Source organism: Aphidius gifuensis, linkage group LG3 (assembly GCF_014905175.1).
Source record: "Aphidius gifuensis isolate YNYX2018 linkage group LG3, ASM1490517v1, whole genome shotgun sequence".
Taxonomy (NCBI): domain Eukaryota; kingdom Metazoa; phylum Arthropoda; class Insecta; order Hymenoptera; family Braconidae; genus Aphidius; species Aphidius gifuensis.
The window spans coordinates 23,472,694-23,594,589 of NC_057790.1; the positions used below are offsets into that span (position 1 = coordinate 23,472,694).

The 121,896-nt window shown below is 24.0% G+C and overlaps 12 protein-coding genes across 27 annotated transcripts; 5 read left to right on the forward strand and 7 right to left on the reverse strand.

Moving 5' to 3' along the window:
• The first annotated feature begins 1,888 nt into the window (after positions 1–1,888).
• Positions 1,889–24,996, forward strand: LOC122853033 (neurogenic locus protein delta-like). Its single transcript, XM_044153237.1, has 6 exons — positions 1,889–3,058; positions 5,381–5,683; positions 10,022–10,085; positions 13,471–13,722; positions 16,725–16,785; positions 20,215–24,996. The coding sequence occupies exons 1-6, from the start codon at positions 2,999–3,001 to the stop codon at positions 22,328–22,330; spliced, it is 2,856 nt and encodes a 951-aa protein (XP_044009172.1). The 5' UTR covers positions 1,889–2,998; the 3' UTR covers positions 22,331–24,996.
• A 13,870-nt stretch (positions 24,997–38,866) lies between these two features.
• Positions 38,867–42,730, reverse strand: LOC122853034 (endoplasmic reticulum junction formation protein lunapark-A). 3 transcript variants are annotated; one of them, XM_044153239.1, is made up of 9 exons: positions 42,020–42,175; positions 41,254–41,295; positions 40,997–41,184; positions 40,744–40,930; positions 40,642–40,653; positions 40,356–40,566; positions 39,759–40,067; positions 39,592–39,687; positions 38,867–39,499 (listed from the first exon to the last, which is right to left on the reverse strand). In XM_044153239.1, exons 1-9 carry the CDS (start codon positions 42,044–42,046, stop codon positions 39,396–39,398), a joined length of 1,176 nt encoding a protein of 391 aa, XP_044009174.1. In that variant the 5' UTR covers positions 42,047–42,175; the 3' UTR covers positions 38,867–39,395. The 3 variants fall into 3 exon arrangements, with proteins under 3 accessions (XP_044009174.1, XP_044009173.1, XP_044009175.1); XM_044153238.1 differs by having other exon boundaries at positions 40,242–40,566; XM_044153240.1 differs by lacking the exons at positions 40,997–41,184; positions 41,254–41,295 and having other exon boundaries at positions 40,242–40,566; positions 42,020–42,730.
• A 4-nt stretch (positions 42,731–42,734) lies between these two features.
• LOC122853035 (60S ribosomal protein L34-like) lies at positions 42,735–43,702 on the reverse strand. Of its 2 annotated transcripts, none has more exons than XM_044153241.1 (4): positions 43,654–43,702; positions 43,404–43,477; positions 43,077–43,274; positions 42,735–42,890 (listed from the first exon to the last, which is right to left on the reverse strand). In XM_044153241.1, the coding sequence occupies exons 2-4, from the start codon at positions 43,466–43,468 to the stop codon at positions 42,794–42,796; spliced, it is 360 nt and encodes a 119-aa protein (XP_044009176.1). In that variant the 5' UTR covers positions 43,469–43,477; positions 43,654–43,702; the 3' UTR covers positions 42,735–42,793. The 2 variants fall into 2 exon arrangements, with proteins under 2 accessions (XP_044009176.1, XP_044009177.1); XM_044153242.1 differs by lacking the exon at positions 43,654–43,702 and adding an exon at positions 43,534–43,653.
• Positions 43,703–43,900: 198 nt separating this feature from the next.
• Positions 43,901–45,133, reverse strand: LOC122853036 (malate dehydrogenase-like). The gene is made up of 3 exons (XM_044153243.1): positions 44,870–45,133; positions 44,420–44,806; positions 43,901–44,340 (listed from the first exon to the last, which is right to left on the reverse strand). Exons 1-3 carry the CDS (start codon positions 45,128–45,130, stop codon positions 43,930–43,932), a joined length of 1,059 nt encoding a protein of 352 aa, XP_044009178.1. The 5' UTR covers positions 45,131–45,133; the 3' UTR covers positions 43,901–43,929.
• An 83-nt stretch (positions 45,134–45,216) lies between these two features.
• Positions 45,217–46,668, reverse strand: LOC122853038 (transport and Golgi organization 2 homolog). Its single transcript, XM_044153244.1, has 4 exons — positions 46,268–46,668; positions 45,940–46,207; positions 45,647–45,865; positions 45,217–45,586 (listed from the first exon to the last, which is right to left on the reverse strand). Exons 1-4 carry the CDS (start codon positions 46,407–46,409, stop codon positions 45,379–45,381), a joined length of 837 nt encoding a protein of 278 aa, XP_044009179.1. The 5' UTR covers positions 46,410–46,668; the 3' UTR covers positions 45,217–45,378.
• A 223-nt stretch (positions 46,669–46,891) lies between these two features.
• On the reverse strand, positions 46,892–48,123 carry LOC122853039 (replication stress response regulator SDE2). Its single transcript, XM_044153245.1, has 2 exons — positions 47,834–48,123; positions 46,892–47,646 (listed from the first exon to the last, which is right to left on the reverse strand). The coding sequence occupies exons 1-2, from the start codon at positions 47,933–47,935 to the stop codon at positions 46,969–46,971; spliced, it is 780 nt and encodes a 259-aa protein (XP_044009180.1). The 5' UTR covers positions 47,936–48,123; the 3' UTR covers positions 46,892–46,968.
• Positions 48,124–48,196: 73 nt separating this feature from the next.
• LOC122851070 lies at positions 48,197–50,599 on the forward strand. The gene is made up of 5 exons (XM_044150120.1): positions 48,197–48,395; positions 48,527–48,838; positions 49,105–49,452; positions 49,539–49,820; positions 50,228–50,599. The coding sequence occupies exons 1-5, from the start codon at positions 48,393–48,395 to the stop codon at positions 50,597–50,599; spliced, it is 1,317 nt and encodes a 438-aa protein (XP_044006055.1). The 5' UTR covers positions 48,197–48,392.
• Positions 50,600–56,862: 6,263 nt separating this feature from the next.
• On the forward strand, positions 56,863–59,521 carry LOC122853042. Its single transcript, XM_044153249.1, has 3 exons — positions 56,863–57,113; positions 57,179–57,366; positions 59,439–59,521. Exons 1-3 carry the CDS (start codon positions 57,001–57,003, stop codon positions 59,444–59,446), a joined length of 309 nt encoding a protein of 102 aa, XP_044009184.1. The 5' UTR covers positions 56,863–57,000; the 3' UTR covers positions 59,447–59,521.
• Positions 59,439–62,182, forward strand: LOC122853040. The gene is made up of 7 exons (XM_044153246.1): positions 59,439–59,800; positions 59,875–60,097; positions 60,281–60,417; positions 60,483–60,704; positions 60,772–60,951; positions 61,023–61,154; positions 61,242–62,182. The coding sequence occupies exons 1-7, from the start codon at positions 59,672–59,674 to the stop codon at positions 61,410–61,412; spliced, it is 1,194 nt and encodes a 397-aa protein (XP_044009181.1). The 5' UTR covers positions 59,439–59,671; the 3' UTR covers positions 61,413–62,182.
• Positions 62,183–62,208: 26 nt separating this feature from the next.
• On the forward strand, positions 62,209–66,361 carry LOC122853041 (cysteine and histidine-rich protein 1 homolog). The gene is made up of 6 exons (XM_044153248.1): positions 62,209–63,103; positions 64,500–64,738; positions 64,804–65,015; positions 65,086–65,246; positions 65,323–65,525; positions 65,600–66,361. Exons 1-6 carry the CDS (start codon positions 62,834–62,836, stop codon positions 65,625–65,627), a joined length of 1,113 nt encoding a protein of 370 aa, XP_044009183.1. The 5' UTR covers positions 62,209–62,833; the 3' UTR covers positions 65,628–66,361.
• On the reverse strand, positions 66,337–70,997 carry LOC122853043 (atrial natriuretic peptide receptor 1). The gene is made up of 14 exons (XM_044153250.1): positions 70,731–70,997; positions 70,577–70,651; positions 70,039–70,318; positions 69,862–69,971; positions 69,595–69,783; positions 68,656–69,249; positions 68,384–68,589; positions 68,176–68,326; positions 67,937–68,096; positions 67,690–67,850; positions 67,456–67,622; positions 67,233–67,379; positions 66,699–67,165; positions 66,337–66,641 (listed from the first exon to the last, which is right to left on the reverse strand). Exons 1-14 carry the CDS (start codon positions 70,905–70,907, stop codon positions 66,337–66,339), a joined length of 3,189 nt encoding a protein of 1,062 aa, XP_044009185.1. The 5' UTR covers positions 70,908–70,997.
• A 2,409-nt stretch (positions 70,998–73,406) lies between these two features.
• On the reverse strand, positions 73,407–121,486 carry LOC122853045 (putative uncharacterized protein DDB_G0286901). 13 transcript variants are annotated; one of them, XM_044153261.1, is made up of 10 exons: positions 121,146–121,486; positions 117,497–117,549; positions 91,046–91,186; positions 88,844–88,982; positions 79,506–79,693; positions 77,247–79,303; positions 75,247–76,023; positions 74,992–75,158; positions 74,350–74,549; positions 73,407–74,267 (listed from the first exon to the last, which is right to left on the reverse strand). In XM_044153261.1, the coding sequence occupies exons 1-10, from the start codon at positions 121,168–121,170 to the stop codon at positions 74,232–74,234; spliced, it is 3,783 nt and encodes a 1,260-aa protein (XP_044009196.1). In that variant the 5' UTR covers positions 121,171–121,486; the 3' UTR covers positions 73,407–74,231. The 13 variants fall into 13 exon arrangements, with proteins under 13 accessions (XP_044009196.1, XP_044009197.1, XP_044009194.1 ...); XM_044153262.1 differs by having other exon boundaries at positions 88,844–88,970; positions 117,494–117,549; XM_044153259.1 differs by having other exon boundaries at positions 117,494–117,549.
• Between the last annotated feature and the right edge of the window lie 410 nt (positions 121,487–121,896).

Consider the following 121,896-nt stretch of genomic DNA (forward strand, 5'->3'; position numbering starts at 1 on the left):
ATAACACCTCGAAACCACACACACAGCATTCTATCAAAAAACAAGAAAATTCTAAATCATATTAATGTTCGAAAAAAGAATAAAATAAAATAGTTTCCCTCGGTGAAAACTTCCAACAAATTACAAAACTATGTTTCAAATAATTTCTACAACTTTTTTGCATATTTATCAACGAAAAAAAGCTTTATTTTTGCGAATAAAAAATTACATTGGAATTCTGAAGATTATCCGGCAAAATATTTCCACCAGGGTGTAATAACAATTAATAAAAAAAAAATAAAATCAACATTCAAGGTGTGTGACCACATTAAAATCGTAACATTTTATATAAAAAAAAAAAAACATGACGTCACACGTATGGTTGGCATGTGGCGCGTGCCGAATACATTTCGAGTAAAAATCCATGGTGGTTGACAGTGGTGGTGGTGATGGTATACTATATATGACGAGTGGGAGAAAAATAAAGGGGTTTTAAAAGAGGAGGGGGAGGGAAAAAAACGATAGGGTTATAATATCATTTTTAACGACGAATGAGTTAAAAGTGAGACAAAACGATACCCAGATGGAGAATTAAACAAAATATTAAACAAAAAATAAAAAAATTGTACATAAGCGCGCGCGACATCAAGACGCATGTATGCTGATGATGATGATGATGATGATGGGGTGGTCGGGACGCAGACCCTGAAAAGTGGTGGGGGTGGTTGACGCGTGCAGCCGGCTTGCAGCTGCTACCTCTTGCTTTTCCCCCTCACTTCACCTCTTCAGAATACGATATCTTGCTCTCTTCACCCCACTGTTGTATTTTTGCGCCCTATAAGTTTTTATTCCCCCCCTTTTTTTATTTTTTTTTTTTTGCCCCGTGCCATAATATTCAGCACACACATATGCATTTTTAAATTTTATGCGTATAAACATATCTACCCCTCAATATCCCTACTCTATTCTCAAACAACTATATGTACATTTTTTTAATTTTAAATTTTCATTTTGATGTTTTTTCCTTTTTCAATATAACGTTTACTGGTGGCCAGTCAGAACCATGATTATAAGTAGGGGTGCAATATACACGCTACCTCCAGTCGAGGGTTGAACATACTCACGCGTGGCACGAGCGAAATCAAATAAATACATTGCCAATAATATTTCATGAAAAAAAAGAAAAAAGCCAACTCGCGCGCTTTTTTCTTTTTTTCTATTATTGATATATTATTATTATTATTGAATAAAAGTGAGATTGTTTATAAATTAATTATTTTATTTTTTAATTATATAATTATATTGACATTTTTAAGTGAACTTTATAGTTATTTAACATCATTGTGCTTGCAAGGATTTATTTTAACGAAAAAATTGTGCTTTTGTTTTAATATATTTAGTGTTTGTGAGTGATTAATTATTAAATTTGAATTAATAAACATTGAGACTATTATACAGTCGGACTATTTTTAAATAAATTTATAAATTCAGTGACTTTTTCGATTGATAAAAAGGATATTGGATTAATTTAGTTGTATAAATCAACACTGTGTGGCGCTAGTTGTTGACCTCGAGGGGGAAAAAAAGCGCGAATTTTATTTTTTTATTTTTACTATTAAAAGTAAAGAATAAATAAATAAATAAATAAAAAGAGAAACTATAGAAATACCTATTTCAAATTCACACTAATTTATATACTAAATAGAAAAAAGAATAGAAAAAAAGAAAATAAAGGAACCAAACGATTAGGATTAAGAAGCCTACTGATCTGTGGGAAATTTTTGAAAATATCTTTACAATTTTTTGACACCTATCCAAATAAACAACCAGCAAAACAATTAAAAAAAAAAAAAAAACTAAATTTCAAAAAAATAAATAAAAGAGTTGTAGCCACAACAGCGTGTCAATCTTATTGAATTTGTCAAAAGAATAGGTGAAGAAAAAGAAAAAAAAAGAAAAAATAAAAATAAGAAGAAAATAAAAAGTGGATAGTTTGCATATTTCTTTCATGCAGAGGTATCTTCTTCCTTTGACTATTTCTCCTCATTCCCCCACTTGAAATATATTTTTTTTTTTTTTTTTATAAATTGAGCTGGGTAACATATTGTCTGTCTCAGTCAGTCGAGTTTCTCGCAACTCTCTGGCCAATCACTTCCCCTCTATTAATCCCCACTCTAAATAAAATTCTCAACAACACACTCACACACCAGGCATCTCAACTCGGCAGCAGTTACGGCAGCGTCAGATCGACAACGACCGTGTTCGACTAACGTTATATATTTACACACGAGACATTCAATACTATTATTATTATTACATTTATACGGTGGCTCTCACATCACAATTCAGTGCATCATCATCATCAACATCAACATCATCATCACAAAGAGAGCCAAGTGAAAAAAATATTTAAAATTAAAAAAATATATATATTTAATGAAAACAATTAACGTTAGTTTTAAACATTATTTTGACATAATTAATTTACAAGTTTAATTTAGATAAAAATACATTTGACATAAAAAAAAAAAAGTTTAATTGAAAATTGTGACACAAAAGTTTAGTGTTTATTTGTGATTAATTAAATTAATCAAGAAATGAGAACATCATATTAATTAAAATTAATATATTTTGATAATTTGACGTGAAATCAATTGGAAATGTGGAATTCTTCATTACACGGATTAAATGGAATATACCAAAAGTGTTAAATAAAGTGTGAATTTTTATTTGTGTGGTATTTATTTCACTACTACTATTTTTGTGTGAAAAAAGTGGCTTTTTTTTTTTTTGTTTACTTGTGTTATTAGTATATATATATATATTTGTTTTTTTTTTTTTTTTATATTGTTTTCTGTGTTTCGAAAAACGGGGGACTTGTTTTAGTCCCTTATGGCTGCGCAGAAAGTTTATTGTTTATTTGCCTCAAGAAGGTAACCCAAAATAGGGGTATTATTTAATAATAAATCAACAATTGTTGGTTTACATTAATTTTGTATAATTAATAATTTTTACAAAAATGTGGACCACAATGCTTATTTGGACGATGGCAGTTGTCCTACTTCCATCACCTCGTGTGGTAAGTTTATTAAATAATTGTTTTTCATTTGTTTTATTTACTATTTTTTCTTTTTTTTTATTTAATTTTTTTCATTCATAAAATTAATACTATACGTTATTTACAAGCTTCAATGTTTGGGTATGCTCCGAATGAAAATAATAATAGAACAAGTAGGGGAGAAAAAAAAAAAAAAAGAAATAAAGATAAAAATTATTAAGTTGTTTTAGCAACTTCAAGCAAACACAAATGATTGAGTGACCATAATAACTGTCACGCATATGAAAAAATAATAAAATTAGGGGTCAATGAATATACTTGAATTATAAATGAAAAAAAATATGTATAAAAAAAATTGTTACCTTGTGATTTGCTTGATCAGCTGAATAACCCACATTTTGTGAAAAATAAAATATCATGGGAAATATGAAGCAATGAAATTTGCAAGGTATCATTGAAATTCTTAATGAAAAAAATATTTTACACTGCGTTATTAATTTATTATCATTTTTTAACTTGTGAAATGCAATTTTTTTTTTTTTTTTTTTTTTGACCCAACCCTCAATGACAAAACAGAGTCGCAAGCAATTCTTCCTGGGAGAGACAACAAAGTAAAATAATAACTTTTTTTCGGAGTAAAATTTAAAGAAAAAAAATATACACAGACGACGAGTGAAGAATTTCTAAATTTAAATGCACTTGTCTAGAAATTTTTTAAAATACATTTTATTATTTTGAATATAACAAAATTGAACATGCATTTTTATTGGATAAATTTTGTTTTTTATTTTTGAGGATTTTGAATTAGTAATAATTATTATTAACAAGGGCAAAGTTATTTAAATCAATGGAAATATATATATATAAAATAGCGATAAAACTAAAATAAAATAACATAACGCATATCCATAAATACACGTTAGCCATTGGTTGAACAAAAATAGATCGAAGTTGAGTTAAAAGTGTAAATTCTCTTGAGACTTTAGTAGTATTTGTGTGCTGGATAATACACACAAAAAATGTATTATTATTTTTCATTTAATCACAAGATAAAACATACACTTGTTAAATTTAAAAAACAAAAAAAAACTTGTCATTGTTTTAATTTAAAAAACCAGTTAAAAACATGTTTTAAAATAAAATCTTTATATAAAAATTGCCAAAGTAAAAAAAAATATATATAACGTGATTTGTTTTTAAAATCGTAAAATAAATATTGATTTTCTGGTTTATTGGCATCCAAGTTGTCTTATTTTTTTTTTTTTTTTTCAAATTTTTATTACATTTTTTATTTTTGCGCAACTTCCGCAACAATTTTTTAAACATTTTTTATTTTTATCTAGAAATTTTTGTGCAGTGTCGACAAGACTATCGTAAAATAAAACAAATAAAAAGTTTTTTTTTTTTTAAATATAGGTATATAGAAAAATACTTGACAGGGGGTGAGTTACATGACAAAATTTAAAAGCGATCGATGTAAGGTTATCGTACCCTAGAGACAACAATGTATTTATTTTTATTTTTTATTTATTACACGATGAAAATAACAAGTCATATTATTTTCTACATGATAAAAAAAGTAAAATAAAAAAGAAAAAAACCATAATCCAGAAATAAACTCACTTACAATTGCACGATATAATTTATTTTTAAAATACAAATCAATGTCACTGTTATTTTTAATTTTTAATTAATATCACTGCAGCAATTAAAATATCCCTGCAGGGGATTAAGAATAAAAAAATCTAAACTGTTTTTTTTCTTTTTGAATATAATATATGTATCGAAAATCTTAAGGGGGGCAATAAATGAGAACAAAAAAATCTCATTTTTTATATATATTTTTTTTTTTTTGAATGGAGCAAATTGTGAAAGAGACTCCCGTCGCGAAAATCTCAAGGGAGAGTTTTTCGGTTTGAATATAAAATTTAAAATATATATATAAAAAAAGAAAAACAACTTCCAAGTATATTATTAGTGTGTGAAGTTTATATTTTGCAAATCATTATAAGTGAGTTTATAATATTGTGCCCATCTGTCGTCGTCATCTTGGTATGATGATGATGAAAGCGGATGAGACAAGATCGTGCCCGTTTATAAACCACATGTGCTTAAATTTACTCTTAAAAAAATAAATAATAAAAAATAAAAAATAAAAATGTCATATATAAAGTAGTACACAGTAGCACCAATAATTTATCATAATTAAAATTGACATTATATTGACATAAAATAAGATAAAAAAAAATTGAAATTTTGCAATGATAATATGTGTTTATAAATTTGCAAAGTGTTTTACATAATTTGTGTATATTTTAATATTGTTATTTAATATTATTTCAGGTGTATGCCTCTGGTGTATTTGAGCTACGTTTAAAATCATTTACAAATGAATATGGAAAAGACAACATGGGAAAATGTTGTTCTGGTAGTACAACAATAAATGGTACCTGTTTGGGTGTATGTAAAACAAGATTTCGTGTTTGTTTAAAACAATATCAAGCTAAAATTGATACAACAACACCTTGTACATATGGAGATGTTGTTACACCAGTATTAGGTGGTAATATTGTTAATTTAAATCCAGATGTTGCATTACCAAGTTTTACAAATCCAATTAGATTTCCATTTGACTTTTCATGGCCTGTAAGTATTTTTACACTTTAATTTTAATTTAATAATTACATATAGATGGTATTTTAATTATATAATGAGCATTGACAATTTAAAGTCAGTATTAAAAATTTAATTAATAATGTTTTTTTTTTTTTTTTGATTAATTGTTTATAGATTATAAGGTTTATTTTTTATAAACCATGTGGTTAACTGTAAATGTCACTTGCAATTCGAGACATTAAAACAACAGATGGTTAAAAAATAATTTTTTCAAATTCGTGCTCTCTTTTCGTGTACAGCCCACAGATAAATTCGATCACTTCACTTTTTTTTGGCTTTTTTTTTTTTCTTAAAACATTTTTTTTTTTTTTGCCCCACCCAGACTATCGCATCTTCTTATTATTCTCCAGTCTCGATGGGGATATTTTTCACTCGTCGAGGAGGCAACTTCAATTAACTAACCCATATGGCGCCCCATCCCCATATATATTTTTTTTTTTTCTTTTTTTTTTTTTCTCGTGACTGCTCTCATTTTATATAATCTTTTTTTCTTTCATCTATGATTACTAGACAAGTATAATTTTTTTACCAAGAAATTTGCTTCCTTATTTTTGTATTTAATTTTTCGGTGGCAATTTGTTTTTTGTTTTACCTTCTTGGATTTAAAAAAAAATACAGAAAGACAAAAATAAATTTCAGAGACATATTTTAATAACAGGTAGAATGAAAATAATATAGATGATCAAGACGAGACATGACTATTTCTTGGAATTGATCATCACAAATATAGAAATATATATATTTATTTCTGTACCACATGGTTGGTTTTCGTTTAATTTCATTTGGTTTTATACTTTTATTTCTACTGGAATGATGCTGCATTTAATTCAAAAAATAGAAACATATTACAAATGTGTCTATCTATATATATTATTATGTCTGGATGGATAAAGAAACCTGCTTATATATCTTTTGCCTTTTTATATTTTAATATATTATTATTATATATATTTCATCTTCGTGTTTAACTTCTTCTCGTGTACGAGATTATAGCCAAACGAGAACAGAGATTATCCTTTTTACAATTTAAATTTTAATATTAATTTATTTTAATTATTATTATTATTTGATATTCTTGTTTTTTTTTTATTTATTTCGACAATTGGTTGATATTTAATGACCAAGTGTTAAGAGGATTTGAATTTTATTCTTTCAACTATTTTTTTTATATTTATTAACACCCACTGATGTAAATTTTATTTATCTTTTTTTTTTCGGCTGACTAGATTTGTTTTATTCTACTTTCTTTTCCAGCAAAAAAAAACCGATGAATGGCTACATGTTCACAAAACGTTTTGCATAAATTATCAGGGTAGACCGCGTGCCTGTTTATATATATTTTTAGAAAATTATATTCACAATATCGTGGAATATTAAATTAAAATTTTGTATAAAAATTTTTTTGAAATTTATATACTGTTGCTTACATTGAATTTTATTGAGTCTATTCGTTTTTTCATCTATTATTTTTGTCATTCTTCATGTCATCTAGCAGTTTTGTATTTTTTTTTTTTATTTTTGGAAAATTCAAAGGTCACAACAGTATTCAAGGCCATCAATTCTAGGTATTTCTTTATACTCCCGTTTATTTATCCACCATAAAAATGGAGAAAAAAAAAAAAAAAATATCATGAATCCCATAACTCTAAGAAATAAAGCATCACCCACAGTGCTCAGATAACTTTTCTCTCTTCATTCTCTATTCTTTTACTTTGTACATTACACACAAAAACTCCAAAAAAAAAAAAAAAAAAAAACCACCTGCTTTTTAAATAAAAAAAAAGATGCTGAAATAGAAAATTAATGTTTTATGGTTTTCATTGTATTTCCGGTTGACTCTTTCAATTAAAAAAGGAATTTTTAAAATTATGTTGACACTTGAAAGATTTTTTTGAAAAATATATCATTTGTAAATGTCAGATTAAAGATTCAAAGGTTTAAAAAGACAATTAAAATAAAATGAATGAGTAATGATTTATTTGAAAAAAAAAAAAAAAATATACATATGATATATGAAATGTAAAATGACAGAATGTAAAACGAGAAATTCAAAATGATTTGATAAGACAGTGCTACCTGTTTTCACCTTTGTTTATCTCATATTTTAATATTAAATCAAATATAATAAAAAAAAAGGAAAAAGATTTCTGGCTGTCTTGTCATGTTTGACCATTCCATGATGATTAATACACACATTGTACAGTCTCATATTCCATTTTGTATTTATATATATCTTAAGAGAGGTAAAGAGAGGTAAGAGAGAGAGAGAGTAAACTGAGATTGCAGTGATCATTCTGTATTTATTTAAAAAATATATATCATTGTGTAGATGGGTTACGTATATAGTGATCAAGTGTATGTGTGAGGGAATGATGATAAAATAAAAGAGGGAGTAGATGAAGAGTGAGTGAGATAAAAATGAGGCAAGAAGAGGTGGAGGTATGCCAAGCAACAATCCGTGGGAACCAACTTGGAGAGTTTAAAATATACCTCTCTCTTTTACTCTTTATTATCATAGTACGTTTGTATTTCATTCTTTTTAGCTCTTCTTCTTCTTATTTTTATTCTTCTTCTTCTTCTTCTTCTATTTTTTCCTTTTCATCATTCGTTTTATTCCCTCTCTTGTAATTTTAACTCTTTTTTTTTTTTTTCCTTTACTCGTTTTTATTTAACCCTTTCACTCATTCATCCCTCTCTCTTTTTATATGATGATGATCATCATCATGAAAAATTTTAAACGAGAGGGGTTTTAATAAAAAAAATTAAATGACGAGAGAGATCATTTTTCTTTACTCCTTTTCTTCGCGTGTCATGTCTTTTTCTTGTCACTAGTTTTTTTTTTTTTATTTTATAACCATAATTATTTAGTGACAAACAAAGAGGACTAAATAGTTTCAAATATATGTGCAGGCTATGGTTTGCGAATAAAGAAAGATTGTCTGCCAAAACACACCCAACATTGTTCCTCCAAAAATACCAAACTTTTTAACATTTCTCAATACAATGTTTAAATTTTTTTTTTATTTTCAAATAAAAAAGCCTAATTTTTCTTTATTTTTTTTATTTCACCGACTTCAATTCCAATCTCGGTTATAAATTTCAACAAGAACGATCACGGTGGCATTTGTCTTCTCGTTGTTATTTATCCTCGAATTTTTTAATTTTTTTTTCTTTCATTTTTATATTAAAAACCTGCTGAGGTAGATGAAAAATAATATATATATATAAAAAAAGGGTTAAATGTGCAATATATATTTTTATTTGTCAAGCAAAATTTCAGCTAATTTATAAAAAAAAAAATATATTTTAATGTAATTTTTCTTTCTTGTCTTATAAATATTCATTTAAAGTAGTGAATTTATTTCAATTCAATAACGGAACTTGTTGTAGACGTGTTTTTGCATATAAATTCATGATTTTTTAATAATTTAAATAAATAACATTAATATGGAAATAAAAAATCTACAATATTATTTTTTTTTTTTTATTACAAAATGACTAATCAATTTGTGTGTAGGATTTTTATATATATTTTAAAAGAATTTTTTATATTTTTATTACACACAGTATTATGAGATCAAAAATGATAATTTTATTTGACACATAATAATAGTCAAAATAAATAATGTCCAAGACTATTGGTGAATGAAAAAATCAAAAAAATAATAAAATAAAAATATACGAGTATAAAGTCGTTTAGACTTATTCTTGTTAATGACTAAACACGTGTGTACCCACAGCACGCGTCGATCCTCCTTCTCCTCCCCCTAATTTTTCTCATGATGATCATCATTGACCTCCTCCTCCTCCTTCTCTTCTCTTATCCTCTCTTACATTCGTGACGATGATTTATGGGAAATAATGTAGCTTGCGGAAGTCAATTTTTGCTCCCTTTTTTTAAAATATAATTTCTATGTTTACTCCTTATTATTCTAATTGCAATAATAACTACTTTTTATTATTTTTAATATTTATTTATGTTTATATGCGCACTGAGGGCTCGTGCTCATTTTAATATACATTTATTTTTTTTTTTATTTTATTTAACATTGAATTTTATTTTATGTTTTTTTTTTTCTATCGCACATGCCAGGTGCACACGTGGCCATATAGTAAAAGTATTTTGTGCATATGCGTGACACCACCATGCACATTTATAATTTTTTTTTTTAAATTTATAATTAGTTTTTAAAAATACAAAAAATAATGTTCATTCCATTACAAATAATATACCATCTGTGTGTAATTTTTTTTTTTTTTTAATGTTTAAATTTATTTTATAATAATTATTTGTTGTTATTTTTCTAGGGTACATTTTCACTCATTGTTGAAGCTTATCATGATACCGATAATACAACACATCATTCAGCTGGTAAGTTTTAATATTTTTTAATTAAATTTTAAAGATTTTTTTTATTTAATTTAAATCTAGAGGTTTTTTTTTTTTTTGTTATATTACCTAAATCATTCAGCTAATGAAACGAAATTTTACAATCTTCTCCAAAGGAAAGAAAAAATGTTTAGATCTCATTAAGATTATCAAAAAATAAAAAATTAAAATATTCTTATATTAATTTTTCTTATCCCACGGTAATCAAAGTTACCTAAAAATTAAAAAAAAAATATACACCTGCATAACTTTCTCTAATTTGAGACATAATTTTTTAAAAATATAATATATTTATTTTTTATAATGATAATAATTATTATTAATAAACTGAGGAAGTTTATAATCTTTATGTTTTTTTTTTTTTCTATTTAAATTTATATATATATTCATTCAAAGCCCTTTTTATTTTTTTTTTTATTATCATGAGTTGCCTCAAGGGTTATCTAAAAACAAAATTACATAAGTTTTATCCGGTTTCTCTCGTGTGTCTAACACAGTGATGAGGTGTGCTAAAACATCTTGATTCTTAGGCCCCAGAGCTTGATTTTTCACCGGGGCATGTGCGGGCCAGCTGGATAATAAAATCCCTGGAAAAAATAATATATATATTTATAAAAAAAAAAAATGATATAATAACTAAAATAATTTTTAAAAAGACAAACCAAGTAGAGCATCAGCAGCAGTCACTTCCTGTCAGACGCGACGACATTAAACAGATATACAATGTCTTACTCATCTTCATCATCAAAATAAAAAACAACAACCCCTTTTTTTTAAATTTCAATCATCATCCCTGTATTTAAAATAAAAAAACAAAAAAAAACAACATTCATACATCAAAAAATAGAGAAAAAAAATCATTACATTTAAAGAAAAGAAATAAAAAAAAAAAAAAATCATCAACATGAAATTTTATATACTTTAATAAAACATTATGTATATAAAATATACCTGTCGTTATGTTATGCTCAAGCATGGATGATTTTTTTACCAGTTTACATACATATATCGATGTGTAATCTACACATACATATAGTAAAAATAAAAATATAAAAAAAGGCATGAAAGAAGAATGATGATGATAATAATGTTGATGGTGATGATGATGATGAAGAGAAGAGCAAGAAGAAGTTGATAATAATAAGGTGAAGGGATACACAGTTGCACATGAAAAGAGTGTGAATGAAACAGGACAGAGTAGAAGTGGACTCAGCCCAGGGCACTAGTGTTTCCTTCCTGTGTAACCGTATAGTTACCACCGCATATACAAATATGTAACACGACACCCCCTCAATACACTACAATAACACAGCCCTACTGTTCTTTTTTTTTTTTTTTTCTCTTTTAATTTTTCCAACATAATATAATAAATGAATAAAAGGAGAAAAAAAATTACATAACAATATAGAATTATATTTACTCCATTTTCAATTTTTTATATTTTAATCTTGGTGCTGCAGTTCATTATAAATTCATTGTTGAAAGAACAAATGAATATATTTTTAATCAGTTTTATAAATGCTTGTTTATATTTTCTTATTTATTTATATTTTATATATAATGAAATAATAATTTATAATGATTAATAATTGTTGATTATTTTGTCGAGTGGCTTCCGTGGATAATTTGGATACTTTTGTTCATGGCCGAAACAATCAATAGGTTTTATTATTATTATTGGTGAAGGTAGTTTCGTGTGGTGAAAACGGTCAGTCAGACGAACAAGTCAGTATAAAAATACAAAACACGCAACAATTTTTCCCCTACCAATGAAACAAGCCCTTTATTGCTATAAACTTACTGTTTGGATGCTGCTGCTTTGCTTCCTTTCTCACAATCGTTTCAGAATACCACCTTTTCCCCACTCTTTAATATATTTTACCTCCAATTTTATTTTTTTCGTTTCGTATTTAACTTTTTTTACTTTTTTTTTTTTTTATATTATTTCTCTACCTGAAACCTTTTTCGTCGTACTCCACCTGCAAAACTTCTTCACACACATAAAAATCAAAAAATAAAAAATAGATGATTTTATTTTTTTAGGACTACTTCTTTTTTATGTTCTTCTAAAATTAATATAAACTTAAAAACATGCGATTTAAAATGAAGAAAAATAAATAATTTATAAAATTATAATTTGGGTTTTAGATAATGTTGGTTAAATTGTTGTTGGTGTGTTTTATTTTTTTTTTTAGATGTGCAATTTTAATTTAAAAAAATTGTTTTTTTTTTTTCGAACATTTTATAAACGATCGTTCACCTTTTTAACTTGCGGTGATATAGTCTTGTGATAAAAGTATATTACAACAAGAGAGGGTAGAGAGGATAATAAAAATAAATATGAAAACAATAAAAAATGAAAAAAAAAAAAAAAATCTTGTTGTGTGTCGAGACAGCCGTGAGAGCCAATTCAAGTATAGCGCCAGTCAGAAGATGAAGATGATTTTTTTTCTCATTTTGTTATTTATATATATATTTTTTTGTTATTTTTCAAAAATATAAATTTTTTTTTTTTCCATTTTATTTGGAGTGTGGCGCTCTCAGTAGCTCCAGACTGCCGTTTTTCGTACGTATATATGTTGGCCGTATACAAACGTGTAACAAAACCAACCAAGCCACTTCCCTTCTGGGAACATCTACTGCAAGAGAAGACGCTAAATCGTTTAAGAAATAAAAAAAATATCTTAAGTATCCATGGGCACGCCATCCACGCGAAAATTCATACACCACTTGTATAATTTTTTTTATCTTATTATAATTTTTATTAAAAAAAAAAAAAAAATCATTTTTTTTCTCACTGGTGAATGATTATTTAACAATAATTTCCAGCTGCATTAATTTATATATATTTTTTTCCAATCCTAATTTCCCAAAATACAAATGATATATATTTTGCAGGGTATATAGGGATGATTTTTATATTTATCTTTCAAGTCTCATGTGAAAGGTGCATCCTTTTACTTTTCACTAAGAAAAAGATGCATAACGGGCTCCTCCTTATAGCTTACCTGTTCCCCATGGGCATTAAATAATACGAGGAGGTTGATGAGGAGGAGTAATATAAAAAAAAATATCAAAAAAAAGGAAAAAAAAAACCGCCTCTTTCCCAGAGTCTACGTACTCTACTCTGATGTTTATTCTGGTGTATATTATATAGAGTTCTTTTTTTCTTTGCTTCTTTAGATTTTTTTTATATATATATTTTTGCCGGATGCGTACATGAAGAAGTAGCAATAGCGGACGAGCGTCCGGTCTTTACAGGGCCGATGCATTTCGATCACTAAATCATATAAAGAAAATAATTTTATCCCAAAAATATATTTGTTAGTATAATAATATTAAATTGTTTGTTTATAATTTATTGCAGAAAAAGTATTGATAACAAGACTGACAACTCAACGCTGGCTGGATGTTGGAACATCATGGACTGAGGATGAACATAGAAGTGCACATGCACGTATGGTTTATGAATATCGTGCAACTTGCAGTGCACATTATTATGGCAAGGGTTGTGAGAATCTATGCAGACCCCGTGACGATAGCTTTGGACATTACAGCTGCAGTCCAACCGGTGAACGTGTATGCTTGTCAGGATGGAAGGGCGATTATTGTGCAACTCGTGAGTACATTTATATATTAATTTTTTATTTTTCATATATATTTATTTATTTATTAACACTGTTTTATACTACTATACCGTCTTGTCGCGATATACCGATAAATTAAAATTCATCAAAAACATAATAAATCAAATGGTATAAATTATTCATATATATTTTCAATTATTTTTTCTTAATAACAAGTACCACTTGTATATATAGTGTCAAGTGATTTCTCATGAATACAGCATGCAGTTACTTTATTTCATTTTTCTTATTCTTTTTTTTTTTATTTTTTGAATTATGAAATATTTTTTTGTAACTAGGGTAGTTGGTGATGGTTGATCCATCAAGTTATAGTGGTTTTTATTATTTTGAGGGTTGGTTACTATTAAACTACACACAGAGAGAGGGAGGAAAACAAGGACCTTAAAGCAGCTGCAACTCGCAACTAGGGCCCAGGGCTTTAGTCTCAACAGCTGCTTTAAAAATACAACAGCTGCCCCAGACTTTGCACTTCACTTCGTTTTGCCTCTTCTTTCTTTTTCTCCATTTTAAAAAAAAAAGAAAAAAAATTATTTGCTTCTTTATTCATCTTCTTTTATTAAATATTACATGTCCTTTTTTATCACATTTACTTTTCAATTCATATTTAAAGCGTCTAGAATTTCTCTTTCTCTCTTACTTTTTTTTTTTTTTTGGTTGTACCTGCCCCCCTTGTGATATGTATAAATTTTTTTTTTTTTTTTATTATTCTCATTTTCATCGTGCGTAACACACTGTATATATGCACCTTTAATGTTGAATTTTCAACAGTGCAAGTTTTATGAAAGGAAATAAGGTTGTCCAATTTAGCGTCTATACTTTTTCTTCTTTAGCAGGTATAAAAAACAACTTGTACTACTTGGTAGTCATTTTTCTCCAGTTATTTTTTAACTGGAATTTTACACCCCTCTGGATGACACACACACATACCCAAATAGAATTTATGTATAAAATTTAAAATTAAAAAACAACATAGTCACCATAGACCTGCAGGCAGAATAGAAAGTGACAGTTGTGTATTTGCCTTAGGTGGGGTTGAAGCAAAAAAAAAACTGTAATGATAAAATAAAAATTCGATAGAAATAACCGTTAAAAAAACCGTCAACGTATATTAAATAAATTCTTTTAAAGGGATACATATTATGCCCCCTAGCTTGTGTGACGAGGTCAGGTATTTTGAAAGTTGATATTTACGATAATTATTTTAAATGAAATCTATAACATTATTATTTTTAAAAAAAAAAATAAATTTCTATATTATATAAAAAATAAAAATGTATAACATTTTGAAAAATATATTTATTAATATGAATTTTTTTTAGTTAATTTTATTTGACAAGTTTATATCTGTCGAGTATTAAATTTATTATTTTTTATTTTAAAATTTGCAACAACCTTGTCGAAATGAGAGAAAAGAAATAAATTAAAAACACATTTATGTGTGGGCGGGTATCATGAAAGAACGAAGAAATATGTCTTGGTGCGAAAAGAAGAAAAAAAAAAAAAGGATTTTCGAAAAAAATAATATAAAAAAATCGAAAGAAATAAAAAATTACATTTTTTTTTTATAAATATTCATTTAGTTATTTATTTTATTTTTCATTCAGGTTATTTTATGTGTGTATGTGTGTGTGTGTATTTCATCGGGATATCAGGATCAGTGGAATCCTTGCGATTTGGTCTTGGTCTCTCCTACGATCCAGCCAACAAGGACTATAAATACCTCGTCGGTTATTCGCGAACAACATGAGATATCCTCGCCGTAAAAAAAAAAAAAAAAAGAAATTAAACCGAGTCAAATTTAAAAAAATTAAATATTTAAAAAAAAAATAATAAAAAATAATATTAAATGAATAAAACAAGAATGAGCATGTTGAATACAATCATTTTGTTGATTTGCAAAAAAGAAAAAAAAAAAAAAAATTATTGCTATTGGTTATTACACTCTTTTGTCGCACCAGAAAAATTCCTTTTCCCCTCTACGTTTAATTTATTTTATATATGTATATTTAGTACAACCATTAATGCTTATCATCAATGTAAAATATAAGAATTAATAAACAACAACTAATATACAATTTAAAATTAAATTTTGTTATTTAAAATATAAATGTTGTTGTTTTTTTTTTTTTTTTAAATTTTATTGTTTTAAATATTTGTTTGATGTTTATTTTCTTCATTTAACAAATAAGAAACCCATCAGGGAGCGGTATAGCACACCTCCTTCCAACCCCCTTTTATTGCGAATAGATCGTATCATTTTGTTACCTGCGCGAGAGAGTTTGTTGGAACCACGAAGCCAAGAAAAGAAAACGACTATAAAATTCTCGGCGGGTATATACATCGTCGATTAATTTAAGTCGAGTTGTGAAGAAGAATAAAGAAAGAGATAGTCTAGGGTCATGATGATGGGGGATTAAAAGACGTTGGGAAGGGAAGAGGTTAAGAAGAAGTTGAAGAAGATAGGAATGCCTTCACTCCAGCAAAATTTTTATTTTATTTTTATATATGTATGTGTGTTGCAAGCGCAAATCCAGCATGCACTCTTCGTTTTAAAACGAGTCTTGATTTTTAATATTTTTTTTTTCTTTATTTAACTCTTTTTTTTAATTTTATTTTCTCTTTGAAGCTTACACATACATTGTACAAATGTCTGGTTTAATACACACGTATTAAACTTGTATAACCATCTATCTATATATATATAAATAATTTTATGTGAAGAGAAGAGATCCGCTACTTGCCTTTGTAGCTTCAAGCTAAATGTACACTTTAGCTATTATTATTTCCGGACTTGAAAAAAAAAATAAAAATAAATATAAAAACAACTTATATAAATACACATATATTTTTTTGACATTTATATTAATTTATACAATTGTAAAAAATATATATTAAATTTAATTTTAACTATAAAATAATTGTAATTATAATTTTAAATTTTTTAAAATTCCAATTTTTTTTTTTATTTTTGCAGCTCGCTGTTTGACTGGATGTAATGAACAGCATGGACACTGCAGTCAACCCAACGAATGCACGTAAGTTTCAATATGAAAAAAATTTATTATTACATATTTATAATTTTTTTTTTTCTCGTTTTTAATTAAAAAACAAATATTTCTATTTATTCTTCTTGTTAATACCAAGAAAATATCCTTTTCTCCTTGCGCTGGATTAACATGGAAACACGACCCACGTCTGGCACATTTATACAAGTGCCACACACACACACTTAGATTGTCGGTCCATCATGAATAAAAGGGGGGAAAAAGTAGGGGATAAATAATAAATAAAAATGAAGAAAAAAATTACAGACTCCATAACGTGCATATTGCAGTTTCGTAACGCGCCATGCACTTCTTTCCTTCAACTATACATGCAGTTTAAAAAAAAAACTAAATAAATAAATATATAAAAATGTTAATGTACCTTACCCCATCAGCCTCTTCTCGATATACCATGTACATAAACTTTTCATGAATATACATATGAAAATGACACGTGTTGCTACTTGATGGTAATATACAAGATATACATTGAAGAAAAAAAAAAAAAAACTATATAGAAAATTGGATGGAATTAAAAATAGAAAAAGAGAAAGGCAAAATGAGATTACAAAAAAAAAAAAATTATATTTTTAAATTAATACTGTTTGTATATATCATTGAATTTTTTTATTTGCACTATAAAATACCAACAAATTGATTATATTTAAAAGAAAAAAATATAATAAAAATATTTGTTAAATATAAATCTCGTCTGATGTAGTTTAACTCGAAGCTTACAAGTTAACTCGATCATCTAATTACTCGAACTGGGGGTTAATTGTCACGACAACTATTATAACGATGTACACATTAATTTTAACATCAAGAGGACAATGGGTCAGGATCAAAGAGAAATAAAATCTCATACCGAAAATAATATTAAATTATTAAAATTAAAATTTATATATATCATTGCGCAAGCTAAAAATTAAATTTAAAAATTACCTGTTTGATTAGAAAAAATATAAAAATTAAAATTTAATATAAAGGGTTAATGTACAAATAAAAAAAATGTATAAAAGAAATACGAGAATTGAAATAAAACTATGCGGAAACGGGAGTCGACGCGCCCTGATGTTTCGCGGAAGACATACGTGCCGTAAATTCGTCGCTGGCCGTTTAACCTGTAATGCGATAGAAGGCAGGGACCGTGGGAGACACAATGTTAGACAAGGATATAAATAAATATATTTCTCTTTTTATCTTACATATAGTAAATGAAAAAAAAAAAAATATATATTATGTATATGTGCGCGAGTCGAATAATACGCACAAGCCGCGGGGATCGGTCTCCATTTGAATTACGTGAAAGAATCACACGTTTATTTTTTATTTCAACGATTGAAATTTTCGGTGAGTTCTCAATCGTATTATAATATTATTACATATGCCTTTTTACAAAAAAAAAAAAAAAATTAAATAAAAAAGGGGGTGGGTAGATTGATGATAATTTGGTGGGAGGAAAAACAGCGACACTTTGTTGTAGGAGCTGAATACCGATTAACTGGTATATAACGATGAGAAAATCAACATCACTGATGCCCACACACACACACACACACACATTGGCTATATAATAAAAAATTTGCAATTTTATAAAATCTATAAATTGCATAGCTTGATTTCTTTTTTATTTTTATTATGACCTAAATAAAAAAAAAAAATGCAGAAAAAGTTAAAAAAAAAATTAAATTTTTATAATTATATATATATAGTATATGTCTTGAAGTCATTGACACAGTGACAAAGAAAATTCTACACCTCCGGGTTAAGAAGAAGCCTTTAGCTTCTGCCTCGCTTGATGCTTGGTTCATCTTTGTTTTTTTTTTTTTTCATTTTATTTTTGCAACAACTAGTGAGTGTGTGTGTGTGTGTGTTGAGTATAACTATCCAATCTCAGGTGCACCCTCCAATGTGTGGTGCATGTCCACCTCCTCCTTCTTCATCATCATCATTTCTTATTCTTTTTTTTTTCCAGCTTCTTATCTTTTTTGTTTTTTTACTACTACTACAACTACTACATTTTATTTATTTCTTATTTTAAGGTCTAGTCACCTCCCCAGCACTATTATTCTTTCCTCTTTGATTATTTTTAATTTTTATTTTACTCTGTTCCATCCAATTCCCTTTTTTTTTATTCTTATATATGTATATATTAGAAAAGAGGTATACGGTATTTAATGGTATAGTCATGGGACGATGGCAATACAAGCAAAACGTAAAATCAGCATCAGAAAACAGCAGCAGTACCAGTAGAAGCATCAACTTCTTCTAGACAAAGATAATAAAAATATATATATATAGACACATATACAAACATGCATTCATAAGATATCCTAGAGTGAGTTTGTGTATGAGAGACACACGGATAAGTCACATGTACATAGGGGGGCCCGTAACCTTTCCTTGACCCGCATACTGAACGGCTGTGTGCCGTGGCTCGAACCGTGGGAAACACTCTACTCGCCGACTCATCCCCACTTGGCCATTCTCTCTTATAGCTATCGCATTTACTCTTTTTTTCTTTGCATCTCAGCACAATCATACTCTCTTTTTCTAACTCTTTTTTTTTTTTTTTCATTTTTATTCTCCTCTTTTTCTTCTTCATCTTCTGATTCTCCTCTTTTTCTTTTTCTTCATCATCACCACCACCACCATCATCATCATCATCATCATCTTCAAGCGATCTTCTACACCGTTCACATTCACCTCCACAATCCACACCACCACCTTGATTATTATTTTATTTTATATTTTTTTTTTAAATTTTATTTTCTTTACTCTTGCCTCTCTCTTTTTTTTATTTTTTTATTCCTCTCAACTTTATATATACACTGATATCTTTTCACCCACCCGGACAGCCTTTCATCTTGCATTCCCTTCGTCTATAACATGTGGAAAGAGAGACCCCTGGACACAACTACTATACGGTAATGGCCGACCACCACATCCTCTTCTTTTTCATCTCAAAAAATTTACCTTTATTCTTTCTTTCTTTCTACATATACTTCCTTCCTTCCTTCCGTTCAATTTACAAAATAAAAAAATATTTATTTTTTTTTATATCCGTCTTTAAATTTGAAAAGATTCAACCCTCAGGCTCTAGTACTTTTTTTTTTTTTAAGAGATTATTTTACTACAAAATGAATTGGGTCAATGGAAGTAGGAGGATATATATTCATTTCTAATTTTAGTATGAAAATAATTTTATTATGTGTGGATGCACAAGTTATTTGATTCTGATGATGGGAAATAATTTTTTTTTAAATTTTGAATTATGACTGAAATTAAAAATATTTCATTTGACAAACCGGATATATCGAATTGCTTTGAGCATGAGAATATAATTTTATTATATAAGTAATATATGTTGAAAAAATAATTAATAAAAAAATTTTTAAATTTTTTTGTTTCATGTAGATGTAATCCTGGCTGGACTGGACAATTCTGTGACCAATGTGTTAGATATCCAGGATGTCTTCATGGTACATGCCAAAAACCATGGGGTTGTATGTGTAATGAAGGATGGGGTGGTTTATTTTGTAATCAAGATTTAAATTATTGTACAAATCATAAACCATGTATGAATGGTGGCACCTGTTTTAACACCGGTCAAGGTTCTTACACCTGTTCTTGTGCTCCTGGCTTTACTGGTACTGATTGTGAAACACCATTGTCTGATTGTCATTCAAATCCTTGTTTAAATGGTGGTTCATGTTCAATGAATAACAATAATACAATTACTGGATCATCATCATCCTCATCATCATCATCAGGATCATCAGGATCATCATCATCATCATCTTCAACAGGATTATCAAATCAATTCAACAACAACAACATGGGAAATAAAACAAATGAATCAACAATTCAAACAGCATATCGTTGCACCTGTTTACCAGGTTGGAGTGGTCGTCATTGTGAAATAACATCAAAATCATGTAGAGATTCACCATGTTTACATAATGGTGTATGTGTTGATGATTCATTAAAAGGATATACTTGTCATTGTACAGCTGGTTATTCTGGTAAAGATTGTGAAACACAAGTTGATGAATGTTCACCAAATCCATGTAATAATAATGGTACATGTACACCAACACAAAATGGTTTTATGTGTACTTGTCCAGCTGGTTATACTGGTGATAATTGTGAAATAAATATTGATGATTGTCAAGGTGATCCATGTTTAAGTGGTGGTACATGTGTTGATATGATTAATCGTTTTCGTTGTCAATGTGTACCTGGTTATGTTGGATTATTGTGTCAAGATAAAGTTGATTATTGTTTAGCTAAACCATGTGCAAATGGTGGTATATGTGCATCTGGAACAAATGATTATGTTTGTACATGTAAAGCTGGTTTTACTGGTAAAGATTGTAGTGTTGATGTTGATGAATGTAAAAGTAATCCATGTAATAATGGTGGTTTATGTAAAAATCGTGTTAATGGTTTTGTTTGTGAGTGTACAACTGGATGGCGTGGTGATACATGCAATGAACAAAATGATGGTACAACAATTGTACGTCCATCAAACAACAACAACAACTATAACAACAATAACAACAACAACAACAATAAACGTCATTTTAATATGAATAATACAAATAACAACAACAACAATAATCATCATTATAATAATAATGGTATACCACCATCAGGTGCAAGTTATTGGTCTGGTAATTTATCAAGACCATCAGCTGAAGCACGTGATGCTGGTTTAACAACTGAACATGTTGTTGTTATTGCAACATTATCAACAGCAGTACCAGCATTTGTACTTGTTGCTGCAATTGCTGTTATGTGTATGAAACGTCGTCAAAAACGTGAACAAGCACGTGCTGATGAAGAAGCACGTATACAAAATGAAAGAAATGCTGTACACAGTAGTTTAACAAAACGTATTGTAACAAGTAATTGTAATGGTACAAATAGTAATGGTAATAGTAGTTTATATCAAGGTAATCAAACAAATACAAATAGTAGTAGTATTTGTTCAATAAATGGTGATTCACATATGATTAAAAATACATGGACTGCAAATAAAAGTGTTAATAATTCACGTAATGATAATACACGTGATGATTTAGATTTATCATTTCAAACTGATAGTGGACATGATATATCATGTGGCGGTGGAGGTGGAGGAGGAGGTGGTGGTTATAAACCAGAACAAATAATAAATGATGGAAGATCAAGAACACCAAAACAATTAAATACTGATGCTGCTGCACATCGTACATCTTATCATTTTCAAAAAGATAAAGATATATGTGGTAGTGTTGGTGGTTTAATTGATTCAAAAAGAACATCATCAATATTTTCAACAAATAATAATAACAATAATAATAATAATAATAACAATAATACAGATTCATGTTGTGGTAATGATCCAGCGTTACTTAAAAGACCGTTAAATGATAGTGGTGGCGGGGGTGGTGGTGGTGTTAATGAGGGTAATTGTGGTGTATATGTCATTGATGATCATTATAGACATGATTCAAGTATTGCATCAACCCTTGCAACAGAAGTGTAGTAGTCATCCATTTATTTAATTTAAACTAAAAAAAGAAATTATTATTATTATTATACAGACAATGCATTGCTGCGTTACAAAGACTATTATCAATTATTAATCTCTCTCTTTTCTTTTTTTTCAATATTTTTTTAAATTCAATTTTGGTATAATTATTAATTATTATTATTAAAACTATATTTTCAATCTCCCTGATTAGTCAGCCGTATATTTATCCGTTATTTTTTTTTTTTTTCAAATAACTGTTAAAACTTTTTTGACTATTTTTCGTTTTTTTATTTTATTTTTTTTGATACTGTATTTTATTGTGATTAAAGTTACTTTTAATAGCTTGATATTGAGTTTAATTAATTTCAAATTATTACGAAAAAAAAAAAAAATAATACAGTAAATAGAAAAAAAAATAAATAAACTTAAAATTACGCCAAAATGTTTTAGAAACATTTAAATGCACATTTACGCGAGTAACTGGATTATTTCGTGTTAGCACAAAATAGACAGGGAGATTTGAATGAAAAATAAGAAGAAAAAAATATATATATATTAAATAAATAATAGTTAAAGAATAAATTAAAAAAAAAAAAAAAAAAAAATATAAAAAAAAGAAAAAGAGAGACGAAGATAAAAGTGAGAGAGCCGCTTCGGTGATGCAAATGCACGCCAACGCGCAAAATAATAAAATTTAAAATAATAATAAATAAATAAATAAAAAACACCCCCCTCCACAAGTCCCTTAGGTATTTATAATAATTATCAATGCTCGAAGCAAAAGTAAAATAAAACGAAAAAAAAAAAAAAACTGTACAGAATTAATTTATTATAATTGTTATTTACTATTATTACGGAGTTTTCACCGTGCTATTGATGTTATGTGTATTTAAAAAAAAAAACGACGACGAAGATGATGATGATGATGAAGAAAAAAACTAAGAAAAATGAAAAAAAAAAAACATAATATTAATAGCTTTATTATTGATAATTATATTATGGATTATCATTGTTCCAATAAATTAAATTTACGTTTATGTGTATGTTAGAGTGACCTCTGTATATGTGCATTTCAATTTTTTTTTTTTAAATTTTTTTTGTAAACGTCGATTAATATATATAAAAAATAAAAAATATATTTTTTTTTGCAACGAGTGATTATGTGCGTGTGAGAAAAAATTGTACATCGAGTATGCATGTATATGTCTGTAAATGTGTATTATTTTATATATATAAATATATCTATATATTTTTTTTTTTTTTTTGAATGTAAAAACGTCAGGATTTATATATGTTTCGTAATGATATTTTTTTTTTTTTTTTATTTCTTTTTGTTTTGTCGGGAAGGCGCTTTTTTCGATGACCCGATTTTGTGTGTGCGCGGCCTTTAAATCAAATCGAAATCTTTTGTGACTTTGGAATTTTTTTGGTAAAATTTTAGAATCATGACGTCATAAATTTCTATAATGTCCAGAATTGCAAATTTGACAATGAAGGTTTTTTTTTTTTTTCGTCTCGAATGAATTGTGATTGAAAGAAAAAAAAAAAAAAAAAAAAAAAGTGAACGGGGTTTCGTAAAGACATGTTCATTTTTTTTTTTTTTTTTCGTTTAATTTTTGAGTCAAGCAATTATGTTGGAAAAATCATTAAACGAAAGTCTGGAGTTTTTGTTTTTGTAAAGTCTGCGACTAAAAAAAAATTGTCAAGATATTTTTTCTTATACTTTTTTTTTTTGTTATTTTTTCGAGTTGACTTTCGAGAACAGACGTACGGTGACACTCAGCCAGGCTAAAGGAGTTTTATAGTTTCCAAAAATAATTTTTTGGATGGAAAAAAAAATAATGATAAAAAGACATGCAGTGACGCCCCTCTTTTGCGACATACATATAATATTGTATTTGTTTTTTTTTTTTTAAATTTATTTCCTGTGTGCTGCCGACGAGGGACGACACTGCGTCTCATTGCTAAACGCACCGACGTCTGTTTGCGAATGTATCTTTACAACGAAAAAATAAAAAAAAAAGGGAAAAGTATACAAGAGAAATGAGCGATGGATAGATAAATATAAAAAGTTTTTGGAAAAATAATTTTTAACCAAAGCATGCAATTGAAAAAAAAAGAAAGAAAAATAATAATAAATAGTAAAAATGGTTAAATAAATATAGTAATGATTATAAAAAAAAAAAATTGTAAGGCCGTGCACAGATTACGTGACTCATCTGGGCATTTATTTTGTAAAAAAGAATAACTTTATTTATGATTTTTTTTTTCTGAAAGAGATTGTAATGTCGAGGTGAATGACAAGATTCTATATACAGAATTGTTAACTACTTTTTTTTTTTTTTTTTCATTTTTGCTATGTCATATTTTTTTGTATCATTTATCTTTTGTATCATCTTTATTTATTTATATATTATATTTTTTTTTCTTTTATACAAATTGATGAGAATGCAGACACCTTGCATGATTAATATACAAAATTTAATTCACAAATTTATAGACAAAAATATTGAAAGAAAAAAAAAAAGAAATAATTATGAAACAATGTGACTAATTATGTGGCGAAATTAAATGTTTAATTATTTATTTTGTGAATTTATATGGAGGTTACTAATTCGTAAATTAATAACTAAATAATAAATTTTTTTTTGATAACGAAAATTAAAATTAAATAAATATCATGACGAAAATTTTTTGTAGACTCTTGTAAAACATATGACAATTACGATGGTATAAAAAAAAAATCAAAGATTCGATTATGTTCTTGTTGAATTATAATTAATTAATTTAAAAAAAAAAAAAAACAAATTAATAAATAAACAAATATTTATAAAAAATAAAAAAATGAATTGAATAAATTTAAGTCCCATGACACATTTCAGGGAAAAATCAAAGATAAAATATTTGGAATTCTTGTTTTTTTTTTTCCCATGATTTTTCAGATATAAATCATCAATTAAAAAATAATAAGTCCAAATTGTTTCTTATTTTTTTCTCTCTGTCTTGACCCTCCAAGACGATGAAAAATTAATATGAAAAAAAAAAAATAAATAACAAATTTATACAAATATATTTTCCAATATCTTTTTTCATTTTATACAATCACTCAGATAATTATAAATGTTTTTTGAAAAATAAAAAAAAATTGACTTAAACAAGCAAATATTAAAAACAAATTAACTTTTCTTATTATTATTATTTTTCTCCTATCCATTAACAATAATATTGTCATAATCGACAACGTGATAAATAATAATTATGTCTTTGCATGACATTATTTTACGTTGACAATTACGTCAACAAATATAAATAGTCAATTATATTAAATAAAAAATTATATGCCTCTGATTCTTCCCTCCGATTGAATAATAATTAAAAACAAATTATCAAATAAACAATTCCTATTTATACAACTAAAAAAACCTATAATCAATTTAAAAAAAATAATCGTGTAAATTAACGACTGAAAATTATTATACATCGATCAACTTAATAATTCAAAGACTTTTTTCAAATTAATAATAAATTTTTTATTAAAAAATTAACTATATCATATTATTAAAATCAAGAAAATTTATAATCAAAATATATTAAAAAAAAAAAAAACAAAAATTGACATGCAAAAAAAAAAAAAAAAAAAATTATATTTAAAAACAAACAAATAAATAATTAGTAAACAAAAAAAAAAATAAATAAATATCTGTAAATTTTTAGTAGAAGTGTACAATTTAATTAAAAAAAAAAAATAAATAATAATATTATATCAATTATTGCTTAACAACGATCGCAGGCAAAAAAGAAAAATAAAAAAAAATTAAATAGGTATTAATTATCATTGTAATTTAAGATCATTTTACATATTAATTGTCATTAATTATTATGATTATTATTGTATTATTATTAATAAATAATTGTGTAAATAGTAAAAAAAGAAAAATGAAAAATGTCAATATTAAATAATGTCACTGAGTGTGACTGAAAATAATCAAATGGTTTTTGTTATTAATTTATTCACTTGAAAATATTCCATATCCTATAATTTTCCTTTGTGTTGGTGTTGTTATTGTTGTTTATTAATTTATTGAAAAATTGTTAATGATTAAGTACTTGTTTCTTTGATATAATACAAATCGTAATAATACGATTGAACAATAATTGATATTACTATGATTTTTTTGTAATTTTAATCAAACAATTGTGCATGGTTTTCTGAGTCATCAGTCTCAACTTGGTGTAGATTTTCTTGACACTTACAAACTCGCCAATCTTCACACGATTTAAATCGTGCATTTATTTCTCACGCGTTGTAAAATAATTATAATAATAATTTTAAAAAAAAATAAAAATCAGCTAACGAAATAACAACAAGCACCTCACGATTGTGTCAAGAAATATTTTGGACAAGGTTGATGAGTACATAATAAAAACTTAAAAAAAAAAAATTAAAAAATAATATATAAAATTATAACAAGCATAAATCACGAAATGTGAAATTTAAAAATTATGGAAAAAAGGATTGATTAAAAATAAAAATTACAACTTTCTTTATTTGTTATTTATATTTTTTTTAACATTATAAATTGGATCATTATTATTTAATGGCGTTATTCAATGATGCTACATCTAGATCAACAACGTGTGTATATATATACTCAATTATTTTCACATATAGATATGATTATATGAAATATACATCGCGTGACTCAAGTCACCCAGCTTGACTTTAAAGAAAAAAAAAAAAAAAAAATTGGAAAGTAAATTAAGCTTGGTCATTTTGTTGAGTACAAGTACCATCTTATTCAATGAAATCAAACACCATGGTTCTTTTGTTGTCTCTGATTTTAATTATAATTAATATATATTTAAAAAATATATAAATTTTTATTTATTCATTCGTTGAGTATATATTATTTTGTAAATTGAAATTTATATTTTGCGATTCATATATAAATAATGATGTGTTTTTTTTTTCGAAATATAATTTTATGTATATTTTACATGAAGCAGTAAGAGGATCTATACTATCATGCTAGACTTCTTATAAAACATTTAACGTATGTATATGCCAGAGTCATTTCAGAGTGACTTTCACTTGCCCTCCGGTGAAACATAGATACTGAGGCAAAGTTTACGTCCCCATGATCATCCTTCTCTTCCTCGCCTCAAATATTTTTTACCTCTACTTTCCATCATGTGGAATGGTACTTTGTGTAACTAGCATCATGGTAAATGCCATTGCATCTTAAAAAGATAAAAATAAAAAAAAACAATAACAACAACAACAACAATGATATAGAAGAAAAGAAAAAAAAATATAATAATATTCCTTTGTATTATTATATACACTTTTGAATTTCCTTGTATTTATCATCATCAATGTAATAAAATTAAATTATTATAAAATATTTTCTATTATACTATAATCAACTATTGAAATAATTTTTATATATTTTATTTTTATTATTAACTTTAAATATAATCAAGTGTATATTGAAATAATTTTTTTAAATAAATTTAAATTTATATATGAAATTTTTAAGTTGATATTTATTAAAGAGCTTTTTGTTAAAATATTTTTGGTATTTTTTGAATAAGGATTATAGTTAAAATGATGATTAAATTAAATTTAATAAATTGATGATTTTCATGAAAATTTCATTGTTCAATTGCGAGAATTATATTTGAATGAAAAAAAAAAAAAGGAAGAGCAGTTAACATCCTAATCGGGGCGTAGCGAAAAAATTAATTGCCGGATGCAATCCAATCGATTCCCACGACTCTATCTACTATAATGTATATATACACGAAACAAGTGATGAAGCGAATTGAAGAGATCCAAAAGAGCTCAAAACTTACTGAAGCACCCGAATCGATCCGGTCCATTATCGTCGATAAACCGGTATCATACACGAATATCCCTTTTAATTTTTTTTTTTTTTTTATTTTTTTATACCACCTGCGTGTGCAGGGTATCTCAAAATAAAAATTAAAAAAACAACAAATGATCCTTATCCCAAAATCCCTTTTTCACTCACCATGTTATTCAAGATAATCCAAAAATAAATTTTAAAAATTACTTGTTTTTTTTTCTTTATATATTTGATTATTTTTATTTTCTTTTATACGTTTTTCAAAAGATAACAAGTGTATATATATAATTTTTTTTTTTTTTTATCTTGCAACATGAAGATAATGTAATTAAAAAAAAAAATAAAAACAACATAGCATCAATTAAATGACTTTTGATACATGTTTATTAGTTATATAAAAAAAAAAAAAATTATTTAAAAAAAAAAAGTCATTGGTAACTAATGAGATAAGTTATTTTGAAGGATTGAATGATTCATTAAGTTAAATTTTCTGCTTTGATAGAGTTCATGAGTCTTGTTATTTTACCAGCTGCTACATTATTTGATAATAATAATTATTGGCTTCAAGATATGCTATTAAATAATTTATATTATTAGTTTATTTTATGCCTCGTTGTCCTTGTTGTAATAATATTTTTAAAAATTAATGAAAAGATTGACATCAAAAAATATTGCACGATCAAGAATAACATCTAGCTTATGATTTATTCACAGCTTCAAGCACCACTGTTAACAATTCATAACAACATGTTGAAGTAAGCAATGATGTCATCATCCAATGATCAACTCAATACCAGCATTTACATTTTTACAATATATATATTTTTTTTTTTTATTTATGTGTTTTGTAGATCCTGCTTTAATTTTTTCATTTCTTATCAATATTTTAACATCGCAATTGTTGGCTTTGCTAAGTAATGTTTTTCATAGAAATACATTTACACTGTTGTAAAGCAAAGTTAATTAATATTCAAACAAAGAAATGATGATTGATTTGCAGAAAATTTAAATGTAATAATGTCATTAGAATTATCATCATCATCATCTTGGTTTTAAAATTATTTACAAAATCAAATAAATCAGTGTAATCATTAATTTAATTTTTAAATTGATAATCTTGATTCATTTTATTATATAGAATTGTATCGACATGAGAACGATTGAGAATATAAAATGTATTACTTGAGAATTTCTTGAGATACCAGAAGTCTTGATCAGACCAAAACTGCCCTTCAGGATGTTATTCCAATTGCGTTTGATTCTAGATTATCTGATGCATCATTGAAAAAAAAAACTTGCAATTATATATTTTTTTTTTGTTTTATAAATTACAAAATAAAATTTATAGTTTCAATCTTTCTTAATAAATTTAATCAATTGTTTACAACTATCAAATATATATAAAATTCTTTAATTTAAAAATACAAAATACTTTTTACCGTTTTAATAAATGAATAATTAAAAAAAATTTCAAATAAATAATAAATCAATAAAAAAGATAGTAAAATAAATCAATTTACAATATTAACAGTCAATAAATCATAAACAAATAAATCTATTTGTTTAATAGAAAAAAAAAGATAAAGATAAAGATAAAAAATCATCATTAACATTAACAAAATTACAATGATATAAAATTTTTTTTATGATATTCTTATAGCCGCATGTATTTAATCTAGACATCTTGATGGAATCAGAGATTGTTTGGTGATAGTCAATAGGATAAAACATATCGAAGAAGAAGAAGAAGAATATATATATTTTTATTTTTTTTTATTTTTAAAAATGTGATGGTGTACGGAACGAAACGGTACGGTACACGGTACATTCACCAATGACCGAGTGGCACCGATCTTCCCTATTCTTTTCTGCAAAACTATATATACAAAAATACATAATATACCTAATCAATAAACATAAATAATAATAATAATAAATAAATAATAATATTTTTATATTCATATATTAAATACAATATAAAAAATCAAGGAAATGAACGTGACACTGACGCTTCTCCTTAAGAAGAAGCTTCATCTTCATCTTCTACTACTTGTCCATCTTTATTTTTCATAATAAAAAATAAATAAATAATAAATTATGATTAAGAAAAAATTATTTGATTTGAATTTATATATTCACCAGGTTCATAGTCATCATCACGAATGAAATTTAGAAATAAATAAAAAAATGAGACGAAAGACCGAGACGAATTCAAGTTACGCGTTAAGGTATTTTGACCTCTGGCATTCGGGGTCGTTTTAAACTTTGTGCTTGGGAAATGTTATTTTATATATGGACACACACATACACACGTATTATATAAATTTCTTTGTGACTAATTTTTTTATTTTCATTAAATTTTTATAATTAAAATTATGAAAATTTGATGAAAATAAAAAAATATGAAATACTGCTTTAAATTAATTGAAAATTAAATATATATTGTTTTTGATTTTTAAGTAGAAGTCTTCAATGAAACGTGTTATTCACAGACAAACGATAAGATATTGTCTGCAACCAAACTAATAAAAAGCAACAATAAAAAAAAATATTTTTTTTTTTTTAAAAAAATCATGTTTTTCTTGTTTAAATGCTGCAGCATCTTGTAGAATTATTATCCCCAAGGCAATAATATGTTCCGGCGTTTAAATTCAGTGCTGAAGTTTGTTAAAAAAAAAAAACAATGATGATATAAAAGAATATAAAAAAAATAAAAATAGTTACCGTTTCTCCCGGTGGCATAAACAAAAAAGAATATATAAAACATCAATTATTAAATTAGTGGCAAAAAAAAGCCCGAGGCAAATTTTAGATTTTTCTTAATTTTAGCTTCTGACTTTTAAAATTTTTTTTATACGCAGCAAGTATATAACTTTATAAAATTAGCAAATATAAAAAAAATAAAAAATATCCATCCACACTCTATTTTCATTGTCTAAATATTTTTCTCATTATTTTAAATAATAAAAAAATTAAAAATATATATATCTGTTTTTTAACCCCGTTGATCTGATCTTGACTGCATTTTTTTTTTATTATTATTTTGTATTTTTATTCTTGTTCCAAGAGGAATTATTTCGGTCTAAGTTTAGCGTGTGTAAAATTATGAGGGATAAAAGGAGAAAATACATATATAAGAGGGCACATATCCACCTGACGAACCAACAAAACAGCTGTAACCATGTAACATATATTTAGACGGGTTGAGGGGAATATTTTTTTAACCTTTTTTTTTTATATTTTTATAAGAAGCGACTAGACTTGTTATATATCTTTTCGACCCGCCACTATGCACTTTTTGTTTCTTTTTTTTTTTTTCCTTTTTTTAAAAATATAATTATTGGTATCGTTTTAATCCTAGAATTCAGACTAGAATTCAGACTAGACTGGAATTATATAATTTTGACTATTCGATTCTTCAAATTTAGTGTGATTTAAAAAATAATTAAATACTAAAAAAAATAACAACACTTTAAAGGTGTAGTGGAATTTAATTTAATTTTTTTTTATAGAGGAAGAGGATGCGTATTTTATTAGAATTTATTTATTTTTTTTTTTAAATATAATATGGAATATCAGGTCATTTAAATTCGCGGTCATGCGGAGCTCACGAGGTGATACATTCAATTGATTCCACTCGTGCCAATGTTTTTTCATTTAATTTAGATTTTTTTTTTTTTTTTTTAAATATATACAGTTTTTTTTTTTTGCTTTTTTAATTTTTGATTATTTTTTTTTTTGTGTGTGGGTTTTTTTTTTTTTATCCAAATTCCATATAAGGATTTTATAAATAAATTATAAAAATTCACATCACGTTGTTTAACCGCACAATCTGTAAATAAAGCAAAAATTCTCTTTTATTCTCTGCACGATGTTAAATTGCCAAAAAAGAATTTAAAAAAAAAAAATTAAAAATAAAATATATAAACGAATGAATAATGATCACATGTGAAAAATTCGATTGTTGTGTTGGAGGATGATTCTATGTCATCCTCATTTGAACAATCACTTTGAATGGAAAAAAATAAAGTTAAAAAAATAAATGAAACTAACATTAAATAAGCTCCGTTATATTGCTTTAGAAAATAAACACGACATATCGCACGACCCAAAATATATATAACTATTTTAAAACATGAAAAACATTTCTATTAAATTACATATATATATTTTGCAATAAAAATTTAAAAACTATAATATTATTATTATAAAAAAAAATAGAAATTCACATATTTATATTATTTATTATTTTATTGTATAAGAATTTTATTGAAAAGTTTGCAAATAAAATTGCATTAAATGCACACAATAATTTTTTAAATAATAATAATTTTTAAATTATCAAAAATAATTATCTAAAAATGCAAAAAAAAAAAAATGAAATAATACATTTCTAAAAATAATACCCACATATATTCATGGAAATTTATTTTTGTATGGTAGTTCATAGAACACCAAGTCCATCTGGATTGATTTTCGTTAAAAAAAAAAACAAAGTATATATATTTTTTTAAACATTCCAATAAATTAACGCGAATTTTTGACAAAATTTGAAGTATTGTAAATAAATCGTAGAACTTTTATAATGCCACATAGTTGTAAATACACCAAGCCAAGTTGATGATTTTGTAATGACCGCAGGGTCGAGGCCAAAGAGCCGCAGGAGCCAGTGCATGGTTATACACACCGGGATATATAAACTCAAAAAAAGAAAAAATAAATAAAAAAACTAACAAAAAATCCAAAAATAAAAAAATAAATAGCCCCATATAAGCATTGAGCTCGTGCGCGATTTAAACACCAAAGTCAAGAAGCCAAAGTCAAGAAGAAAAAGTAATTTATTTATCCTTTATTTTGTTTTTTAAAATTATATTTTTTTCCCTTTAGTTCGTAGAGGTCGGGTGTGCTAGAAAAGATGAACTTAGCCCCTGGCACAGCTCATCCTCTCTATAACTCCTTTGGCACAGAAAAAATTTTTAAAAAATTAAATAAAGAGAGTGTATCTAGTACATATATAAATGTAGAAAATACCGGAATACATTTTAATACGAAGAAGCCTCAACCATGGTCCTCGCGTGAAAGTTGTTAACCTCATCATCATCATCATCATTTTTCCCTGTATAACTTATGGCTTCTCTATACTTGCAATACCTGCTTTGTATATATGTATATGTATTTTTTTTTTTTTCAAGACCCCCTTGAGCATCTTTGACGGTATGCCAACCGCCAAGTGTGTCTTTGACTTTTTCGATTTGCCAATGGCACCGCCGACCTATGTCAATCTGTCCCACATGATTCTCAATCCTTCTCTTTTTTATATATTTTATCATCAACTTCACATCTTTTTGATTATATGGAAAAAATAAAATCATCTGAATCTTTACATGGCACTATTAATTTTATTTACAATATATATATATCATTTTTAATTAAAAAAAAAAATATAATCATTACTTGACACATCATATTGAGGTATTTTTAAAATTGATATATACGTTTTAATTAAATTCTGGCTCTATTATATTATTTTTGTGGTTGAATTAATAAAGATAAATTTGTTTAAAATTTCTTGGCTTTTTTTCTCTTGCTAATTTCTTTATAGTAACTATTTTTTTTTTTTTTTAATGTGAGACATGTGATTAGCTGCGGATGAACTGTACACAATGAGTCATCATCATTTGCGAGAGAATATATATATGAAGATGTATATTAAAAAAAACAGGTATTATAAATGAATATATATGTATTTTAATTTATTTATTTTTAAATGAATTTTTATTAAAGTCTAACTTGAATTTAATCGTGATAAAATCAACCTGGAATTTTAGAAATTTCACATTTAATAATAATTATATTTAAGAATTTTTTGTTAATTATCATTGAACAAAATTTAGGATAAATTAAATATATATTTTTTTTTTTTTTTGTATTTTATATAAGTTTTAATGAACGACGACCTGTTTAGAAGTCGAACAGGTCGTGGGTCGCGAGGTCATTTAAACACGATGATGCGACCATGTTTTTAATGTACATATTGTATGGCTGTTTATTTATGTCAAAGAATGACTCTATAGAGTCACATGAAATAAAATAATTATTTATATTTTACACATAATGAGTGTAAAATAATAAATCCAAAAAAAAAAAAAATCAAAATTTTAATTTACAAAAAAAACCGCATAAAAGAATTTAAAAAAAAAAAAAAATTATAAAGATGGAATTTAAGATAAAAGAGAATAATTAAATGTAAAAATTTAAAAATAAAAAAATACCAACATTATAATTGTTATTTATACATATTATAAAATAACTTGAAAAAAAAAAAATACAATTTTTTTATATTTAAATAAATATATTTTAGCAGTAAGAAAAAAAAAAATAAATTTAAAATTTATTTTAATTAAATTTTTATTTAAATATAAAACAATTATTTATTTAATTTATATATATAAACATTTGCAATAAAATAATATTGAGTAATATATACAATATATAGATTTGAAAAAAAAAAAAAAAATCATCATTAAATTAAAATTTATTTAAAATTAATTAATTAAAATTGATTCATCTAACGGACATGTTCAATCTACAAATGGCTCATCTATAATATATTCGATTGAATCATCATGCCGATCCTTTGAAACTGTAGAATCACGCATCAGAAAAAAAAGAAATATATATATATATTCGCAATATAATAATGTAAATTAATTTATAAATAGAGAAATAAATATATTTATTATTTCAAACACATGAAAAATAAGTTAATAAATATAAATTTTTAAAAAAATAACATGTATCGAATACACTGGTTAATCGAAGGTCACGTCATTCATCATCAACAAGTGACTCGATATCGTGAGAAAAAAAACGTAATACTCATTTGACTGCAAAAAAAAAAATAAACAAAGTAAAGGAAAAATGTGAAAATAAATATTTCTAATAATGAAAAACATATTAATTTTTTTTTAAAAAATCATTAAATAAGTAGGTTCATATTGTTTTCGACCTTGAAGTTAAACACGACTGTTGTATATTCAAGATAAAAATAATAACTTCCAATTAGTTTTGTCTAATTATATATACAGAAAAATAAAAAATTATCTAAATATTTTTACAATAAATTTAATTGTTATTTTCAATTATATATTATATTTTATTTTTAATTTAAAATGTAAAATTAAATTATTTTTAAAAACAATAAGTAAATATTAAATTATATACTTAATTTTTTTTTTTTTTTATTTTATTTTCTATGATTATGATGGGAAAATTGTTGTAGTAATTTGAGGAAAAAACTGTTTTAACTGAGATCTATTGATCGTAAAAATTAATAATAGTTTTGAGTATTAGAATACACAGTAATTTAGTTGTATATTTATTGTGTACCGAGGTAATTTGGCTGTTCATATATGTTGCAAATAAAAATTATTATTTTTACAATTATTATTTGAATATATTGTTGTAATTTTTTTTTTATATAACTCTTCTCGAAATATGAAGGACATTTTTGCACGTAATATTGCGGGATTGTATTCTCAATAATGCCATCAGCAATATAAATTTTATACTTGTTATTATTTAGTTATCCTTGATGATATATTAAACTAAACATCTCAAGATCATGTGAAAGATTTTATTTCTAAATGTATATGTATATATATTTTTTTTTTATATTTTACTATTCAAATAGAAGGTAAAAAAGACACGTGGATGTCCTTGAGGTGAACCATCTAGCAAATGAACTCTGTTAATTTTTTTTTTTTTTCTTTTAAATTTATAATAAATATACTTATCAGATGAATCTTATGGTTTTTAAAGATTATTTATGGAAAATGAAATGACATTAATGTGATAAATAATTGTATCTTATTTTTTAGCAATGACGAAAATTATATATAGAAAAATCAACGCAATAATATTTTATCAAATGAATATTATTAAAATAAATTATACTATTATTATTATATTATTAAATTATCAACCCCATTTTTTGTTTTTAATGATGTGTCAAGACAAAGACATTGAAAACAAAAATTCATAATCAAGATCCAATCTATAAGTGACAATTTATTATTACTATTATTTCGTTTTTTTTTTTTCGTTTTTGGACATCGTAGAATTTAAATCAATTTAGTCAACCAGACAGAGATCATCCAGATATCCCAAGAACTCAAAAAAATATCTGTCGAAATATTTTTTTTTGGTATTCTTGGTGTTCCAATGAGTCACAGAATTTAATTCATAATAAAAAAAAATAAAATAATTAATAGAATATTTATTTACAATTAATTATAATCAAATATTGATAGTTTTTTTTTTTTTTTTGATAATTTTTAAAACTAATGTTATTATCAAGATGTATAAAATTAAAAAAAAAAAAAAAAAAACAGATTCTTGCTTGAGTCGTCATGCTTCGTAAGCTATCTTTAAAATAACGTTACTACATTTAAATTTTATTCACCGTATACATCGTCCATTATTACGCCGAGGAAAAACGAATATAAATTTTTATTAAAAATAATAAAAAGTAGGCGCACACAGAAGAAATATTGTTGATATATAAAATGTATAAAAAAAAAGAGTATTAAAGAATTGAAGATATTATTTTATTTTTGAAAAATATATATATATAAAAAGGTGTGCAAATCAAATGTGAATATAAAATTATTTTTTTTCAAATAAAAATACAAGGTTTATATCGGTATTATGCATTTTGCGGAAGAGGTTGAAAAGTTCACGTGAAATGTATGATAGTATTGGTCTAAAAATCGCAATGCCAGTAAAAACAGTTTCCAAGTGAAAGTCTATATGCGTGTATCATCACTAAATATATATATATATTTGTTAATATATTTGCTAGAAAATTTTCAAGCGATAAAATATTTTCAAATTTCTCACGCTCAATTGTCTCTTTTTATTTATTTATTATCTCTCTCACATTTTTTTTATTATTTTTCTATATTTTACAATAAAAAATGATATAATATTTTCAAGTTTATAGATTTTTTTTATTTATAGTTAAGGGTGGTGTTGATTTGATGGATTTTAAACTGTTGCAATTTCGACGACGACAAATCGAATAAAATATTTGGGTGACTATACGAGACGTCACAACCCTGAAGGCATTATTTTATTTAAAGACATGACCTTGCCAAATGTCTGATCTAATCCAAGACTAGAAATTCAAAACCCTATTATTAAAAAATAATAATATACTGAATATTTTTGCCGAAATCAATTAATCGTAAATTCGAAAAATTCGAAATATTTATTAATTCGAAATAACAATTAAAATTCCATTTAAAAAAATTATTTATTTATAAATTTATTGTTAATTTAATGGTAAATTTATTTTTTTTTTTTTTCTTGTAATGATGATTTTTTTTAACTTTTGTAATTTATAGAAAAATATTTCATATTTGTTTATAGAGATAATAATAAAATATAAAAAAAAAATTATGTAGAGAGAAAATTGCAATAAAAATGAGAATATAAAATTAAAGAGAGGGTCAAGTACCTTGATAATAATTTGTAAAGCCAACTAGTATATTCTTTTGAATATATGTAGAGACATAAAAGTTTAAAACGAACCGGTGTTTGCTTCACAAAACTTCAAAGCGTGTCGAGTTTTAAAAGTCAGTTGTACATATACGGTTTAATAACTTTCAAGTATTATATCCACATGTATATATGTTGTATTTGTTATATTTTTATAAATTTATATATATAATATTTAATATGGGGATAAAAATGTATGGTGTAGGCACGAGCATCAGCCAAGCGAAAGAATTTTACCTTCCATCGTTGTCGAGACACGTTGGATTCATCGGACTTCGAGACGTTGAGTTCCGTTTCGCGGAAATAATAATGAAAAATAAAAAATTAAATATATATATATAAGTAAAAGAGAAGAAGAATAAAAAAATAAGCGACTTAAACTAGTGGTATGCCACATGTGTTTTCAGTGTTCACTCACTCAATACACCAGACTATTTCGTCACGGAATAGTCATGTTAATATCTGATTATTTAATTCAAAAACAAATTGTAATAATTTAATAGTTTTTTTTTTTTCTATTAAAATATATCGTTAACAATCATTATTTAATAATTAAAAAAAAAATTAATGTAAATTATATTTTGTTCATTATTTTATCCTACAAAATAAAACAATCGAAATAATTTCGAATTTTAATTTTATAAGTTGAATTAGCTGACACTTAATTATTGTTAATTTTAAATATAAACAAATATAATTTAATCAAATTAACATTTCAAGGAACACGAATAAATATATATACGTTTTATCATTTTTTTTTTTACGAAAAACTATATTTATTCATCTACATCACGCAATTCTCATATAAATAGAAAAAAAAAAACACTTATCTTCATCACTATTGTCTATTAAATATTTCATAAATAATTGTTACAAATTTTTAATTAAACTGTAAGCAGAGTTTTTTTGTTTTTTTTGTCAATAAATGATAAATGATTTTAAATAAATTAAAATTATGAAAGCCTTAGCATTTCGTTGAATCTCGTTGGTTAAATTATTAATAAATATTTATGATTGAAATAAACTGTATATACAGTGTTGGTTTTTTTTTTTTTTATAATAAAATCATGAAATTATAGTTTTTTAATTACTTGTTACGTCGGTTTTTTTGTTTTACTTTTTATTAAAAATGATTTTAAATAATTTAACAGTAATAACTACACACATTACATTAACAATTACAATATGAAAAAAACATCTAAGGACACACTTCTTCCACGACGTTTTAAAAATAGATATTTCATTTTTTTAAAATCACAGTTTCTAGAAAAAAGGGGTAGTAACTTTGTGTCTCAAAAATATAAACTGTATTTATTATCATTATTTTCTTTTTAATTTTCTTTTTGATTGACTAAAAAACCTGTGATATTTTTATTTTTTCTTATCACTTGGATATCTTATGCTACCATTGAGTTGTGATGTTAGTTAAAAATAAAAATAATAACTGAATTAATCAGCTGTTAAATACATAAATATATATGATTTTCTTTAAACTTCATTGGAATGAGTGGTGTTTTTTTATGAAAACAGTATGCAAATATTATAAGCCACAATTGGTATTTTTCTTTTTTTCTTTTGTAAATTTTGATTTGTGGCTTTTTAAATTTTCATTATTGCTTTTTCCTTTGTCATACGTACCATGAAAATTATTTTCTAGGGGATTCATCAATTTCCATTTCTTCATTGTGAGCAGATTCAGTGGCTACTTGAGTAGTTGTTAATATTTTATCATCTGATAAATTTTCAACTTCTGTATGTTAAAAAAATAAATTAAATTAAAATAAATTGAACGAAATAATTTAAAAGCTAATTTAATATATAAAAAAGAAGACGCCATCAAACCTTGTTCAGATTCAGTTGTTTTATTTTCTGGTATATGCTCTTCTGGAGTATCATTGTCTGATGTATCAGGTTTCTCAACAACCTCGATATCAGAATCTATCAAATAAAAATAATAAAAATCAAAATAAATTAACAATTAATTTCATTAAAAGATGAGTATATCATACCAGAACCAGATGAATTTGATGATTCAGTTAATTTTTTAGAATTCAATGCAAATGCAATTGGTGATGTAACATCATTATCTAATTTTGGTGCTGATGGTTTTTGTTTTCTTGCTGCATTCCAATAATTACAATAACAACAACGAAAACCAAAAAATTCAAATTCTTCTTTTAATGCCATGCCATTGTGTGAATCACACTGTTGACAAATTAAAGCATATCTATTTGATGGTCCATCACCAACAAGATATTCAACCAAACGATCCAAATAACTTCTCTGCTGAGAAAGAATTGGACGCGGTAAAGGTGAGCCTAAAAAAACAATAAAAAAATTGAATAATAAATTACTAAACAAGATTAAATAAAAAATACAAGAAAAAGCAGTCAAATCAATTAGTGATTTTAGTTAAAAACAATATGAATTAAGCAGGAAAAAAATAGAGGAAGTTGAAAAAGAAAAAAAAAAAAACATAATGTGTTACTGACGAGGGCTCATTAACGAAGCAACAGGTGATTTAATATTGGACATTGGTCCAGCTGGAGTATTGTATTGGGATGTAAATCCAATAGCAAGAGGACGAGCACCAAATTTTGGCGTACCAATTGATGGTGTTACTCCTCCTGGACTTGCAAAATTAAATGCTCGTCTTCGTAATTCATTTCCACCAGCTGACATTGGTGACAGTGCATTTTGTCCAACACCTCGTCCACTTTGTGGTACAACTGATCCAATTGGTGATGTTATTGAAGCACGTGGTGTATCAACTGGACGTTTTGGTGTATCTGTTGGACTTGTAATTTTTCCAACAGGCTAAAATTTAAATGAAAAGAAATAAATATATTTTATAAAAATATATTTGTTTTATTTATTTGCTTTTTTACAAACCTGTGGTGTCAGCTGAAATGAATAATATTTTTATACAATTAGTTGTCGTTTTAATTTTAATAAATTATTATTTCTTTTTTTATATTTTGAATGATTAATTACCGGTGTCATTCGAAGTTGATCTGGAGCAAATTTTAACAATATTTCCTTGGCTTTTTTGTAAGTTTCTTTCTCTGTAACTTCTTCTAATATTTTTTTTTTTTCTTGTTCCATTGTTATTAGTTTATCATGATTTTTAGAAATCTTTCGCTTGTAGTACCAACTCACCATTTTTTTAGTAATTATAATACTGAAAAATAATAAATAAAAATATATATTTTTTAATTGTTTCTTATAATTTAAATGTTCAACTTACAGCAATGGAAATATGAGCAATGGAGTAATGTAAAATAACTGATCATACAATGATGCAGGAAAAAAGTAAAAGTAAAAAACAACTGCTGTTACAATGTAAAGTAAAACACTGTATATCAATAATGTACCGACAATTTTTTTGTGTCTTTGTTCAGTCGTTGTTCCATATTGTTCAATTTTTTTAATTTGCTAAAAATAATAATAATCATTAAGAAACAATCATCATAGAAATAAATTTAAAAACAAAAAAATTATTACCGTGTCAAGGTCTTCTAAAATTTCAATTGTTGTTTTCTTTTTCTAAAAATAAATGATAAAAATTATTGATAACACTATTCAAACATTAGTCATTATTAAAATATGTTTTTTTATATTTTTATTTCAACAATATATGAGTCATTTAAAAAACTTTTCTAATAATGATAATAAGCGTCTACAATATGTTGGCAAAAATATCTGTTGAGAATGTTTTTTTATTTTAAATTATTTAACGTTATTTAAAATAATCCAAATATAGATTGACCCTTATTAACCAAATCTACAATTTAGCACAAACGTTATACACATTGCTGTGTCATTGGATGGTAATTTTGGATTCAACAAGACTTGTAATGAATACATTATCACATTTACCTTGCAATTTTAATTCATCAAAAATTTTAAATAAAAATTCAACATTAAATATATCATTTAAAAAAACAAATACAATGTTATTTCAACTGGTATTAGAGTTATTTTTATATTTATTTTTGTTTTTTTCTAAATTCAAATTTATCAAACGTCAGAACAACAAGTAGTTTTTCCCAATAACATGACAATCATATAATTTAAATATTAAAAACAATTAATTATCAAAAAAAAAAAAAAAGATTAATCAACTATTAAAAACAAATAAATTTTCATAATATTTTTTAATAACAATAACAAATTAATAATGACTTAATATGGTAAACTTAACCTTAAAAATTTTCTATTTGCTTTGTTGGCATATTTTTATTTAATTAATTTATCAACAATTACTTACTCTAAATCTGGAAAATATAACACCCATTTTTTGTGAGATATTAATTTAACTGTGCAATGAATATGAATTGTGTTTTTTTTATTTTTATGTACGTTGACTGTCATGCAAATATGGTTACAACGCTTGACTCCGACCACTACACAACATCAGCCGTTTTTTTTTTTCTCCGTTTTCAAAATAGAATATGTCAACGCATGCGTGGACAAGTGTTAAAAAAATACGCATGGGTTGGTAATTGTTATTTTATATTTTTTTATTTATATTTTTTTTTGATAAATAAATAAAAAGGTATTTAGTGCAATTTAAAAAAAAAAAAACCAACTAAAATTTTTGTAGATTCTTGAAATAACACTGTACAGTTTTGAATTTTTTTGTACTTAATTATTGTTTAATTAATTCATCAGGTTGACTACTTTTTGGAGAAGCTTTTGTAAAAAGTCCAGTTGATTTTTTAGATACCAAATTTAAAAAATAGCCAGACTAATCACAAAGAAAATAAAATAAAAATTTTGTTTCAATTGTTAATTGGACTTTAAGACTTGTTTTATTTTATAACAATATGAAAAATTGAAAATATCAATTTGACAGTTTAGGAGCACAATCACACAAATTACTTTTGGATATTAAACAACACAAATATAAATATTTACACACAAAAAACTTTGTGCTGTTAACACCATAATATTCAATAAATTTATGAAAAAATAATACTTTTAATTTGTTTAATATTTTGTTGTTTTATTTTCAATTAAAAAAAAAAAAATAATTACAAATTTACTTTTCTGTTTTTTTTGTTTTAACAGAGGCTTGACGTGCTTTGATTACTTTGACAACAATTTTTTGTTCTTCGATGAGAAAAGCACGAACGATTCTGAAATTAAAATAGAAAAAAAAACAAAATAAATTAGTTGTTGTTTATATAAATAATAGCCGAAATAAATGTATTAAAAAATAATGAAGGATAAAAAATAGATTAATAAAATAGAAATAAAATTGAGTAACAATTATTTTTTTGTGGTAATTTAATATTTTGATTTGAGGGATAAAAAGAGCTAACCTTTCTTTAACACATCTGTGACAAAGTACACCACCATAGACACGTTTTACGGTCTTTTTACGACGACACATACGTGAACGTTCCATAGGACGAGCTGGTTGAATACCTCTAAGTTTTTCTTTGCATCCACCACATGTTGGTATCTTCTTGGGTTTCTTCAAGTATTGATAAACGAGTTTACCACCTGGTGTACGAACACTGTCAAATAAAAATTAACCAACAATATAATTTAAACTGTCTATTACTATTATTTTAATTGACAAAATTAATAAATAAATAATAACAATTATTTATATTATTATTGTTATAATAATAAATATTACTTACACACGGGTTCTGTTGCTCTTGGTGTTGTACGACAATCGTCGTCTGAACGTCAGCCGTTGTACCATTTTGTTCTTCTGTAATTAAAATCAACATAATTACTCATTTAATATTAATATTATTATATTCATACATATTTTAATTATTTAAATTTTTATTAATTATTATTAACAATGTTATGATTGTTTATTTAATAATAGATTAATTATATTTAATTTATTTTAATATATAAAGAGCACATGAAAACACACACCTTTCTGAACCTCGAACAAAAGGAAAAGACGCATTAATGCAAGATGTGTCCGCTTCCGCTGTGTTGGCGGGGTAAGCGCCATCATTATCGTCATCATCATCAGCAGTTAAATAGGATTTAATTTTGTCAAAATATGATAGATGGAACTTTTCTAATTGTTATTATTATTATCGACATTTGTTTATAAACAAACAAAATTGTTATCTATTTTTTTTTAACTTATTATTCTAGATTTTTAGCTGAATTTTTTAAAAAATTTATTTATTATTAATTATTTTATTCTTTTAATTTACAAGTTAAATTTTCACATGATTTATCAGTAATATCAATGTGTTCATTATCCAAATAATCATTGACATGTTTACATTGTTCATTTATATTTAGGACAGCTTGTTCAATGAGTTCAAGTGCCAATGGTGATACTTTTGGTAATGGTAATTTATTTTCAACACCATGAACACCAAGTTTAACTTCATGAGTAAAAAATCTACAAAATGGCATGATATTTGAACGTATGTAAATACTGTTAATGATATTTGTTTTTCCAGTTAATGCTTGAGCAATTTGTGATATTAATTTTGCACTAGATACTCCAGATGACATTGATGGTCCATTAAAATTACCATTTGTTTCTTCCAGATCAATATCAGCTGTTTTAAGTTGATTTATTAATTGTCTTTCATGTTCCTTGAATGAAAACAAATTATATTATTCAATTTAAAAAAAAGTTAATGGATCATTTAACAGGATGAATATAATTATTTACTCGTGATATTTGATTTAATGATTGTGCTCTTGTTATTAATGGTACAATTGTCGTTGGATCAGCACCTCCAACAATTGGAATTGAAATAAAAGCTGGATCCAAGTCAAATAAATTACCAGCCATTGCTTCAATTCTCATTTTATCAATACCAACTGATCCAATAACTTTACTAGGATTCCATTGTCCATATCTACGAAATATTTCTGATACAAGTGGCAGTGTTGATGTCACTGGACGAGCAAATACAACAAAAATTGCTGATGGACATGTCATCACCAATTTCTTAGCAATGTCCCTGATGTAATTTGAAATCATCGAAAATTGTTCTTTTGGATCATTGGTACTTATTCTACTGTCTACATTGTCCATCAATGCAATTATATTTGTCTATTAAAAAAGTTAATTAAATTTAAAATATTCTTAATTAAATTGTAAAAAATATCAATTTACTTTTGATACAGCTTCATTAAAATCTTGAATTTTATAATATTTAATCTTTGCTGATGTGTCTATGTTACTGGCATCAACAACATCACCTGATAAACAATCTTTTGTGTCAATAATATTTATTGTATTTATGTGTTTTAATTGTTTTAATATAATTGCTGTGTAAATTGAGGTCATTCCTCCACCAATTATACCAACATTTATATTATTTTTATAACAAGATAAATTATTTAAATTTGATAATTGTATTTTTGAAATTAACATATATTTATTTATTGTAAAAATATTAATTTTTTTAAATTTATACATTTTTAATTTTGTAGAAATTTAATTATAATAGGGTTATTTTTATTTTTAAAATTCAATTGACATTTGTTTGTTTTTTTTTTTTCATTAAAATAAATCAAATTATTGGCAGTTAATTAGCATATAATTTTCATAATTTTTATGACAATAAATTAGTCATTAAAACAATAGTTAAAATGGAAAAAAAAAAATAGTAATAATTTTTTTTAGACAGACAAGAGCATATCGAAACGTTGTTGACTCCAAATTTCATTTTCTTTTGTGTTTTCAATGAATGTCAGATGATTATTGGTGTCAAGAAAAATTAATGTATGAGTTCTTGTTCCATAATTTTCATTGCCATTAATAAATATTGAGCTAAGTCGTTCAAATTCATTTGGATGAGTTGATTCTAACTCTTCATCTGGCAAATGTCTGCAATTTAAAAATAAAATAAATACACAAAAAAATTAATTAACATTTTAAAATACATACTGTTCTTTTAATTGTAAAAATTGAAAAAGTTTTTCAATAAGTTGATCCTCTTCATGAACTTTGGCATTATTAACAATAGATTTAAAAATTTCTTTTCCATTTGTTACTTTTTTATATGGTCGATTGTAAACACTATTACCAAATCCAATAATTACATCATCACATTTTTCTGGACCTTGTGTCTTAATTGAATTGCTAAAATAATTAACATCAATATTTCTAAAACAATTTAAAAAATATATTAATAATTGACAAAGAAATTAGAGAATTATGTCTAAAATAAAATAACATACGAAAAATTAACAGTAACCAGAGTAAATGAATTATATGATTGTTTAGTTTTATGATCATCATATAACTCATTTAAATAATTTGTTGCTGATTTGCTAGATGTGATAAAATTATTAACAATAAATCCACGACCTTTTTTTGATGTGGCAGGTGAATTAGTTGAATCTTCAGGTTGAGATTCTTTTAAATTCAACAATATACCAAGTTTTTTATTATTTTTTGATAATCCTAGCCAGGTACCACCTTGTCTACCTGGTTCTTCATCAGTTCCTGATAAAAATTCATCTGTTAGTAATAATTAATATTGATAAATAAATATTTTTTAATTACCACCAAGACAATTTGCATGATTATCCCAAAAATGAGCTGACTTTGTTGGACGATTATAATATTCATCACGATTTGTTGCAATGATAAGACGATATGATGATGAGTCTGCATTTGGATTACGATAAATAAATAATATACACATTTTAAAAACAAATATTTTTAACCTCAATTGTCAAAGTTTCATTTAACATTAACACAACTTGTTTGGACAATTAATTTTATCAGTCGTTCTCTTGTGATTTAAAAGCTTAAATGAATTATCAATGTTGTTATCAGTATTGTTATCTAGGCAACTGGTATCTTTTTCTTGTCAAGTTAAATATCTACCGTATGTGTTATCAGACTATTGTTTTATTTACAGTTATGACGCACTTATATGGAAAGTTTTTTTTAGCAATAACAACAGTGAAATAAAAAAAATTGATAAAAATTGTGGCTTGAATATAACAGGATATTCAACTTGTTTAAATCAACGAAAAAAATACAAAAAAAAACCAGTTTGTTTATGTAAATTAAATAAACTTAAATAATTAAATTTTAAATGATTTTTGTTTATTAAAATAATAACTAATCAAGTTTATTTATAATTAAAATAAAATTAAAATAAATAAAAACAATGTCACCTTTTTTTAAATTAAGCCTTAAAGTATTATTTTATTTTTCAGATTATTGTTAACAATATTTGTTAGTTAAATAAATGATTAATTTGTTAACATTTTTATATTTTCATTTTCAGGATCAGATGATGATGATTCTGTTGATGTACCAGCTGAATTATCTGTCTTGTCATTATTGATTGTCTTAGGTTTTTTATTTAGCTTATTTTTTTTGTCATCATCATCATCATCACTGCTTGTTAGATCATCAGAGTCAATGTCTTCATCAAAATCATCAAGGAATGTTTTTCTTTTAACTCCTTTTTTGGCATTACTTGCTCCAGCAACTTGTTTAGTCTCTTCAATAATTTTAGCCATTTTAAAACCTTTTTCAACAGCATCATCAATTTTATCAGTAAGAACTGATCTTTCGTGTTCATAATTTTTATCTTTAAACTCGTGTCTTGGTTCAGCACATAATCTTTCTAATTTTTTTTTTTTTCTCTCAACAGCTTCTTCTTTACGAGTATCTTTTTTTTCCATCCAAGCTTTTAAACGTTTTTCTTCATTAATATCACGAAGACGACGTCCACTAAGATCTCTACATGCTTCACGATTTGTTGTTTTTTCAATTTGTGCTCCAATTGCACGAAGCATTGAACCAAATCCTCCTTTACCTCCAACAAGTTTTGGTAATATTGTCAGTGATCCTTGAAGTAGTTGCTCATCATCTTCAACAGTTCGACCATTTTTAAGAGCATAAAATTGTTCTTTTGAAAAACCCTAAGAATTAAAAATTATTAAATTTATTAACAAACATTATATTAATATTTAAAATTTCATAACATAAGGTTATGTTACTTTTTATTTTTTTTTTTTAATTTAATTTTAAGACATGTCTTTGGAAACTCTTGAAAGTAAATCAAAGTAATTATCATGATTTTTTGTTTGTCTGATTTAAATTGCTTACCAGGTTTTCTAGGTGTATCCACATTTCCAAAAGTGTAATACCCTTTGGGTCTGTGAAAATTGTTTTGCATCCATGGCCACTTTCCAATTTTACTTGCAACATTTTTATATAATTTTTAATATAAACCCTTTGATAAAATTGATATTGATAAGTACTCGAGATAGCAGTGTAGTTATATCAATGAAAAATATTAACAATAACAAAATGTTTATGTTTTAAGTGATAAATATTTTGACATCCAAGTTTCAACAACAAATGCAAACAAATGTCATCAGGACATCAGCTGATGACTGATGACGGTCACACTAGAGACATCTACAAAAATCACTTTTAGTGAATTGCCGGTATTGTAGAGCAGAAAAAGAATGATAAACGAATGCATACATGGTGCATTCGATTTCTAGTGCATTCTATAGATTTCATTGCATTCGATATATTTCTGATTTTCTGACCATTTCTAGATTTGTGGGCATTTGTAGAATAGATAACTAATAACTATAGTAATTTATTAGGACCACGAGGCACGATACACCAGTACACACCGACCTGAGCTTCTAAAATGGTAAAAATGTTAAAAAATATATGCTTTTTTTTTGATAAAAAATAGATAATAAATTTATTTTTATAAACTAAGGCTACTTGAATTTATATACATAATTGTATTAATGATAAATTTATTAATATTTAATAAAGGCTGAAAATCTAGAAAAACAAAAGGATGCATCATCAAGTGCTGAAGATGTTAATAAACCTCAAAGACTTTTGTTATTCGAACAATTTATAAAAAAAGTTGAACATTCGATTCTAAAAGTGGATGACTTCCTTAGCAAAATTAGTACTACCTATAAACTTGACATAAAGCCAATGAATATGGAATTTTTAAAATTGGATAAATTTTTTGAGGTATGGGTTTGTCTAATATCTCCACGTATGACAAAGGATAATTCATTGATATTTGATGACGAGACTTGTTTTACAAGACAACAACTTGAACTCATCTATGGAGTAAGTTTTATTCAATGATAGTATTATTATTCATTTGTCACATTGATTAATAAATCCACAAAGTTATTTGCTTGTTTGTTCTATATGCATATAATTTTTAACACATTCATTGATATTTTTTGAAATAATATATTGTGTTATTTATTTACATATTTTTTTTTATATATTGTTTGGGAGTTTAAATTATTTTAAATTAGTAGCAAACTGTTTGTGTTGATAACTTGCAATTATTACGATATTAATTGAACTTTTTTTTTCATTCACAGACCGATTTTGTTAAAACATTCGTAGAATTTTTATTGTCATTACAAACATTTTCTCAGATTGAATTGAAATTATTCACTACTGTTGCTGTATTGAGCAATAATATATACTCTTATACTTTGTCTGCTGCTGGACATTATTTTTTTGATAATGATAAAGATGCACAAAAATTAAAAAATTTTTGTGCAAGTTTTTTTGATTATGACATTTTACCAAAGTTACTAAAATTACGGGAACTTGTTGAACAACACAATAATGCAATTGAGAGGTTTTGTGAAAATTATTGGCCTAAATTAGATATTTCCAAACTCATTGCTTTGCGATTGAATATTCCAATCACTGAGGACATGGTAAAATTGTTACTTAATTTTATTTTTCTTTCTTTTTTTTTTTTTTTTTTTGAAAGTAATGATAAATGTATTTATATTCAATAAAGCGTTCAAGTTCAGTGGATCTCGGATTGATTGCTGAAATTGTTGAAGCACGAAAAATTCATTTATGGAATGGTTGGGCAAATGCAATAACAACTCATATAACGAGACGATTAAGCTTTGCACATGTTTGTCTTGAATCATTAACAAGAAAAGATCAAGCATGTCTCCTAAAACACGGTTTGGTTGAGGTATGGGTTTGTGAAAAATCATGCCACATGCCTATAAATCCAATCGAATTCCGTCCTATGAATAGTTGTAGGAAGCAACTTGAACTTTTGCATGGAGTAAGTATATTTAATGACTTTTTTTTTTACATCAATACACAAATTCAGAAAGTTTGCTTGTTTGCTTATAAAGATTTTTATAAATACTATGACAATTGATGATTTTTTATGGGGCAAGTTATAAAGAGTTTTTTTTTTTTTTTTTTTTAAATGTTATATTAAATGTGTTAAAGAATATATTTGAAAACATGTAAATAATTTTATAATGTAATAATACATATATCTAGCTAATATAATTTTATTGCTTTTAATTTATCTCGAGAATTAAAGAGAAAATTTAATATCTCGTAGTCATAGTAGCAATAGTAATCTCTATCAACAAGCAAACTTTATCTACTTGTGTTGATAAAGTATAATAATTATCAGTATATAATGATGTTATTTTATAAATTTTTTTTTATTTACAGCCTGATTTTGTTAATGCATTTACAGAAACTTTATTGTCATTGCAAGCATATCAATTATCTACACTTGAAATGGAATTATTTCAGGAGATTGTTTTATTGAACCAAAGACCTGGTTTAGTTGACGTTGAAGCTGTACAAAAATTACAAGATCTTGCAATTGAAAAGTTCTCAGCAGAAAGATTAAAAAATCAAACGAATAATGTTGATATTCCAACTCTTGATATTTCACAAATGTTATCAAAATTACAAGCACTTTCTTTACTACACTCGAATTCTCTTGATTGGTTGAAAGAAAATTCAAGTAAAGTAAGTCTTCCAGACTTTTTTTGTGAGCTCTTCGACGTCCCAAATTTTATTTTAAAAAAAATATGAAAAAATATTACAAAAGTACTTTTGGATGATATATACTTTTTCATTTTACTGGAACTACCTCACGTTTTTTAAATATACACAGAATAAAATAAAAAAAAATCAAAAGATGAAAATTTTATTGGCTTTATTATTATTTTGTAAAAAATTATTTATTATTTCATTTATATTTAGTTTATTAAAAAATGAGGGCATAATTATATAAATTGAAACCTTTATATTCATATAATTTATATTAAATTATTAAATTCACTTTATTATTGACGGAAAATAGACGTCAAGCATAGAAAAAAAAAATCCTAGAAAAGAAAAAAATTAATATTTATCATTATTATTATTATTATCATCGAATAAATTATAGATAAAAATAAATAAACATATAGGCATAGGCATTTGTGGCAATTTGTGGGCATTTGTAGAAAATAGATAACTATAGCGATTTATTAGCACCAAGAAGACTACAGACAGATATATATTTTAAATAATAATGAAAGTTTTATTAATTTTTTTGAAAAAATGTCTTGCATACATATAATCTTGATACTAAACAAAATATGACGGAACAATGGTTTGAGAATTCTCATTTTTAATTTTGTCGATTAGTATTTATTTGTTGAATCATTATTCCAATTCATATTCAAGACAATTGTCTTCATGAACCGGTACAACAATTGCATCAGCAGCAGATGGTATAAAAAGCATCAAATTGCGGAGCAACACGTGGTAGTTGATGTGGAGTATTATATATAGTTGATTGGAATTTATGTTTAAATTTCGATGAGCAAGATAATGATTATAATATTCCACATCAACTACCACGTGTTGGTCCGCAATTTGATGCTTTTTTACAATTTTTGAGGGATGTACCACATGCAAATATGATACAGCTCGCTTACTTTTATCAGATGGGGCTGATATTTACAATGTAGTTGGTCTTAAAGGAGGAGAACAAGTTCAAGGTAGACAACAATTCGAAATGATACAGTTGTTCATGAACATTTGATGCATCAAGGAGGACAACAACCACAAGTAGCGCCTCGTCCATATAGGCACCACGTTCAAGATATGCTGCTATACTTATCCCACAACCTTTGATTTATCAAGGAATATTAATTATAATCGTTCATGAACATGAAATTAATTAATTAATCAATTGATTAATCGTTTATGAAATGTTGCAATCAACATTTATTGTTGATAATTCCCTGGTGAAAATTTTTCTCCGTCTTTTTTCCACCTTTCTCCGTCTTTTCTCCATTTTTTTCCGAAAATGACCCATAGTTGGAGAAATGGCGAACAAATTTCTCGACCATTTCTCCGTGAAAAAAATTAGTAAAATTAATTATTTTTTATCCGTAAAAGTTTGTTTTAATATTGAGGTAAATAAATATTTCCCCCATAAAAAAAAAAAAATATATTTCATTTGTTTAACACTGACCACTCATGAATAGAAATCCATCTTGAAATGAGAATTTCAAATTTAGTTAAAAATTCACCTATTTTATTTATTCATTTGTATAATTAAATTTTTTAAAACTCAATTTTTTTTTCCTCTGAAAAATTCATCTTAAATGTTTAATAAATAAATGAAATTATTGATATAAATATGAAATAAAAGAAAAAATATTTATAATTTAATTTATAGTTTCTTTTTCTTTTTTTTCTTTAACTTTTTAATTATTTACAAATTTAATATATAGTCCAACAAATTAAACTTCAAGATGCAAATGTAGAAATGATTTAATGATAAATATAATTATCTAAATTTCAAGAAATTAATTTATAATTTTTGATTGATTTTTAAGCAACTTTTACATGAGATTATTTTAAATTTTGAAAGTTTATTTATAATTTTTACTTAACCATATGCATTTCCTTCTTTAATAAATTTAAATATTTAAATAAGTAGATTTTTGATGTCACCTACATAATATATATTCAAAAATACGTCAAATTATTAGACCTTACATAAAGTAGTAACCCAACAAAGTACTCCATTGAAATTTCACTCAAATATTTTCACAGTGTTATTCTACAGATTTACAGAATTTACTTTATGTAAAAAAAAAAAAAATTTATGTATATCTCCCTTCTTAATCTATCAATTATTATCATTCTAATAAATATTAATTATTTAGTAAATAATATCATATCATGGTCGTTAATCAAGCCTATAGAAAAAAAATCTTATAAAGAAAAAAATTAATATTTTTCATTATTATTATTATCTAATAAATTATAGATAAAAATAAATAAACATGAAATAATAATTCTGTAGAATAAATTTTTTTTTATTCATTCAATTAACAAAATAACTTTACAAAAATTACATCAAGTTAGCTGAGATTTTTTTGTTTAAATTATTATAAACATTTAACAAAAAACAAAATCAAAAGTTACGATATTATACTTAATAAATCATTTGATTTAGTTAATTTAAACAAATTGATTAATAATTTACGCTCAGGTATTTCAAGGTATTTTCAATTCAAATAATTAATTAGAAAAAAAAAACAAAAAATAAACACAAGTTTTCTATTTTTTATAAAACAAATTTAACTCAATTATTATTAATTTTTTTTATATTTTTAATAACAAGTTAAAATATAAAAAAATCAATTAACAATTGCCGAGTAATTCATATTTAATTGAAGAAAAAATAATAATAAATTTTATGTTTATTTTTTTTATTTTTTTTTCTAATTAATTATTTCGAAAACGACCTAAATTCACTTAACAATTAATTCTTACAATCAATAACGTAAAAAAAAATGATAACAAACAATTACTTACGTACGATATGAATTAATAAAAAAAAAAAAAAAAAAATACATTAGCGTCTTATTGAATAATTAAGTATTCGTGTTTGAGTTTAATGGAAAAAAATTGACTACTTATCAGTCCTATCGTTGACGAAAACATTATTATTTTATAATTAAGATCGTGTAAATACTAAATGGAATTGTCTAAATAACATAAATAATTGTAAATAATATTACAATTTTTTGTTGTTGTTAAATCATCATCAACAATATCGTAAATTGTACTTTGACAAAAAAAAAAATTATTGTCTTTTGATTTTCATTGCCTCCAGGGATTTCTTAAAATTACTATTTTAAGCTAATATTTTTCTTTCACGTATCTACAGTATGTACTTGACAAAAATACATATACATTTTCATTTTTGATTATTTGATTTTTGATTTTATTGCCTTTATAAAATCTAATCTTCAAAGCTTATTTTTATTTTTGCAATTCTTATGCAACTTATGTATTATATTTTCTTTTTTTCTTTGTATTCATCAATAGATGTTATTTAATCTAAAAAAAAAAAAAGAAAAAAAAAAGAAAAATAATAGTAATAATAATAAAAACAATAATATTGTATTAATTTAACAATCGCTAAAATCATTGACATTAAAATTAGCTAATTTACGTAAATCATTTGGTATTAAATTATACAAAATTTTAGCATAATCTTTTTTTAATATTTCAAGATTTTTTTTAGTCAATGCAAGTGGCATATCACATGGTTCATCTTCAAATAATTTTTCTAAATTTTCAATAGTTAACCATTTAAAAAAATAAACAAGATATATATTTGATACTGGACGATTTAATTGATGTGGATAATCAAGCTCTGAATAATAATCAATTTCATTAATATGTTTTTGTAAATTTTGTATTATTTTAACTAAATATTTATTTTCATATTTATGATTACTATTTAAAACAACAACACGTTCATCAAAAAACATTTTAAATCTTAATCTTTTTAATATAATACCATAAAAGTCTTGATTCTCTTCAATACAAATAAATACATATTCATCTGAATTATGCTTAGCACGATATGATTTTTGATATTTTTTTAAATCATCAAAGCTTGAATTTAATGGCATTATTTTAAAACAACCACGAAATTGATCATCTTTTTGTTGATAATAATAATAATCAAGTAAACAATGCATTGCTTTTTCAGTTAATAAATCATCGCCTAATAATAATTCTAAATCTTTTATACCTAAGCTATTGTCACTGTCATTATTATCACCACCATCATCAACTTTATTAATATCATCATCATCTTCATTATTACTACTACTATTATTATTATTAGTATCATTATTAACATCATTATTAATATTAACAATATCATCGCCATCATTATTACTACCACTATTATTATTACTATCATTATTAATATTGATATCATTATCATTATCTCTACTACTATTATTGTTATTAGTATCATTACTATTACTATTATTATTATTAATAATATTATCATTATTATTATTATTGTCAATATTTATATTTACCTCATTTTCAATTTTATTATCTTCATGGTCATATATTTTTTTATCGTCTATTTTATTTTTATTTTCTTCTTCTTTTTCATTATTGTTATTATCATTATTATATATTTTATTTTTATTATTTTCCTCATTTTCATAAATTTTTTCATCATTATTTAAAATTTGACTCGTTGATTGATTATTATTGTTATTATTAATGTTATTGTTGATGATTATATTATCGTAGTTTGATTCAACAAGACGATTTAACCATGTTGATTTTGGTTTTCTTGGTATTTGAATTTTTACATTATTATTATTGTTATCATTTGGCTCCACAGAACTTATGAAATTATTAAGATCAACGTTGTCCTTGTCGGTTTCTGAATGTTTTAATTTTGTAGTAGCTGTAATATTTTTTTTAAATATTAATACTAGTTTTATCTTATCTTTTGTGGTATTTTTTAAAATTTTTTTTGATAAAAAAATAAAATAAAATTAACTACGTAAAAAAAACTTACCTGTTGACTCAGATATTCTGTTAAAACTATTATTATCACGTGAATAATTTAAATCACTCAAACATATTTCATCTGGTTTTGAATGTAATCTCGAGTAATTATCATCATCATCATTACCAACATCGTCATCATGAGGTGATGAAATTTTAGTTTTTTTTGATTGTTTATTAAAGCAATCGTATGTTTCAGCTGGAAAAAAAATAATATAAATACGCAAAATAAATTTTATATTACAGACTATATTAATAATAATTAAATAAATAAAAAAATATATTTATTAGTTTAATGATAAATTAATTATACCAGTTAGTTCAGGCGGTGATTCAGACTCACTTTCACTCGTTAAATATTTTGATGAATATCTACTTCTTTTTTTTGTATATCCATTTAGTAATAATTGATTTGGAATTATTGATTTTCTCCATATGTCTTTTAGTGAGGGTGATTTTGGACACGACAACCATAATGTATTATTTCTTCTAAAAGCAGCACAATCATCAAGAATTTGTTCAGTATATTTACCCAAAAAATCTTCAATAATCATATCACTACGTATACTTGGTTTTTTATAAACTCTACTCTTAATATTTCTCGATATTTCTGGATGATTTTCTGGAAATCTAAATTTATCCTCAGCATTGTCAGCAACAAGTGCACGTATCAATCGATTATAAAGATTTTGATTACGATGCAAAGGCTGACGAACCCACTGTTAAACAAAAAAATTAAATTTAATTATAAATTAACTATAATATCAATAATTATTATTATAAATATTAAGATAATAATATATTGTTTATGAAAAATATTAGATAATAATATGACACGTGATATTTAATGTTAATAACTTACACTTTTATGCGGCGAATTTCTCTCAACAAACTCTGACGTGTCGATTCGTAGATCCATGATAATAAATTGATATATTTTTTCAACTAAATTTATATTATTTTATAATTATTATTTAATATATTATTTATATTTTTAAATAATATGACATGTCTGTGTCTTGATGACAAATTATTATTAGACACTTTAATAAATCTTTAGACAAAAGATTTGATTTATTTTATATTTTTTTTCTGAGTTTATTTTACTTTTTTTTTTTTTTTTCTTTTATGCTAGAGCGAGTAGGTTAGGTTCCTCGTGGCAAATGCGTGTTGTTGCTGCTTCCCGCGGCCGATGATAACAAATAAACACGACATCTAATGGCAAATATGCCTTTGACAAAATGAATCACAGGTGTGTGTATATGTGTGTTTTGTATATTTTATATTTTTATTATTTATTCTCCATCAGTCATAAACTCATAAATTATTATTATCGTGTTTCCAAATAATAAAATTTATCAAATTTATAACTTGTATTATTTATTTTTATTTTTTCTTTTTTAAATTTTATTGTTTTTAAATTAAAAATATACAAAAGTTTTATCTTGTTTAAATTTTATTTGTCATTGTGTTTGGAGTCGAAATAATAATAGAAAAAAGTTAGGTTAGTCATGCTTGAATTTTAGAGAGAAAAAATAATATATAAATAAAATTAAATTTATGAAAATAATGATTGACAGAGAATTATTAAAATTATGGAAAATAAATATAATGCCAAAGAGACAATTAATTTATTAGATTTATTGTCAGAAAGTGATAGTGATTTATCAGATATTATTGAAATACAAAAAAAAAAAAAAGTTAAAAGGTAAATTGTATGTTGTTGTTGATATTATTTTTACAATTATTAATATTTATTTATTTTTATTTTAGAAGACAAAAATTTGTTAATGAAAGAGTTAAGAAAAATAATAATACATGTAATTGTATTAAATCACAAACAAAAATAATAACATTATGGTTTGCAACATTGTTTATAATTTTCTGGCTAATTGCATTATCATGGCTGGCAATAATTCTTTATGGAGAAATTGGAAAAATGGATACAACAATAAAAACTGGTAAATATTATTTAATTTATATTTTTGTTAAAAATAAAATTTCAATTTTAACTAGACATTTTTAAATTCATCAACAAATAAGATTAATTTTTTTTTTATATCAACTGAATAAGTTTAAAAAAAATAATTATTTATTTATATTATTCTTATTTATTCATTTATAAAAAAAACATATTAACAAAAAAATTCATAAAAAAGAAGATCAATGTCAGACAAGACGCGCGTCGTTTTACCTCCTTCTATTTACTCCAATAGTCCTTTTTACCTCCTCTTTATCCTCCCACACACACACACTCACAAATTTGACCTGTAACAATTTATTAAAACTATAAATAATAAATATAAAAATTTAATAGCTTTTAAACAAAACAATAACATAAAGAATTACTCATTTTTAAAGAAAAAATTTGTACATGAAATTTTTTTAAACTAAAAATTTGTTATTAATGTTAACAGCAAGTTACAATTTACATATTGTTTATGAAAAATAAAATATTATTATTGTCGTAACAATATCTTGATAACATAATGTTGTTTTTTTTTTTTTTTGATTATTATAAATTGCTATGTGTTTATTTAATAAATGATAAATTACTTATTGATGCTAAAAAATCAAAATTTTCATACATGTCGTATTAATGTATTACAGTATGATAATGTCAAAAGATTAATTCACGTTTGTTTGTAATATGTACCTCTATATCTCGCCCACCTTTAAAGTCGATATCAAAACCACTTGAGTTGATATATACTGTGTGAGTTGAGTACAAAATCGACGCACCACACAGTAACATTTGTGATGCGCTTGTAGGTGGATGACAAAACCACCAACGTGATTGATAAACTCTTATTTAAAAATAAATAATCTGTCAATAAATATAACAAATAAATACAATACATTAAAAAAATATTAACAATAATAATTATAATCAAATAAATACATCAACTCTAGCTCAAAAATAAAAAAAAATAAAATTATCAATTTTAAATTCTATTGTTAGTATAAGTACTAAAAATAGCTTTATCTAAACTACGTGATGATTAAAAAATTGGTAAATTTATTGTGTTATTATGTGGAAAAAAAAAAAAATAATATATAAATAAATTTGAAATATAAAATACGTGAAGGTGCGATCGATATAGTACAGCAAGGGAAACTAGTCATCCCCTCTTTTATTTCTATCTCAATTAAATAAATATAATTTTTTTTATTTTTTAATTTATATGTCAATATTAAAACTTGATCATCTTATCAATTATAAAAAAATATAAAAATCAGGTTGATAAATATTTAAATGACAATCTATTTACAGAAAAATATATTTAAATTTATATTTTTAAAAAAAAACCAGACAGAAAAACCTTCACACAGTTTTTTTTTTTTTTAAATCGAAATCCTGACCGGCTTTTTTTTTTTGATACATAATAAACAAACAAATAAACAAATAAAAAATAAATAAATTATCAACGTGACGTGTCTAGATTATCTGTTATTTTTTGTTAATTTTCAATTTTTTTTTTTTTTCTTATTTCGTCAATTCCATAAGCCGTATCTTATCGAATCTCAGGGTCACATTAGCATCGGTCTGACTAGCAGTCGACTCATTTCACTGATTGTCATTTTAACCATGTGATTATGAAACTTGTGTATTAAAAAATAATAATAATATTAGTTAATAATAATTCAAATGAAACACGAATAAAATAGATTATCATCGTTAATATTATTATTGTTATTATTAACTATTTTAAAACGTAGCTTAATATTTTTTTTTTTTCTTCATTTTCATATCTGCTTTTTTATTATTGTTATTATTTTTTTTTTCAAATAAAATTAAGTTATACTTTGTGTGTTGAGTTGTCAATGTTGTGTACACATAGACGTATGTTACCTGCTGATACGATAACACCAGGTTCAACACACAAAGCTGTTAAAAGAAAATTTTTTTTTATTTATTTACCATAAAATTAAAAATTGTTAATTATTGAAAAATATTTTATAAATTAAAAATCATTGAAAATGAAGAGAAAAAAAAATTATTTAAATTAAATTTTTGTATTGTTTTTTAAAGGAAAATAATCAAGTTAAATGATAAGAATTTATTATGATGGAAATGAAAAAACCAAGGTGACTGAATGTGCGCAGAAAGTTGAAACATTTTTTGTGTTATTTATTTGAGTTTTGTTGTTTTTTTTTTTTTTTTTGAATATGATTATTATATAGGTCATTTTTAAATTTAACATTTAATTATTTATAAATAAAATATTGTCAAGTATATTTGGAGATTATTTGAATAATATTAAAATGGACTCGGTGGCGGTGACAGTGCCACTTCGTCCTCCGACGAAAAAAATGAAAAAACGTAAAGAATTAGATGCATTAGCACCTTCACATGTAATCTCCAGAAGAACATCTGGCAAAAGAAGTTCACAGGTAATTTTTTTAAATAATTATTTCTAGTATTTGTTGAGTTATATAATTTTTATGTTTATTTGATTTGTTAATAGGAGTTATTGACTGACAGCAGTGATGAACGTTCGGAATATTGGAATGTATCAATACGTGGTAATCGTAAAGCTCGAGCTAGACGAGGACGTTCATGTCCAGGTTTATTTCGTGCATGTAATGCATTTTTTGGATGTGCATCTGTATTAGCAACAGCAAGTCTTATTTGGCTGTTTATTGATGTACGTCAACAATTAACATCACTCAGAGTTGAAGTGGACCAAGGTACTGACAACCTGGAGACGTCCAACATCATTCTACAGAAATTTTTACAACAAAATGTGTACTTAATTTCCCTCAAAAACATAATTCCCATCCTAATAAAATACTTTTAGGTTTTTTTTTCTTTTGGTAAATTATTTTGCTAAATTATTTTGTTTATTTTTTAGTTTATTTTTTGTGTTTCAGTTATAGCAGGTAGCGATGGTGTTCAGGACACTCTTCAAAAGTGTCATTCACTCTCCAAAGAGCTTCAAAACAATCAGACATTTTTATACACCCAATTGGCAGATGTCAAATTACAAATTGCCAATTTTACAACACAGGTAAAAGCTTCAAAATATATTTAATTGTTTTTTTTTTAATTTAATTTTTAATTGATGATTTTTAGTTGTCAAGCCTACAGCCAGAACTTCATCAAGTTCAAGAACTTTTAAATCGTGCACCAGAATTAACAAATGTTCCAAAAGATTTAAATAATATATTAAATAGTGTTGCAACATTTGGAAGTAAAATTGAAGATTTAAAAAGTACTGCTGATGGTTTAAAAATTGTTGATCAAAAATTACAAGATGCTCAAAATATTATTCAAAATAATATAACAGAAATTAAGGTAAATAAATTGTATAAATTAATAAAATATTGATGAAAAAATGTAATATTATTTTATAATTTTTTAGACTTCATTGACTGAACTGTCACATATTACACGTGGACCAGAATTATTAACAAATGCATCAAAAATAAAAACAGATGAATTAAGTCAAGCAATATCAAAGTTACAAATTGATTTAACAAATATCACTGAAACATTGACGAAAAAATTAACATGGCTTCAAAATGATCGTGAAAATGACAAGGTAACTATCTAAATTTATCAAGCATTATTTATCAACAATATTGTTTGCTAATTAATTATAATTATTTACAGAAAAAATTGGACAGTATGATGGATAATAATTTAAACGTGACAGTGACACTTGAATCACTTCGTGGACAATGTGCCAAAATATCAGAACATGAAAAATTATTAAACGCAACAATAATGACTGTCAATGATCAGGTAAATATCAATTTAAATAATTGAAAAAAAGCTAACAAGTTATTGATAATAAAATATTAATTTACTGTTTTTTTTTTTTTCTTTCAGGTAAAAAATATTCATACACTTGATCTCAATGCTAGAATAAACAAGATGGAACAAAATTATAGTCACTTGAAAAATACGACAGATGTGATATTAAATTCAATAAATGATATAAATAATAATTCAAAAGTCAGTGGACAAGGTCAAACAACTAGAAACACAACACAAAGTTGAATATAAAAAATATATTAATTTAAAAATAATGATAAATAAGAGAAAAAATTAAAAAAAAAAAAGTTTAAATAATTTAAAAATACAGAAATAATAAGATATGTATAATAGACACATGAAAAATGTGTATTTGTATATAAACCATAATTTAAATTATTTGTTTGTTGTTTAAATTAACAAAATAAAATTAAACAAAAAACAAAATTTTTTAATTTTAAAAAATTACTTATAAATATTGTTCATTTTTTCATATAAATTAAATTTTTTTTTTTTTTCTTTTTTCTCTTTTTCATTGATTTAAAAAAAAAGAGTATGTTATAATTTATTTTTTTTTTCTTTTAAATTACACTTGTTTCTAAAAACTATTAAATTAACGTTCTAATAATCAAATTAATTTAACAACATAAATTTTCTTATTTTCCTTTATAAATACATAATTTATAAATCAATTTAAATAATCATCTGTCGAGTTATTTTCGAGGACAAAATGAGTAAATTAATAAATCAAGAATAAACTGGACATTGACATTGAACATATCAAGTTCAAGATAAGTAAAAAAACACTAAAAAAAAATCAAAAAATACATCTACAATATCATGACAATAAAAATAATAATAACACTCAATTGAAAATACAACAAAATTTAAAATTATAATTTTTTTAATGATTTCCATTGAGATAGGGCTTGTCCGGTATGCAAAATAATAACAACAATATTATGAAAAGTGGGAGGAAAGTGTATACAAGGAAATGAACAAAGGAAAGAAAAAAAAAAAATATTTTTTTTTAGTTTAAATATAGAGGGGATAAAAGAGAACAAACACGTCTCTTTAAAACTTGAAGTTTGTTGTGTTGATCAGACCAGCTGTTTGCCTGACGTCATCCAGAAAACTCGTGTCAATATATCTGTGTGTGTTTACGTTAAATTGCGTCTTAATTCATAAAAATTTTAAATCATATTAAATAACATAACAATTGATCAATAACTCACAAAAAAAAAAGAAACAAATCCTTCAAAATTTCTATTTAAAAGTTTTGACATTTTTTTTTTTTTGTTTTTTTCTTTTATGTGTTATTTCGAAAAATTAATAACAAATATTAATTTATTCATGAGTATATATTTAATTGGAACATTTCAATATATATTTTCGCGATAAAAAATAATAAAAAAATATTATCATAAATTTAATAATAACAATAATAAAAAAGGGAAGTTGACAACACGCTTGCGCACGTATGTGTACATGTAAAAAAAAAAAAAATTATTTGGCGTATGGTAACTGAGATAAAGAGAAAGAGATAAAGAGAATAAAATAGTGAGAGAGATAGAGAAAATAAAAAAAAATAGTGAAAGAGAATAAAGAGAAATTAGTGAGCTCTTCTGTCGAGGTGAACGATTTCAGGAAAAATCAAAACAATCAAGATGGCTGATCCAAGTTGTGAGGCATCATCATCATCATCAAATACTATTATTGAACAACCACAACAACAACAACAACAACAACAATCATCACAAGTTGTACAACAATTACATGATGATATTGATAAAAATGATGATTTCATTGAGCCCGATAAAAAAAGACGCAAATTAATTAAAACAGATGGTAAAAGTGATCAAAAATTGGAACATCGTTTGGGTGGAATTTTATGCTGCGCCGTTTGTCTTGATCTTCCTAGGGCTGCAGTTTATCAGGTAATAAATTAATATTATTATTTATTATTAATAATTTATTGTTTATTAATAAATATTGTCATAATTTTATGTCAATATATTTTGGTATTTTATTTGTAATCATTTTTTTTTTGATATTATTTTTTACTCTTTGTGTTGGAGTATTATTTAATAGATTTTTTTTTTAAAACTATTTATACATTTTTTTTTTAATAATAAAATTGGTGGTGGGTACAACAGATGGATAATTATAATCGTCTGTAACCTTCGTTTATAAACGTCAAGTACTTTCTACATTGAATATTATTTTTTTTTTTGTTTCGAATGATTTTTTATAGACACGTCTAATTGCGTCGTAGATATTAATTTAATCATTGCTTAATGAGTCTTAAATTTATGCAAAAAAATATTGAATTAACATTTTCTTTTTTTTTTTTCATTTGTTCAATGGTTTATTGAACAATAAATTTATTGATAATATTGTTAATTATTTAATAAAGAGATGATTAAATATAATGATATTAATAATTTTTTTTTTTTTTGTATTTTTGTATACAAATATTATCAATAGGTCATTTAATTTTACAAATAATATGTTATATATTTTTTAAATTTTGTAATGGTGATATATTAATAACTTTGTGTATATTTTTTTTATTTTTCACCTGAGTGTAATTTAAGTTTAATGAAAATTTTAAAAAAATGAAAAAAAAATATTTTTAATAATTTATGAGTGCGTGTGTGGTATAACATTTTTTTTTAATTTATTTTATTATAAAAAAAATTAATAATTATTTATTTTGTGTACTACATGTATAAACATGAAACAAGTGATAAATAATTTTTTTTTTAAAAAACAAATAAATGAAGATAATGTTTTTTTAAATAAAAAAAAAAAGACAAAAATTAAAACAATAGTGTAAGATTTTTTTTATCTAAACTCACTGTGTCCATCATAAATTTATCTATCCCATCATAATTTAATTCCCATCAATCCTATTTAAAAAAAAAAATATACATTTTATAATATAAAAATTTATTTTTGTGTATAAAATTATGTTGAAAATAAAAAAAAAATATCCATAATGAAAAATTAACCTGATACAATTTTGTGTTTCAGGTTTTTTAAAAAAAAAAATATTTATAAAACAACAGTTAATGGTAAAAGTATAAAAAGTACTTGGTACTTTTAAGTATGGTTAAAAAAATAAAAAATTTTTAATTAATAATTATTGTTACATGGTTAAAATGTAAAAAACAAATCAATTTGAAAGAGATATAATTAAATAATTAATTGTTTAATGTTTCTTGCAATATTGATTGATATTTTGTAATAATTAATTCACATTGTTGCTATGAGTATATAAAATTATAAAAAAAAAAAAATGAGAATGGTTTGTTGTAATGGTGTTTACAGTGTACAAATGGACACTTGATGTGCGCTGGTTGTTTCACTCATGTATTGGCTGATGCTAGATTGCGTGATGAATTGGCAACATGTCCAAATTGTCGTATTGAAATAAGTAAAACATCAGCATCAAGGAATTTAGCTGTTGAAAAAGCTGTATCTGAATTACCAGCTGAATGTCAATTTTGTGCTAAAGAATTTCCTCGAAATTCATTGGAACGTCATGAAGAATCCATGTGCGATGAGAGGTAGATGATAAATAAACTTATTCTTCAATACTCATTTCAAATATTAATTATTATTTATTAAACAGAATAACAAGCTGTAAATATAGCAGAATTGGTTGTCCATGGCGTGGACCAAATCATGAAGTACCAGAACATGAAGACACTTGTGTACATCCTCATACAAAAGGGAAAGATGTCATGGAAGCACTTCGTGATATTGATGCACGTACACTTGAAGAACGTAGATTATGTGACAGTGTATTTGATTTACTATCCTATGAAAAAATTACATTCAATGGTAATAATATTAAATTATATTTCAATGATTAAAAAAAGCAAATTTATAAATAATACTATTATGTTATTAGATTTGCAGATGAAACCATATCGTACTGATGAATTTGTTCATAAATTATTTTATGAAACATCACGTTTTACTGCATTCAATAATCAATGGGTTGTTAAAGCTAGAATAAATAATAGCCAACGTGATCCAACTCAAAGTTCAGAGCGTGACATGACTTATCAGGCAAGTTATAATTAAATTGTCTATATAAAATATATCCTACTTGATTATTTAATAATTAATTTTGTTTTTTGGACAGCTCATATTAAAAACAAAAACAACATATCCATTACCACTACATTATTTGATATTGAAAGGACCATTTGGTGATATGAAAGTACAACCACGTATTCATCGTTTTGATTTTACTGAACAGGACAATGAGAGTCCATATTTGCCACTACCACTTCCTGATACTGCTGAATGCAACAGATTACTTGCTGCAAAAGCCATAAGTTTTCGGTAAATATTACATTTATTTATTGTTACATTTAATTTACAATAAATTATATCAATATTATTTTAAATTATTTCAGATTGATTATGTTTCTAGCATCAAAGTAGTTACATTGACAATATTTATAATAAATAACGAATTAATTAATAACACAAACACACACATTTAAACATTAATAAATTGATTATTAAAATTTAATTAACAATAATCATCAATTCGTGATATAAGATTAACACACACTCACTCACACAAAGCAAGTAAAAATTAAAAAAAATAAAAAAAATACATTTAATCTTAATAAAACAATACGAAAAATTAATATTAAAATTATTAGTTAATTAATTTTTGAATAGATAAAAAAATAATATCAAATTTTAATGTCTTCAATTTTATTTTTCAATAGTTTGTAATAACGAAAAGAGAAAAACAGTTTGAGTGTTCTTAAATCTCTTAATTAAATAGCTTTTCTTTTCTTTTTTTTTGCTTTAAAAAAAGCCAGTTTTTTTCTTTACATAGTTGTTAGAATAATTTATCATTTAAAAACTAAAAAATACACATCAAATGTTTTTTAAGATTAACATTAAAATATTATTTAATTTAATTTTTTTATTTTCATTATTATTTTCATAATATATTTCATTTAATTTACTTAAAGTTTAATTTTGATTAACTATATAATATATATGTAAATATATATATTTCAAGACACAAACTTTTATCATTGATGTAATAAAAAAAAAAACATTTAAAATAAAGTAAAAAAAATCATCAAAATAAATGCTAATTGTTATGATTAATTTGGTATGTTTAAATAAATTATAATTCTGATAAATTAATAAATGTATTGTTAGCTATTTTTGAACAACTTGTTAAGCTTTGAGGAAAAATAAGTGGATTAAATGTTGTTGTTGCTGTTGTTGTATTATTGTCTGGTGGACTTGTGCTGTATTTACGATTTTTTGGTGTTGATAATCTTGGATCTGGTGATGTACAACAGTTGAGCCAGTATGACGTTACATTACCTTTACCACGAAGCTCAACTTCACCTCTTAATTCAAGTTCAAATATACCAAATTTATCTAAAATTTCTTTAGTTGCATCAGACACATGAATACGAAGTGCTAAAATAAATGATAAAATAAATAGATGCAAATAATTATATGAAATTATAAACTCACGTAGACCAGAAGATTCCATTCTTGATGCTGTATTAACAGTATCACCAAATAAACAATAATGTGGCATTTTTTGTCCAACAACACCAGCACAAACTGGACCACTGTGAATGCCAATTCTCACACTTAATTGTATATCTTGTTTGTGTAATATTTTAAATGTTGTAACAGCATCAAGTATTGCTAATGCCATTAGACATATTTCTTTAGCATGTTCATCACCATTTCTTTGTGGTAAACCAGAAACAACCATGTATGCATCACCAATTGTTTCAACTTTATATACATCATAAAATCCAATGATTCTATCAAATGTTGAATAAAGATCATTTAAAAAATCAACAACTTGCATTGGTGTACTTGCTGCACATAGTCCAGTAAAACCAACAATGTCACTAAAATAAATTGTAACTGATTCAAATTGTTCTGGTTGTACAACTTCACCTGCCATCAATTGACATGCAACTTGTCTGAAATATTTTTATATATTTATTTTTAAATTGTATTGATAAATTATAATTATCATTTTGAATTTACCTTGGAAGAACTTGATATAATAATTCTTCACTTCTTCTTTTTTCTAAACTCAATTGTTCTGTTTTTTCACTAACTAATACTTCCAGGTTGTTGGCATATTGTTCCATACGTCGCAAAAGATCATCCATAAGATTTTCACAATATCCTCTGATAAAAACGAAAATTAATAAATCTTTTTATTAGTACATATAGTGTTTAAAGAAAAAAATAAAATTAAACAAACTTCATTATTCCTCTAATTGTCGCACGTATTGTATGAAAACTTGGTCGTTCCTCGGCAATTTCATTCCAGCATTTTTCCATAAGAGAAAGTATATCAGGTGGACAATCTCTCAGTGCAACTTCTGGACGAAAACTTGGATTTTCACCAGCTGATACACGTTCAATTATCTAAATATATCCAAAGAAAAAATATATACAATTCAATGAAATAATTTTGAATATAATTATCATTTACTTCTTGTGATGACATGTAGGATTTTGCAACTTCATATGGTCCACCACGTAGTACAATTTCTTCTAAAATTATTGCAAAACTATAGACATCACCTTTTTGAGTTGCAGCACATCCAGGTAAAACAGTACCTGGTAATAATTCCGGTGCAATCCAAAGTAATTCTTTAAAAAAAGACATTTAAATTTTACCAAATATAAAAATAAATTGTTGGTATCTACTTCAAGATAAAAGTTAAATTTTACATTACTTGTATAATGATTTTCATCCATAATTAAATCAGCAGGTGTTGTTAATGTTTTAAGTCCAAAATCCGATATTTTTAGAACAAAACGTCCATCAATTAGACAATTACATGATCTTAATTTACCGTGTGATCCAACTTCACTAGCATGTAAATAATCCATTCCCTGTTGGGCAATAAAAATGGATATAATAAAAAATAATGAAAAAATAAAATTGCCAGATAAATTTATTTGTCACATTCACCTTAACAATGTCATGAATAAGTGACATACGAAAATTCCAATCGAGTTTTATTGCCTCATTACCAAGTACATCTTTCAACGATCCCTTTGGACAATATTCAGTTAATATCAATACTGTTGGTGATGGTGAACATAAACATGCTCCAATAAATCTATAAAAAAATGCTAAATTATTGTCCATATTGTCCAAATTGAATTTATTGTCATACCTCACTGTATTTTCTGATGTAACATCACGTACTTGTTTAATTTCCCACAATAGCTTTTTAGTAACATCAACAACTTTTTTTTTAGTAATTTTTTTAATAGCAACACGTTCACCTTTGTAAATTCCAACAGTTGTAAATACAGTTGTTGGTCCAAATGAATCACCGCTGACTTGTGAACCACGTCTACGTTGTTCAAGTCCATAATTCTAAATATAATTAATGCTTTTTTAGAAAAATAAATATATCAATTAAAAAATCATGATTAATCTTACATTTGGCTCAGACATAACTTGATGTAAATTAATTTTAGATGAAAATACTTTGCTAACTTCAAGTAATAAATCCTCTGGTCTTATTCTCCATGACATATTATTAAGATCAGCTGATAAACGTAAATGACGATAAAATAAAAATGCAGAAGTTATTGCAATTATTAAAATAATTAATAATATTAAACTAGCACAAACAATATGTATAAATGTATATGCATCAGTTTTTAATAAACATGATGGATCATCACCAAGAAAACCACATTCTGGTATATCACGTGGTGGTGAATCTCTACCACCTGGCCAATGTATTTTTTTACCAATCATTTGATTGTATTCACGATTAGCACCTAGATAATGTGCAACAACTTCAAAATTACCAGTTATTGGATCTAAATCAAGAATACTATAATCAGCATCACGATCACCATCAACATCAATTCTAACATGTCCAGTTATTCCCATAAAATCACGATTCCACATTTTTCTTGTCATTGATAAACCATCCCATATGTCACCACCCTCTGATATTGTTTCATTCAATGCTATTCCCAATAAATAAACACCATCATAAAATGCACCAATAAAAAAATTTACCTATTTTCAAAAAACAAAAATCAATTATCAATTAATTATCTGTTGTTAACTGTTAGTACAAAAATTTAATTACTCTTGTTAAATTATTTCATTTTTAAATCGCTTTTTTTTTCAATTAATTCTATAATATTTATATTATAATAATAAATAATTATTAATTAAATATTATAATTGAAATTTAAAAAAAAACATAATTTAAATAATTGAATTCCATTTGTTAATGAAAGTTTTTTAATGTAATTTTGCTCATTTTTTTTTTCTTTTGATGAAATTGAAAATAAATTACAGCTTGCTGTTAATGATTGATAAATAATTAGTTTAAGTGCACTACTGTTAATAACATACCTCTTCACCTTCTGAAAATGAGTAATTATAATCAGTTTGTGCACGAATCCTAACATTATCAGCAAAGCCTTGGAAACGTGGACTTGTTGGTTGTAATAATGATACACGTAACAAAGCTTCATATGCTTTTCTTGCTGCTGAATCATCATGATCATTCATTTCCCAGTCGTGATCACCCCAATACGATCCCTTTATTATATTACAAAAAACAAAAATTATCAATAGTAATTTAAATTGTTATTATTAAACGTTTTTTTTATTTTTTACTTGAATTATTTCAACATCAAGAAATGTCCAATCTCCTCGAGTCATTCCTAGACTGTGAGCAGCAAGCATAAATTTTCTAACAAGTGTACCTCGAACACTCAAAATAACAACTGAATAAAAAAATTAATAGTTTATTAATTAATTACATTTGAATTATTTAATTATTGTTGGATTTACCTCTAGCATACATGCTTGCATCTCGTAAATATAAATGATAAGAATCATCCTCAGAATTACCATCAAGTTCACGTACAAATTTGAGTAACCCATCTTTTCTCAATCCGTATTCAAGATTTTTCCCAACCGTTAATGAAAATAAATCTGATTTATCAAGTATCAATGCAACATGTGACCAGCCAAATTCTTTAAATATACTTGCAAATACTAATCGCAAACGACACTGACAATATGACATTCTCGTTAACGTTGGATATTTACTTTTATCTTTAAAAATACCCTGAAAAAAAAAATTATTAAAATATAAAACCTCTAACAAATTCTAGGATATAAAAAAAAGTTAATTAAAAAAAATAAATGCGCAGTGTTTGTTTACAATTTGTATATGAAAAAAAAAAAATAAAAAAAAAATATAATTGGACAAATACGACAATGAATAAATTCATATGAAAAAAAAAATAAAATAAAATATAAAAACTTTTTTTTTTTTTATAAAAATAAAATAATAATGAGATAAAAAAAAAAAAAAAAAAATTACCGAGCTTTCATTTTTCCACTTGTGGAGTCTTCCTAGAATACCAGATGTAACTGATAGTTCACCCTCAGATGGAGGCTGTTAAATAAATGTTAAAAAAAATTATTATTAATATTGTATCATTGATTGAAGTATATCAATGGTATTATGAACATGCCTGATCACCCATTCCAGTGATTATTGGTGTATTCCAGTAAGCAGCAAGTCGAGCAACTGGTTCAAGGGCAAATGCACATGCTGGTCCAATATATGCTATTACATTATCACGAAAATGCATATCAGCAGCAAGACCAGGTGCTCTTGCTCCACTACATTTTGGATAACTTGAAAACATAATAATAATTGTAAATTTTTTTACAAACAATTAAGCTCATAAACTTGGCAAGTTATAGAAAAATAAAATATAAAAACTAATCTGATAAATCATAACACGTGCTCTCCACCTTCATTCACAGATTAACTTTTTTTTTTTTCAATTGTTATTGTTATTTTTACGTTTAATCATTTGTGAATTTATCCTAATCAATTATCCAACTTTTATATAAACACCCTTTTTCCTAGGATCAACTGTTTTATTTATTTTTTTTTTCGTTTATTTTGTATGAATTTTATTTGTAAAAAATACGTGAAATATAGTTACTTGAATTATTATAATATTTAATTTTAATATGTGTGCATATAGGAGTGAATATATTATTTATTTATTATATATTCTAACTGGACATGTGTGTATTCAAGTTGAAATTTCTCTATTCATTCCACATCACGAATTTGATGACATCAAACACGTCAATTAGACTCGAATTGTCTATGTTCTTTTATATGAAATATTAATATTTTCAATGTTTATATTAATTTCATTTAAAATTATCATTACAGTAGAATTATTAATTTGTCTCTTTGTTTATTGCGTAATATTGAATTAATAATTAATAATTATATTCAATAAACAAGACATAATTATTGATAGAAATTTTTTTTTTTTTATTATTATTATATAATTTATAATGAATTGAATATTATGCATTGAATAAATAAAAATAATAATGAGCTTTTTTATTTATTTATCATTGAAAGAGTTATTTTAAATTTTTTTCCCTTGTGTATGCTTCAGGGGTGAAAGAAAATTTATACATAAAAAAATTGATCAAAGATTGAATCTTGTATTTTTTTTTTTTATATTTTCATTTCTCGAAGGAGCACAATCTGATAATTGACTCAATGGATCAATCGTTATGATCACTCAGGCATAAAAATTATCCGAATATAAATCGGATAATTTTTCAAAAGAAAGAATAACTTTATTACGTATGAAAAAGAAAAAAAAAAAAAATAGAAAAAATAATAAAAACAGAACAAGGACATGAAGAATAAATTTGAAATAATGAAAAAATTTTCATGGAAAAATACGTGTTTATTCATTCATATAAAAAAATAAAAGAAATAATTTTTTGAAGATTAAATAATATAATTTTTTATATTTATATGAATATATAAAAATAAATGAATTGTAAATAATTTTTTTTTTCGGCTACATTACCTTGCTTGTACTTTTCGTAATTGTACATTTTGATAAATGAGAAATTCATTAACTTCAGCAAGTGCTAAATCAACAGCTGGACCACATCTTTCAAGGTCAAAAGGACTGTCCAATCTTGATGCCATCAACACCCCAACATTGTAATATTTTATATTTTTTTCTTCAGCTAATTAATTATAAATTATATTCTCAATTAAAAAATACAAAAAAAAAAAATTGAAATATAAATTAATAGCTTTTTTAAATAATTTGAAAAGAAAATAAAAAATATAAATTTTTGTTTATTTTATTAATTGATAAATGAAAAAAAATATAATTAAATTTATTAAATTAAAAAAATAATAATTTATTTTAAAATCTTACCTGAAATATTTGTTAAAAATATTGTAAATATATTTATAATAATAAATGTAATAAATAATTTAATTATTAATTTTTCAAAACAACACGTCAATGGTAACCACTTCATAGTTTGAACGCCAAATTTCGTTTGATGTTTTCCAACGAGTTTTACTCTCATACAGATAAATTGTTGAGCGTTTGGGGTAAATCAACTAGAGCACATGCGCTTGACATTGCTCATACTATAATTTCTTTTATTTTCATTTTTTCCATACTTTATTTTATTTATTTTTTTTTCTTGTTTTGTCCTTTTAGAAGTTATTATTTCATGTATTATGTGTTTCACAGTTATATCACGTTTATTATCAATATTAAACAATGAAAAAAAATAAAAAAAATATATATATTTTTGATTAACGAGATGCTGGATAAGGATAATCCTGATGATTGAAGGATAATCTTGGGGATGATCAATTTATAGATTTATTCAATAATTGGTTACGCTCTGAAATATAATCACAAATCGAAATTTTCTTTTACAAATCGAAACGAATTTCGCCAAATAGTTGCAAAATATTTATTTTAATAATTAAAAATATGTAAATTATCGTTGTTAAATTTAATAATCATTCAATCGTTTAATTAAATGAAAAACTAAATTTAAACTCATTAAAAAGCCTTTAAATTTTTCGTTTTTATTTTGTATAATTATCGTGATTTTATTATCAAGATTTTCTGGAACTCGAGAAAGTCACTGGGATGTTTTAACAGAGTGCCCCTATAAATATCAATTAAAAGAACAAAAAAAAAACAAAAACTTTTTAATAACTTATAAATGAAGTTGTGAAAAATACTTACTTAAAAAATATTTCTTTTGTCAGCATTACTTCTGATTAGTCAATTTTAAACTGAGCATATTTTAAGCGAAAAAAATAAATAAATACAATTGAATTTTTATGGAAAAAGAAAACAAATTTATTATTATTATTATTTATAATATCGTGTGTTTTTACATAATGTAATTTTTATATGTTCATCATTATTTTTAAAGGCACACATTTTTAAAAATTTTGGAACAATAATATTGTTTTGCGATCCAGCAATTTGTACACATTTTTTTAAAACTCTGTATTTGATTTTTTTTTTTTTTTTAAATTTCTTATATATTCATTTCTGTATTATAATTCTTACATATATATATATATTTTATTTTTGCATTTTAACAGTCTGTGTTTAATCAATAATTGCAATTATTAAAAAAAAAAAAAATTTGTTTAAATTTATTTATACATAAACAATTCAAGTGACTAAAATTATTATTTAAAAAAATTGTTACAATATTTATAATATCTATCGGCAAGATAATCAATAGATCATGAATTATTTTTTTCCTATTAATTTATTTTTTTTTTTTTATAAATTAATAAGTTAAAAAAAAAAAAAAATAATAATAATTCACATACAATTTAAATTCAACTAAACACAAATTGAAATTTTCTTTTAGTTAAAAAAGAAAAACAATTAAAAAAAATAAAATTTAAAATCTCTTTGTGAACAATTGCTTAAGTACCGCAAGTAATTGCATATTAAGGAGAGGAAAAAAAAATAAAATAAGATTTTGACTTTAACGATAACATGCAAGTTCAAATAATATACTTTTTTTTTTTCTCTCATTTTTAAAGATTAAAATACAAATACTCAGTATGATAAAGCAATGAATACTGTGGTGATAAAATATTTAAATTAACATAAATATTTAATATTTATTAACATATTTTATTCTGTTTTTGCTGCCCGAACTCTTGGAAACATCTGTAAAAATAATAAAATATTAAAAATACATTTTTTAAATAATACTTTATTGAATAATAATAATTGTAAATAATATATTTACCCCTAATAAATTTCTTGGAACATATCCTTCACGATTACCAAGCTTACTCCACCACCATTCTCTCTCATTATCATCTCCTTTTCTCAATACAATCAATTGATCACCATTTTTAAGAGATAATTCATCATTATGTTGTGCTTCATAATCAAATACTGCATAAACTTTTCCACTATACATAATACCAAGTTTTTCTTGTACACCTATAATTTATTCAAATGGAAAAAAGAAAAAAAAACAAAGAATTAATAAAACAATCATACAATTATTAATTATAAATAAAAAAATAATAAAATAAAAAAATACTGACGTGTTTTGTATTTAATAAAAATAAGATAAATAATTATAAAAAAATAATTATTATTTAGTATTTTTTTTCTCATTAAATAATTGAATATAAAAAAAAAATAACAATACATAGTACCAAGACCGTTTTCAACACCTGTGGTTATTTAAAAAAACAAAAAAAAAAATTAATTAATATTATTATCAATACAATTGTTAATTATAAATAAAATAAAGATAATGAAAATTGAAAATAGAATATTAATAAATAATTGTTAATTAATTAATTAATTAAATCAAAAAAATGATAAGAGAAAAAGCAAAAAGAATTGATAGAAATTAATAATTTTAATAACTTACTGTATAAATATTCTGAACATCCATCAAAACCTTCCTCATCTTCTTCACATTTAACAGCAGCTGTTTCTTGATCAGAAAGTGTTGTTGCAAATATACAAGCTCCATGTTCAACCAAAAATATTACCATAGGAAGATTATTACAGCTTGCAGCACAATGAAGAGGCGTCCTATTGACAAAAAAAAAAAAAATTGATTAGTATAAATTTAATTGAGCCAATTTCAATATTATATAATATTTTATTAATTTTTTTTTACCATCCATCACTGTCTTGGGCATTGACATCACATCCAAATTCAACAAGAAATTTAACAATATCAAGATGTCCAGCACAAATGGCATTGTGTAATGCTGTTATACCTTCATCATTAGCTGCACTTGGATTTGTAACTTCTTTAGCTGTTTTTTTAACAAGTTCAAGTTCACCCTCAAGACTAGCATCAAGTAATAATGCCAATGGATCAAATGATACTCTTCTTGATAAATTAACTTTACCAGTTGTTGATTTTAAATTACCTTTTTTTCTTCTAATAACATCACCACTTGTTTTTTGTTTATTATTATTATCCAAATCAATTTCATTTCTAGTATCTTTTTTTAATTTATCCTCAATATTAATAACATTTAATGCTTCAACAATATCAGAATCTTCTAATTTATCATTAATATTATTATTATTGTTTATTAATTTTGTTGTTTGTAACATAGATGTATGATCAGTGACATCTGAATTATTATTTTGATTTTGATGATCAGTTTGCATAAGATCAGCAGGTATTTCAGTCTCAGGAAATAAAAATGCTGGTGGCATTTCAATACGTCGATTTATCGATACATGTACATTTGATTTTGAATATCTTAATCTTGGATCAGATAATATACCTTTTTTAAATGTCAATGGACGTGCTTTTATTATTTGATGATTTGTTGTTGTTGATGTTGTCGTTGTTGTTGTTACTGTTGTTGTTTCATTTGGTGATTCTGGTGGTTCACTTGTTGGTATTGGTGGTACTACTTCTTCTTCTTTTTCGTTTCTGTAAAATAATAAATTGAATATTTAATAAATAATTATTTATTATGGTGAATAATAAGCGCTAAAAAAGCTATTGATGATATTAATTAGTAAATTAATTATTTTATCAATATTATTATTGTCAATTTGTCTGTTATTTTTATCTTTTTTCAATACCGATTATATTGCGATTACTGTGTTTAACGAACTGTTGTCTCTCGGCCATTGCAATTGTTCTATTCTCGTATCTATTATTCGAGACAGCATGCAATTCACTAGCCAAATCGATCGTGGGCTAATTAACATTTATAATTAAACTGATGGTAATCGCTTCCCATATTACATACCACAAATAACAAAAAGAAAAAAAAAAAGAAAATTCACAAGAAAAGATAGCCTCTTTTTTAAATTATAATATCCGGATGTGCAAACAAGTGTTGAAAAATATTAAAAGATATTAATAAATAATTGTATGATGATGATGTTACAAAGACTGTCAATATTTGTATGATGTAATTATTTATTTAATGCGAAAAAGTATATTGATATTTAAAAATAACAAGTGGGGAAAATGAAAAAAAAAAAAAATGTCATAAAAATAAGGATACTCGAGAGGCCTATGATGCATAAATAAATAAATGCACAATCGTCACGTTTTAGCCTCGGAAGTAAGTATTAAGTATCAACAAATAAAATAATAATAATAATAATAAAAATATATGAGTAATTTTATACCATTGTAGTAAAATTTAAATAAATTTAACATAATTTTTTTATTTTTTTCTCTTTAGTTAATCAATAAAACTAAATTCATTAAATAGAAAGAATTTAAAGGAAAAAAAAAAAAAAACTAACTTTAAAATTCCAACTGTAAAAATTTATTTAATTATTTAAAAATAATAAAAGAGATTAAAAATAATATTTTAAAAGTTTTTTTAAAAAAAAATTAAAAACTTTGTATTTAAAAAAAAAATTAAAAATGTAATTGTTTTAACTAAAAACTAAATGTTTATATAAAATTAAAAATTATAATCTCTTGAATGATGCTATTGTGTTAAAAATAAAATTGTTAATTAATTTTATTTTTATTTCAATTGAAATTTGTACGATAGACAGTCACAAGAATGAGATTGTAATTATTTCTATGAAGCTTTAAAAATTGATAGAATTAAATAAAGCTTTGAAAATCAATTAAAAATATAGATTATAAGAAAAAGAGATTTAGATTGATGAAATAGTACTGACCTATTGACATTGGATTTATTTTCATTTGTTGTTTCACCAGAAGAATCAGATTTATCTTGGCTGTTGAGTCTTGGTGGTGGATTAGGCTTGACAGGTTTTGGTGGTAATGCTGGTTTCATTTTATCATCAGCCTTATTTTCAACAAAATTAATTGCTTTTCTATCATTATCAGATAATTTAATTGGTGGTTCAAGTTTTGTTGCATGATCATGTTTATTTGATTGATTAACATCATATTTTTGTCCAATATTATCTAATTTACAATCATGTTTATTATTATTACTAATTTGTTCTTGTGTTTGTTTAAATTGTTGTTGCTTATATTGTTGTTGTTGTTGTTGTGATTCAAATTTAATACTATTACGTATATCATGATCATGTTTACCACCACCAATACCATATGGTAATTGTGTATGATCAAATTTATTATTAATATGATTTGTATCTAATTTTAATGATTGTTGTTCATATCTTTGTTGTTCATTTTTATTATTATCAAATAATTTAATTTGATTATTATCATATCTCATTTGTTCATGTTTATTAATATCAAATCTATCTTGATTAATTTTACAATCATTATTATATTTTAATCTTTCAATTTGATTATCATGATTTTGATTTATATTTTGTGATTGATAATTTTGATAATTTGTATTATTACCACTTGTAATATTTTTAAATGTTTGATTTAATTGTTGTCCTTGTTGTTGATAATTTAATTGTCTTGTTGTATCATTTATTGTTGATGTTGTTGTTGCTGGTGTTGTCGTTGTTGTTGTTGCAGCTGGTGTTGTCGTTGGTGTTATTGTTGCTGTTGCTGTTGTTGTTTGTGTATTTGTTGATGTTAATTGTTGTTGATTTTGTAATGTTGAATGATTACGTCCAATCATACTTAATGTTTGTGGCATAACTGGATGTATTTTAGTTGATGATGTTTGATATATTGGTGATTTAACTGAAAAACTTGGTGCAACACTTGATACTGGTTTTTGATGTATTTGTATATTTCTATTAATATGATTATGATTTTGTGTTATTGATTGACGTATATCTTTATTACATGTATTTAATGATGATGATATATTTGACGAGGTTAATTGTTGTTTTTGTTGTATTGTCGTTGTTTGTTGTAGTCTTGTATTTTGTACCTGATTATCATTTACAAAATTCGTTGTTCCCGTATTACTATTACTATTATTATTACAATTATTATTAATGATATTATTATTATTTACAATATTATTATCATTGTTATTACTATTACTATTACTATTATTATTATTGTTATTACTATTTGAATGAAAATTTGATTGAGATGTAAAATTTTGTGAATTATTATTTTGTTGTTGTTGTTGTTGAGATTGTTGTTGTGTTGATTGATTAATACCAAGTATTTGTGATTGACCCTGTATATGAGATTGTGATTGACTATGTACAATTTGATGTCCCAATTGTTGTAATGTTGTTCTTTGTCCAATTTGTGATGCACTTTGACTGTGTTGAATTTTATTATTATTTTTATTTTTTAAATCATCATCAATTGGTTTTAAATTAACAGTAAATTTTGTATTATATGGTAATGTTTGATACTTGGGATCATTTTTATTTAAATTAAAATCATTGTCATTTGGTATATGACTGTATGGTTCAATTGCAGCAACATTACCAGCTGGTCGTAATTTTGATAAATTTTTAAATTCTTGATCACGTTGATTTTGTTGATGTTGATGTTGTTGTTGCTGGTGTTGTTGTTGGTGCTGTTGTTGTTGTTGTTGTTGTTGCTGCTGTTGATGATGATGATTATGATGATGATGAGATTGTTTTTGTTGTTTTTGTTTATTTGATTGTTCATATCCTGGTAGTATTATATTTGATTGACGATTATTTAATTGTTGACTTAATAAACGTTGATTTAATGCACGTTTACGTTGTAATCTACCTTGTAATTGTGCTATTCTTGAATCAATTGATGTCATTTCAGCTTGTCTTTGTGCTAGTACCAATCTTTGCTGTGATACAACTTGATTTTGTTGTTCATTCATTTTATTACGGTACTGAAATTTAAAAATAAACAAATAAATTACATCAAGTCTATTTTTATCGTTTAGTTTTTTCTTTTTTTTTTTTTTTTTTTTGTATTAGTTCAAGATTATCATGGTCTTTCTAGTTCATTGTTGGAATGTTATTGTTATATATTTATTTTTAAAAATAATTTATATGAGTAGGTTTTCTTTATTTTTATTTTTTTTTATTTACCATGAGTTCTCTTCGTAATTTTTCAAGCTCTGCACTCGCAGCCGATGGCACTTGACCACCAGCATTTCCATTGTGTCGACCTCGCAAATCTTCAAGTTGTCGTGTCAACTCCTCGACCTTCGCAACAGCCAGCGAGAGTTCTTTTTCTTTTTCATTGAACAGTGCCCTTATACAGTCCAAGTCAGATGCTGCAAAATAAAAAAACAAAATAAATAATAAATAACAATAAATTATAAAAAGAATAAAAAAAAAATTTAATGAAAATCAAGAATACAATGACACCTGTAAATTAGTACGCGCGGCACGAGATGAAAAGCCACAAAGTTGAAACAAAAAAATTTTTTTTAAAACAGAAAATTAACAAACAAAAAAAAAGTTGACAATGAACAATAAAGTAGAGCCTCATTTTTTATTTTTTTTTTTTGTCATTTCCTTTCTGGCTGCGCATTGAAACTTCATTAGAGTTTTTGGGGTTGTTGCAAAGGCATTTCTTTTACTCCAAAAGAAATAATAAAAAAAATTATTTTTTATTGTTAAAATTTTTCACTCTTTTTTTTTTATATACTCTCACTCTTCTCACTTCCTCTCTCTCTATTTCCGTTTTTGTTAATCTTCTTCAAAGTATTTCAAAGAAAACAAAAAAAAAAAAATTGGAGAACACTGTGCTTTTCACAAGAGGCTTCTTGTTAGCCTCAAGTTTTTTGATCTCAACATTATTAGAAATATATTATACAATACATAATACAGTATATAACAATAAAAAAAAAAAACAAAAAGACTAAATCGTGCATGAACGTCGATATAAAAGGACACGAAAAGTGTAAATTATTAGTTGCAATTTTGCAATACACATACCAGATTCTAGATATATATATTTTATTTATTTTTAAAACATAAAAATTCAAGTTTCATTACTGTACAAGTTTCTCAAGTAAATATTTTCTCTATCGGCATTATTAAAAAAAAAATTACAAACTTATTTTACCATTGAATAATACATTAAAGGGTTGAAATTATTAAAAATTTTATTTATGATTTAAAAAAAAAAATAAAAAATACATCTACGTGGGTAAAATATGTTATTATTTATTTATTATCATATTTTATTTTTATTTTTATTATTATTTTATGTGACTTGTATCAATTGAATTCATTTGTTCTGTATATTTTAGCGTCCCACGTATCCATTAGTTTTATAACTAACGTATTGATGCATCTCATATATAATATAGTGCTCATGTTTTTGATACAGCTTAATGCAAAATAAAATAGTATAAGTATTTTTTTTTCTTGTTTAAAGCAACAAGAGATATACTGAAATTAACGATCTTTCATTCAAATTTTTCTTAGCTTTTGACTTTAATAGCTTCATAAAATAATTCTCAAGACACAGTTACGATATGGCTATATCAATATTATTTCAAATGATCAACTTGATATTACCTCAAGCAAAAATTATGCCTATTTTAAAATAATCTATATTTAATAAAATTTTATATCAATTGTAAATAATAAATAAAAATAAAAAAAAACTATTGAATAACTGAAATATAAATTCAAATAAATTTTTATTGATTTTTTATTTTTTTTTTGGTTTCATTTTGAATTTTTTTTAAGAAAAAAAATTATTATTCTTGTCGTTGTGTTTGAATTTTAAATATAGTCAAATTATTTGACACGTTTTTTTTATTAATACTATTTTTATAACGAAAAGAAAAAATTTATTTTTCATGGATAAAATTTATTATGAATATATTTTGAAAACTTTAGAATATATTGAATATTTTTTTATTCATTTTAATTTTAAATGTTATGCTCGAGTTGTTTGATGGATTATGAAAGGAATAGATTTGTAAAAAAAAAAAATTATTTTTCATGTCAAAGTTGAATAAAATAATGATGTTAAATAATGATAATTATAAAATAAATTAATTTCATTTGATTGAAATATATAAAAAATCAATTTATATAATTTAGATGATGTAATTATTAATAATATTAATATTTTTTTTGCTTATTTATTTTGTAAATCACATGAATAAACTTATCAATTATTTTATTGGCATTGAATAAAAAAATTTGACATGAATAAAATGAATTTCACGTATTTTAAATAAAATAATTCAAAGTTTTTAACATTTTACACTGAGATATTCACGAGGTTTGATATATGCATGACACTTTGAGTTTTCCAACATGTTGACCTACTTTAATTTAAAACAATATCTATATATTTTTTTGGTGATAAAAAATAGTAAAAATAAAATAATAAAAAAGTAAACGATTGTCACTGAACAAAAGGAATTTTTAATAATAAAAAAATTTCAAAAAAATATAAATAAAAATATTGAAAAATAAGACATTTCAATTTAAAGAAAATTTATTGAGGTAATTTTTTCAATTTTTATGTCTTTTGATCTTTTCATTTTCGTTTTTTCTCAAGTAAATATTTCAAAAAAAAAAATATATATATATATTTTTTGATTTTTTTCAAATCTCAAGTGTCAAAACTGTTGGTGATTTTTTATTTTAAAATGATTTTTTAGTATAAAGACGTATAGTAAAAAATATAAAAATAAATAAAATATGCTGAATATGTGCGATTGTTAAAGCCGATATATAGGAAGTGCTTTCGATATCTGAAAATGTCTTGAAAAAATAAAATATAAATCGCGAGGGAAAAGAGGACTGAATAGTGGTTAAAAGCAAATGTTAGTAGCCCCTTGGGTATTTTAAAAATAAAAAAAATAAGAAAGACAAAAAATACATATATATAAAAAAAAAGCACAAGTGTAGGGTGGATTTGAAGTGTTAACGGAAAATGCAGCTGGCTGTTGAGAACCATGAGCTGGCATTTAAACACCGGGGAGCTTACCTCAATGAAGAGTTTTTTAAAAAAATTCAATAAAAAAAAATTTAAAAAACAATATATTCAGCGTTCACTTGAAATTGTTTTTTCATTCATAAAAAATTTTACTATTTAAATATCGAATTTCTTAAATATTTTTCATTATATTTCAAATATACTTGAGAATTTTTTTATTATTAAAATTAAAAAATATAAATTATACAATATGTAGATTTTAAATTTATTATGAAATTATAAATTAATTTAAACATTAATATAAAAAATCAAAAAAATAATTTATTTAAATTTTCAATATTAAAAATTAATTATTTATTTTAATTTCATCAATACTTGGTATATTAAAATTTTTTTTTTAATTATGAAATACAAATATTTACCATGAAAATATTGTAACAATTTTTTGATATAATAATTCATTTACAAATGTGTATTTGTTTTTTTTTTTTATTTATAAACTTTATTTCATATTTGAATTCAAATATTTTCAATATAAAAGTATGCAAGTAACATTGAATAAAATAAAATATAAAATTGAAAAAAAAATAGAAAATAATACACCGAGTACCTAGTATCGAATAAACATCCCTTGGTATTTGTTCAATACACACATGTATTGATGTATACATAAATGCACATCGAAATAAAAACTTTGATTTGTAATACTCCATGTAGGAGTTTCAATATCGAGCCAATTTTACGTTGCTTTACTTTTGTACACTCGTGTCTCATCTTTCTTCTATTTTTCTATATTTTTTCTATCCACAGTTGTTTTTTTTTTTTTATTTTATTATTTATTTTCTCATCATTTTTCTTATATATGAGATATCTCATATGTTGGTGTTTGCCTTTACAAGCCGAGGCAGGGGATAAAAAATAACGATAAAAAAACAATATATATATGTGCATATAAAAAAAAAAATATATACCTATATATCCTCGAGGATGATGAAGAGTTGGATTGATGTGAAGATTTTTTTCACTTTTCTCTTGTAGATAAAATTATTACTCTTTTTTTTTTTTTTAAATTAAAAAAAAAGTAAAATTAAAACGATAAAAATTCATGATTGGATGATGATGCTATTGAAATTTAAAAAATCGAATATAAAATATTAAAGGTAGTATTTTAATATTCATTTTTTTTTCCTTTTTTTTTTACTTGTATGCTTAATTCGCACTTTCATGGGTCAAGTAAAGGTTAAAACTCGAGACAAATTTACAGTATAAATTTTCGTTCCCATAATTTCTCACTTACTCTTCCTCTTTCACCCGCTTTCATTTAATTTTTTTTTTTTTTTTTATAAAAACATTTTTTCTTTGCAAATAAAATATTTATTTTTTTTATTATTAAATCTTTTAATATTTAAAATTTTTTTTTTTATGTATTTTTTTAATCCAAAGTACCTCTCACCATTTGAATACCATCTTCTACTATATATATAATATCCAACAAATAACACGCGGATTTGCTTTCATTTTAAAACAACACGCAAAGTGCAGCTGCTCTGTACCTCGGGTTATACATATCAAGTTTTACGAGTAGAATTGCTGAAGAGATGTTGCACTTAATGCACATTTTTTTATATTTTTTTTTTATTTATATTTAAAAAGTTTTGTTTATTTTTTTTTTGTTGTAAGAATAAGAACAATAAAGTTTACTCGTGTTACTGAAAAGCAATGCGTTAAACGCCCAACAATTTTCCATTGTTCCGACAATAATACCAAGATTTGTTACAAATTTTATATATTTTTTTTTTTATTATAAATTGTGTCTTTAATGTGTATATATCTACAACACCCATATACCTGGTATTCATGTTTGTTTATCATTTTTATTATTTTTAAAATAACTTGTTTTCTATTGTTTCATTCATTGTTAACATTTTCAAGTACACTTTAAAACATTTTTTATTTTATACAACAGGATTGTTTTATTAATTTTTAAATTCCATTTATGTTAATTATAATATTTTTTATTTTACTCAGTATTAATTTATCACGAAAAATGGTTTTATTATTTGATAATTGTACATATATTTTGATTGCCATTGTACTTGTTTTAATTATGACGGATTTTTTGTTTAAGTTCTTTGTTGATTTTTTTCTGAATTTTTTCGATAATGTATGATGATTGTATAGGATAGAGTTATTTTTGTTACAAGGGTGGTAATAAATTATGGATTTGATGCAGATAAAGATAAAGCAGGCTAATAATGATGATCAAATGGGGTGACCTATCATCCACGATCTGTTGTTGTTTGATGATGCAATGTTTTATTTTTACATTTTAAATGTTTTATTGATATAAAGAGATGAAAAAATAAAATATTACCAAGCAAACAATGTCAATGGAAAATTCTCAAGTAAAAACACTTGTTTTTTCGCTTACCAGAAAATATTCATTCAAATAAACTGAATCCCTTTTTTTAACCAATCACAAATTCAACCCTTTTTTTTCTATTTTTAAACGATTTTTCAATTTTATTATTCAGTAAATTTACTTTTATTTATTTTTAATTATTTTGTTGTTTTAAAACTCGGTAAATTCAACAATTTAAATATAAAATACTCAAGTGTACACACAAATCCGAACAATCAGAACAATTTTAAAATGTAAAAATAAAAACCTCAATAATTTCATTAAGAATTTTATTTATTTTTTAATTATCAAGTTTATAAAATGTATTTAATTTTTTTAATTTTAAAATTTCATTGAATTTGCTACTCTAAAATTTGTAAATATATATTTTAATTAACATTTTTGTATTATAAAGTATTTTAAAAGTTAAAAAGAAAAAAAAATTTAATAACAACAAAAAATTATTTGAAAAATAATAATTAGTTATTCTTGGAAATTATAAATGAATTCATAAAATAAATATATATTAATTAATTTAAAATTGAACAGAGTTAATTATCTCGTACACCACAAAATAATTTAATTAATTTTAATTTACGCTATGATTTTGTGTATTTATATTAAATTGAAAAAATAAAATATAAATGAAAATTTAATATTATTAAATGTATATTTAAGTGACAAGATATGATGAGAAATGATAATAAAGAAAATAGTGTGGATGAAACTTGAAAGAGCAACCTGACAAATGGTAAATTCAACGATAAAATTCGATATTGAGGTCGACTGTTATAGAAATATATATATGTAATCGCACATCTGCCACAAATGGCTTTAAAATACCGTTTGTGAATTGTGGGTGGTATTGATCAATAGATATATCCGTGATTTTAAAATTATTAAAAGAAAAAACATCTCGTCTCATCTCTGAGGTTGAGTAAAATAGATCAATCGTTTTTTATATATTATTTTTATAATTCTTGCTTAAAATATAATACATTGAACAATGTCTTTAAGAACAATGCCATGTATAAAATATTGAATGAATAAAAATAATTTTTATTCAGTGATTCATGAAATTAGTTTTTAAGTGTACACTCACAATCACAAAAATAAAATACATTTATAAAAAGGAAGATCAGAAAGACACAATTAGGGTTCACTCAACAGTTACAAGAAGTCAACACAAAATAAATTAGTCACTTTCAAAAAGAAAGAAAAATTAAATAAAAATAAATCATAAAAAATAACAATAATAATGAGGTAAAAAAAAAGAATTTTAAATTGACAGTAGAATGTATAAAAGAAAATATATGTATTTCAAGTCAAGAAAATTCACAAGGGAGGTATTTTGCTGACGATAAAATAAAAGTTTGTCCCTTTGCTCTCTTTAGTATCTCTTTTACAACCATTTATGTCTCACGATCTTGGTGACTTTTCTTTACTCACTTTTCACTACTTAAATACACACTGTCATTCTATATATACATATTTCTCTTATCAAATATTTCGTCTTATACAAAAAAATAAAATTCGACTTTCAAACTTTCTCAAATAATAAATAATTCAATTTACAAAAAATCAATAATTTTTTATAGATCAATTGACTAATTTTTACATTTGAAAATAAAAAAATAAAACAGCCATGAACTTGACACAGATAACAATAATAAAAATTAATGTTAAAAATATAAAATAAATGAAACAAACTATTAATATTTTATACATCATTGATTTTTCATCAGAAAAAAAAAAATTTCAATGTTAACCTGGCAAAAGTAAAAAGTTTGTTGATGGAAAATACAGATAGATAATAAATATAAAATGAAAAAAAGAAAAAAAGTTTATCCATTGCTTGATGAGAGTTGAATCCAGTGGATATATAAACTTAGGATATATATAAATAAATATGAACATGTGAATTGAGTACAGAGTGGTACAGAGATAGAATAACCAAATGCAATACGGATTCCCGATGAATACCTACATGAGTATGGCACGCGGAGATGGTGTCACACATATGAAGGGGAAGGGTAGTTTAATCCTGGATATTTCATTCGTTATATATAAGCCATATTGTACATGTATTAAGTACCATATATATTGGCAGTATGTATGGTCATTGAGATATATATTCTAGTAGCTCAACTGTACACATAATCATCATCATCATCCAGCTTTATAAAGCCATATTGCTTTGGCTATTTTTTTATTTTTCATATTGAAAAAAAAAATACAAAATAAATAACTTTTGTGGTGTAAAAACCATGATGTTCATACACCACACCACACACTATTTTGCACTCAATTTTTTTCACAATATAGTCTATTATTTTTATTTTTTTCCTTTTTTTAAATTTTTTTATTTTTCAAATTTCATAACACTGTAAATATCACGCCTGATAAAATGCGACAAAATTTTTTTTTGTTTATTTTTTATTTAATATGAATTTTTTTTTTTTTTTTTTTTTTGTTATTTATCGTTGCATTTTAATATTAAAATTTTTATTAATTTATTTATTTTTTTTATTCAACGTTAATGAGAAAATAATTGAGATAAAAAAATATACTTGAAAATTGGATGAATAAAAATTTAATTTATGGTTTTTTAATTAATTAAATTTTTATAGTATAAAAGATCTTGAAAATGTGAATTTTATTTTAGTTTTTTTTTTATTTTATCTAGAGGTAGTGTATAAGTGTGCATATATATATTGTGGTGATAATTAAAATAAAATAAGTAAGAAGTTTGTGCGTGTTTTTTTAGATCTGAGAAATATAAAATTTTATATATAAGAAAAAATAATAAGTTGGTTTATTTTGATGATTCTCAAACTGCAGCCTCAAGTTTTTCTCCATTAAATTCTAGGATTAAGTTGGTAATTGAACGCGTGCCGTATAAAAACTCGTTACGAATATACAGAGGCGCCGATAATGCGCATTTGGGGTTTACGTTGGAAATTGCTTGGAAAAGGTCAGCTGGATTTTGAAATAAAATAACTACTATGGGTCATAAAGGCAGATAATATATTAAAAAAAATTATTAAAACAAAAAGTATTAATCTTTAAATTCAAGAGGATTTTTAGCTCAAAAGCAAGCTCAAAAGTTAACAATGAAATTTCATATAAAAATAAAATAATATTTTTTCCATTGACAGTTTAATTAAATTTTTAAAATTATTTAAAATATATAAACTTTTTAATTCTCCAAATAATAGAAAAAAAAAAAACCATTATAAATTAAAAAAATATTATAATAATGAGATAAAAATTTTATGAACAAAAAAATCAATAATAATAAAAATTAAATTTGTTAAAAAACACAAAGTGAAAATTTATGAATGTCAATGATGATACGAAGAAGACTTGATCTCATATACATAAACATAAATATTCACAGGATATATTGATAGAGAATAAATAGATAGATTGTTGGATAGAGCCCTCTTGTGTGTATTCGCTCGCGTGCTCATCTGGGACATTGACTGCATGGGAATTTGCATCGTGCAACGAGCAACATTGCACATAAACGTGCCTAATAAACAATTCTCTATGTATACCAACAGTTGTTGTCTGACTAGACAAGCTATATACCTCAAGATCTATACCATCAAATACTGCACGCCATCAAAATTATCACAAGACAACTTTACCTTTCTATTATTACATCCCTCACTTGTATCACAATCACTCATACACACACATACACATTTATACATCAAAAATAAAACAATTTCTCTTGTTTTAATTTATCCATCTTCATCAAATTTCTCCAACTTCCATCACCCCTTGTTCAATTCCATCATCATTATTTCTACAATCATTCCATTAGTTATTCTCTCAGTATTTACTTGAAATTTTAATTCTTTTTATCGATCAAATAATTTCATTTTAGATATTTAAATATTACATGTATATGATGGTAAATAGAATAATATTTAAACAATAAATATCAATCAATTTTGTTGTACAAACAATGTGATTTATTGGTAATTGAATTTTTTATTTTATTATTTATCTTTTGATATATATAATTGTTTTGTTTTTCATTTCATTGATTGATTTTAATTGTAATTAAATTTTTTTTTATAGATAAAAAACATTGAAACTTACTTAGAGTTGCATTGTTGGCTCGAGACTGATCTGTCTGGGATCTCAATACTCGAAGCCTGTTGAGTTTACTCTGTTGTTGATCCAAACGATGTCGTAATCGAGCGAGCCTTTCCTGTTGTGCTGGTTCCTTCAATAAATTCTTTATAAATGAATATATTAATTAAAAATAATTGACGACATTTGATATATATTTTTTATAATCGATATTTTCAATTTATATATTGAAGGGATTTCATTTCAAGAATATACAAAAAATATATTTGCAGTATTTGCAGAAATAAAAAAAAACAATTTATATACATATAGATGTTTAATGTGAGCTCTTTTTCAATTTTAAGGACGACCAGATATTGCTGATAGAATTGTATGCTTCACTTGTCGTTTTATTATTTTCATTTTTTTTTTTTACATCGTGATTTATAGTGATGCATGTCGAAAAAAAATCGCTTATATGTATAAAATTTAAAAATGTTGATTGAACTGTATAAAATCGTTTCATCAATTTCAGTGAGTATAAATTTTTTTTTTTTATTATTTATATTAATTGATTGATAGTTTAATAATTAAAATGAACATGTGTTTTTTTATTTTATCATGTTTGTATATTTTATATGTATTTATTTACTTTGCTGGTATATTTTTTAGTCTATTTTTTTTTTAAATGTTTGAATAAGATTTGGAATATTGATAATGATGATGTTCATGAGAATATTTTGGTTGGCTCTTATCAAATTCCCCCTTTTACGAAATTGCCAAGATAAGAAACAACGACCCAAAATAATAAAAAAAAATAAATAAATTTCATTTTCGATTTTGTGTCATTTAAAAGTGCGTCATTATTACGTTTTTTTTTTTTCTACATTTTATATCTCTCTGTGAAATAAACTTGGAGTAATATAATTAATTATTTTTATTAATGATCACTTAAAACAATAGATTGAAGATGATATCAAATAACCCATTTACTTTGAAACTTTTAGAGTACATATTAACATATTATGTGTACAATTTATATTTGAACTCTTTGTGTGGCCAATACTGTTATGGCAATTCAAACTTGGTTAACTAATATAGAATTTATATATATATATTTACTAATTAGATATACTGGATGATGGATAAAAGCCCATTGAAACTTTATACCTATATAAATGAGTTTTGCATTCAAGTATACTATTTGAAATCATAATAATGAATTTAACCCTTTGCAATGGAAAAATTTTACATGCTAATGAAAATAATTAAACAAAACGATGAAAATATTTAGCAATTATTTGAATTGACTCATTTTATATTTAAAATATTATATTGCAAAAAATTGTGCCATCACGGTTTGCCATATGTGCCATTTACATGTTGACTTCCTTTACATTTGACAAAACATGATGGCAGAAAAATTAAAAATTTATTATAAATTCATAATTGCTTCCTACATTTACTAATGAACTTTTTCATATGATTTTTTTTGCATCTGGTTAATTGAAATGCTAAATTTATTGTGTGATAAATTTTGATAATTAATATGGAAAAATAAATACTAAAATATCTATTTAGATTTTTATTTTAATTATTAATTTTTAGTTATTATTTTTCAAGGTCTAATTTCTAAGAAACCCGTTACAGAAAAAAAAATAAGTTTAAAACTTGTTAACTTGTAAATAATAATTTTATAAAAAACAATGAATTTATAATTTAAATAAAAATTAACTAAACAATTATTATAAAAATGCCAGAGAATATTTTACTGAAGATAGTTGTGCATAATATGTTTATAATAGATCAAATTACACTTCCGGATGTATATTTTTACTCATAACATTATATAATAATTGAGCATGAAATAAAGTACTCGTGATTCTGTTAAACATGAAAATCATAAACTGCATTTTTTTTTCTTTTTTCAGCGCATATACAATAGACGATCTTGTAAATTATTAAAATAAAAAAAGCTATAATTAATTTTAGTAAAACGCAATGTTTTCTTTTTTTTATTGTCTATAACTTTAATATATAATTTGTATAATTGTTGAGATAATTAACCAAGTATAATTATTTTCAAAAAAATATATTGTTTTTTTTTTTTTTGAATAAATAAAAATGTATTATTCAAATGAAATTAAAATTACAAATGAATGATTTTTTATTATTTAAATTTCTAATTTTAAATAAAGATTTTAATGTTTTTTTTTTTTTTAAATTTACCTGTGCATTTCGTAGCACGGCAAGTCTAGCTTCACGTTGTTCAAGGAGACGTCTTTGCTGTGCAATCTCCCTTTGCTGTCTTGCTGCCATGCTCTCGAGTTCGCTGAGCACCAGCACGGCTCCACCCCCACCCACTGGTAACTAAAATCAAAAAATAAAAAAAAAAAAAATTAAATTACACATATATAAATTAACAACTATCTTAAAAAATAAAACAATTTTTATAACCAAGAGGAATGTGACCAGAATTTTTATTTTTTAATTTTTATAATTTTACAAGGGTGATTGTAAAAGTGCAGTTAAACAGTATACAATATTACAGGTATTATATCTGTAAAACTATATATTTTTATTTGAAAAAAATAAAATTAATACACGCCGCAAATTATGGTCTCATATAATATCAACAGTAAAAAATAAAAATAATAATTATAAAAAAAAAAAAACATCATATATAAATTCATAAATGAAATAAGAATAAATCTAACACGCAATAATAAAAAATTATCTGCGTTTAATTTTCGTTAAGTATACAATATAGTGCCTCGTTAAAAAAAAAAAAAAAAAAAAACACATAAATAAATAATAAATTGATCTGATAGAGCTTGATGATCCAGCATGTTCTCATCATCAGTAGAAATAAAAACAAAAAAATAAGAAATTTATCTCTTGTACTAAAAAATACTCACCAATATTTTTTCATTGGATTATTTATTTTTAAATCTTTGATATTATTAAATTTAAATTATATACCAATTGTTTATAAATTATCATCAATTAAATTCAGGAGAATTAATGCCAATTTTTTTTTTTCATATAAATTTGATATATTTAATTTAAAAAATTATAACTTGTGAATTTTTAAAAATATTTGTATGTTTATATAGATCTCGTGAGTATAATAAAACTCATTGGAATAGTGTGTGATGATTTTAATGAGACAACAAAAAATAAAAGGATTAAAAAAAATGTTTTGTTGTTGGTGATGATAATAATAAAGTTGACGATGATGAAGGATGACCAGCAGAAAATAACAAAAAAAAAAAATAACAAAAATATGTAGTGATCGACCTCGAGGGTACTAACACGTTATATTGAATTCAACAATATTGAGTTTCCATGTTGATAATTTTTCGTGTGGCTTCTTGGTATGTGGAATGTGTTATGGTTATAAAAGGAAGCATCATCATCATCATCAAAGGAACGTCGAGGTGTCTACATACAAATAAAAAGAAAAATAAATAATGATAAAAATAATACAGCTAATGTGTCGATGAGAAAGATTATCTTCTTAATGAAAATTATTTGTTATAAAAAATAAATAAAATTTTAATTTCAATAAGTAATTTAATAAAGAAATAATTCATAGAATAAAATTTAAATGGACACATGAATGTTTATTAGTTTAAAAAAAATTAACAAAAAATTTTTGAGCTAGATTAAATGTATTATTAGACTACAGCCAAATGAAAGACATGTAATGTTGATGCCAAGTAGCAAACATGCATGGGTTATTGCGCTGTGTGATAAACTGCTGACTTCCTGTGGGATCATCCGGTATCCTTCCTTCACTATTACCTTCATCATTCAACAATGTTATATGCATTAATTTTACACACTTGCATGACACAATCATTGCCTTTTAAATATGATTAATTAATTTACATTCTATCATCAACTATCATTAATTTTTCTTTATTTTTAGTTATTATAAATTATACTTTATGCTATCTTTAAATTTTATTTAATTAAACAATAAATTTTATTGTTAATTTATAAATTTATCAAGCAACATAGTATAGGTAGAATTCTTCAGACAAAAACTTGACTAATCATTAAATATTTTTTTTTTGTCTCGGATGTCAAGTATTAATTTTTTTTTTTTTTTTTCAAGTTCTCATATAATGAAATAAAAATTAATTTCTCTTTTTGATTAAGTTGACAAATTGATTAATGTGTATTTTTATATTCTCATGAATATAAAAAAATTTGATAAATTAAAATAAAGTTTTTTTTTCCACTAGTAGTACTTTTATTTTTAAATTAAATTTAAAAAGTAATTTTTTTCTTTTTAAATTATTATAATAATAATTGCTTAATTTTCATGTTAATTTATTTTATTTTTTAATTATAAAATAAATATAATTAGTACTTTGAATGATAATGTAAAATTTTACAGTGAAAAAAATTTTTTTAAAGTTGTATAAAAATTTTACAAGATGTATGTAAGAAAAGAAAATAATAAGAGCGTTCAAAATCAACCCCCTCATCACTTTGAAAGTGTTGATAGTACTTGTGGTGGTTATAGAATACTGGTTGTAACTTGAATATAAAACGAGGGATGATGTTAAAAGTGATAGTGAATTTATCGTTTCAAGAGCTCGATATATATATACACTAAAAATTTTAGTCTGAAGAGAAGAAAAACATAGCAGGGTTGAATGGTTGTTGGTTGGTTAGTAAGTTGGTTAGCTTGAGAGGTAAAAATAAAAAAAAAAAAACCAAAAAAATAAAGAAGGGAGAAACTTGATAAATTGACTTGGCGGTTTCTGGAAAACGAAACTTTATAACCAACGTATAATGTCTCAGCGAATAATAAATTTATTTACATTATAATGAATGACAATTTTAGTGACAATTAGAGACTACCAAGAAACCAAAAAAAAAAAAATTAAAAAACCATACATTTAGCAAGATGAAATTTTTTTTATTTATCACTGTCATCTTAAGTGATTTTTTTTTTTTTGTTTCATTTATCTTTATTTATTTTTAGCTTGATTGTAATAAAATAAAGAGTAAATTTTTAAAAAAATTTTATTTAATAATATCTATTTTTATTAATCATTTAATCATTTATTTATTTTTAAACCCTTTGTTGTGGCTCATTGAAGATATCGGAAAAAAAATATAAATAAAATCATGATGCGTGTGCACATATCACATGAAAGCATCAGAGATAATAAGAAAAATATAAAAAAAAAAAAAAAAACCAGCAACTTGGAATTTCAAGGTCTTGATGCAAACAACTGGGTAACCACAAAAGAATGGCTAAAGTGATATGTGGTTTTAAAAATAATAAAAAAAAAAAAAATAGTTTAGAATTTAAACAACAAAAAAAAAAAAAAAAATGAAAAGATAAATATAATTTTAAAATGGATAAATGAAAAATAGAAAAAAAAAAAAATTGATGTGTATTCAGCCTTCAAAGAAAATGACATTTTTTTTTTTTAAAAAAGAAAAATAAAAAATTGATTAATCAAGTTGAAGCTCTAGAGTAGAGGAAAATAGGGTATTATAAAACTTTTTAAATTATTTAAATGACATTGTAGAGGAATATTTAATGTTTTTTGTATTTTTTTTTTTCTTTTTTAGTGACAAGATCAAGTTACATTCAAAGTACAAGATAAATGAGTATATTTATTGAAATTTTTGACAAAGGTAATATGCATTATTCCAACTAAATATATTTATTTATTATTATTTATGATATTTGTGCAAAATAAATTGATAAATATTTACGTATAACTTTTCAAATTACCTATGTTATATATATTTTTATACTGTTTTTAAAATTGATTTAATAAAAAATGTCACATGCTGCTTATTACAATTTTTTTTTCTTCTTTTTTCAATTATATTTTTATCGTTTTTTCATTTTTTTATTCTTCTTCAATAGAGTTAAATAGTTTTAACGAAACAAATGGCATTTGTAGTTTTTAGGAAATAAAAAAAGAAAATGATCTTTAAAAGTTTTTTCTAACAGCTGGTATGAGTAAAAACTAAAGAGAGGAAAATGAGATAGATAAAATATATTGCTTACGAAACTTTTTGACCTTGTTTGATATAATTTTTTTTTTGTTAAATAAACTAACTGCTATATATTTTTTTTTTTTAAACAAATGATTTTTAAAGATTAATTAGATTTACATAAATTTATAGGGTTTTATCGATCATGTGTTTGTTACGTTTAAAATATTTTAGCAGAATATTAATTTATGATTTTGCTATTATCGGAAATTTCATGTTAAAAGGGATAATAATAATAATAAGGGTAGCTTTGTATAGAGAGATTTTGACAAGGCTAGATTTATGTTTTACCACCACAAAGTTGATTTTACAACATATTATTTTATAAATATTCTTGACAATTTTGTAAATTACAACAATAACAGAAAAATAAGTTTATAATATTTTTTTTTTTATTTCAACTGATGATTGAAATAGTTTGTTAATAATAGTGCATTATAACTATGATTAATATAACGATGAGAAATTTTTTTTTTTTTTATTTCAAAAAGTTAGTATCATTAATGCCCGGAGATTCTCATTAGCCTAAGTGAAATTTTTTATTTTCTAAAAGAAAAAATATATCTTTTATCTATTAATTTATTCAAAATTAAATTTTTTTAAAATAAACTATTTTTTTTTAAAGTTAATTTAATAATTTATCAACTAAAATTTATAATAAATTATAATTTTACTTTCAGCTTAGTCGATTGATTTATTTTAACATTAAAATTAAAATTTTTTAAAATTTTATTCAATAAATTTAGATATTCAAAAATATGATTTAACAAAAGTACAAAAAATATGAAATGTAAATTAAATTTATGGAAAATTAGTTGTAACTTTAAAACAAGTTAATATATTTAAATTAAACAAAGTTTTTTTTTGTGAAAGTATTACAAGACTTGTTGTAATGACATTAAAATCTTGAACTTTAAAATATATTTTGAATATATAATTATTAAAATGATGTTCAACAATCGAATATTAAATTTACAAATGTCTGGAAAATTAAAATTTTGTATTTTATAAATAAATTAATATGTGTATTTTAAATAAAAACAAAAAAAGAGTTTATAAATATTCACAGTTGTATAATTAAAAATATACAATGATTTTTCGTGACACATGTCGACCACAAAATTTATTCAGCAAAAGCTTAAATGACATATCTGTTTGTGTATTCCAACAAAACCTGGATTTATTTATTTTTTTAAATTCTTTTTCTGTTAAACTTCTTGTTCGCTTCACGAATCTCTGATTAATTTCAACTCATTCGTAGGGGTTTTGATTACAACACTGAATTTTCCATCTACAACGACAGAACAAATTATTCGTTTTAAATTACCCTTTTTACTTAACTTTCTCATTTAAACGTTTATTTCGTTTTCTCGGGGTTATTATAAATTCTCCCAAAAGCTAAATTGGAATTGTTTTCGATATTTAAAAAAAAAAAAAACAAAAATACTATTATTTTATTTTTAATTAATAAAAAAAATAAATAAATAAATTAAAAGAGAAAAATCTTTTATGAATTATTAATATTTATTATTTCAAAATGATGACTGTTATAATATTTTTTTTTATTTTTATTATGTTGAATAAGACAATTGTGTAACAATGATTTTTAAAAAATTTTAAATCATGTTTTAATACTAGTGGAACAAAATGTTATATCAAAATTAAAATTATGCAATCATTCATGGATAAGAAATTTATTTTAGATAATCAATTCTAAGAATAAAAATATCTGTCAGTAAAATATTTTTCGGAAGGTCCTTGTCAGGTCTACAAAAGCTCTTGCGAAATATATTTTTTAAATTTCCAATATCTATGTATATAATAAGCTACCCATGTCTTTTTTTTTTCCCAAATCTGCGGTTGGCTGGATAAAAAAAAATGAATAAAAAAAAAAAAGAATAATCACTGCAAGGATAAATCCCGTGTCCCTGTATAGAGTCTTCGTATCGGAAACTATTCGAAAATGAAAAAATATTTCACTGAAATGAAAAGATCCTAGACTGAAAATTATTATTATTTTTTTTTATTCACTGTGAGCATTGGAAAAATAATTACCTGCTCGTAAGCTCTACTTTGTTCCCTCTTATGTTCTCCATAAAACCTCATTCAATGAAAGTAAAAAAAATAAATAAAAAAGATAACAAAAAAAAGAGGAAAAAATCCTGATTTATTACAGCTTCTTTAATCATTTTCTTTAGGATATTTATATATATATTTTTTTTTACCGAATAAAATCTTTTTTCTTCGTGAGAATAAAAGCTGGAAGCTGAGCAAATATAATTTCAAAAAGGGGATAAATATATTAAGAAAAAAAAAAAGAAAAATAAAATATAGCTATAACGCACATGACCTACCTCATTGTTTGTCAATGGAGTCGCGATATTGGTTTTGGCAAACCCTGGATGTTCTTTCATAGATAATAATTTTAATTTTTTTTTTGACTTTCCACCATGCTTCATTGCTGCTGCTTTCGTATTGAAGTTTTCCGATGGATAAACACAAGCAAGCATTTTGTCAATAGCTTTTTTTAATTTTTGAAATTCAAAAAAAACGAAAAATACTTTTCAAAAATTTATTTTATCAACTGGATTGTTTTTTCTTTGTTATTCAACTTTCTCTTTTTTTTTTTATATTAAATTTCTTTGTATCCTTTGTCCTTTTTGATGGTAAGTATACTTTTTTTTTTTTTTGGTCCTTTAAGAACTTTATAAAGACCGAAGATTAACGTTTTTCTTTCACGAAAATGTACGGATCTTTAGATCTCACTTATTACGTCTGTTCAGCTGATTTTTTTATTTATTTATTTTTTAGTTTTTTTTTTACTCAATGTCGTCTATTGCTTTGTAGACAAGTTTGTTCAGCTTCTTTTTTAACAAACTATGTACACATACACACGTACACATTTAGTAAGACCTGTTGATTTTGTGTTTGTTCAAGAGATCTACTTTTCTGCATCTATTCTCATCAGGGCTAAAAAGAATTTTTTTTTCCTGTTTTTTAAATTCAATTTTATGATGGTTTATATTTTTGCTCACTTTATAAATTTATTATTAATATTTCATTCATTTTTAAAATAATAATATGTAAGGTAAATAAAAAAATTAAATATTAATTTAGACAGTGTGGCAGATGTCGATATATTTTTTTCAGTTTTTTAAATTTGAATTATTTTATCAAATAAATCACTAGCCTATCATGAATGAGTAAATACATATTTTGTTCATTTGTATATTTACACGAATGATTGAACATTTGAAAATACAAAGCTAAAAAAATTTCAGTATACACACACACATGAAAGCTTGATTAAATTTGAAAAATATATAAGTTTAGAATTTGTAAATTTTTTATTTCATTTTATTATCAAATATTTACTATCATGTTAAAAAAAAAAAATAAACAATGTATTTATCGCTTCGATAAACTTGGTTATTTTTTTTTTTTTAAATAAAAAACATTTCATTGAAGTATAAATATTTAAAATATTTAAAATAATTAATAAATATTTGAGGATAAATATTTTGTATGTAATATTAATTAAAATAAACTTTGATATTTATTAAAATTCATAAATTAAACCGCAAACGTCATCGATATACTTTAATGCGGTTCGTCAAACGTGATTATTCATTAAAAAAAAAAAAAAAAAGCTTTTATTTTTGTGTAACACGATGACTCGTTGAATTCTCAATAAATTCTTTCATCTTCTCTACATAAAGTTGCTGACTATCTATCTCACTTTTTAATACTCTTTAAAAAAAAAAAACATAAATATTATTTTTAAAATCATAATAATAAGCATGGAATGCAATCTTCAATCAAGATCGATCATCAAATTTCATTGCGTGTTATATTTTATATCATACTTAAATTCTAAATTCATTAAAATAATATTTAAAATATATATTAATAAACAAAACAAATTGTAATAATATTATCATAAAAATATTCAAATAAATTTGTTGAAAAAATATCAATCTATTTAAAAATATTCATAATTAATTATTATATCTTGTTGTTGTTGCTTCTGGTATAAATAAATAATAATACCTTTGAAGTTTAAAATTTAAATCTATTGACAAAACATAATTAAATTCCGTTTGTAGATTAAAAAAATAATACAAGTAGCACAGAGGTAAAATAAAAAAACAAGATAATCTTTATATAAAAAAAACAAATAAAAAAAAAAATTATTGAAATAGTAATGTTAATGGATACAGACAATAGTGCATTATGTACTTTTATACATGTGTATATATAAAATCTCATCAAACGGCATTGCCAGTAATGGATGATGATGATGATGAGCGAAAAAGGATATTATTCCGTTGAACGTTACAGTTGTCTATCATGCGAACATATTCCACAACATAATAACAATCTAAATATATATTTATGCTTGTATGTGATACAATGTTATATATTTTTTATATATATATATAATATATTAAACTTGTTTCCACTATAATGGCAAATACCAAGAAGTTGTGAACGAATAAAAATGACTAACTTGTTATCTTGTAAAAAGTTTAAAGTAAGTTCAGAAAAACAATGTCAACTTTAACAACCCTCCCACCATCATGATCGTGATCATCATCATTATCATCATGATCATCATCATGCTATTTATATACACATATATACTCCAGGGAATTTAAAATAATAAAAATATATATAAACGCATGATAATATCGACAAAAAAAAAAAGAAAAATTGTAAAAATAATAAAAAATTTATAAATAAATTGGAGGAATTTTTAGTATATTTATATAAAACTCTATAAAGATAATACAAGAATTTTCTATATATATTTTTGATGATCCACATCTTTAGAGACTATATTTATTTATTTTTTTTGAATATTATTTCTTTACATAACATCTTGAATCATAGATATAAAAACCGCAAGTTTGACTCATTATTTTCACCCGGAAATCACGAAAAAAAAATAATAAAAAATACATACGTTTCTTGTTGCTATTACAATTTTTTTATACATTCATTCGTTGACATGACAATGCTCAAAATAATTCGATATCTGGGATAATCATATTTTTTTTTTTCACATTGATATAGATATTTTTTTTTTCAACAAAAATTTTATTCTAAAAAACTTTTCGCTTTAATTAATATTTTTTTGTTTTTTTTTTTTTGTCGTGTTTGAGTGTATGATTGGATTGATGAAAAGGGATAGAATATTTACAGGTTTGATGTGAATATATTTATGATTTACAAATGTTGAAATTTAATATGTATTTTTTTTGTTTTCTCTCTGTGAAATATCGTGATAATTTGTGACATAAGATTTAAAAAAAAAAAAAAATATAATAAAAAATCTGGTTGAATTTATAGTAATTTGAGTGTATGAGTGTGTGTGGGAAAAATGAGAATCGAGCATAAGGGCACTTGATCGCGATATATATAGTATAGAGAGACGATCGTTCACTTCCGGGTGGCCGGTTCAATCCCTGAGTGGACGACATCACGATTCGAGACGATGACTACGTGACCGTTATTTTTTTTTATTTATTTTTTTATTTGATTTTATCAATTGCTATCAATGCTCTTAATATTTATATAAATAATAATAATTATACGAGATTTTAAAAGTAATAGAAAAAAAAAAAAACAAATTAGAATAAATTGACAAAGAAAAAATTATTAGATTGATTAATATGTAATAGAAATTGCGTAAAATAAAAATAAATAACGTGGGTGTAGCTGCGTGTCAATAGAGCATAATCCACGCCTTCCTTGTGTTTATTTTGTATTTTTTAAATAAATTATTATTATTTTCTATTGTAATAAATTATTAAATTTCTTGGACGACAATTTCACTTTTTTTTTATTTTTCTATTCATGTATATATGGTTTTCATATTTTAAATATTATCATTACTATTGTTATTTATTTATTTTTTTAATGCTGCCCACCTATTTTCTATTTTTAATAAATATATATATTATTTTTTCTGTTGAGACTTGATCATGATCGATTGTCCAACACTCACTCCCAGCTGACAAATTGCCCTGGCGAAAGGTTGAGCTTGACAAGTTGAAAAACGCTTTTATATTGCCAGAAAATTCTTTGTAATTATTTTAAATAAATAATAATAATAAAAAAACTTTCTCAGAATAAATAAATAAAATATTCGAAAAAAAAAAAGTGTACATATTGAATGCCAAATACTTGTTAAATAGTTGAAAACTTGTTAGTAATTTTCATAAATATGTAAAGCTAATGAGTAAGAGGGTCAAATTGATTAAAGCAAAAGTTTAGAATTTATGTACGTGTTATATATCAAAGTAGAAAAAGAGACAAAAAAAATAACAGAAATAATATCTCATTTGGGAATATGATAATTGTTTTGTTAAAATTAATTGCTTAAATATTCAGCCAATTGCAGAAAATAATAAAAAATTACTCGACTTTTTACTCTAACTCATCAAACTGTACTTTGGCAATAGCATTATAAAAATATAAAAATAATGAAAAACCATTAGCTAATAAATAAATAAAATTTAATTTTCATGTGGTTTTAATTTTTATATACTATGTAAATATAAATTTATATTTTTAGTAAATTGCCAATTCAACAGGTTCAATGTAAAAGCTCAATAAAAAAAATGTTTACATATCGAAATATAAAAAATAAATGTAATAAAATTATATTTCCCAAATGAAAAAAAAAGCTTTTTTAATCTATAAAATTACTTAGCTTGATTAATATTATTCTATTCAATATAAAAAATATAAAATGAAAATAAAAAAAGTAGTAAATAAAGTATTAGATTAATTTAAATAATTCAAAAAGAGTATTACAGATTCGATATTGCATTAAGGTAAATTGGAGATTTTGGTGACAAAGAGAAAGGGTTGAATTTAATGTCCAGAAAATCTAGGTTGGTTTGAATGCAATTTAGTATCAAAACGACTAAAATTCAATGTTACACAGACTTGATTTTAATATGTATATAGATAAATTTAACACACATGAACAACATAATGAGTGAATGACGACGACGACGATAGTAACGGGTGCCCTAAGTAACGGCATTTATACCAACGTATTTTCACTCAAACATGCCACTGTATTATTATTTTTTTTTTTTCTATTTTTTCATTTCTTTTATTGCACTGAATTAACACAACTTTAACATTTGTTTCAACATTTTTCCCCAATGTTTTAAAACATTAATTATATCCTTTTTTTTACTCTAAACTTTTAGCTTATTTTTTTTTTTTTTTTCGAAAAATTATATCATTATTATTTGCTCAATTTTTATCATTATTTAATTATTAATTTAAATACTTTTTTTTTGGAGCTGATACTAATGTTTATTGGTGTTTTATTTGATGGTTTTTTTGTTTAGAAATTTAGCTATTTTTAAAGATGAAATATTATTTTTTTAAATTTATAAATTAATGAGGAATTTTAAGTTTCATGGGATTTTATGTTCAAGATTTGATATGTTGTTTTAATATGGTAGGTAGTTTTATATACGAGACAAATAAGGAAAAAAGAGGAAGTGAATTTTCGTTGAGACACTTGGGCTTGGTGGTTTATTAAACTTTCTCGCGGTTTGTGTACCTTTGAATTATGATGAAAATTATAATTTTATAATTATTATTTTTTGTCATTTTCTTGTTATGGATATAGCCGCATGATTTTAGGCTTACAAACCAGGATATTGTAAATTAAATTTCATCGTGTTTAATGTATTATTTATAAATATAAAAAAATATAATAGTTACACAAATTTAAATTTAAATATCAAAGAGTTATATATATTTATTTTATTATTTTATATATTTTTCTTAAGGTCAAGTGTATTTAAATTAAAAAAAAAATATTTCAGATATCGTTAAAATTTAAATGTTAAAAAAAAAAACAATAAACAACTTGGAAAAATAAGAGAAATATTTTGGAGTAAATTGGTAATTATTTTTTTACATAAAAAAATATAATTACATTTATTTTCAAATATTAAATAAATAATTTTTAATTAATTTCATATAAAACAGTTAATTTAAAAATGATAATATGGAGTAAAAAAAAAAAAACATACATAAATATTTAAAAAAAACAAAAATAAATTATTTATAAAAATATTGATTTGTACACCTGCCACAGTGTCATAAATTTTGTCAATTTAAAATGTATTTTTAAATAATAATAATTTAAAAAAAAAAATTATAATTAAATTATATATACCCGCATATCGTACGTCCTTGAAATTCCATGCAATTAAAAATCAGTTGAATAAAAAAAAAAAAAATTAAACACAAAAAATTAAATTTAAGTAAAAAAATAAAATCTTCAAGTACTTGTGGTTTTGAATAAATATCACGATTAAAATTGAGTTGCCTGAAACCACGTTGGTTGGCGGTCCACAACGAACTAAACCTTCAATTTCGAACGGAGCAATCTTCTCCATATAAAAACGTGTTGGTGTATGTGCATTTGTATTGATAATGTATATACCGGTGCCATTGCACAGCGCCACAAGACGAAAACATCCGAGCAAAACCGAATATCCGGCGCCGTAAAAAGTGAACAAACTCAATGTAAAATATACATATACAACTGCAAGGTGTATACAGGTAAAAAAAAACTATTATTCTAAAGAATTGAGTCACCTTAAATAGATAAAAAAAAAAAAAAAAAGGAGAGTAGAAAATAAAATTCTTGTTGTAAAAATAAAATTTAAAAATTGCTCCGAACAGGAAGTACACGGAAGAAAGCAAAAAAAAATTCAAATTAACATTTAAAATTTTAACTTTTCAAATTAAAAATATAAAATTTAATTTACTTAGGATAATTAATTATTTTGTTAATGATAATTGAATAAATTTTATATTGTTTTGTGTGTTAAATAATGTTAAATTATTTGGCAAAATAAAAGTAAAATTGTCAAGCAAGTTTTTCAAAGTAATCTTATAGTATATACGAAAGATTGCTTTCATATCCTCTAGCACTTTGTATCTTTTCCTTGATGTCATGACACTTTTCATCCTTGTGAAACTCCCAACGACTTTCTTGATGACAAGATATATTTATATATATATATATTTATATCATGTGTATGTGATGTTTTATACATGGTTGCATTTATACGTTGAACGAATAAAATAGTATAACATCAAACGTGTTCGCCGCATGTGAAATAAGTTAGAGAGAAAAAGAGAGAGAGTATAAGAGATATAAATTGAGAAGGTTAATAAATGGATATATATAATATATAAACCTCGATTATCATTTGACTATTTCTCATTCAGTTTGTAACTATATCGGGTATCCTTTTTGGTAAGTTTCCAGAAGGCATGATGCGCGAAACCTGTAACATGGATCGTCGAATTTCGGGGTCGGTTTTCCCAAGAATTTCAAATAATATAATATAAGTCTTTTCTTGGGACACGTACAACATGTTACACATGATGAAACACAAAAAGACACCAAAAAATAAGAAGAAAAAAAACATGAAAACTCAAAAAAACATTATTAAAAAATTGATGGAATAACTTTTAATATTTTTTTTTTTTTTTGCTATTTGAATTGATTTTAAAAATCCACTGACAATATGTATGATTTTTTTTATTTCTCCACTGGAAATTGTATATATTTATTTAAAATAAAATTTGTATATAATTATATAAAATTTTCAATAAAATTTTTCATGTAAATTTGACAAAAAAAATATATGTATAAATTCCAAGAAACATCATCAAAATTATATTGCTTAAATTATATTTTTCCAAGTAAAAATGAAATTGTGATTCAAAAAAAAAAAAAAATAAATTATATAATGAAAAAATAATTTAAATTTAAAATAAAATGTTATTCGTGCAGTTGGATGAAGCTTATAAACATGAAATAATACTTGAAACATATTATTGAAGATTGAAGGAGTGGTAAGGTAAAAAGGGGGTTAATAAATAAGGGGTGGAGATAAATAGTGGGAGGGTAACTACTGGCAACCTGACAGCAACAATCGTTGATCGCGTGACATGACATGACATGACATAAACGTGTTCGCCATTTTGAAACAAAAAGGCCTTAACATATATCAAACAAAATTTATACATGAGTATTTACTTCATCCCTCATTCTGCATAGCCACTCAATCTTTCTAATTATCCACTGTACATGTCAAAACTGTCTGGTCAATAATTGATTTATATTCCTAATTCAATTATAAATATACAAAAAATTTTAAATTTAAAATTTACTAACATAAATAATATCTATATGCAGAAAATAAATAAAATCTATACTAAGCTTGTAAGACTTCATAGCACACTTTTTATTGGCTGACCATTTTAAAAGAAAATCACTATTTTTAAAAACTTGACAGGTAAAACGTTTTATTAAATAATTGTGATGAAAATTTTTTACATAAACTATACTAGCCCTTTTGTAAATTGTAATATTGAATTTTAATTGCAAAAAAAATATATTTCGAAAGATTTATTTTACGGAGAAATATTTGGAGATTACTCCGGAAATATTTTTCATCGAAATAATTCAAAAAGAAAAACGTGCAAGATGGAAAACCCTCGTGTCAAAGATACACCATCATTCTTGTGGTATAAAAAAAGAAGGAAGGAACTATTGACTTTTTTATTTTTGTAGTGATTTTAAAATACGAAGAAATATCCCGAATGAATCAGGGGAAACTTAGCAGGTGATGGGCACGTTGCCTGCAAAGCAGGTAGTTAAATTTTTTATTTTTTTATTTTTAACTTTAGAATATATTCTTTTATTCACTTCCCACACAAAACCAGACCCAAAAAACACTTTTCCTGAAAATAAATAAAAAAACTTTTGGATTTTTATCACCTTCGTATAGTTTACATTCCATCGACAGTTTTATATATGTCACATATTTCAATATATCCCACTAACACCCATAATAAAAAATATAAAAAATATAAAAAAATAAACAATATATATTACGATATCCTATACAATTTATTTTATGATAAGTAGTAATGTGATTTTTAACTTAAAAAATATAAAAATATAATTAAAGGTCTTTTATCTAAAAATAAAATAAAAAACTTATAATAGTCGCGTGCCTATTAGCTTGTTGAAATTCTTTAATGTCTGAATGTATTTGTCAGTTTTATTTTATATAATTTTTTTATTTTTAAGAATGTGTATGTATTCTTTCCCCAACTGCTGGATAAAATGTAATTACCAAAAACGTGACACATTCAACAGACTAAATTCATCGACTAATAAAAAGCAAGGAGCTTTCTTTCTTCCCTATTTTTTTGCTCTACTTGATTACTTTTTTTTTTCTTTTATTTCCCCCCTGTATTTTAGTTGATAATTTTAGTATTATATATTTCGTGTTATGCAAGCCTAATTAAATAGGCTTAAACAGAGAGTAATAAAAAAAATTTATTATAAATAAAATAAATATAATTAAATCATTGATATAATTTATATCATGTAGAAAATAAATTGGAGCAAAATAAAATTAATAAATGTTAATTTAAAATTTACAGAGAAAAAAAGGAATTGATTAAAAAATAAAAAATAAAATTTCTAGTTGAATATATATTGTAATCGGTACTTATCGACAGCCATAATTGAATTGGAAAAGGATGCTGGTAAATATGACGACGAGATTTTAATATTTTATAAAAGCTCTATTGAAAAACCATTTGCAAAAGCTCAAAATTCATTGTGTTAAAACATGCTGAATATTATAAAAGTTTTAAATTATTTTTTGTCTATTGTGTATACGTAAATAAGTAAAAAAAAAATAAAAAAAAATTATATTAACTTTTCTGTAATAGAAAAAGAAATTTTTCTATATAGAAAAAATTTTTTTCAAAGAATTGTTTAGCATTCTCTCGGCATTTTAGTTGTTGCTGTAGTTGTTGTTTTTATTATTTTTATATTATTTAAAATCTCTTGACCATCAAGAATAAAAAACACGAGTATAATATTCATTTTCATATTTTCTTTCTTTATTATTCATCGAGGTCATCTTCATGGCAACTCGAGGCCAGGACTACCGTTTATAAAGCAGGCATACTTTTTTCCCTCTTCCACTAACAAATTTATCTTGATTATTTATTTTTTTTTTATATATATATTTTCGTTTCAATTTTCAACTACTTGACCTTTCAAGTAAATTTTCTTTGTTCAAAAGCTCACAATTGTTTTGCAATACATATTTTTTTTTAACCCTCTACTTGCGATCTATCAAGAGCTTTTGTTTTTCTTTTTTACTATTTTTTTGTTTTTTATTCATTTTGTTTTTTTTTTTTTTTTTTTTTCTTTTCAAACCATGGATTTTTCACAGCCGGTTAAAAAACGCTGCTAGAATAAATTTCAAATATATCCTTAGTCGACATGGTAAACGTGAAAATAATAAAAAAAGCCAAATGAACTTAGTAAATAAAATAAAAACTCATGAGTTTTTTTTTTTTTTTTGCAAAAAAAAAAGCTCACCAATATTGTTGAAAATAAATGAAAAATATAAAACAAATAAACAAAAAAAAATTTCTCTATGTTTATTTATTTTTCTTTTTACTCGCATATAAAAAAATAGGAAAAGAAAAAAAGAGAACTTGTTTAAGGAGGAATTAATTTTTCCAATGGGCGTTTATTTATATTTTTTTTTTTCATAATTTATGATTCAGAAAAGTCGGTCATAAAGCATCATTTAAGAACTAATTTTCCAACAATTGAAAAATATATTTTTTTTTATTTCAAAACAATTATAAAAGAGTATTTTTCTTTTAATAAATAATAATTGTTTTATTTCTTTTTTAAGAATGTCATAGTAAAAAAAAAAAAAAAAATAATAATTAAATAATTTAAATGAAAATGATAAATAAAAAACGTAATAATAATAATTATTATTATTGCCAATTATTAAAAAGGGAGAGTAAATATTAATAAACAATTTAGAAATAAAAAAAAAAAAATTGAATGAAAAATAAAGTTAAAAAGAAAACTCGATTGGATGCGAGTAAAGTTGCAATTCAATACATCGTGCATGTATGTCAGTTTAGTTAAATGAATAAAGTGTGTGTATACAAAAGATTGATTTCAAAGGTGGTAGAAAATATTTATATATATAAAAGACATCCTGTTTCAATGTTGATGTCTAGCTTCCGTCTATAGACAGGTTCTTTCCTGATGATGATGATGATAATTGTGATGCTACATTAGCAATGTGCGTTGCAAAATGTACTGAAATAAACGGTTTATATTTCAACCAACTATTTTACAACATACTCGAAAAAATGTAAAACAAAAAATCCGTACATTTACTAGATAAATTTATATGCTCATCTATATAATATTCCACACGTCGTTTGATATCCTGGCCGCGAGACTTCCGGTGTTTTCAACTTAACAGCGAGATTAACTTCTAACGGAGGTGAATTATAAAATATTAATTTTCATAATAAAATTAAAAAAGAAATTAAATTTAAAATTATTTATTTTTTATTTTAATAAATTTATAGAGTTAAAAAATATTAATAATTTTTAAAAATATAAATGAAAATTCAGTTTTTAATAGTTATTTTTAATAAATAAATAAAACAATTTTGATAACTAATAAATGAATAAAAATAATACTGATTTATTTGTTAAAAATGAGTTTTAAAAAAGTTAAAAAAACTAAACCAATTTGATATGAATATGAGTTTGAAAAATAAATAAATAAAAGATAATGAATTTTTTGTAAAAATGTAAAAAAAAAAAAAAAACTCAACTTCCTGATTAAAAGTGACTGAGTCATCCGGGTTTATTTTTTTTTTATTATTTATAATATGTGAAGTTGAAAATAGTAGATATGGCTGCATATGGGTGACCTTGATGTCATTTTCAACCGGAAAAGCTACATGATGAAGACATGAACATTGAGCATGGGCTTTTGATGCATCACAGCACATTGCATCGCTCTAAAAACTTTTATCATCTATATACTAGATTTTTTTTTATTTTACCTCAATTGAAAGAAAATCCAACTCTATCAAATTTTTTTTCTTTTTATTATGTCTATTTTTTTGTTGGCTTTTTCTTTTTTTTTTTGATATAAAAGTTTGAAGATTGCTGCGGTGTATAGAAACTGACAGAATATAAAACAAGAATGAATTTATTGACCTGGAATTTTCGTTAAAAAGTTGGATAAACTTTTGCATCAGAAGACAATATTTTTTACTATATTTATATATAAATTTTAAAATATTTAGTAATTTTAAATTGACGATACTGTGATCAACTCTGTAATCACTTGATCGAAAACTTAAACTCTTTTTTATTTATTTCTACCCTTATTTTTTATAAAACTTTTATTTTTCTTTGAGTTATAAAGATTTAGCAATTTTAAATGTAAATACCGAAGAAAAATATAACTTAATCACGATAATAATAATAATGATAATATTTTTTTTTTTTTATTCTTTGATGAATTGAAACATGTGTTTAAAACTTTTTTATATTTATGTTTGATGTGGAATAAATTTGTTGAATATGTCATTGCAAAAAAAAAAAAAATTGCTATAAATGGTTTCGTTCAATAAAAAAAAAAAAAAGATGAAAGAAAGCAAAGAAAAAAATTGAGTAAATAAATAACGACTTTGTAAATACTGATGGTAATTAAAGTATATTCAGTTGAATTTAAAAAAAAAAAAAAATTGCTCCAACTGAGTTGTCGATTGAAGAGTTAGATATGCACAAGAAAGTTTAATTTCTTTAATTTTATTTTATGAAAAAGTTGAGATAAATTGAAATGATATATTAAACAGTCTAAAGATGAATAAAACGAATAACAAATAATTTAAAACATAAAAATAAATTAAATATTTTTATATTTTAAATACTAAATTATGTCAATGTTGTTAATGATTATTTAAAAAAAAAAAAAAATTTATAATTAACATATATTGTTCAAAAGAACGTTCGAATTACAATGAAATAATTAATTTTTTTTTCATATCCAACACCTGATATGAGAAATGGAAACAAAAAAAAAGCCCATTAATTATAATAAGATTAAAATTACACAACTGCATATTATAAAATTAATATATTGAATTTTTAAATTATCCACTATGACCATTTTTTTTTCTTATCATTTATAATAGTTAATATTTCAAAAAATATATTTCATTAAACATAATAATTTATATTTTTTCTCAAATCATGTCAGAAATATTCTTGTCATTGTGTTTTGGAGGTTTAAAATTTTTTCGACAAGTGTAATAAAAGCTTGAAGAAACTGTTGTGTAAAAAAAAAAAAAAAAAAATGATGGATGAGCTTGCTTGTTGAATGATAAAGAAATAGAAAAAAAAAAATAATAATAACACGTATACAAGTGCACAAAAATGAAGAATAAAAAGAAGAACATTAAATATAAAAAAATATATCTTTGCTGATGATGATGAAGATGATGATGAGGATGATGTTGATGAGAATAAGAGTGAATTTTGAAAGACGTTGGAAAAAAGAAGCAATGAGTCCAGTACGTGGCAAAGGGCTCAAAAGTTTTTTTATTATTTATTTTTTACAATGTAAAATAGGTCATTTCGTGGCTCTTAGGGTATCATTGTCTTGGTTTTATTTTATATTTTTTATTTTTTTACTATTGTCATTCATTTGACGACCCAGACTCACTGCACTCTTCAATTGAAGAAAAATACTTTTAATTTTTTTATTCTTGTAAAAAAAATAAATAAAATTCAGCAAAAGAAAAATTAAAAAATAATTTTCCAACAATTTATTTTATATTTTTTTAAAAAACTCATATTTATTGTATTTATAAAAAAATAAAAAAACTCAATGTTATTTTTAAATCTACAAAAAATATAATATAATTTTTAAACTATTTATATTACTTGGATCTTTATAATATTATTTATTTTATATTTTTTAAAAAACATCATATTTATCGTATTTCATTTTTGTTATTTTAAAAAAAGGCTATGTTATTTTTAAATGTATAAAAATTTTATACAGAACATGTTAAAGAATTTTAGCTGTTTCACGATGGGCACCAGGGAGGCACAAGTGCACGACATAAATATGTATGGCAATCTATATTATATGTGTATATATATTCAGTACATTCGATATATATGAAAACAGGTTTACGTATAAACGATGTTAGCGTGTGCAAAAGTTTGAGGTGCAAATAATGGCATAGTGACGTTGTTGGAATCAGAGATCAAAAAGTAACATTAACTTTTTAGTAAAATTACCTTTAGCAATAAAATTTTATTTAAAAAAAAAAAAATTCTAAATCAATTAATCTATAATTAACAATGAAAAAAAAATATATAACAAACAAAACTCTCTTTATTTTCCAATTAAAAATAAAGAATAAAATCAGAAAACATGAAAAAAAAAAAAAATAATAACTAGGTTAATTTGATTTATAAATAACATTCGTTTTAATTTATAATTGGATGGTTTTCAATGCTAAATTATACATCAAGTTGTAAAAATTGTTGAACGAAAAATAAAAGGGAAATTAAATTTTTCTTTTCTTTGAAATATTACTCACTTTTTGATAGGACCATTTGACACTTCTTGCAAATCTTGCCATTGGTGAATCATCAAGAAGATAATATTCAATATTATTATCATCATTGATATTAATTGATGTCATGTTGCACTCAGATAATGCGCTTTGATCATTGTCATTATCAATCACAACACATGGCTCAGAATATCCTGATATTCTCGACAATCTATTTACCCTAACATTTTCCTTTGTCTCAAAATTTTCCATACTCAAATGTAATATTTAAAAAATAATTAAGTTTAAAATTAAAAAAATTTCTTTTAAAATATTTCGATGATTATATTAGATTTTTAATTTTTATAATTTCACAAGTGTACATTTGAGAAGAGAATTAAAATATCCTCTTGCAGGAAATAAAAAAAATAATTCTTCCAAGTTCTCACTTGGTGTTTTTGACTTTGCAAAAAGGATTAAATGCAACAGCAAAATCCCCTTACATGCGTTTGCACTTAGTCTCTAAGGCTTTTACTGTCTCACACTAATCCAAGTACTTTCTTCAACCCCCTTACATAAAATAAATTTAAAAAAAAAAAAATAAGCAATCTCATTGTTTCATGTATACATAATTATCATTTAAATTGTATTATAATATTTTACTTAATTTTTTTTCAAATAATTTTATACTATCGTTGATAAAATGAAAAGCAAAATTATAATAGAAATTTTTGTACTTGAACTTTCCAACTAAATGAAAAATGTATGCGCGTTATAACTTGGATTTATAAGAATGATTAATTTTCAAATAAAATTTCAATCCATGTAAAATTCTCAAACTCAATAAATTTATGATAAATTAATTAATTTTATATATGAGCTACAAGAGCTACTATATTTTGTTAATTTATTATTAAACATTGAGAAATATGTATACACTATTTTAGTTTATATTTTATATAATATTTGCTTTGTGTTTTCTCACTATCATTTACCTTCGGTCCTTAAATCTACACCCTTTTAGACAATGGAAATTTAATCACGTTTAAACTACACGGAGGTAATATTAATTCACTGAACTATAGCACAGATTCAACAAAGAAGATACAAAAATAAATAAAAAAAATTCAAGCTAATTATCAAAATACATGTCAACAGTATTGTAAATAAAAAAAAAAAAATGGAAAAATTTTAATCACAGTGTTACGAGAATATCGAGGTTTTAATTAATGACATTCAATAAGTGTGATTAAAATTATATTAAAAATACCAAGAATGCCATTGAAATAATGATGTGAACTCAATGATTTCAATGAAATCAAAAGTAATTAAAAAAAAAAATTTTTAATGAATTTTCACTTGATTAAAATATGCAAAAATAAAACTTACACGCACATGTGAAATGAAAGAAAAAAAATAAAATGAAAATTCATTTAATTTATTTATAAATATAATGATTAATTATAACAATGATGTAATATAATTAAAATAAAAAATTGAAAATATAATTTGGCTAAAATTTTGTATACTATTTATATTTTTTAATTAATATTATTGAATTTTAATTATAAAGAAACGTGCAAGAAGCCGGTGATCACGAGACTAAAATTTAACTTTAACCATACAAATGACGCGATGCTTTTTGCATATAACACAACTAGATATATTTTACTCTTTCAGCATCAGTATATACAACCACGAAGCTTTTATATTTAGACATTATATGTATATGAATACACTTTATTTAACAAGTTCTCTTTGCACCAACTTCACAGTCACGTAGCCCACAATATCACAAATGCAACTAAATATAAATTTTTTTATTATTTTTTTTTTTTTTCAGCTGTTTAAATCACAACAATTTATTATGTATTCATACTATTATATTTTAAATATATAAATAAATTATTTATGTTTTATTATATTGTATAATAATACAATAATAAATTTACTTCTTAAATATTTAAATTAAACACGTGTTATATATATTTTTGCAATTTAGAAAAAAAAAAAAATATTTACTATAATAGAAATGTGGGATTAATGAATCTAGGCATGATACCGTTACCAAGTTTAGAACAACTCTGTTAACGCCTTCTTTTTTAACATCACTTTTTTTTTTTTCAAAAAAAAAAGCAGCTTTTTTTTATCCACCTCTTCCTCCTCTTTCTTCCCGTCATCAATTTATATACTCCTTATCAGACAATTTTCAATTATCGTAAAATGAACATTTCATTCTCGTTATTTTAAAATTTTATTGAATTGAATATTTATTTTAGAATTTTATTTTTGTAATAAAATTAATTTAATAATTAAATACATTTATTTTTGTATAAATATGAAAATATATATTGAATTTATATTATTTTAATTTTAAATTTAAATAATTTATTATTTTTTTTTTTGTAGTATTAATTTATTTATATGAGATAAATAAATTAAACAATAATTAATGATAAATATGTAAAATTAAAAATTTCTATTAATATATTAATCTGCGTAAATAATTTTCTCTTTAATTTATTAAAATTTTTTTTTTTATTATTGATTTTAAACTTTCGAAATTTTGCGATATATTTTTTTTATTTTGATGCTTTCAATCTACATATGCATGAAATTTTTATTGACGATTTTCTTGGTATGGAGTCAATCTATCGTGGAAATCGACAAAGGTATACATTGTTCGGGACTGAGAAATGTTAACGATACCCACAAGTGAACCCACTCAATGAACCAAAGAGCGATGAAAATAAAAATAAATAAAATGATAAAAACAAAAAAAATAAAACGATGATAGTATATAAAATAAATAAAAGATAAAAGAATGTACATAACGATGCGGGGCATCATTTTATTTTAAATTTTTTTGCTGTTCGATTTGAGTAGCATGGTTGAGAGTCGAGTGGTTATATCTTCTAATACTCCTCAGCACCATTACTGTATATAACAACAAGTACCAAGAAAAAGCCGAGAAGAACCACCGTGATACTCTTTGTATGTACATATATATTTAAAAACGCATATACACAACACTTTTATGTATATACATGTATAAAAAATCTGGCTCCCAGGGCGTATTACGTACCGAGAAAATTGGATCGACTTGTCGGGGATATATAAAAGAAGCACTATATATAAAATTTGTTGTTGTCGCACGGACAACCCTCTGTAAGAAACGACAAAGTACTTTTAAATCTAATCTATTTTGTATGCATCAAAATTTTATATTTTTAAAATCTACATGTCAATAAAAAATATAATATACAAAGAAAAATTGAAAAAAATAAATATATCAATTTTTTCATGTGATTTAAATAATAATGATAATATATTTTTTATGTCTTTTGAATTATGCAATTTACAAGTAATGAAGTAAATTGTTCATGTTGTTTATTTTTTAGATAATTTTTTTTTTTTTTCTTATAAACTTGGAGTGTTTTGAAATAAACGGAGTAGAACCCCCGTGGGTATTTGTGAAAAATCAGGACTGCGGTGGGATCGAGAAAATGAATAGATCATCGAACCTTCGATCTAACTTTATATTTATATATATATTGTGTATATATAATATGTATTTTTATTTTTTTATTTTTACTAAAGCGCATCGCTGCGAGTCGAGCCAGCGGCTGGTCTCGTCACGCGAACCAACAGTGCTGGAGAAAGCAGGTCGGGTATACATGTCTCTATAAATAATATATATGTACATTGGGTTATGCGAAATACACGGTAAACGAGAACCTAAAACTCCCGCAGACCTCGTTTTATCTCATCGAAAGTGCACACAAAAGTTTCCAATAAATTTAGCTATGATTTTTTATAAATATATTTTTAATAAAGTCATATACTCTTTTCTATATTTTTTTTCCCATAAGATATTATTTTCTAACGATAAATGAGTCGAATGTCTTTTTGGGTGGACATCAAGATTTATACATTTTATAAAAGTTAAGTAGCCAGGTCATATCTGGCTAGTGTCAGCTGATTTTTCGAGCTTTTTTTTCTTCACTTAAATTTATCTTGTTGCCTCGCATATTCTTTTTCTCTTTTTCATATCATTAGAGAAGCTTTTTAACAGCCAAGTGTCACTCAGAAAAAAAGAATTCATGTTTTTTTTAGATTTTTTGTTTAAATATAGATATTATCTTTGTGTAATTTTTTTTTATAATTACAAGTTTTTCTTTTTTTTTTTTTTTTTCTAGCTGATGTATTTTGTAATTTTTATTTTTTTACTTTCATCAGTTTTAATTGTATACAATTAGACAATTGTTTACGTCATTGATCACCTTTCAGGTGAAGAAAAATAAAAAATAACAAGGGAATTTTTTTTTTCCATCAAGAATACAAGTTCCCATGATATTCACACGATTCACGCTTTGTACACCCGTTACACGTCCCTCGGCGCCCTTTTAAGATGTCTTGAATTGCTTATCGCTCTGGTTTATACTTTATTTGCGTATTCACAACCATACACCACCTGCCAACCAACCTCCATGTAATTCTTAAAATACCCACAAGTTTAGGAAAACTTTTTAAACTCTTTATTTCATTTAAAAAAAATTATATCTATATTTATATAAATTAGCTTGTCATAACAAACTTTTCGTATAAATATTCACCGAGTACATATATTTCAATATTTTCATTGATTTTTTTTTTCTATTTAAACTTAAATATGAGAAAGAAAAACTTTGTTAGAAATTTTATTATTTATTAAATGCAAATATGATGTTAAAATTTATTTTTTAATTTTTTTTAATTGTTTATTTATATAAATGAAATGTTGATTTTATGTCGAGTGTTTAAATTAAATATTTTATTTCTTTTAATTTTTTGTCAACAAGTAAACATTATTTTTCTGTCGAGTAATGAAGTTAAATATTTGGTAGATTTATTATTTAACGATGAATTTTTTTATCTATAATAAAATGTATTTATATATTTGTTCAACGATAAAATATAAATAACACTTGCGTTAATGAATATCGGACGAATGAATTTTTAATAATGCTTCACGCCTCGATCACGAATTCTCGTGTTAATTAATACAGTATTTTTTCTAATTGCTATTTTTAAATAGCGACAAACACTATGAATGCAAAAATAAAAAAAACAAATAATCAAAACGATTAACAAGTTTCCTCACGTTTTTTATTCAGCCATATTAAGCCAATTTAAAAAAATATATCTATTTTTTTTTAATTAGTTTTATTAATAATGAAAATTCTCAACGAAATGTATTATGAAATGAAAAGCAGATGAAGCATTCAAAGCACACGGTGCCTACACTTCAAATGAATATGAATAAATATATTTTTTTTTTTGTTTTAAATGTTTATATTTATTTAATAAAAATAAAAAATAAAAAAAAGTTGAGTAAATATTTCTACGTACTTTATAGAAAATACTAATGAAAAAAAAATTCAAATAAACTGATACATTGAGCTACGTGAAGACTGAAGTTTAGTTTTTTTTTTTTAAATTAATTTAAAATGGAAAAAAAATAAATATGTGTACATTTTAACCCGGTAGCCTACTTGGAGGGTTTCAATTGCAAGAAATCAACAAATATGCTTTTCACAAACGGACTGATAAATAAATAAATATTTCATCAAAGAAAATTCACGATCAGAAAGAAAAAAATTACTAAATTTCTCCTCAAACTATTATTATTATTATTTAAAAAAAAAAACTCAAATAAAAATATAAAAAAACTATAATTTCATTTAACATATAATAATAAATTATATTTACTTAAAATTTATTATTTATAAAAAAATTGAATATTTATACTATTTATTGAAACATAAAATATAGAAAAAATTTTTTTTTTTCAAATTCACAATGCAAAAATACCGTGTTGTTCACCCTTCCGTGAAATTAGAGTTGGTTATTTTTTGAATTCCAAAGGTTTCTCTTCTACTTTCATATATAAAATTCACTCGTGTTCATAAATTTAATATATATTATATGACACATTATCCCCGACTATTTTAATATAAATACATATAAATAAATAAAATGAATTACATTTATTTATGTATATATACAATATAAGAAAAATGTGACGATCGAAATAGAGATATTCTATCCCCGAATGATAAAAGTATTATTATTAAAAAAATATATTATTTATATAGATAAACTCACCACCTCGGCAACACTGCCGGCAGCGTCCCTCAAGCCATCGCAATCCGTGTGTGGTCCTAGAAATAAATGAAATACATAAATAAATACAATTTTAAATATAATAAAAAAAAAAAAAATGCATTTCAAAAAATAATATATAATTTTGATATGATAGATTTAAAGACTTGAATAAAACGAAAAAAAATTTACTAATTAATTTTGTAAATCAGTGATAAATCAAGAACAAGTTGTTGACATGAATTTCAAGATGAGACACATATAATTCACAAACAAACTTCGGTAACTAATAGCATTATACATAATCGATGATGTTGGTGTTATACTCATGTAGACTATATTTGATATACGTAATTATTATTGACATACCACAATGATTCATCATGCATGTTTGTATGTATGAATGCATAAGTACATGTAATTGATTGTACATTAATATATATTATATATTATACAATGGATAATGTATATATAAACAGTTGATTCGTTAGTACTTTGTGGTCAATCAAATAAGTGTTGCGTAATTAATGTATACTTAATTAATATTCTCTTAATTGCCAACCTCAAACATTCGCATTCTATTTAATGAGAGCAATACGGAAATTCTGATTTAGATATATTTATATTTTTTTAATTTAATCAAGTATAAATTTACTAGGCTTTAATAATCAATTATTAGTTTAGAGTTAATCCTCTGTTTGACTAATTGGAAAATTAATTTGATTTGAAATTTTTAAATTGATATTTAAAAAAAAATGTTTTTATTATTATTGTTGGAGCTATTTTTAATTTGATAAAATGTTAATGTTATTTTTATAATTATTTGTATTTTGGCTTCGTTAATAAATTAATTAATTATTTTGAAAAAATTTATAAATAATTTTAATGATTTATATTTGATGGTGGATATTTAAAAAAAAAAAAAAAGTGAAAGGGCTGCAAAAAGATGATACACCTCAATATATAAATTTCACATGGTAAAAAAATAAATTTACTCATTGATAAAATAATAAAAATTCAGAACGGAAAAGCGTCATTATGAGACTCATTGTTTTAAATGGTTAACTGCGAAATCGTCACAACGAAACACCATGCAATATACAATTCAATCGGATAAATAAATTTGAAAAAAATTCATCCAACTGGTGGGAATATTTCTTTTTTAAAATTTTTAATTTTTTTAATAATAACAATAATATATTCATGAAAAAAAAAAAACACGCAGATACTTGCTACTTGTGTATATTTAAAGAAAAAAAAAAGAAATTAAGTGATGAAAGATACGATGTATATGTGTGTCTGGATAAAGAATAAAAAAATAAATATATTAACCGCGAGAGGCAATGAGAAGGCTGAGATTATAAATAAACAAATGTATATCTATATTTATAAATAATAAAATAGTAATAATAATAATAGCAATGATAACAACAATAAAGGATAAATAAAATGAAGAAATCGCGAGTTGAACGAAGGCGCACACATTCCACGGGGATGGAGTTAGAGTATATAGAGAAGAAGGGCCTTTTATTTTTTATTATTTTTTTTAAATTTTTCTTTTTCATCCAAGTCGTCTTTTTCTTCTTCTTGTTCTTCTTCATCTCTTGTAGATTTTTTAAAAGCACACGCGAGAAGCTGCAACATCGAGTTGGAGTTTCAAGGTTACGCGGTTCCCGTCGAGTTGTTGATTCGAGGTCGTGCCGACGAGATATTTTGCCGTGACTTTTCTTAAACCCCCCAAAAGATGATCATCATGATGACGATGATGATGATGATGATGACAATGAGCAGTTTGTATGTTGAATAGTAAATAAATTCAAATGAAAGGAAAAAAAAAAGTATGTAATTTTGTTTTTTTTTTTATTATCATTCATTCCTATGTATACAAATGAAAAATAAAAAAAATTAAATCTTAGACAAAATTTAGTCTGATAAAAATTTCAAAAGATTTAATACATCATTATGATTATTTTTAAATTGATAATTATGAAAATATAAATTTAAAAATAATTTCAATTTATAAAAGTCAACTATTTGTTTTGCTGGCCTTTTTAAAGTTTTTTTTTTTTTATTTGTCAATAGCTGTCAAATATATAAATTATTTATTTCTATAGAAGTGCCTTGAGAATAGTCAAATGAAAAATAGCAAAAAACGAATTATTCCCACGAGAGGTATTATACTATTACATTCAACAAAATGTAATGTGGCTATGAAAAAGATAAAACTATTATAGAAAAAGGAAAAGAAAAAACATATAAAAAACAAATCGACGTCATCTGGGAAATGTGTGTCTTTGAAAATACCATCGTTTTCTTAATGACACACACCGGTTCCTATTATTTTATATATATATATTTCTTATTTTTCCAATTTATTTATTTAAAGTTCTTTCAACTTTATAAGTACATGCTATAACAAGCCAAATGAAAATGAACAATATCAATCTTGATTGTAAACATTTCCATGAAAAATTACCGCGATATATACCGTTCACTTCCTGATCTTGTTTTTTATATTATTTTAAATTCCGCAATCTTTTTCATCGGGTCATTAAATAAAATAAAATCGACCCAAAATAAAACAAGATAAATATAAAAGTAAATTTCTAAAAAAAATTCTCCAGTCAAGTTAACACTTTTTGATTCTTCAAACTTTCTACTTAAGTTTTTTAAATTTTTATTTACCAAAATTTCCATAAGAATAATTTTTTTATAAATTTCACAAAAATTGGAAATCGATTACACTCACCTTTCTTATAAACCGATAAAAGATTGAAAGTACTTGAATTTCCCGCGTAATCCAGATTTCAACGACAATAAAAATAATTAAAAAAAAAAAATTTAAACTATATATTATTAAACGTCACTTTGTACTATAATATATGTCAATAATAATTAAAGAAAATAATAAAAATAAATATTCTTCACTTTCTTATATGTATAGAAATTAATTTGAGAAAAAAAAAAATAAAAATTTCGCTGTTCACAAAACTTTCACAGAAATTTCAAAAAAAAAAAAATATTTTTATTAATTTAATAATAATTGACTAGATAAATAATAAGATGAATAATTTAAATTATATTAATTGAATAAAAAACTATATATATGAATTGATTAAATATTTTTAAATGCCAAGGAAAAAAAAAAAGTAAAAAAAAAACAAAAATGTAATAATTTGCACGCAGGGGGCCTACCGCCACCGGTGACCGAGACTTCGATAACGGCTAGTGGTCAAGCGCACCATCAAACAATACACACAAATTCACATGTATATATATATATACATTTATTAAGCAAAATCAGCAACACAGTATCATTATAAGATGCTCTCTCTGCGGCTGATGGCGCGCGGTCCAGCGGCCTCGGTTTTTCGAAAAAGGCCAAGCAAGGCGCAGGCGCGAGATTCCAAAGAATATATATATATATAGTTTACACGTTTTAAGACTTGATCTCGTGGTACAGCCAAGCATCAACCAACGACACACGAAGATGAGAAAAAAAAAAAAAAAATATATAAATTTGCCGGAATTAGCGTCAACGTTTTGCTCCAACTTGTCAAGATATTGCTCCAAAAATTAACTATAAATATTTTTAAAATAAAAATGCTATACTCCAATAATTAAGGGAAAAAAAAAAAAATTAACAAAAACTCACTTTGGAAAACGTCCTTAAGTATCATTCCAGTATAAATCCTTTTTTTTTTTTTTTTAAATATTTAGATAAAATTTAAATTAAAAAATAAACACATAACACACAACACTTGTAGCTATGAAATTTTTATTGAATTAATTTCATGATATAGATTTATTGATACACATATGTACTATATTTAAAAAATAGGTATATAATTTGTACTATTTATTAACATTATATTTAAAAACATGTATATTCACAATTAACGACACGTTTAACATGTAAAAAATAAAATATAAAATCCAATTGCACAAAATGTCGGACTGCCAGTGGCCGTCCGTGCTGGCGATAAAAGTTAAACTGAGATCGAAATATCGAATGAGTATGTGACTACGGTAAATAATATATTTAAGTATTCCTTTCTCCTTGATGTAACAATATAAACCAATGGGAATGAGGAATGAATGGAATTAACCAATGGTAAATAAATATTCACCTGGCGAACATTGAAGCCCCAGGTGTAGGCGCCATTGTCTGGCATTGGCACACACAGGTAAGAAAAACATCACGTTACCTGTGCTACCTTTCGGCAAACATACAATCAATGAGAAAAAATAAAAAAATACAAGGGGGGGTTTAAATCGTAGCACAACCTATACCTTAACTATTTCACTGAGTGAATAAAAAAATTTTCATTTATTTAAAAATTTATATCAACAACATTACAAAATGCTAGACAAAATTTTAATTTTTTTTTCAACTCTGAATATAA

Excerpts from the sequence above, each read along its gene's own strand:
- LOC122853039 (XM_044153245.1), bottom strand. The coding sequence starts at position 47,935 with ATGTTGCAAGTAAAATTGGAAAGTGGCCATGGATGCAAAACAATTTTC. Across the intron at positions 47,647-47,833 it reads GGATACACCTAGAAAACCTG|GGTTTTTCAAAAGAACAATT; the intron begins GTAAGCAATTTA and ends TTTAATTCTTAG.
- LOC122851070 (XM_044150120.1), top strand. Across the intron at positions 48,839-49,104 it reads AACTTGAACTCATCTATGGA|ACCGATTTTGTTAAAACATT; the intron begins GTAAGTTTTATT and ends TTTCATTCACAG. Across the intron at positions 49,821-50,227 it reads AACTTGAACTTTTGCATGGA|CCTGATTTTGTTAATGCATT; the intron begins GTAAGTATATTT and ends TTTTATTTACAG.
- LOC122853042 (XM_044153249.1), top strand. The coding sequence starts at position 57,001 with ATGGAAAATAAATATAATGCCAAAGAGACAATTAATTTATTAGATTTA. Across the intron at positions 57,114-57,178 it reads AAAAAAAAAAAAGTTAAAAG|AAGACAAAAATTTGTTAATG; the intron begins GTAAATTGTATG and ends TTTTTATTTTAG.
- LOC122853040 (XM_044153246.1), top strand. The coding sequence starts at position 59,672 with ATGGACTCGGTGGCGGTGACAGTGCCACTTCGTCCTCCGACGAAAAAA. Across the intron at positions 59,801-59,874 it reads CTGGCAAAAGAAGTTCACAG|GAGTTATTGACTGACAGCAG; the intron begins GTAATTTTTTTA and ends ATTTGTTAATAG. Across the intron at positions 60,418-60,482 it reads TTGCCAATTTTACAACACAG|TTGTCAAGCCTACAGCCAGA; the intron begins GTAAAAGCTTCA and ends GATGATTTTTAG.
- LOC122853034 (XM_044153238.1), bottom strand. The coding sequence starts at position 42,046 with ATGGGTGTTATATTTTCCAGATTTAGA. Across the intron at positions 39,688-39,758 it reads ATCAAATTCATCTGGTTCTG|ATTCTGATATCGAGGTTGTT; the intron begins GTATGATATACT and ends TTTATTTGATAG. Across the intron at positions 39,500-39,591 it reads AACAACTGAATCTGAACAAG|AAGTTGAAAATTTATCAGAT; the intron begins GTTTGATGGCGT and ends TTTAACATACAG.
- LOC122853045 (XM_044153252.1), bottom strand. The coding sequence starts at position 111,619 with ATGGAAAATTTTGAGACAAAGGAAAATGTTAGGGTAAATAGATTGTCG. Across the intron at positions 88,983-91,045 it reads CCGTGCTACGAAATGCACAG|AATTTATTGAAGGAACCAGC; the intron begins GTAAATTTAAAA and ends TCATTTATAAAG. Across the intron at positions 74,268-74,349 it reads TTCCAAGAAATTTATTAGGG|ATGTTTCCAAGAGTTCGGGC; the intron begins GTAAATATATTA and ends TTATTTTTACAG.
- LOC122853043 (XM_044153250.1), bottom strand. The coding sequence starts at position 70,907 with ATGTTTTCAAGTTATCCAAAATGTAGTGGAGCAAGAGCACCTGGTCTT. Across the intron at positions 70,319-70,576 it reads AGTGGAAAAATGAAAGCTCG|GGTATTTTTAAAGATAAAAG; the intron begins GTAATTTTTTTT and ends TTTTTTTTTCAG. Across the intron at positions 67,380-67,455 it reads ACAATTAGAGGAATAATGAA|AGGATATTGTGAAAATCTTA; the intron begins GTTTGTTTAATT and ends CGTTTTTATCAG.
- LOC122853033 (XM_044153237.1), top strand. The coding sequence starts at position 2,999 with ATGTGGACCACAATGCTTATTTGGACGATGGCAGTTGTCCTACTTCCA. Across the intron at positions 3,059-5,380 it reads TACTTCCATCACCTCGTGTG|GTGTATGCCTCTGGTGTATT; the intron begins GTAAGTTTATTA and ends ATATTATTTCAG. Across the intron at positions 13,723-16,724 it reads GGGCGATTATTGTGCAACTC|CTCGCTGTTTGACTGGATGT; the intron begins GTGAGTACATTT and ends TTATTTTTGCAG.
- LOC122853036 (XM_044153243.1), bottom strand. The coding sequence starts at position 45,130 with ATGTTAATTTCAAAAATACAATTATCAAATTTAAATAATTTATCTTGT. Across the intron at positions 44,807-44,869 it reads TTAATGAAGCTGTATCAAAA|ACAAATATAATTGCATTGAT; the intron begins GTAAATTGATAT and ends CTTTTTTAATAG. Across the intron at positions 44,341-44,419 it reads CATTAAATCAAATATCACGA|GAACATGAAAGACAATTAAT; the intron begins GTAAATAATTAT and ends TTTTCATTCAAG.
- LOC122853038 (XM_044153244.1), bottom strand. The coding sequence starts at position 46,409 with ATGTGTATATTATTTATTTATCGTAATCCAAATGCAGACTCATCATCA. Across the intron at positions 45,866-45,939 it reads CTGGTTACTGTTAATTTTTC|AAATATTGATGTTAATTATT; the intron begins GTATGTTATTTT and ends AAATTGTTTTAG. Across the intron at positions 45,587-45,646 it reads TTTTTACAATTAAAAGAACA|ACATTTGCCAGATGAAGAGT; the intron begins GTATGTATTTTA and ends TTTAAATTGCAG.
- LOC122853035 (XM_044153241.1), bottom strand. The coding sequence starts at position 43,468 with ATGGTACAACGGCTGACGTTCAGACGACGATTGTCGTACAACACCAAG. Across the intron at positions 43,275-43,403 it reads AAGAGCAACAGAACCCGTGT|TGTTCGTACACCAGGTGGTA; the intron begins GTAAGTAATATT and ends TTTATTTGACAG. Across the intron at positions 42,891-43,076 it reads CACAGATGTGTTAAAGAAAG|AATCGTTCGTGCTTTTCTCA; the intron begins GTTAGCTCTTTT and ends TTTTAATTTCAG.
- LOC122853041 (XM_044153248.1), top strand. The coding sequence starts at position 62,834 with ATGGCTGATCCAAGTTGTGAGGCATCATCATCATCATCAAATACTATT. Across the intron at positions 65,016-65,085 it reads TGAAAAAATTACATTCAATG|ATTTGCAGATGAAACCATAT; the intron begins GTAATAATATTA and ends TTATGTTATTAG. Across the intron at positions 65,247-65,322 it reads AGCGTGACATGACTTATCAG|CTCATATTAAAAACAAAAAC; the intron begins GCAAGTTATAAT and ends TTTTTTGGACAG.